The sequence below is a fragment of the Lindgomyces ingoldianus genome (genome assembly GCF_010093535.1).
Source record: "Lindgomyces ingoldianus strain ATCC 200398 unplaced genomic scaffold BDR25scaffold_11, whole genome shotgun sequence".
In the NCBI taxonomy this organism is placed as follows: Eukaryota; Fungi; Ascomycota; class Dothideomycetes; order Pleosporales; family Lindgomycetaceae; genus Lindgomyces; species Lindgomyces ingoldianus.
Genome location: NW_022985172.1, coordinates 1266097 through 1397344, shown reverse-complemented (window position 1 = coordinate 1397344; position 131248 = coordinate 1266097). Strand labels below are relative to the sequence as shown.

The 131248-nt window shown below is 47.8% G+C and overlaps 42 protein-coding genes and 1 non-coding gene across 43 annotated transcripts; 24 read left to right on the top strand and 19 right to left on the bottom strand.

Annotated features, from left to right (window-relative positions):
- Positions 1–10171: 10171 nt before the first annotated feature.
- On the top strand, positions 10172–11445 carry BDR25DRAFT_353647 (uncharacterized protein; the record flags this gene model as incomplete). Its single annotated transcript, XM_033695195.1, has 8 exons — positions 10172–10178; positions 10244–10291; positions 10320–10477; positions 10517–10613; positions 10643–10706; positions 10756–10937; positions 11064–11260; positions 11314–11445. 8 exons carry the CDS (start codon positions 10172–10174, stop codon positions 11443–11445), a joined length of 885 nt encoding a protein of 294 aa, XP_033549452.1.
- Positions 11446–12640: 1195 nt separating this feature from the next.
- Positions 12641–13099, bottom strand: BDR25DRAFT_178505 (uncharacterized protein; the record flags this gene model as incomplete). The annotated part of the gene is made up of 2 exons (XM_033684189.1): positions 12641–12882; positions 12937–13099. Coding segments are annotated over 2 exons (405 nt in total), but the record flags the coding sequence as incomplete, so codon positions are not given.
- Positions 13100–17603: 4504 nt separating this feature from the next.
- On the top strand, positions 17604–19623 carry BDR25DRAFT_15851 (uncharacterized protein). The gene is made up of 2 exons (XM_033683998.1): positions 17604–19374; positions 19429–19623. The coding sequence occupies exons 1-2, from the start codon at positions 17640–17642 to the stop codon at positions 19479–19481; spliced, it is 1788 nt and encodes a 595-aa protein (XP_033549450.1). The 5' UTR covers positions 17604–17639; the 3' UTR covers positions 19482–19623.
- A 4291-nt stretch (positions 19624–23914) lies between these two features.
- Positions 23915–24372, top strand: BDR25DRAFT_15845 (uncharacterized protein). Its single transcript, XM_033683996.1, has one exon. It carries the CDS (start codon positions 24001–24003, stop codon positions 24229–24231), a length of 231 nt encoding a protein of 76 aa, XP_033549449.1. The 5' UTR covers positions 23915–24000; the 3' UTR covers positions 24232–24372.
- Positions 24255–24623, bottom strand: BDR25DRAFT_220978 (uncharacterized protein; the record flags this gene model as incomplete). Its single annotated transcript, XM_033685015.1, has 2 exons — positions 24255–24301; positions 24506–24623. Coding segments are annotated over 2 exons (165 nt in total), but the record flags the coding sequence as incomplete, so codon positions are not given.
- Positions 24624–25081: 458 nt separating this feature from the next.
- On the top strand, positions 25082–26524 carry BDR25DRAFT_341958 (uncharacterized protein). The gene is made up of 2 exons (XM_033693658.1): positions 25082–25592; positions 25812–26524. Exons 1-2 carry the CDS (start codon positions 25227–25229, stop codon positions 26127–26129), a joined length of 684 nt encoding a protein of 227 aa, XP_033549447.1. The 5' UTR covers positions 25082–25226; the 3' UTR covers positions 26130–26524.
- A 3645-nt stretch (positions 26525–30169) lies between these two features.
- On the bottom strand, positions 30170–30874 carry BDR25DRAFT_313110 (uncharacterized protein; the record flags this gene model as incomplete). Its single annotated transcript, XM_033691359.1, has 1 exon — positions 30170–30874. The coding sequence occupies one exon, from the start codon at positions 30872–30874 to the stop codon at positions 30170–30172; it is 705 nt and encodes a 234-aa protein (XP_033549446.1).
- Positions 30875–34677: 3803 nt separating this feature from the next.
- Positions 34678–35942, top strand: BDR25DRAFT_15762 (uncharacterized protein). Its single transcript, XM_033683984.1, has one exon. The coding sequence runs from the start codon at positions 35064–35066 to the stop codon at positions 35712–35714; it is 651 nt and encodes a 216-aa protein (XP_033549445.1). The 5' UTR covers positions 34678–35063; the 3' UTR covers positions 35715–35942.
- BDR25DRAFT_259075 (uncharacterized protein) lies at positions 35769–37058 on the bottom strand. Its single transcript, XM_033686566.1, has 2 exons — positions 36517–37058; positions 35769–36359 (listed from the first exon to the last, which is right to left on the bottom strand). Exons 1-2 carry the CDS (start codon positions 36897–36899, stop codon positions 36131–36133), a joined length of 612 nt encoding a protein of 203 aa, XP_033549444.1. The 5' UTR covers positions 36900–37058; the 3' UTR covers positions 35769–36130.
- A 510-nt stretch (positions 37059–37568) lies between these two features.
- On the top strand, positions 37569–39028 carry BDR25DRAFT_284148 (HET-domain-containing protein; the record flags this gene model as incomplete). The annotated part of the gene is made up of 4 exons (XM_033688101.1): positions 37569–37877; positions 37926–38088; positions 38167–38895; positions 38953–39028. Coding segments are annotated over exons 1-4 (1047 nt in total), but the record flags the coding sequence as incomplete, so codon positions are not given.
- Positions 39029–39840: 812 nt separating this feature from the next.
- On the top strand, positions 39841–40937 carry BDR25DRAFT_259069 (NAD(P)-binding protein). The gene has a single exon (XM_033686565.1). It carries the CDS (start codon positions 39902–39904, stop codon positions 40859–40861), a length of 960 nt encoding a protein of 319 aa, XP_033549442.1. The 5' UTR covers positions 39841–39901; the 3' UTR covers positions 40862–40937.
- A 231-nt stretch (positions 40938–41168) lies between these two features.
- On the top strand, positions 41169–42348 carry BDR25DRAFT_302723 (putative short-chain dehydrogenase). The gene is made up of 3 exons (XM_033689858.1): positions 41169–41529; positions 41586–41871; positions 41939–42348. The coding sequence occupies exons 1-3, from the start codon at positions 41292–41294 to the stop codon at positions 42102–42104; spliced, it is 690 nt and encodes a 229-aa protein (XP_033549441.1). The 5' UTR covers positions 41169–41291; the 3' UTR covers positions 42105–42348.
- A 2252-nt stretch (positions 42349–44600) lies between these two features.
- Positions 44601–45212, top strand: BDR25DRAFT_204076 (HET-domain-containing protein; the record flags this gene model as incomplete). Its single annotated transcript, XM_033684430.1, has 1 exon — positions 44601–45212. A coding segment is annotated over one exon (612 nt), but the record flags the coding sequence as incomplete, so codon positions are not given.
- Positions 45213–46404: 1192 nt separating this feature from the next.
- BDR25DRAFT_366598 (uncharacterized protein) lies at positions 46405–47859 on the bottom strand (the record flags this gene model as incomplete). The annotated part of the gene is made up of 4 exons (XM_033696965.1): positions 46405–46960; positions 47140–47162; positions 47302–47663; positions 47750–47859. The coding sequence occupies 4 exons, from the start codon at positions 47857–47859 to the stop codon at positions 46775–46777; spliced, it is 681 nt and encodes a 226-aa protein (XP_033549439.1). The 3' UTR covers positions 46405–46774.
- A 4355-nt stretch (positions 47860–52214) lies between these two features.
- BDR25DRAFT_259061 (uncharacterized protein) lies at positions 52215–54236 on the top strand. The gene is made up of 6 exons (XM_033686564.1): positions 52215–52628; positions 52677–52784; positions 52848–53435; positions 53488–53503; positions 53553–53847; positions 53907–54236. The coding sequence occupies exons 1-6, from the start codon at positions 52470–52472 to the stop codon at positions 54106–54108; spliced, it is 1368 nt and encodes a 455-aa protein (XP_033549438.1). The 5' UTR covers positions 52215–52469; the 3' UTR covers positions 54109–54236.
- Positions 54237–57302: 3066 nt separating this feature from the next.
- Positions 57303–60038, bottom strand: BDR25DRAFT_366596 (glycoside hydrolase; the record flags this gene model as incomplete). Its single annotated transcript, XM_033696964.1, has 1 exon — positions 57303–60038. The coding sequence occupies exon 1, from the start codon at positions 59919–59921 to the stop codon at positions 57303–57305; it is 2619 nt and encodes an 872-aa protein (XP_033549437.1). The 5' UTR covers positions 59922–60038.
- Positions 60039–60336: 298 nt separating this feature from the next.
- BDR25DRAFT_341949 (sugar transporter) lies at positions 60337–62231 on the top strand (the record flags this gene model as incomplete). The annotated part of the gene is made up of 5 exons (XM_033693657.1): positions 60337–60586; positions 60634–61013; positions 61064–61461; positions 61511–61946; positions 62013–62231. The coding sequence occupies exons 1-5, from the start codon at positions 60376–60378 to the stop codon at positions 62229–62231; spliced, it is 1644 nt and encodes a 547-aa protein (XP_033549436.1). The 5' UTR covers positions 60337–60375.
- Positions 62232–63915: 1684 nt separating this feature from the next.
- BDR25DRAFT_313099 (uncharacterized protein) lies at positions 63916–65331 on the top strand (the record flags this gene model as incomplete). The annotated part of the gene is made up of 3 exons (XM_033691358.1): positions 63916–63982; positions 64094–65067; positions 65188–65331. The coding sequence occupies 3 exons, from the start codon at positions 63916–63918 to the stop codon at positions 65329–65331; spliced, it is 1185 nt and encodes a 394-aa protein (XP_033549435.1).
- Positions 65332–67100: 1769 nt separating this feature from the next.
- Positions 67101–68096, bottom strand: BDR25DRAFT_313098 (uncharacterized protein; the record flags this gene model as incomplete). The annotated part of the gene is made up of 1 exon (XM_033691357.1): positions 67101–68096. One exon carries the CDS (start codon positions 68094–68096, stop codon positions 67101–67103), a length of 996 nt encoding a protein of 331 aa, XP_033549434.1.
- Positions 68097–70265: 2169 nt separating this feature from the next.
- On the bottom strand, positions 70266–72411 carry BDR25DRAFT_284136 (Six-hairpin glycosidase; the record flags this gene model as incomplete). Its single annotated transcript, XM_033688100.1, has 3 exons — positions 70266–71371; positions 71418–71475; positions 71521–72411. 3 exons carry the CDS (start codon positions 72409–72411, stop codon positions 70266–70268), a joined length of 2055 nt encoding a protein of 684 aa, XP_033549433.1.
- Positions 72412–73764: 1353 nt separating this feature from the next.
- BDR25DRAFT_366576 (uncharacterized protein) lies at positions 73765–74486 on the top strand (the record flags this gene model as incomplete). Its single annotated transcript, XM_033696962.1, has 1 exon — positions 73765–74486. One exon carries the CDS (start codon positions 73765–73767, stop codon positions 74212–74214), a length of 450 nt encoding a protein of 149 aa, XP_033549432.1. The 3' UTR covers positions 74215–74486.
- Positions 74487–75441: 955 nt separating this feature from the next.
- BDR25DRAFT_220233 (uncharacterized protein) lies at positions 75442–76605 on the bottom strand (the record flags this gene model as incomplete). Its single annotated transcript, XM_033684995.1, has 2 exons — positions 75442–76399; positions 76463–76605. The coding sequence occupies 2 exons, from the start codon at positions 76603–76605 to the stop codon at positions 75442–75444; spliced, it is 1101 nt and encodes a 366-aa protein (XP_033549431.1).
- Positions 76606–79739: 3134 nt separating this feature from the next.
- On the top strand, positions 79740–81218 carry BDR25DRAFT_302720 (uncharacterized protein). The gene is made up of 2 exons (XM_033689857.1): positions 79740–80957; positions 81030–81218. The coding sequence occupies exons 1-2, from the start codon at positions 79817–79819 to the stop codon at positions 81032–81034; spliced, it is 1146 nt and encodes a 381-aa protein (XP_033549430.1). The 5' UTR covers positions 79740–79816; the 3' UTR covers positions 81035–81218.
- A 2521-nt stretch (positions 81219–83739) lies between these two features.
- On the bottom strand, positions 83740–85239 carry BDR25DRAFT_313093 (uncharacterized protein; the record flags this gene model as incomplete). The annotated part of the gene is made up of 3 exons (XM_033691356.1): positions 83740–83904; positions 84537–84576; positions 84665–85239. 3 exons carry the CDS (start codon positions 85237–85239, stop codon positions 83740–83742), a joined length of 780 nt encoding a protein of 259 aa, XP_033549429.1.
- Positions 85240–85678: 439 nt separating this feature from the next.
- On the bottom strand, positions 85679–87378 carry BDR25DRAFT_284127 (uncharacterized protein). The gene is made up of 2 exons (XM_033688099.1): positions 87214–87378; positions 85679–87128 (listed from the first exon to the last, which is right to left on the bottom strand). The coding sequence occupies exon 2, from the start codon at positions 86902–86904 to the stop codon at positions 85828–85830; it is 1077 nt and encodes a 358-aa protein (XP_033549428.1). The 5' UTR covers positions 86905–87128; positions 87214–87378; the 3' UTR covers positions 85679–85827.
- A 954-nt stretch (positions 87379–88332) lies between these two features.
- Positions 88333–89112, top strand: BDR25DRAFT_302716 (acetyltransferase). Its single transcript, XM_033689856.1, has one exon. It carries the CDS (start codon positions 88363–88365, stop codon positions 88897–88899), a length of 537 nt encoding a protein of 178 aa, XP_033549427.1. The 5' UTR covers positions 88333–88362; the 3' UTR covers positions 88900–89112.
- Positions 89113–89129: 17 nt separating this feature from the next.
- Positions 89130–90379, top strand: BDR25DRAFT_284122 (SIS domain-containing protein). Its single transcript, XM_033688098.1, has 2 exons — positions 89130–89751; positions 89807–90379. Exons 1-2 carry the CDS (start codon positions 89350–89352, stop codon positions 90224–90226), a joined length of 822 nt encoding a protein of 273 aa, XP_033549426.1. The 5' UTR covers positions 89130–89349; the 3' UTR covers positions 90227–90379.
- A 2309-nt stretch (positions 90380–92688) lies between these two features.
- Positions 92689–94906, bottom strand: BDR25DRAFT_259042 (FAD/NAD(P)-binding domain-containing protein; the record flags this gene model as incomplete). Its single annotated transcript, XM_033686563.1, has 6 exons — positions 92689–93050; positions 93140–93360; positions 93417–93717; positions 93765–94520; positions 94603–94762; positions 94787–94906. 6 exons carry the CDS (start codon positions 94904–94906, stop codon positions 92764–92766), a joined length of 1845 nt encoding a protein of 614 aa, XP_033549425.1. The 3' UTR covers positions 92689–92763.
- A 2212-nt stretch (positions 94907–97118) lies between these two features.
- BDR25DRAFT_341941 (MFS general substrate transporter) lies at positions 97119–98852 on the top strand (the record flags this gene model as incomplete). The annotated part of the gene is made up of 4 exons (XM_033693656.1): positions 97119–97498; positions 97548–98132; positions 98185–98630; positions 98683–98852. The coding sequence occupies 4 exons, from the start codon at positions 97119–97121 to the stop codon at positions 98850–98852; spliced, it is 1581 nt and encodes a 526-aa protein (XP_033549424.1).
- Positions 98853–99592: 740 nt separating this feature from the next.
- Positions 99593–101091, bottom strand: BDR25DRAFT_333370 (NAD(P)-binding protein). Its single transcript, XM_033692834.1, has 3 exons — positions 100522–101091; positions 100074–100337; positions 99593–99878 (listed from the first exon to the last, which is right to left on the bottom strand). The coding sequence occupies exons 1-3, from the start codon at positions 100837–100839 to the stop codon at positions 99618–99620; spliced, it is 843 nt and encodes a 280-aa protein (XP_033549423.1). The 5' UTR covers positions 100840–101091; the 3' UTR covers positions 99593–99617.
- A 344-nt stretch (positions 101092–101435) lies between these two features.
- On the bottom strand, positions 101436–101523 carry BDR25DRAFT_t23. The gene has a single exon. It is a non-coding gene; the product is annotated as a tRNA-Trp (tRNA).
- Positions 101524–102004: 481 nt separating this feature from the next.
- Positions 102005–103990, bottom strand: BDR25DRAFT_15617 (uncharacterized protein). The gene is made up of 8 exons (XM_033683971.1): positions 103746–103990; positions 103552–103699; positions 103481–103500; positions 103388–103424; positions 103249–103322; positions 102793–103196; positions 102647–102742; positions 102005–102590 (listed from the first exon to the last, which is right to left on the bottom strand). The coding sequence occupies exons 1-8, from the start codon at positions 103824–103826 to the stop codon at positions 102206–102208; spliced, it is 1245 nt and encodes a 414-aa protein (XP_033549422.1). The 5' UTR covers positions 103827–103990; the 3' UTR covers positions 102005–102205.
- Positions 103991–107723: 3733 nt separating this feature from the next.
- On the top strand, positions 107724–108214 carry BDR25DRAFT_302711 (uncharacterized protein). The gene is made up of 2 exons (XM_033689855.1): positions 107724–107850; positions 107905–108214. The coding sequence occupies exons 1-2, from the start codon at positions 107728–107730 to the stop codon at positions 108049–108051; spliced, it is 270 nt and encodes an 89-aa protein (XP_033549421.1). The 5' UTR covers positions 107724–107727; the 3' UTR covers positions 108052–108214.
- A 639-nt stretch (positions 108215–108853) lies between these two features.
- BDR25DRAFT_302709 (uncharacterized protein) lies at positions 108854–110063 on the top strand. The gene is made up of 2 exons (XM_033689854.1): positions 108854–109697; positions 109785–110063. Exons 1-2 carry the CDS (start codon positions 109209–109211, stop codon positions 110025–110027), a joined length of 732 nt encoding a protein of 243 aa, XP_033549420.1. The 5' UTR covers positions 108854–109208; the 3' UTR covers positions 110028–110063.
- An 882-nt stretch (positions 110064–110945) lies between these two features.
- BDR25DRAFT_324413 (family 16 glycoside hydrolase) lies at positions 110946–112137 on the top strand (the record flags this gene model as incomplete). The annotated part of the gene is made up of 2 exons (XM_033692161.1): positions 110946–111213; positions 111269–112137. 2 exons carry the CDS (start codon positions 110946–110948, stop codon positions 112135–112137), a joined length of 1137 nt encoding a protein of 378 aa, XP_033549419.1.
- Positions 112138–112370: 233 nt separating this feature from the next.
- Positions 112371–113954, bottom strand: BDR25DRAFT_341937 (TRAUB-domain-containing protein; the record flags this gene model as incomplete). The annotated part of the gene is made up of 2 exons (XM_033693655.1): positions 113912–113954; positions 112371–113857 (listed from the first exon to the last, which is right to left on the bottom strand). Exons 1-2 carry the CDS (start codon positions 113931–113933, stop codon positions 112371–112373), a joined length of 1509 nt encoding a protein of 502 aa, XP_033549418.1. The 5' UTR covers positions 113934–113954.
- A 157-nt stretch (positions 113955–114111) lies between these two features.
- On the top strand, positions 114112–115182 carry BDR25DRAFT_324411 (cytosolic Fe-S cluster assembling factor NBP35; the record flags this gene model as incomplete). The annotated part of the gene is made up of 4 exons (XM_033692160.1): positions 114112–114165; positions 114216–114354; positions 114410–114529; positions 114605–115182. 4 exons carry the CDS (start codon positions 114112–114114, stop codon positions 115180–115182), a joined length of 891 nt encoding a protein of 296 aa, XP_033549417.1.
- Positions 115183–115606: 424 nt separating this feature from the next.
- On the bottom strand, positions 115607–118938 carry BDR25DRAFT_259020 (alpha/beta-hydrolase). Its single transcript, XM_033686562.1, has 4 exons — positions 118234–118938; positions 117928–118185; positions 116622–117877; positions 115607–116561 (listed from the first exon to the last, which is right to left on the bottom strand). The coding sequence occupies exons 1-4, from the start codon at positions 118826–118828 to the stop codon at positions 115734–115736; spliced, it is 2937 nt and encodes a 978-aa protein (XP_033549416.1). The 5' UTR covers positions 118829–118938; the 3' UTR covers positions 115607–115733.
- A 186-nt stretch (positions 118939–119124) lies between these two features.
- On the bottom strand, positions 119125–121094 carry BDR25DRAFT_302703 (uncharacterized protein). The gene is made up of 2 exons (XM_033689853.1): positions 119503–121094; positions 119125–119446 (listed from the first exon to the last, which is right to left on the bottom strand). Exons 1-2 carry the CDS (start codon positions 120887–120889, stop codon positions 119430–119432), a joined length of 1404 nt encoding a protein of 467 aa, XP_033549415.1. The 5' UTR covers positions 120890–121094; the 3' UTR covers positions 119125–119429.
- A 300-nt stretch (positions 121095–121394) lies between these two features.
- On the top strand, positions 121395–122032 carry BDR25DRAFT_324409 (uncharacterized protein; the record flags this gene model as incomplete). The annotated part of the gene is made up of 2 exons (XM_033692159.1): positions 121395–121437; positions 121488–122032. The coding sequence occupies 2 exons, from the start codon at positions 121395–121397 to the stop codon at positions 122030–122032; spliced, it is 588 nt and encodes a 195-aa protein (XP_033549414.1).
- Positions 122033–122617: 585 nt separating this feature from the next.
- BDR25DRAFT_220875 (BSD domain-containing protein) lies at positions 122618–124087 on the top strand (the record flags this gene model as incomplete). The annotated part of the gene is made up of 3 exons (XM_033685011.1): positions 122618–122809; positions 122869–123598; positions 123681–124087. The coding sequence occupies 3 exons, from the start codon at positions 122618–122620 to the stop codon at positions 124085–124087; spliced, it is 1329 nt and encodes a 442-aa protein (XP_033549413.1).
- A 371-nt stretch (positions 124088–124458) lies between these two features.
- On the bottom strand, positions 124459–126962 carry BDR25DRAFT_333361 (Ran-binding-domain-containing protein; the record flags this gene model as incomplete). Its single annotated transcript, XM_033692833.1, has 4 exons — positions 124459–126575; positions 126621–126686; positions 126736–126825; positions 126942–126962. The coding sequence occupies 4 exons, from the start codon at positions 126960–126962 to the stop codon at positions 124470–124472; spliced, it is 2283 nt and encodes a 760-aa protein (XP_033549412.1). The 3' UTR covers positions 124459–124469.
- A 317-nt stretch (positions 126963–127279) lies between these two features.
- Positions 127280–130193, top strand: BDR25DRAFT_333360 (uncharacterized protein). Its single transcript, XM_033692832.1, has 2 exons — positions 127280–129570; positions 129649–130193. Exons 1-2 carry the CDS (start codon positions 127457–127459, stop codon positions 129716–129718), a joined length of 2184 nt encoding a protein of 727 aa, XP_033549411.1. The 5' UTR covers positions 127280–127456; the 3' UTR covers positions 129719–130193.
- The last annotated feature ends 1055 nt before the right edge of the window (positions 130194–131248 follow it).

The following is a 131248-nucleotide window of genomic DNA, read 5'->3' as shown; positions in this document are numbered from 1 at the left end:
AAAAAAGTGTTAAGAAGATTAAGTTACTTTTAGGTAATAAGACTTTAACATCTAGCTAAGGTTAATTACTACAGCAACTAATTAGATACAACCACCTAGTTAACAAACGCCTGCGCTAGAGCACCCTCCTGCCACAGCGTATAAGCTACCTGCCGCCTTGCTCCTGCTACCTCTACTGCTGCTACAAAGGGATTTAAAGGCCTCTAAGGGCTATCTAGCAGTACGCTAATGTTAGCATTAATCTTATAAACTACCTTAAGATGCTTTACTATATAGATGTTGCTATTAACAAGTTTAGCTGCCTTTTAAACACTAGCTTTATAGCAAGCTTAATAGAGCTATAGCTGCTTCTTCTTACTTGCCTTAGTAACATGCTACAGATCTGCACTGTATCTCTATATAAATAACACCTTCTAGCGCCTAAGAAGTTGCAACTTATGCTTTATATAATATCCTAGCTAATCTGCGCTTAATTTAACGCTAGAACACTATATATTATCCTAGTTAATTTTAAAGGCAATTCTAATGTTATAGCAGGCATTATTTAGGTGCTCCTTAGCCTAGGTATCTTACATATGCTTTAAAGGAGTTGCTTCACGCGAGGACAGCGTAGATGGACTAGGTGAGGCTATGCAGGCCTTCTCTAAGCGTTGGGATGAGGCAGCATGATATATCTAGGTGGCAGAACGGCTGGATGAGGCATGTGAGGATGAGGCATGTAAGAATAAGGCTTGTAAGGATAAGGCCTGCAAGGATAGGGCCTGCAAGGTGGTAACACGCTAAGATAACTGTGTTGTTAATTAAGATAAGAATTAGGACATTATAATAGGCAAAAAAATAATGTAGATAGCATAGTTACTAAATTTATTAGAAGATTGCTAACAAAATAGGCAATAATAGCATTCTCTGCATTAATCTCTAAACACAAGCCCCCTAGCCCTTAGCAACCTGCCTTTAACCGCCTAAAACTACTAAAATCCTATATAACTACTGTAAACAGTTAGTACAGCAGCCTCACGTATAGTACAGTATACTAAGTAGATGCCCTGTACGTACGTACGTGACCAAAATCAGTGTACTGCAGTACTGTACTATTAGGTGTACTAACGGTTGGACACACTGATTTTACTAGGCAAAACATACTATAACGCATTTGTATAATGTTTTTTAAAGATCTAAGGAGTAAAGGGTTATTTTATATAACTATATTATAACTACTTTTTATAGCAACTGCCTTCACTACAGCGTTGTACAATAATTGTAGATACTTACTGCCACCACTACTCTTCCACATTTACTACTACTATAGCAGTAGCAGCAATAACAACAGTAACAACAGCAATAATAGCAGCAACAGTAATAGCAGTAGCAGCAGTAATAATAATAATAATAATAATAATGTAAGCATTAAGCCTATAGTATTTTAATTACTTTTATTATATAAAGCTAACACTTAAAATAAGGCTTTTATTTTTTATAATACTGCTGTTACTGCTGCTAACTAAGCTAGCGCTAATATTAATTCTGTTCTATATATAGGACAGCAGCAGCTAGCCCTACTAGCTTATAGTCTACAGGCCTGTGCATTGCTAGCCTTTTTAGAGCAGGATGTAAAGTTTATATATAGCAGTATATCTCTTTATTAAATAGCTTTATATAGGCTTTTATATATTAACACTATCCTTATATAATCTTGTAGAAGGGCAGTAGACAACTTATGTAGCGCATGCTATAGTGCTGTCTTAGGCCCACAACTGTTCCTAGAGTGCTGCTGCGCTAAGAGGCACTTTAGTAAAGCATATAGTAATTGTAAATAGTGTAACTATACTAGTTCCTACTTTATAAAAGAAAAAGGTAATAATAAGCTAGCTAGTAAACTTTTATATTTAGGCTACAGCCTAGAGATTAGTAGTGCTAGTAATAATTTATAGTAGTAGCTTATTTTTATTAAAGATAAACCTACTAAGGCTTTAGCTAATAATATAATAGTTCTAGCTTAAAGTATATATAATATTTTTTTTAAAAATAGTAAAGTGCTTTAGCTATAAAAGTTATTTATAGCACTTAGCTATATAAAGATGTTTATAGCACTTAGTTAAGGCCTGTACCTCTACGCAGTAACTAGAATAAGTAGCTGTTAAATAGTAAAACTAAACTAAACTAGTAAATAAAAAAAATAAATTAAATTATTATATAAAATATACTACTTCTTAATACTATAAAGCTAATAAGGCACTTAAGAATTAACATTAAATAGCTAAAATAGTGCTTACTTATAATTATATAAAAGCATTTCTTTATTTTTTTTATTTTTAATAAAGCTTAATTTTTACTTAACTTTTTTTTTTTTTACTAGCTTCTTCTTTTTCTTAACTTTAGTCTACTTAGTAGGGGGTTTATATAAAAAGATTTTATTTTAAGCTACTATAGTTACTTTATATACTAAGTATAAAGTTATGCTTTAGTTACCCTTTTTAAAGTATCTACTTTTTAGTAAGTTCTTAATTATATAATAATCTTTAGCACTTTTTAGAAGATGTGTAATATAATTTTTACTAATATTTATAATAAGATATAGTTTAGAATAGCTTTTAGTAATTAAAAAATTAAATTATATAAGCTTTTTAAAAAGGCTATTTTTAATAAACTTAGTATAGCTTATAAAAAGTGTGTTTTAAAGCTATATCTAGGTCTAATCTACTATGTATTAGATATTAGCTAATATATAAGAGAGTATTATATGTAGCTGTTTAATACTATTAATTTACTTACACTTATTAATTACTTTATATTATATAAAGTAGAGGATTACAAGAATAGAAAGCTTAGCTATTATATAGCCTTAAATAAAAAGTAAAAATGTACACTAGATTAACTACTAATATGCTAATTCTGCTAGTGTATGTAAAGTGTAATGATTCTCATGAATCGCTCCATCTTGGGTCGCCGGAACTTCCGGAAGGCCTCCGTATCGGCCCTGACCCCGACCTGGCCCCGACCCCTGCTGTTACCCCTATTCCCTCATGTATTTAGTCGCACCTCGCCCCTGTAGCTAGCTCGGTAGTTTTCTGATATCCTTTCGTACAAGGCCTATAGGTGTTAATGGCATTCCCAGGTTCTAAGTCCCCACGCACTCCCATATGCCTCTAAGTGGATTCATACCGCATTCGGACCCATTGTCTTGCCTGCGCCGTTACATAAAGTAGCTTATATAAAAGAGATAAACATTTTTTTTTTTACACTTTTAAGTATATTTTTTTAGACAGATTATCTCTTCTTTATCTTATATAATTTATGTAGGTGTAAGAGGTTAAATTTAAACACTATAGTCTAAATAAAACTTATATTTAGTAGACTACTTACTATAAAACTATTCTATAGTAGAATAAAACTTATTTTAGGCACTTATAACGTACTTCATAGGCGAGTCGCTCACACACCCGAGTCGCTTACTTTTGCCAAGACCCCACCCTAACAAACTCTATTATGGCCTATAACAACCCGCTCTGGCACTATATAGTACAGTACAGCCTAGAATATTATTTAGATACTACTTCTGCTTCTTACTTACACATTTGCGCGTTATGCCTAGTCTAATTGCACTATCTGCAGCACCTTTAGGATAGCTTACCTACTTTAGCTTACACCTACTTCTTTGCCTTCTTTCTATTACTGCGCGCTTTAAACTCCTTTAGAGCTATTAAGTGTAGGCTTTTTTAAATTATTAAAGTTTTTTTTACTTTAATTTACTTTTTTTTATGTAATTTATGTTATGTAGTAGCCTTATTAGCTACTTAAAGCTTAGTAATTTCTTATTACACTAACACTAGCTTATGTATAATTATTACTGCTCCTTTTAAGACTTTTTTAAACACCTTAACTATAAAAGTTAGTAAACTATTTATATGCTTTTAAATTTTTATTTTTATAAGTATTAATTATAACCTAAGTTTTAAAGTATTACTTAGGGTTTATAACTACTAGGGCTTGTTATATATAGGTAGTAGTAGTAATAGAGTGCGTAACTTTACATTAAGGCCTATTATAACTTATTATAAGTTAAAAAAAACTAATTTAGCGCTTTAAAACTTTTCTTAAATATTACTAAAAGTAATTATAGCATTATAAGCTACTTTAAAGCATAGTAAGAACTTTATTTTTATAATATAAGTAATTTAGTTATGTATAAGGTTTTTAGCTTAGCGCTTATATGCTTTTTTTAAAAAAGTAAAACAACCTACATTAAGTAGCTATAAGAGGTGTAATAAGTAAAAAAGTATATAAATAGTAATAATCTTAACGTACCTAACGGGTTGGCCGGCCACACGGGTTGGCCGGCCACTTTTGCTAAGCCCCTACTAAAACCACCCCATTCTCTCGCAAAACAGCCCACTTTAGCCCTGTATAGAGTAATACAACACAAGATATTATTTAGAGTCTACTTCTGCTACTTTCTTACATGTACGCAAGTTATGCCTAGTCTAATTGCACTGCCTGCATTGCCTTTAACTTAGCTTACCTCCTTTAGCGCGCACCTGCGTCTTTAGCTTCTTCCTATTACTACGCGCTCTAAACTCCTTTAGAGCAGTTAGATAAGCCCTATCCTTAACTATTAAAGTCTTTTCTGCCTAAATCTGCTTCCTTTTATGCAATCTATGTTATGTGGCAGCCTTATTTGCTGCTTAAAGCTTTATAATCTCCTTTTACGCTAACACTAGCTTATGCGCAATAATTGCTGCCCCCTTTAAGACCTTCTTAAAGGCCTTTACTATAGATGTTAGTAAGCTATCTACATACCTCTAAATTCTTGCCTTTATAAGCATTAATTACAACCTAAATTTAAGGGTATTACTTAAGGTTTACAACTGCTAGGGCTTGTTATTAATAGGTAGTAGTAGTAATAGAGTACGCAACTAGATGTTAAGGGCTATTTTAACCTATTCTAGGTTAAATAGGACTAAACTAGCGCCTTAAAACTCTCCTTAGATATTACTAAGAGTAATTGCTGCATTATAGGCGCGTATAAAGCATAGTAGGAACTTAAGTTTTATAATGTAGGTAATTTAGTTGCGCATAAGATCTTTAGCTTAGCACCTATACACCTTCTTTAAAGGGGCAAAACAACCTACATTAAGAGGCTATAAGAGGTGCAATAAGTGTAAAGGCATGTAGATAGTAATAATCTTGTTCTTTTTATAGTACTACTAGAAATTAAGCAAGTTGTAGCTTTTATAGCTGTTAATAATAAGAAGCTAATAAGCGCTTACAACCCTCTTCTTTATATGCTTATTAAAGTGCTTTAACTACTGCAGCCTAAGCTTATTTGTTGTCTAGCTGTTCTTAGAGACTATAATAACCTAGTTCTAAAGCAGATTCTCCTTCTTGTACTAAGCAGAGAGGTAATAGCAGCCCTTAAAGATAATAAAGGGTAAAATAGCCTACCTTATTATATTAATGCCTTAGATAACTGTTATCTACTCTCTATTACTTTACTGTATTGCCTTTAGCTGTCCTTGTCTCTCTAAAGCTGTAATAACTGCTCTAGTTAATATCTAGCCTATTATAAAGCCTAACTTGTTAAAGTTATATGTGTCTTTATCCTAGATACTATACTTAGCTTTTATGTTAGCTACTAGGCAAAACTAGCCCTAGATAACCTCTAGATCCTTATAAAGCGCTCTCTTATAATTATACTTGTAATTAAACTTTATTATAAACTTAGGGCAGTGCTTAACCTACATACTAGGCTAGTTTAAGCTAACCTAGCCTAGATTACGCTTAGTGCGCAAGGAATTAGCTATATTAGCTATAGCTGTGAGCCTAGGAGGAAATCTGCGCGTAATAAGCTTAAGTATGTACTTAACAACTACCTCCTCTTTAAGCTTAGTTAGATTCCTTAATTTAGGCTAGCATTCTGCTTCTAAAGGCTGTCCAGCGCGTTAATTACTTAGTGTTGTGTAAGAGACATTATAGATAGCTGCAGCGCGTTATAAGGAGAGTTTTAAGTCTTATTTAAGAGCCTAAAGAGCAAGCTGTATCTAACATTCTTTAGAAGATTTAATCTAGTGTTGTTGTTAAGGCATTATGTAGATAGGTAGAGTGTAGTGGGGGCTTAGTAAAAGTGGCCGGCCAACCCGTGTGGCCGGCCAACCCGTTAGGTACGTTATTATTTTTATAGTATTACTAAAAATAAAGTAAGTTATAGCTTTTATAGCTGTTAATAACTAGCAGATAGTAGCTACTAACAGTACACTTCTTTATATGCGCGTTAAAGTGCTTTAACTAGTTTAGACTAAGCTAATTAGTAGTCTAGCTGCGCTTAAAGATTATAATAACTTAATTTTAAAGTAAATTTTTCTTTTTATACTAGTTTAAAAAGTAGTTACTACCTTAAAAAATAATAAAAGGCAGAATAGCCCACCTTTTAGCATTAATGCCCTAGATAGCTGTTGTCTACTCTTAGTTGCCTAGCTAGACTGCTTTTAGCTATCCTTATCTCTCTAAACTTATAACAACTACTTTAGTAGATATTTAGCTTATTATAAACTCTATCTTATTAAAGTTATATATGTTATTATCTTAAATGCTATACTTAGCTTTAATATTCTTTATAAAGTTAAACTAGCCTTAAATTATTATAAGATTTTTATAAAAAGCTTTTTTATAGTTATACTTACACTTAAACTTTACTTTAAGCTTTAAGTAATGCTTAATAAATATATTAAGCTAGTTTATGCTAACATAGCCTATATTATGCTTAGTGTGTAAAGAATTAGCTATATTAGCTATAGCTACTAGCTAGGGGGGAAATTCTTATGCATCTAGCTTAAGTATGTGCTAAATAATTACCTACTTTTTATTATTATCTAGCTTTTATAAGTTAGCTATATAATTAGCTTAGAAAGGTTGTTTAGTGTGTTAGTTACTTATTATTTTTTAAAAGACCTTATAGATAGCTGCAGCGTGTTAGTTAAAAAGTATTACATTTTATTTAAAAGCCTAAAGTATAAGCTATATCTAATGTTCCTTTAACATGTTTAAGTAGTGTTGTTAGGAATGCATTAGTGTAGGAAAAGTAGTATAGTAGGGTCTTAGCAAAAGTAAGTAACTCAGGTGTGTGAGCGACTTGCCCATGAAGTACGTTAGTAATAATAGATTATATGTTATATAAAAGAAAAAACTAAAAAAAGAACTAAAAAAGAAACTATAAAAAAATTTAAATATACTATAAAAAAAATAAAGGCTTAGTTACTACATCTATATAAATTTACTAAGCTAAATTAAAATTAATAAGCATTTTTTTACTAAAGTTAGTTTTAAAATTAACATCTTAAACTATGTCTTAATTACTTTAGTTAAATTAAATACTTTTATATTAAGTATATTATATAAAACCTTACTTACTAATTTTACACTTTAATAAGTAACTTAAGTAAAGATAGTATAGGCTAAAGACTATTCTAGATATAGTATTATGCTTTTACTTAAAGCTAAAAATAAACATTTAGATATAGTGTTATATAATTCTAAAAGTTAGAGTAAGCTGCAGCTACGCTGTTAAATCTAAGTAAATCTAGTACCCTATTGCACTACTAAAGCATATCCTGTAGGAGGTAGGCATTTATATTCTAACTATTAACCCTTTTTTTAATTATATAAAGCTAATTAGCATTAAATAAAAAAGCCTAGTTTTAGACATAAGCTTTAAAATAGTAATAAAGCATAAAAAGCTTTTTAACTATGCTATTTAAACAGTTCTTTTACTTTTAATTAAATATGTGTTTTATAGTTATATAAAGCTATATAGTTTCTTATAAAGTATAAAAATATATATAACGTACCTAACAGGTTGGCCGGCCACACGGGTTGGCCGGCCACTTTTGCCAAGCCCCCACTAAAACCACCCTATTGTCTCGCAAAACAGCCTACTTTAGCCCTGTATAAAGTAATACAACACAAGATATTATTTAGAGTCTACTTTTACTACTTGCTTACACGTACGCAAGTTATGCCTAGTCTAATTGCACTGCCTGCATTGCCTTTAACTTAGCTTACTTTCTTTAGCGCGCACCTGCGTCTTTAGCTTCTTCCTATTACTACGCGCTCTAAACTCCTTTAAAGCAGTTAGACAAGCCCTATCCTTAACTATTAAGGTTTTTTCTGCCTAAATCTGCTTCCTTTTATGCAATCTATGTTATGTAGTAGCCTTATTTACTGCTTAAAGCTCTGTAATCTTATAGCCTACTCTATTATATTAATGCCCTAGATAACTGTTGTCTACTCTTTATTACTTTACTATATTGCCTTTAGCTGTCCTTATTTCTTTAAAGCTGTAATAACTGCTCTAGTTAATATCTAGCCTATTATAAAGCCTAACTTATTAAAGTTATACCTGTCTTTATTCTAGATACTATACTTAGCTTTTATGTTAGCTACTAGGCAAAACTAGCCTTAGATAACCTCTAGATCCTTATAAAGCGCTCTTTTATAATTATACTTATAATTAAACTTTATTGTAAACTTAGGGCAGTGCTTAACCTACATACTAGTCTAGTTTAAGCTAACCTAGCCTAAATTACACTCTGTGGGCAAGGAATTAGCTATATTAGCTATAGCTGTAAGCTTAGGGGGAAATCTGTGTGTAATAAGCTTAAGTATGTACTTAACAACTACCTTTTTCTTAAGCTTAGTTAGATTCCTTAATTTAGGCTAGCATTCTGCTTATAAAGGCTGTCTAGCGCGTTAATTGCTTAGTGTTGTGTAAGAGACATTATAGATAGCTGCAGCGCGTTGTAAGGAGAGTTTTAAGTCTTATTTAAGAGCCTAAAGAGCAAGCTATATCTAACGTTCTTTAGAAGATTTAATCTAGTGTTGTTGTTAAGGCATTATGTAGATAGGTAGAGGTTGGTGGGGGCTTGGCAAAAGTGGCCGGCCAACCCGTGTGGCCGGCCAACCCGTTAGGTACGTTAGTATAAATAGTAAGCTAATTAGCTAAGCTATTTTTTAAAAAAAAGCTTTAAGTTTAAAAGTAGTAAAAGTAATTCTACTTAAAGTAAAATAAAGTAATAAGTATTATATAAAATACTAACTTACTAATAAAAAAAAAAGCTTTTTAAAAGTTACTACTACTAAGCTTTAATTTACTAATTTAATATACTTATGCTATAAAGGTAGCACTAATTAAATAAAAGCTTAAGCTTTATAAACTTTTAAAGCTAGTAATAAGTATTTACTAGTATAACTATTTCTATTTTTTAATTAAATTATATAAAATATAGTTACTACTTTATTTTTTTAAGTGTCTTAAAAAACTAGTAAAGGCAGCTAATAGTAGTATAAGTAAAGATTCTAACATAAATCTATATAATGTATTATAAGTACGCGTTAATACATGTATAGATCTCTACACTATACAGTTTTAGCTTACTATAGCTATTAATAGACTAGATAAAGTTTAGGCTAGAAACAATATACTCTCTATAGTGTTACTGCAGGTTGCGCTTGCAGCGCTCTACTGCCTTATAGTTTATTATATAATAGATGTAAAATAACTAGTTTTATATAATAATATAGCTACATTAATAAAAGTGTGTATAAAGATACTTTTACTTATACTTATTAATAACACTTTTTTTTAGCTTTTAACTAATAAGTTATTATATAAGCTTATCTACTTACTAGCTTTATTTAACACTTTACACTTTTTTATATAATTTAAGCTTAAATTAAAGTTATATAAGTATATATTTTTTAATTTAAAAGCTTTTATTATGTAGTATATAAAGCATATCTAAATTTTTAAGCCTAACTTTAAAAAATAGCACTTAAATTTAATTCTTAACTTTATCTTTAACTTTAGTAAAAAAGTGTTACTTTATATTTTATATTTAAAACTACTACTTAATTATATAAAAAGTAACATAGACTTAAACTTTTTAAGAAAGTAAGTAGCTATTTATATATATGTAACACTTTTATAGAAAAGCCTAAGTAGATAAAGTTAGTATAGTTTAAGGTTAATCTTAGAATGTCCTCCTACATTGCTACTATATTAGTAAGCACTTATATAATGTAACTATTTAGAAGACGCTTACTAGGCATTATAAAATTAACATGTATAAACGTGTATAAAATAATTATAAAGTTATAAGTAGCTAAAGGCTATAATTATATGCAGGGTAACTAAAGAATTTTTAAATTAGTAATTAGTTTTTTCCCTTCACTAGCTAACAGTCCGCCGTAGACACCAGCCGCCCGGCGCTTATCGATATAGTAGACACTGCGGCGGCGCGTGCATGTGATCAGGCCTTGAACGACAGCTCTTCAGAACTATAGCATGGCGCCCACAATATCTCACGACATCAAAAATCATGAACGAGATTTGGCTATACGTCGCGAGAACACTATCTATCTCGCGGCTTGGATGGCTGTGGATTCTGATAAGAACTTATTATTTTCTGCAATTTCGATTATTTCAGTTCTCGCCGCACACCGCATCTCCCGAATCAAACGTTAGAATTTGAGGGCAGACTACGAGACCTCGGGGCTGAGGCCAGGAAAAGTGTTGAATCCAAAAAGAGCCCCAAGAAGCACGAAATTCTTATTGAGCCATCGTAAGATCAGAATCCAACGGATGAGCAAGGGCTGAAATTGCTTCATGATATACATACGAAGCCCTTTGGGAACCATGAGAGCATTCTAAAGCTGTGTGGTGGAAGAGTCACTAACGTGTACTGGACTAAACTTTGCTTCTAGATTCGCAGGTTGTAACTCTTTGCCAGCCACGCCTAAAAACCCGGAAGGCTTACAAGTCGACATTTCTTTGGAAAGGGACCGCATAATCGAGTCGTGTTTGGGAAAGCGCAAGATGACCGAAGATAGCCAAGTCCGTAGACAACTCCCGGTTCCCGGTGTTCTTTCCAGATTTGTTAGAGATGGTATTCCGCCATAAAGCCCATATGTTACAGCTTGCAAAAAGACACGCGAATTCAGAAGAAATTAATTTGCGTTACTAGGAGAGGCAGATCTAATCGTTGGTCACATGAACATTGTGATTGTTTTAGTCTTCATCACCGGAGCTGTCACTAGTTTGTGCAAACTTCGAGTGAAGTCAGATCATGTCCAACTTGGAACTATTGCAGCATTCACCGCGGCATTTGCTTTTGGCTTAGGTGTTTTGACCAATGCTAAGAGGGCTGTGATATTGGCGGGCAAGGTAGCGTATACTGCAGTTCTTGTTGTCGTGCCTAGAAATCTGAGCGTCAATAGTAGGAACATAGCATAGCAATTCTCACATTATCGTCTGAATGGTAGCCAATATGGTTATCGAAGTTTGTCCAGTTGTTCCTAAGACCGTCGGGGACACATCAATCAGACATACAGCCCTTGAAAGGGATGGAATTGACAAGGACGGGGACACCAGGACACACCCCGCCTCCACCTTGATGTGTAGTCCTGTTTTAAGGATAAGCGCTCAGAATAGGCTTCATCTCAGGGTTGCCCTGCGAAATATTCATTTTTCGTGATGCACAGACGTCCCAAACAACTCCCCCATTTCTTCTGCCTGACCCACTCCATTGGCCTTATAAGCCAAGCTCCGTGTCCTCCGCTAAGGCGACAGATATCTTGAAATATTTTGAAATACATCAAATCCATTCCTAGATCGAGTTCACCTTCCCTCGGGCCTTACTTGAAACAAACAGAGCGGTAAGCCTAAAAATCGGCGGGACGCCTTGGCGGTTACCAATATTTGACGCCGTGGCTTGCCTATCAAGATCCCAGCTTGAGGTCGAGCATCTGGAATGGTGCGGTCTTCCACCCTGAGGCACGATAGCCGGTGACCGGGAACATGGTATATGCTAAAACCCCAGGATGGTCGTTGAAATCCAGCAACGAGTCTAGTGTGAGGGGATATGAGATACGAAGAAAGCCGCATACTATGACCGCAGTCAAGCGCTAGGGGTCGATCTCAGTTCTACTGACGGAATGCTACTGTTTTCGTAAGTTGTCAATTACAACCGAGGAAGCGGAAAATAGACACTGGAAATATTCTCCAAATGGAGAGGCTTGGTAAAAATAGTTTGATTTCGCCGCCACACAACGCCGCCGTTTACAGTGGCGTCACGCCTAGGTCTCTCAACCCTACAATTTCGTTCTCTCTTCTCAAAGATAATAATAATAATGCCAATGCCAATGCTAATGACGCTAATGTTCTCTATATTATCATAATAGATATCACAAATATGTAACATAAGGAATGTGAGAACAGAAAGATGAAGAACCCGATTTGCGCCTGGTGTTAACCCCCACTTACCAAGCACTCTTCGGTTTATCTGCGTATCCTACCAACATCGGAGCTCCTACTGGGGCTTCTTGACTGCGAAGCCAAACGATACTTTGCTGTGAATGAATAGTGATAACTATTGCGTCCCTACGCTACCGGAGTCCGGCTCGACCTCCTCGCTCGATTCGCTGAATCGACGGGCGACGGTTGCTGTCCTGCTGGAGGGAGACGAGTTGCTCACAGCTCAGTGTTCGTAAAAAGAAAGTCGGGTTTTATCATCTAATATGACGGCTATTTTTTCGCACCAAGGACGGATGCTTTCCAGCCTTTAGAAGCTGGGGGGTCGACATCAAAGGTGCTGGTGATAGTCGTGGTTGTCTTAGCTTTCTGTGAGGAGTCTGGCAGACCCTTTTCCACATCTCGAAGTGGGCGTTGAGACCTGGCTGGAGGCGGCGAGTTGAGTCGAACGCCGGTGCGTCGGTTTTGACGTTTGGTGGAGACATCTGAGCGGCCAGTGAGGCGACGAGAAGCACGTCGAATAGATTGGCGAACGTCCCATTGGCGTTTCTTCGCGAGCCAAAAGAGGATCGCAGAGATAGCTAGCACATGGAGTTAGCTTTAGGTTCCAGGACGAGGTTGGCTCAAATGCTTACTTCCTCCAACGGCTACTAGGACTGCAACTGTGATGATGGCCGCGAGACCACCCTTCGATAGAGTGAATGCACCCTTCGCACTTCCTGCTGCTCCAGCATCGTTCGGGTCAAGGGGATTGTCGTCGCCTCCATTATATCCTTGATTTGGTGTTCGCTGAGAGGTGGGAGCGGCGTCCGTTGCAGTGGCAGTGGTAGTATGTGTGAGGGTTGAGGTGAGTTGCACCGTCTCCTGGGCTAGGACCAGGAGGGGTAGGAAGCACAAGGAGAGAAAGGCTGATCTGAACCCCATGACGAAAACGCAAACAATAAGGATATAGATTATCTTCTGTCGTACGATTGTGGTGTTGTCTTGCAGTCGCCGCGTAAAAAATGGTGCAAAGATCAACTCAACTCGTACAGAGGATTAGACAAGTCCAACACAGCGACAGCTCACCTCTATATTTGCGCCCGTCGTCGACAGCTTTTACCCTACCAATGCCCCGCGACGAGTAAGGTGCCAGCGGCTACCACATCACACATCTCGCACGGGTGTGACGGCTTGGGCGGCCTGCGGGGGGGCTTGCATCTAGGAGCGTGCTTATTTTGGCGCATTGTCGCTCGAAAATACATATCTTGGGACAGCGGGGGATTATGATTGGAATGTGCAGGAAGATGCGGGCGGCTATGGTGTTGAGGAGACTGGTCGCCAGGATGTCAATGCAGGATGCATCTCGGCTGCACGACACCCGATTGGCCGGCGAATTTCCGGCGCCTGTGCGGGCCTTTTTTTGGCTCCAGGGGCACGCTCGTGCTCAAGTCTCGAACACAAACCTTTATCATCTCTCATGCCAGCGCTGTCCTGGCATCGCGATAGGCGAGACCGTGTTTAATGCTAATAGACATGGCATCATGGAAAGACTTGTTGGTGTTTCTTCTCCGCCCCACAAGACCGACGATGAGTATGCCTTGGCGCTGTTTTAAACGACTTGTTCGACGAGCCAGAGACGGAAGGGAAGTTGCAATACGAGTGCCATGTGATATGGTGGCAGGGAGAGACTGCAATTACTAGCGTTGGATGTACGCTCTGTATCGACGACTCATGGTATGTATTACCTTCGGTAGGTTGTGCCCCGTCCAGTATACCCATCTAGTAATTGTGGCAACTTCAATAGAGAAAGAGGCTCAGATGGGAGTGTGAACGTAAGTGAGGTTCTAAGTCCTACCGATCTGTTTAACTATAATGTTCGTGATATCAGGCGAGTGGACAGCGGTGAGGTTGAGTTGGAGAGAAGACTCGCGACTGCCTCCTTCGTGCAAGGAAGGAAGAAAATTTCACTTCCGCTTCGAACAAAACTCCCCTTCTCTCTCATCCCTATCCCCACCTCACCCCTCATCCTTACTGTATTTACATCAAATCGTCTAACTCTTTCCGCACACTTTGCCGGAAAATTCGCCAGTCTCTGCGTACGGTGCTTCCATGGCTGAGGCTTCCGAATCGAGCATGCCCCCGCCAGTCAAACGCCCATCGGGACTGCGTAATGAGATCCACCAAGAATCCACTGACGATGACCGAGATCCTGGGCATAGCTATGTCCAAGTCCTGGACAGTGACCTCATCGTTCCTGACACTCGGCTGGAGAATTTTGAGCCTGACAGTGGGAATGTGGAGGGAACCGGAGAGCTAAACGGCCAACTTAGTCCTCGGTCTCAAGCTATCATTGCCAAAAACAGTGCCTCGAATTCCCGGAATGCTGTGAAGCCCGTCCTGTTCCCAGTCAATAACTTGTGTAGGCCAACCCAAGCCGGAGCAAATGAACATGCCGTCTCAGGATTCAAGTTTGTTCCACCCCCACGACCAGCAGGGCCTAGCAAGACCATGTCGGACGGAGCCCATGGTACAAAGCTATTTGCCCAGCCAGTACCTGCCAGTACTGGTCTGCAGTCAATGAGTGATAACGCGGCTCAAGGCGAGTCTGCTAGTCCTAATAACCGAAGATATGCTGCTGACAGTATCCTCATCTAGGTGACCATGTACACCAGCCTCCCCAGAAACAGCCTTGCTGTCGCCCTGGGAGACTTATCGAGCAATCCCAGCTAAGTCAGAGTGGTTCTTCGACATCCACCGAACCCGTGAATGAGGAAGCTGGAGATTCTGAGGGAGTTTTGGCCGTTGACGCGACAAAGTGAGTTCTTCTAGAAAACCTTCATCTTCCCCTAATCCCATAGCCGGAAGATTAAGGCTAACATTCAATACCAGGGCGTCGTTCTCCGAACCATCAACCCAGCTTCAACAAGAAGCTCGAGAGTCACACCGCCCAATCCCCGCTTCGGCTCCAGTCTCTTGCACAGCTACCCAGAAATCTCGTTCCTCTGGCAAGAAGGGGAAGTGGGTGTGCAAACCTCAACTCGATACTCAACCTTGTTCGTCTCCGAAAGGCGACCACGTGGTGGATTCCATTATGAGACCTGGCTTCTCTAACGCTGATTCCAAAGGTCACAACTGTACTCCCCACCCAGCCGCTATATCTATTCCATCACTCCGTCGTGAGGGCATGATGAACTCCACTCCAGAGCAAATCGAGGATGCACGTGTTGATGTGCAAGGTATTGAACACCAGGATCTTGCTATTCTTCAACCCGAAAATTCCACCCCTTCGGAAGGCCCCGTGACTGCTGTGGGTGCTCCAATCTCTCCTACTTCTCTGCAGGCCAATGCATCGCAGGCTATCCTCCACGAGGTGTCCGCTCGTCCTAAGCCAAGCAAGATTACCAAGTCTCAGAAGCAGAAACGGAATGCAACGGTTTTACATGCTCCTATCCCGAGACAGGGAAATGGCAACAGCGGAACCATGTTCCAATCAGCATTCGAGTGCCAACTTCAAAACCTTCGACTGGCCCACTACGCCGACAAATGTAGAATTGAATATACCTATACTACCACAGATAGAGCCCAGCAACGCACCATTGCCGCGCTCGAAGAATCCAAAGGTATTCAGAAGGACCGAATTCAAGCCCTTGAAGCTTCAGAGAAAGCTCTCCGTGCTGAACTGGAACAGCAATCGGATAGGTTGAAGAGGATGAATAAATTTGCGAAGGGTATTGACAACGACTATAATCGTTTAAAGATCGACATGAAGACCCTCCGTGGTGAGCTCAAGAGTGCATACGTCCAAGAAGCCGTAGAGATGTACGCGAAGCGACCCCAGCTTATCAGCGATTTTGAGACAACGGTCGCAGCTTTGCGGAAGAGTCAGCGATCGACAAGGGAGGTCTTGGATGAATGCCTCATTCGCCTGCGTATTTATGAGTCGAAGAACACTGGCCTTATCCAAGACCTAGAGAGGAAGAACACGATCATCGAAGAGGAGAAGCGGAAACGTGCAGATCTCGAGCACCAGGTCATCACCTCCCTTCAATCCTTGCAAAGCCGTCTTGATGACAATAACGACACCCTGATTGAGAAGTTACGTAGCTTACAAACCTCTGTCGAAAACGCGACTGTAGATGAGAGCCGAGATTCATGTCTCAAGGAGTGCCTTGATGCCTTGCAACAGCTTCGAGCCACGCCGTTTCTCACAACGAAAGACGCCCAAAAGGCCGAGGGAATGCTTCGTTTTGTTCAAGACAGGTATTTTGGAGCAATGACTTTCCCTCTCGCTGCAAAGATTAACTAGTGCAGCATCAATTCCAAGTTTGATAAGGTCTTTGACTCTGTTGATTCAACTCAATCTTCAAATCAGGACATCCGGAGCAACATTAGCGACCACTTTCAGGCTCTCAGAGCCGACATCCTCAAGTGCGGTGATGCCAATACAGAGTACGAGAGGGCTCTCCAATCCAATAAAGACTTAGACAAGCAACTACAGGCCCAGAAAGAGCAGTGTGAGAAAATGGACGACCAGCTCAAAGCTTTGCGGAAGAGTGAGGCTGACCTCAAATCATGGTCATCTTGCCTGGAGCTGGAACTCAGTACTTTGAAAGAGGCACCTTCCGACCAATACTCGGAACTCTATGACCTAGAACTGGAGGCTGCAGGTCTACGAGCCGGGCTGAACAAGGCCGAGGCCGATTTGAAAGATGCAATAGCTAAGCTTGGTGAAGCCGAATGTATCCGACAAGTTCAAGAAAATGAAGTGGCCCAATTGAAAGTGAGTGGGCTCATCATCTGTTTTGACTACGTACTAAGATTAACAGCAATCGGCTGCCGAACAGGAATCAAAGTTTGCGGACATGGTCGAGAAGGAAAAAATTGTAAGTCGTGATGTGTGTTTAAGGGGTACTCCTGGTAACAGTCTAAATAGGCCGACCAACGTGTAGAGGAATTGAAGCGACAGGGTGTCAAGAACTTGAAGAAGATCATCCAGGAGAAGGAAGCAACCTGGGGTAACCACCTCCATCGCGTGACACGTGAGAGAGACGACAATCACAAAATGCTGCAGACGACTACCAGGGAGCTCGATGCAACCCGAGAAGCCTTGCAACGATCGCAGCAGCAATTGCGTAGCATCGAATCCGACCTGACCGATCTACGTAAGGAAAAGGCCGAGATTGACTCAGCAGTGAAGACGCCCCAACGAGGCATGCAGGAGAGCGTGACTTCGTCGGCTGAGGTCGCGAGTCTCAAGGAACTAGTGAAACAGAAGACCGATGCTTTCCACACTAAAGAGCATGAGCTCAACGCCCTACGGCAAGAAAACGCCACCTTCCGAGGTCAGGTAAATGAAATGCAAGAGTCTCTAAGCAAACAAGAATCTTCTATTGATGCCATTCGCAAGAAGTTTGACACCGAGAAGGCCGAAACTCAAGAGAGGCATCAGACCGCACTGAAAGAATCACAAAATATAATTGTCGCACTGCAAAACCAAAAGAAACAAATGGAGTCAGGCTTGAAACACCCTCCCCCTACTGACAAAATCTCACCGCAAGATATCGAGGCTAGGTTCACCCTTGAGAAGAAGGCGCTGCTGGATGTTATTTCTGAATTGAAAGCCGTAAAGCAACAATATGAGACTCAATTGCAGCGCATCCGACAAGACAACGAAGAGGACAGGGAGAAGTTGGAGAGTGGACTTCGTGCTGAGATTGGCGACCTGCAGAGACGCTTAAAGCAATCTGAGACAGCTTTAATGGAGTCTGAGGCCAATACTCGCCGCATTGAAATAAAAAAGACGCAAGAGCTCGAGCTGCACAAACGACAGACAGTTACCAAGTTTAATGAATTGTCGCGCCGTGCCGACATTGCCGCAAACGCTCGTACTCAAACCGAAATTGATACTAGCGCTCTAGAGCCCCCTGCGTCTCGGTCCTCTCAACCAGCTTCAACACAAGAATTGGGAATCAGTCAGGTCATGGGTAGCTCTTCAGAGGTCTTACAGAACTTCCAGGGCGCGAAGCCTAAGAAGAAAGTCAATCGACAGGACAACTCCGTGCTTAGTGTTGACGACTTGTCACACTACCAACGTGACAGTTTGGTTACCCCAACCCAACGGGAGCATCGTGAAGAATCGCCTGACTACTTCAGTGGCGTCAATCCGTTCTTTAACGACGACTTGGGTGCTAGGGAACAACTTGATGAAAATGGCGTATCACTCCTTGGGTTTTCCGGTGAGATTGTGACGGAAACACAACAAGAGTCGGGCCCAAAGATGAACTTTGAACAATTCAACCAGAGCCTGCAGGTCGTTCCGGCGACTCAGCAGGACTTGGGGCCTTCTGTGGACTTTGAGCAATTAAACCTGAGCCTGCATCAAGAGGGAAAGCAGGTTAAGAGTTCTTCAGCCCTATCTTCGTGCGCCTCCGACATTATCGAGAAGCTGGGAGAAGAACGAATGGTCACACCGATCGGTCCAATGCGTTTCGGTGAACACCAGCGACCGAAGGAAAGTCCCGCTTACAGTTCCTCCTTCGAAACACCAATTCGCGTGGCACAAGCAAACACGGCTTCCCGGATGGCTCCCAGCACTGGACAGCCCAAGGCCTCCCAAACTTGTACTTCCAGGGGAAACCAATCGTCTTCCTACGACAACGCCAGCCCTGAATGTACGAGTACACAATTACATCAAATTCAATCTCGAATAAGTTCTGAAGCGAGACCCAGGGATGCTAGCTCTCCAGACTTCGTTCACCAACCATCCCCTGGCTCTCGTGTGACCTACGGACATTCATTTGGAAAACCGACTCCATCCAATGCTAGCCCAGCAGATTCGATCTTTCGAGCCCCTGAAAAACCATCTAGACATAAACGAAAAAGTACCGGAACTCATGGCGAACGTGATATATCCTCGAAGCGTGTCAGGGACTTGCCCCAGTCCATCGCATCTTCCTTGCCAACGAGACACGCGCCGCAAGGAACTGGGTCCTCTAGCGTGGCTTACCACTCGCAGAGCCAGATGCGATCTTCTCCTCAGGGCATGGCGAGTGGTTCGAGCTATCGTTCGACCCGCTCTTCTCGTATTAAGAGCATGTTCTGCCTCGAGCTATTGCAGCCTCGTCTTCTTGCTAACGGTTTTGTAGCATCCGGTACTCGATACGAGACACGATTCTCTCGGGAACTGGGCGGTCGCTGATTCGGTATCGTGTGAGCACTAGGCTGGGAGGACTTGTTCAACGGTATGGGTTTGATCTGCCGATTATGTTAGAGAGGCGTTATTCTAATCTAGAGACCGTCAATTAACATCTTCGGTAAAAGAGGTGGTATCTGAAATATTCCCGATACCCTAAGCGCAAACCACTGCTTGATGTGGCTGATGGAATTCTGGCCCACCTGAGAGGTCTTTACGACGCATTCATTTCCCTTCGCCTCGCATCAAATATCATGTATGGTATATGTGTTCTTCTCAGACACAGCGCGTCAGGAATCCATGGTAAGCTTTCAAAAGGTGGGACTAAAGGTAGCCCAAGGCTAACTATTCAGGCGCTATCTAGCTCATTGCTATTCTGGCGGGCGATTTTGTGAATGATGAGGTGCTTACGTATAGGGCGCATTATCGTGTTACTTGTCATGTATTGTAGTACGGAGATCAAACCGTCCAGTGGAGGGTTAGTATACGCGGCGATGATATGAACGTTCATGCTAGCCTTGGAGGACAGAGGACTACTGGCATGGCAGGCGTAGTTCTCTGTGGTGCCTCCGATAGACCAGCTTTTTAATAAGTGTATATATAGCTCATTCTACATGCCATATGCCTAAGGTAGCTTCTATATAGCATACTTCTACATGCGAGACTCAATCTAGCTCTTAATAACAAAGTTTTCTCTGATATTTGCACTCTTTCCTGAACCCACCGCTTCTAGGAAGGTTCCTTGGCCAGTCTTTTTGTGCAAGCAACGTCCTGTTCGCTCGAGAGATTTTGTTGTTGCGTCCCTTTTCTTGATCTGCTCAATACCCTACTTACTGTCCTCATCTCTAAACCTTACAACACTGTTAAGATACAGTTGTTCAATACATAAGCTACTTATCTATATCTTCTCGAAACTTTTACGGCTGCGCAGGCGGTGCGGTAGTGTGGCGATTGACTGGCTTCTGTAAGCCTTAACTTTATTTTCTGCGCATTCCTTTAGTGGTTCTAACCCCACTCCCGTTCGCCTCAAAGCGGCGCTGCTTTTTTATATTTCGGGGGTGGCTTTGGGCTTAGGGGGCCCTTGCCTGGCGCTGCTGGTTTCCTGAAAATGTGTTGTGACAATGAGAGTGTTCTCTACTGGAGCCGTCTGTCACGGGCGACGCGCGTCCCACAACGCCTCGTCTAGCATCACTCTCAAGTACGAAAGCTCTCCCAGAACTGCAAGGCAAGTCTATCCTTTCTACATCTCTTCAGCTTGCTTGACTATGCCCAAAGAGGCTGCGATGGCTAGGCGCGGTTGGAGGTGAAGGGAGACCTTGGCTCGGCGTGGGATTTCCACCAACACGGCATCGCTAACCTCGACCGAGCCAAGGGCAACTCGATAGTACGTTTCCCCTAGACTGATACGTTCTAGCAAGTTCTACGCTGTCGTGGCTCGCATGGCAACGTCAAGTTTCCTACTCTCGAGATCCTCGAAATCGAGGCCACTGGTTAAATTTGGCCGTGCATGTATTTTCTGCAAAACACACTGCTGTTTTGAGACTGCAGAAGTATCAATAACAGGACAGTATGGCCGCCTTCCGACCTCATGTGCAATATGCCCTTGCCGGCATCCGAAATTGTCGGACGAAAGAGTCGATTATTGTTGGCATTCATGTCACTTGTTGTCACTGTTTCATTCTGGCAACTTGGCAAAGCTCGAGCATCGTCTCTTTGATGAGTGAAATCTGAGACTGCCCCTGTTATTTCTCTCTGCACTGTAATTAGCATGGGAAGAGCCAATGTAAGGGTAGCTGATATCTTTTGCGTAACCTCACCCTTGATGCCTTACCTGCTTGCAAACTCTAGAGAGGCAGCCGTTCCACAGGTTATCAGACGTCTCACAGTATATTCCCTCTCTCAATCCTCTCACTATCTTTTCCTTTTCATCCTCACCTATATCCTTAACAATTAGGGACTTACTGGTCCATTAAATCACAAGAACAACAGTGGCATCTGACAACGGCGGGTCTCTCATGGAGCATGGCTAGATGAACTAGGCCTTTCGGTTGGTTTATCCGCAAACACTTTCCAATCTATTCGCATGTGAGTTGTTTCATATCCTTTCTTCATAGCCCTTATATCTCATCTCCTATACTCTTTCCCGTCCTTTCACCAAGGGACCTGGATGGGCGTCTAGTTCCTCATACCTTACAACCCCTCTCTTCCCCCTGCCGGGCAAGTCCTATACAAACGAGTTCCACTTAAGAGAGACAACCAGCCTCCTACTGGTGGGGATGGTGTAAGACCATGTCGGGGGTTAGATCTGCCTGGAGTAGAAGGCAGGTCCTTTTCAGCTTTAGCATGGTACCGTAGCCTACTTCTACTCGCTTGACTGATTGACGCCGAACGGGACACCGTGCTCGAAGAGAGTGCCTGCAGGCTAGTCTCTACCTAGGGTTGTCCTAGCCTAGGTAGTTTGAGCTCGTCTATCTTTCTTTTTCGTCCTTGGTTGTTCGCCGATCCATACGGGAGAGGTATTGAGCGGATAATAATCTCTAGTTATCATAAGATATCCCACCCAGACTCGTCTCAGAGTCTCCTTTCTCTAACCCGACGGGTCGATGTGAGGCTCCAGTCAACCACCCCTCCCGGCCTTCCGCACGTTTTGTTGAAGTTCACCCAGTATTAACATCTGGTTAGCCTATCGGTAGACCTCATATGGTTCGTGTGTTCTATGGTGCTAACATCTTATTTTCTCCTCATTTCATTAGTTCATTTGTATTTCGAGGTGCAAGGAAGAGACTCAACCGTGGGAGTAACGGTGAGGGTATAGTTTCTCACGTACTATTCTCTTTGATCGCTTTCCCTAAGACTAAGCCTTATTGGTGCACTACTCCTACGGACAACACCTTTTACCACAGCGGCGCTCTTGCCATGGCCGTGTCCTAAGCGCGTGCGTGGCAGCACAATATAGGGAGCCGGTGGCACATTTGATCGAGAAGGCAGATCCTTATCCCGGCTCGAGGTATCTGAGTTTATTTTGTCTTTATTCCATCAATCAGGAGAAAGACAGGTAAGGAGGGGATCCAACTAGCCTTAGCCAACGGCGACGACACTCATCGGACTGGAAATTGTTCTGCGTCCTACATGTGAAAATTTCTCTCTATTTTTCATCAAGTTAGTTTCTTTCGAAGATCGCTGCACTCCTCTTTGTCGTCTTTTCTCTTTCTCTCTTCTCTTTAATTTGGTGGTGGTGGAAAACCTCACGTCACAGTCGAATGTATTCGCTACAAAGAACCACCAAACTACTCGCATCCGAATTCGAACACTACTCTCTCCCGCCACCACAGCAAAAAAAAAAGAGAACGATCAAGGCCGTGCCCAGGAGCAAAGGGAAGGGGCTCCTGAAGAGAACGATCAGCCTATCTAAACGGCTGGCCTCGCCTGGCTACTACGAAGCCGATGCAGGCTATCATCAGCCAACTTACTAAGAGCATACTGGAAATACCCCAATATTTAAGGGCCAAAAGAGAAGAAATTTTTAAATAGATATGGGCCTGTTTCCGTTGCGATCGCTCTGGGGCGATGTGGGGACTCTGAACGCCTCGTAAGTCATCAGATGGAAGGGTGTAGGTACGCGACTGGACACACAGGGGTAACTTGAGCTATCAGAATACACGAATCCGAGTTTACGGGGTCTGATTTCGGGAGCAGCTATTGGGGTCTCGAGCACGTTTGGTAAGATGCCGCTATGCGCTTCGAATGCGGCCAGTTTGATGTACAACGGTTTTGACCCGGGCCCTCATCTCATCAAATGGCGATACTCTTTCCTCGGCTTTTTCACGCAGCGATCACTACTGAGGAAAAGATGAGATGTACTACTTCAGTCCTCCTCTGAGCTGCATAGGCAATGCACGGTCATCGCACCACCCACACCGCTGCAGGAATTCCTTGGACGACACTTTGCAGTCACGAAAGAGGGTTACACTGGGTGTAGTGTGTATTCGAGAGTGTGTATTCGAGAGAACTCGCTCTACGTATTGCATAGCATAGGAATAGATGTTCATATTTCCCATGCACGCTTTAGAGCTATTGCGTATAAAACCGTCGAACTATCGAGGCCTCTGCCTCACAAATTGGCGAGAATCTGCTACGATCTGGGTCTAGATCTATGTCGTTGTCAGCCGCGTCGTCACCTTGGACGGATTACATATTAGGTGTCTTCCCTGTATGCTTGGCAAGTATTGCGCGAGCATCCTGAAAGCGACCAAATGAGAGCGGCATCAACTAGCCACGAGGCAGGACGACCTACAGCTACATAGAAATGGCATCACAGAGGTAAAGAGGCCTGGGGCGCCACGAGGAGGGAAGATAGGCCATGTAGCTCAGAAAAAGCTACAAAATTTACAGCATCACGAGCAAGTGCCGTTACAGCCAGCAGCGTCATGGAAAGAAGACGAAGACCGTAGAGAAAATTTGGAAAATCTCGGTATCTGGTAGAATATGAGATGCAGGAAAGACCAAACCATTATAACGCCGGACCATGCTGTATGGTACAGTATCCTTACATGCTCCGTCTCCTCCCATAGCCCTGCCTATTGCCCGGACATGTAGTCCGTGGGACACCTCCTCGAGGCACAGTACTATGTCATTCCTTTCGCCGAGCCCCCAAGCGCTCTTGATTGTATTAGCGATCTACATCGGGCCTTGGATATTATTGTATTTGTCGGGCCACATCTTCCCGCTCCAAAATATCTGCATGAATTGTGCGTGATTGGGGAGGGATTGAAAAGGCGATTATTTCTTCCCGCGTTTTGCCTCGAGGAAAAGAACCTGTTTCCGGACTGCGACGACACGAGTTAGCATGGGATCATCCAGCCCAACGCCATATTCCATGTCTGCTCAACTTCAGCACATCCACCATTATCCCGCGCCCATGCTATCTCTCCACTTTCTTCAAGGATGATTGATTATACCCGTTGGATATGACTACGCAAGTCGCTGTATGGAGGACGCGGGGTTGGAGGTTGGGGTTGGTGGTACCGTACCGATCGGATCATACTTCAGCATACTCAACGGGCGATGCGCGCGCGGTCTCATCAACGTCCTGTAGTAGCCTGTCATGGCCATTGATATGAGACGCACCATAATAGTGCGGGATTTCGCTGGAAGGAAGGGTTGTTAGCATGGTCTGGCTTTTCGTCCTCGGATTTAGATGGCGAGAAGCAGCTTTAGGGAGAGAATGGGAGTACTGGGGGGTGTGGGGCCTTGGGTTAAGGAGGAGGAGAAAATAGAAAGGGAATCGAGTACCTTTTTTTGCCATTGGAGGCGTGGGTGAGGAGGTTGAGCACGGAGAGTTGAGGTGGTGAGTCGAAGTGAGGGTTTTGGTGATGCAGGACTCGGGTGTTCTTCGGGGCTGCTGGAGTGGGTCCAGCTCGTGGAGCTTTTTTGCTCCCGAGGTTGTTCATGTCCTCTCCCTAACGTTAACTAACGTTTAGAGACAGATGTTTTCCGTATTCCTCGCATTTCGTTAAGTCGAATCTGTCTCCTTGCTGGCATATTTAAACACCACGAGCGTTTCCTGTTAATGATCTCGTCTATTTTCTTGCTACGTCAAAGTCAACCTCGCCGTGATCCTCCTCTAGCTCTCTAGAATAGTAGCTAATTGCTTAAATTCCTAATATTTAATTGCGATCATCACGTCAGAACAAACCTCCAACTCTATACCCATCCAACTCCTAAATACCCCACCTACTTTTACCTCCCAAAATGTCCTTCCCCAACCGCCTTCTCTCTCCCCCAACATGGCGCTTCCTGGGCCTCTGCCTCATAACTACCATCTTCAGCCTCGGAAATTGGTGCCTCATCTACCCCCTCTCCACTGCCGAATCCCTCGGCGTCATGCCCACAAACCCCTCCAACCCTTCCTCTTCCGAAGTCTCCCTCATCTCGAAAGCCATGGTGTTCCTGGGCGCACGCGATCTCTGCATCGCCCTCTCACTCTTTACCTTTCTCTATCGGGGGAATCAGGAGGCTATGGGAACGGTGTTCACTTCTGCTATTGTGATTTATGTGCTGGATATTTGGGTTGCAGCACAGGGGCCTAGGGGTTGGGATAAGAGGGTTTGGGGACTTGTGGGTGGGAGTTTGGTTGGGGGATTTGTGGGGTTGGGCCTGCTGCAGGAGGCGTAGGTGGGGGTGACGGAGTGGGTGTGCGGGAAATGTCATCTGGTAGAAGAACACATGGCTTCTGGGTGAAATACGGAGCTCGTTTGAGGTCAAATCGATACTAGCCGAGTTCTTTAGTGCGGCGCGTCTATTCTTAGAAGTTTGTGAAGCTTTACCGCATACCAGTGCCATGGTAGCAGATATATCCCAACGGGCCGGGTATCCTCAAGAGACGCTCAATGTGGTCACTTCACTGTGCCGCACAGGAAGCGCCGAAGGACCACGTTTAGACCACGAGGAAAAAGGGGGCATACAAGAGAGGATTTACCGCTCGCAGCGATCAAACAACCTCCGCAAGTATTGAAACATTCTCTCCGGTCCTATCAAGGTGTTGGAAGTGTCTCTACTCCAGACTCCGGAACGCAAAGTGGTTCCCGAGGCAACGTGGTATTTGGGATCCATGCTGGGGGATTGGGTTCGAGGAAATCAGGCCTGGCGGGGTGAATCCTGCCATTGCAGGAGCGGCTAGAGAAGATTATCTGCGCTGGGATTCATTTCTGTTCCTGGCACTGGTCCGGTCCACATACACCGCCGGAGCAGTCGATGATCTTTTGGATATAGTAGCCCTGTTGAGTTGTTAGGACGAGACATTGATTAGGCCCTCCGGACATTGTGCCTCAGCTTCCTTGTGAATGATGCTCCCACGGTTTAGTGGATGAAATAGAATGCTGTGTCGCTATGTGATAATCCACGAAGGGGGATCGCAAAGCACCTCGAGATGGCTGCAATTCATTTACAGCCTCCAACCTTAGCTTGTAGTACAGAATGCACTGCTCGCTGTGCTCGAAGATCTAGACACGTTAGTTGTAGTTAGACAATGCTTTGTGTCTCAATCAAATAATAGACCCGTGAGTCGCGTTATCGACTTCGCCTCCCGGCCACTGCTATGAGACTGAAACATGCGCTCCCATATGAGGCCGCAATGGTAAGGGCTTCGTCTAATTACGCGCCATTGAACACTCACACAGTCCAAGCGTCTTGGAGCCTTACTCCTATTCTCGGTGCGCACAAATGTTCCAAAAGACGATCTCTCACGCCAGCTTTAGTGACGCGGTTTCAAAGCAGGGCTAGTAGTTCATCTGGCAGAAAAACCAACGACGATTGGAAGTCGTTGGTGCTGGACGATTGAGGTTGAAACATGCATGAAAGTGGCGTGGAAGTTTGGAAGCATTGAAGCATTGACAGGGGCTAATTTTGGATAGGGCTGGTAGATTCCTCACGTGCAATCCATCGGCCCCAACGATTCTGTCCGAGTTGCAAGCCTGGGGCTGTATCCGTCAATTCTTGCTGTCGGCCACTCCGAGGCCCTGCGAAGCTTGCACGAGTGTGGAAATGAAGGCTCGTATGATGGGGATTCTTGTATAATCGTCGATCGCACTCCATGTCAGCTGCAATCAACTCTGCGATACGTCAGTCACGTGTGGAGTGTGGCTGAGGCCAATATTCATTGCCCTGCCCACAACACCAAACTCTCACCGTTCCTCAACGTGAATCCGTCCAATCCCATCACCTTTTTCTGCCGGTTTTCGAAACTGGCACAGCCTTGTAGCATCATCTCTCATGGTCAATTCCCCAGAAACCGGCTCCCATGTCCGCGCCACAGTTGAGTGCGACACGTTGGCCCATCAGCACTCAATCACTCCTAAAGGCAAAGCTGAAAATTTTGGAGGAGTGCCATTTGAGGGCTGAGAGCGGACGGCGCCGAGATCACCGCCCGCTCCCTGGTTCTGGCCTCTCTTGAAGCCCTAGAAATAGTCCACACTGACCGGTGAGGCTGCGAAAGGTGTGCTCCATACAGTAATCAACCGGGGCTAAGTCGGTCGCGCAAGACTTCCTCGGTGTAAAAGAACGGAAGGAGACCCTGAATGTCAGCGTCTTTGAAGCGACTTGAGCCCTCGAGAGCGGGGCTAGCTCGCTTCTCCGGCACACCCAAGTTAAACCTCAGGTGCAAATCCCAGGAACACCCTGATCAAAGAGTCGGTAAAGCTGCAAGACATGAAATCAGATTGCCAGCTGTCACTCGATCTGCGCTGACTTGCTTTTTACTCGACCAACCTCGATTACGAATCCGGTTGTCTCTTGCGCACTTCATCCGACCCAGAGACCCGCGATGCAGTTATGGTGTTGAGATGTGGGCCAGACCAGTGACGTGCTACCCAACGCCGCCTTTCACCGAACCAAGATTGGCACGGGGGTTCGGTTCGGTCCTTGTTTCGAAGAGGTAAGTCGCTCAGGAACATCTCACACCCTTTGCCCAGATTATCGCGAAACCCGCAACAGGTCTGTAGTATTGAGTGATGCCCGATATTACTGGAAGAGAAAGACCCAACCACACACCTGCAAGCAGGCCCGTCAGCACGTGGACACCATTTCTTGTTTCAATCAACTGCTGCTTAGGCTTCAATGTCCCTTCCTTCGGCTGCCTTGTGAAGCCGTCTCCGAGGTGTGTTGCCAGCTCACAACTCTTGCCACTGATCTTCGCCGAGTTCCCCAAACTCAACACCACGCCTCATTTTATGATGCAGCTGGAGAATTCTCGGTATTACAAGAGGAGCATAAGCGGGTTTCTAGCGCGTTGCCGTGCACAGACAGTAATTATACTGTGGAATCTTGTCGATTTGTATGGAAGCCACGCATATCGCACTTTGAAACCCGCTCATGATCTCCCCTTGTTCACTCGTACATGATCTGGCAGTTACGTGTCAATTTGGTATATATTCCAAGTTTCCAGTTTGCAGGCCACAGTGATCTGCAGACCCTTTCTCCACAGCAACGGTACCACTTGGGCGTCTTGAGGCCTCAACAACGGACCCCCGAACTGCAACGGATTCCCCAAACCACGGGATCCCCTACTCACCAAACTGACGTGTTCGTTTCGTTTCATATTGATGCGATTCAACGTGCCGCAAACGTAGATGTTTACAGCTCGCAAGTCGTGGAAAGCTATTCCGAACGACATAGCCGACCTGCGTCTGAAGCTAGCATCTCCATGTCCTGTCATCAGGTCGAGACAAGTGACGGCCTGGCCGGCTCCCCCTTGGCTCTGCAGTGAATGTGAACATCCTTTCTATTCCTATTCCTACAGCAACGCAATTGCGAGTCCGGCGCGAGGGTTGGTTGCAAAGGTGTGTACGTGGAGAGTTGAGCTGAGGGCTGGCGATAAGGATGTGTGGCGTTGGGATCCTCGACCAACCTGAATTTCGAGACCGAGGAAGCAGGAGCTGGAGCGGGATGCTGTTGCAACATCACGGCCAGCTGGTCCGCCCTTTTCCTTCAAGAAAACACATCTACGTTACGGACAGATTGCGCTTCCTTTGGCGAGTAGTCGAAGGAGTCATCGCCGTGAACCCCTCAATCATGCCATCATTCATCGTTCCGTTCCGTTTCTCGGAATCCTGTTGCCATGACTCCCCGCTCCCCACTCACTCCCACTTCGCACATCCCTCTCCAGATCGCCCTCTATCGATAACTAAAAAATAATCACCGCACAAGCCCACCCGATCCGCAGCACTCTTTCTCGTCTCGTCTCTGCCTAGCCGGAGCCAACCTGCCGGGAACATGGCAGCCTGACGTATGCAAGCTTCCCTAAGCCTCGAATATGATTTGCCCCGCACCAAGCCAGCAGTATCCCATGATTGCACTCTGCACTTAGCAATTCGGCACTCGCATGCAGTCAGATTGTGGCTTGCATTGTGGAAATTGCACACTCTTTCTTGCAGTCAATCATCGCATGCGGTTCTGTGAGTGGTGCGTGGTTTTGCATTTGTGAGCATTAGGAAGGATCGTGATTGGGGGAGAATGTGGGTTGCCTGAACGCGATTTTGCGTGTTAAGGGCGGACGGGGTTTGACACTCGTATTCGGATGGGCAGATCAATTGATGACGGTATTTTGGACTCACATGAACGATTTTGAGTTGGGTGTGTGTGTATCACTTGTGGCCGATTGGAGCGCTAGGGATTGGAGTCAGAGAGATTGAGTTGGGTCGATGGAGGCATGTCGCGATGCTCACCCCGAAGAGCGCAAAAACCTGTGGTGGGTTAAAGCTGTGGAGAATGATAATAGGTAGTGCAAAAGAATAGAAGAAGGTAATGTCATGTAATAATATTCATTGAATTCAATAGAATAGCTGTGGTCCTATCCAGATCCAGATCCTAAAGACGTGATAATCATCATCAACATCATTCCCATTCTCCCCTCAACACCCCATCCGGGTGGAGGATGCCGCTTTTCATTCATCCCATATCCTTATCAAAACAGCAAATGCAATGCTTTTTCCTGCAAGCAGAGCAACAAGGACCAAAGTGATCGATCTTGTTTATGCTGGAATAGAGACAGCGGCAGTAGGTTCATGCGGAGCTGTTTCAGCATCCGCGAAGCGTGGAGGGTGGACCGGGTCGTCTCGCGCCGGTGACATTGTGTGGTATAGATATATTGATCGTGTGGTTGTAAAGCGTCAAAGTAACAAAAGAAATTCGTAGCCTCTTCACCTGTAGTATCCGGAGAGGCGGTGCTCGCGGATGTCGCGCGCAGACGGCTCTCGAACTTCTACAGAGTATCGTTGGGCGTTTCGTCGTTGAATGGCGAGGTCTTGCTCGTACAGAGACCCTCGCTTCGAGCTGACGGAGCTGTTGACTTCGGTCATGACCTTGGGCTTGGTCGACTTTGGTGTTGGCCAATCAACGATCTCACCGGACCGTGGTCGCGGTTTCGGCTTGGAGGCCTGTTCAATCTTGACCGATCGAGTCCGCTCTGGGATGCGGGTTGAGACGTAGTAGGTGCGGTCCATGGAAACGAATGGAGTTCGTGATCGGTGTCGGAGTGATCGTTCCATAGCCTTTAGAAGGCTCCGGACTTGGTCGTAGCCGGCAGGAATCTCAACGCGGACAAGCTTGTGGTCTTCCTCGAATGTGGAATATGTGTCGCCGTTGGCATTATTGTAGATGTATCGTGCAACCTCTTGAGCAAGGCGGTGACCAACATCACAGAGCTGCTCGTGAGATCGGTGGACGTTGTAGGGGTTGATGCAGTAGGCGCATTTACGGGCGTGCATCTCAAAGTCGTAGGCCGCCCAGCTTTCCTCCGTGTTCACAGGACGTGACACAGCGCTCACGGGGTCTTTGAGGAAGCCGACTACTCGCTCCTTCTTGGAGGAGGATTTCGAGGACTTGGACTGGATGACAGTCGGCATAGTGGATTGGCGAGAAATGGAGGGCATTCTGGTGGTGGTGGGTGAATTCTTTAGAATGGAGCGTAAATGGGAAGCCGTGGTGGTGATTGGGGCCAGGATGGTATGGGTGGATGTAGTTGAGGTCACTTTGCTAAGCAAAGGACTGAGCTGCAGTAGTGTTGAAGACTCTGAAGGTGCTATGCCAGAGTCCAACAGACTGGGGATGGACAGACTTTATGTTGTGGGTGTGCCAGAAGGAGTTGTGGGTGAAGATGGAAAGTGGCAGCGAGGCCCTTGAAATATATGTTTCTGGAGCTAAGGCATCACGGATGCCTTGGGGCGGATGCCTGCACGCCTAGGTACAGGGGTGCAGCCCTTGTCGAGGCTTGCGAGGGCGGTCAAACCCCCGGCCCACTGTCTCTCATGACGAAAGAAGGAGACGCAGGAGACCCGGGAGCGCGCTTCCATCTGGCATGCCGCAGAGCAGTCAGAAGACTGCCGGCACACGGTTGCGAAGGGCGCCGCTATTGGTGTCAGTCTGTCATTCCTTCGTCCAAAAGACCGCCAAGTGCACCAGCAGCCGCGATGACTCCTGAAAGCCGGCGATAGCACCAACGCACAGTGGGCGTTTGCAGTTTGCTCCGTCGCGAAACCGGACAGACAAGACTCACTGGATTCCAGGGTGGAGTTGTTAGAGTCGATGGGTGGTGATTCGACTTCGCCCCAGGATGGCGTTGATGGCGTGCGGTGATGCCTGCGAACTAGAAGGCGCAATTCTTCTCAGCCACTCCCTTTGCATACTAGCGCCTAGAGCCCACCTCTTGCACAGTCGTCACGCAGGACTGCTCCTGCGCAGTTGCGCTTCATTCCCCAGACATTCACCGCAACACGGAATGCGCACAGCCTCACCCCCCCCCCGGGCGGCCGTGGCTGCTAGGGGAAGGAACGCGCTTGCACGACGATTGATTGTGTGCACATTCATCTCTTCTTCGCTATCTACTCGACAGCAGCTGCGGTCGCTGCTTTGGCCGGCGGCTGATGATTTCACGTCGCACAACACTTGTTTCCAGGGTCGTACCGCCCTTCTGCGCGAAACGTTGCCGCGCAACATCTGAAGGCGGCGAGGGTCGAGGAGACACTGTCAACAGCAATCGTAGGCGACTCATTCCCTATCCTCGAGCCTGTTCCCGCGGGCTGCAGTAACCTGCATTAAGAGTGCATTCAATCGCTTGGTGGTCCCATATAATCCATTCTCCTCTTGTCTGACCGGAAAATGCGCTGCTGCTATTCGACAATCCTGCCGCAGCACGGCCACACCCTATAGGGTCTTTTGCGTCTTTTCGCCGCCAAACTGCACAGTTCACAAACCCTGCCGAGCTGATCGTGGCACTTGGCCCCGCCCTCGTTATGAAAAATTCTATGGCAACGTCAGCTCTGATACACAAGATTCCGAAATGCACCTTTTGGTCTTGGAAATCACTAACACCTTCATCCTCACACTTTTCTCCGGCGTCTTACTCTTTCCGTTTCGGGTATCGGTGACTCAAGGCAACTTCTCGTATCGAAAGCAAACGAACCATGAAGTCGGATGTCTGCAGGTGTGACTGGTCTGCCACAAGTCGGCCCGCCCCGCATGTTACCTCAGATAGCCGTCGTCGGTCTGGAGTTTGGATGTCCAGTTGGCAGCTGATGGGAAGTCATCGCTCTTGGCGGAAAACTGGTCTGCCTCTGAGGCTCTACCAACGTCACAGTTGCTTAAACAGATGCTCGCGTGCGGAAGTCGGATCCCTCACACCACTACGATGCCCTAGATCTAGAAGGGGCAAGTTTCTCTAGCTTTTCTTTTGCTTGTCGAACGCTTCACCTGGACTGTTGCAATCGCCCAAGGTTTGGGCGTTACTAGCTGACGTCTGCCTTCTTTAGCATCCATTGTTAGGCACCCCATTCCAAGCACAAGATAAAGAGGTTTACTAATTACCTCATTAAAGAGGCCACACTTGTGGAGGCATATTTCCCGACGCTGGAATATACGTAAAGCACTCCTCCGTTACACAAGGTTTCAGTTGCCTGGTGGATCATAGCCGGACGAACCATGATAGTTGGAATCCTCAGAATTATGACATCTGTGGCCAAATACTAGGCATTTCGCACATGTGGCCCGCTGACACCTTGAAAATCTTCCGGCAATCCGGGAAACGGCATTGTCCAACAAGAGCGGGGAATACCAGCCAAAGGATACATGTGCCTCGTGGCCTCGAACATCAACCACGCATACGTAAACCTTTCGCTCGGGACCTTTCGCTCGGGACTACTTCCGTCCGCAAAACTGATAGAGGCTTCGCGTTCACTTCCCATCGGTCACTCGAAAGGCCATTGAAAGGCAATTATTCACTTCTGCGCCGCTGACTAAATTCTGATTAGCCATCACTAGGCTCCAGCGCTGGATTACCAAACCCTCTCTGATATACAGATTTCCCTCTATTTATGGTTTTGTATCTCTGATTCACTTCATGCCTGTCTTGGAGCACTGGGCCTCCTCAAATCATCCTATACCTGCATTTGGGTGATCTTCTCTTTGCTTTGGTTGTTGAATGTTTGCGCTTGATGGGTATCAGTGCCTTGTCCTAAATGCAATGCTCATGGGTCACACGCTGCTAATACAACCCAGAATCTCCTGGCCCTTGATTATTTCGGCTGTCGTCGGATGATGTGTGAGTGCGAATTCCGTCCCTCTTACAGAGCCCAGAGTCTCGATTCCCTCACTTCGCCTCAGCATCATAGGGGTAGCATGCCATTCCCATCTGCACGCCCACTTGCGGCTGCATCTTCTCCCCCGTTGCGCTCACGCTACTGTCCGGATAGTCAAACAGCTGCAGCGTCATCACCAGATCTACTGAATAAGCCCATTCTCGTCCAAGATAGACCAAGGATATTGATGGAAATAAGGCGGCCATTTGAGCCTCATTTCTCTCACCGGCCACCGGATCAGGGATCCAAGGCCAAGTAGTATTTTTTTTGCTTCACCGACGAAAGGTCACGCTTTGTCGGAGCTCAATACTTTTTGTCATGAATTTCGCAGTCACAGCTCCGACAGTCGTTCGTATATCGGAGCAAACCGTTGAAAGACCCCACACTTTCAGATCCCATTCGCCAATCTGCTTTTGGCAACAAGTCTCACATCATGAATTCCGTGACCTGCCAGAGACCTGCGTTGAGATCTCTACTTGGCTAGCCACTTATTCCTTGCTGCGAAGTGTGTATATGCTACGCTACACGGCGACATAGCAAACAGTGACTTATATGTTCTCACGCACACGATCTCCTGATCAATTCGCAACACCTCACATTGTCTTTCTCCGCAGCAAGGAGATCATTCAAGCGTTTGACTTTGCCGCCTGCTCTCCTTACTTTTCCACCCGAAACTGACCGCTTTCTACCGCGTAGTAACACAGCATTCTTTGCCTCTCCTCCATGGCAAACATCGTGGGTGTTCATGCGGGTACATGGAGCCGTGGTACGAGGGGCAGGTAGACCTTGTGATGTCTGCATGTGTGCCTATGCTGCGCCAGCGTTGAATGCCTTGCGTGCGCCTGGAGATGTGTTCTCGTGATGTGGAACGACCGACCTATCTTGGCAGGAACCTTCAAAATTTGTTTGCTCGATCGGGACATGTCGCACGTGGGAGTTTTTTCCGAGCTGAAAGACATGTGACTTCGCGAAACCGTGAAACTTCAGCCTTACGTGGGTTCCTGGGTTAGCGTGCGATCCGTGCTTCCCAGCTGTCAAAACCTCACACCGCTTTTCTTGGGCAACATTTTCGGCCAGATGGGCGGGGACCTTCAAAACCTTTTCTCCCCCCTTGTATTCTTTGCAAAACTGTGCGAAAGTTCACCACTCTTGTTTTGTGGTTGTTGTGGTTGTGAAATAATTATTTGATTTTTGGGCTGATATGCCCCCGCGTTCCGTTCTTCTCAATGTTTTCGCAACTATGGCTACGAGGGGTGGGAAGGAGGAGGTGAGGGAAGTGCAGGTTGAAGATGGTTCGGAGATGGAGATTGACAAGGTTGAAGAGGGTCAACATCCCTGCCATTCTTCTCCAGAGATTCGAGAAGGCGCAAGGGACGTTCGTGAGGGTAGGCATCTGCATCCTATGTCTTTGCGACTTTCAATACTCCTCGACGGGTACTCTCACTGATATTCAACAGCTCCGATGTGTGCGACATGCGGCTTTTCTTCACTTATCGCCACCGGTCCGCCTCTACTCCGCTGCTCTCGATGTCAAGCGGTGTATTACTGCTCCAAAGCCTGTCAAAGGGCGGACTGGAAGTCGCACAAGGCTAGCTGCACCCGAGCCCCGCATCATTCTCACTCACCGTATACCATCACCCCCCAACCCTCATGTCCAAGCAGCCCAAGCGGCTTTCCTAGCCCAGTATCTCCGGATATCGTAAAAATCAACCTCCATGCTCTGGATTCTATGACCGTCTATAAGCACCTGATCGACGCGTACCGACTCCTCGCTAATGAATCCTGGAATGCCAGTAGCATGGTACGTCCCAGGTGTTCTCTCCACGATGCAGATGACCACCATAGCGTTAATCCGATTCCTACTTTCCGGCATTTCTTGAACGAGGCGGAACGCCGTAATGGCTTGTTGCCGATGTGGTGGACGCAGGACACTAAGAGGGATTGTGAGGAGATGGAATTGCGGTTGCAGCGGAATCCGAGAGAGTGGAGGGATGTGGAGTGGGCTGGGGATGTTAATGCTAAGAGGAAGCACGAGGATGACAGGATGGCAGAGGGGTTGAGGGAGTTGGCAGAGAGGTGTGTGGGTGTGCAGAGAATAGATATCACAGTATAGAGTGTGTGGGTAGACTTCATTGGCGAGCGACAGAGTAGTGTTGAGGGTAAAATGATTGATTTGAGCGCATCTATTTGGGGTTTGCCATATAGACATTATATAGAGAACTATATATCGGCTTCAGTGCTGCAATGTCATGCCTTACGATTCATTCTTCTCCTCCTGGGTTTCATCCCCGAGATCTGAACTCTGAGGGGGCGATAGTGATAGCCCTTCAGCATTTCAGCCGCTCGAACGACCAAAGAGGCCTTTCTATTTATCTCTCTACTATGATCTTGTAGGAGAGGACAGAAGCTCCAAATATTCTCAGGTTATGTAAGATCGTCCTAGCCGGAATTGACTTTATTCGCGTTTCGGAACCGGCACTATTCTAAGGGTTCCGACAGGAAGCAATAAGGCTACATGGATGTATCTCCTTAAACAGTAGAGGTGTTCATCCCATCCGCATGTTCATCTTCATTCGGCCCATCCCCCATTGGCCGACCCTCTCCATCCAGCAACGGTGCATATCCTTTCCGCGATCCTCTCCCAACGGTCGGTAAAAACGACGGTCCATATTTGCAATGCGGGCACGAGGTAACGTAGTTCGCGCCAGGGGTGACGGCATCGTAGAGTTGTCGCACGGTGAAGTAGAAGTGAACGAGACTAGGACTAATCAGTAAAGAACAAAGCGGGAACAGGGAGTATGAAGAGAATCTAATGGGGAGGGGAGGGGAGGGTGAATGAGGGAAGGCGGAAAGGGGAAGGAAAGGGGAAGGAAATTAAACCTGAAGGCAAATAGAAAGGGGATTGAGAGTCTTACAAATTCACGCCAAGGAAATTTGTGCAATACGTCCCCAGCATAACCATCCCTCCATCGTATGAATGTGGCAGAAATACCCAGGCCAAAATCAGACAGACAAGTAGCCCAATACCCAACAGGAAATCCGCAACGAAGTGAATTGGTGTGCCCGTCAGGCCAGATGACTGACACCCGCATTTTCTCTCGTTGTACAAAAGGAAAGCGGAGAAGGCGGAAGAGCAGAACAGTGGGAGGATCCCGATGGCGGGGTTGACTCGCCCGGATGCGATCCCTTGGATCAGAAGGAAGAGGAATCCAGGTGGGAATGTAACTACAGAGATGGCGCGGAGGGTGTGTGATATGGATTTTGTGATAATTCTCATGTTGAGGACAGAGCCTGCCATGGTGGGCTTTCGACCCTCAAAGGAAGTATTCTGCAGTTGAAAAACGGTGGTAGGATGCCTTAGGGTCTTGGTAGAACTAGCAAATTTTTCTTACATAGTAGTAGATATAACAAAATACTAAAAACTGAAATCGCGGCTCCTCCAACACTTATAAACCAGGTGTCCTCCAAACGGCCCCGATGCGCGCCACAAACTAAGTACTGTGCCGCACTTGAAACACATGCATAGCGGGTCACGCCTTACGCACTTTTCTTGTTATGGCATAGAGAGGGGTGGCTCCGATGGATCCGTAGGCTGCCTCGGGCTGTGCCCAGAGGCTGCAAGGCGGATTTGGTGGGTCAGACATGGGAACGCCCCAAAATTATCGATATGTTGCTTGGGGGCTGACTTTGGGGAGCACTGCGGTTCAACGGTGTTTTAAGAATCACAAAGGGCACGTTATTTCGATAGAAGTTAATACCTGCACATGGAGAGATGGACGCAGTCATGAGCTAGGTATTTCAATATTGTATCCGAGCGAGTCCAAATGTAGATTAGTTCAATCCGAAACTCCTGCAAGGAATCTTCAACACCCATCCAACAACTCCGCACTAGTTTGTTCCGCGTCATCATTCTAAATATCATCTGAAATGTTCTGTGCTATTTGTCTTGAAATCTTCGAAAGTAAATGGGGTCTCGATGATGAGGATTGGTCTCATTCAGTCCAGGGCATTCACCACTCCCACCTCTCCAGCCTTAAACAATCTGCATCCGCCGACTGTCGCATATGTAAGGCCATCTGGCTTGAATGCATCATTGGGTTTGGGGAAGAAGATTGGACTGGAGCCGAAGTTAACACATCTTTCAAAATCCTCCACCAAAGCGTGAGCCTTCAGCAAGCAATCCTTCAAGGTCGTCAGATGGAGCTTCAGATTGAAGTTTCTCGAGTACTTGGATACGATGAGATCCTCCGCACTATGGTCTTTATTTTACTACCATGTATATCAGTCTTATTATGGGTCAATACATCTGAACTGACAGAGTTAGACAACCCCAGAGAACATCGCCATCCGAATGTATCAAATTCCCCGACCTCCCAGGAAACCCTCACAAAATGGTACCAAGACTGCCTCGGGAATCATGCAGAATGCCGTTCACTTTTTGACTGGCCGTATATCCCACATCGATTGATTGATATCGGCGAGCCTGGGTCTACTGAGCCAGCCAAACTCGTCATTTTTAACGGCGAGAGCCTCCCAAGTTCGTTGCCAGTTTATGCTACTCTGAGCCACCGTTGGGGGGGAACCCAGCCCCTCCAACTTTTGATGCACAACATGGCTCAATTGAAAGAAGGGATTTCCCGCCAGTCACTTCCAAGAGTCTTCTCAGATGCTATCGCAATATGTTGGCAACTTGGTATTAGGTATCTGTGGATTGACTCCCTTTGTATTTGCCAGGATTCGGAGGAAGATTGGAATAGAGAATCTGGCTTGATGGGGATAATCTACACTCAGGCAATCATCAATATCGCGGCGACTGCAGCCGTCAACAGCGATGGTAGTCTCTTTAGCTCAATGGGTGGTAATCCTTCGGTGGGGCTGATATCTTGGGGAGTAGTGCCAGGCCGAGAATACATAGTTGTAGAAAACAACTTGGAGTGGGCCAAGGGCTTTTCTCACCAACCTCTGCTTCGGAGAGCATGGGTCATGCAAGAAAGGCTGCTAGCAACACGGATGATACACTTTGCTGGATCGGAGCTCATCTGGGAATGCCGTACGTTGACAGCAACTGAATCATACCCGGTGCAGGTGCCGAGCGTGCTACGATCTTTCCATGAAAGAAGGAACCGATTCTGGAAGACTGACTTCACTGAGGACGATGGTGCATGGTCTGTCTTGATCCAAGACTACAGTAAGTGCGAGCTCACGTTTAGCAAAGATAAACTAGTAGCTCTCTCCGGGCTAGTCTCCATTCTCAACTCTAGGGGGCTATCCCGCGGTAGGTTCTTTGTTGGGATGTGGGAAGCCGATTTACCTTACTGTCTCCTTTGGGCGAGAGCAGCCTTGGATAAGAGAACGTGGGAAATGGTCCGCCCAAGTAATCAGCGAGCTCCTTCGTGGAGTTGGGCTTCCTTGGATTGCCCTGTATGGACCGAGTTGGCTTCAGGGACTGAAGAGACTCCTCTCATCTCTCACTGGGAAGTGAATGAAAACAGCAGCATATGGCCTGGGGGGAACCTACCGGCCAGCTATCCGTCACTACGTTTGACTGGACCCCTCGCAAGAGCAATTATTGCTTCGAAGGATCCAAGAGGGGAAGCTCTTGGTAGAGGTGTAGATAGAGCGCAGGGATATTCGTACTGCATTTCACTGATTTCCAGGACACCAAGTGTTGAAAGCCCTGGCCAAGATAAGCTGGTACGCGAAGAAACCGCTCCGTTCCTAGACGATGTCTGGAACGACGTCATTTTCGACGATCTGGATGACACGAATCTCAGGAAGAATACGTGGTGTGCCCCAATCTTCTACTGCAAACAGTGGACAGAAACAACCGACGCCAGTATGCGTTTTCTAGGACTTGTATTAGAAAAGATTGAAGATAAAGTTTTTCGTCGAATTGGAGCATTCTCTATTGGGCATCTTCCTGACCAGAATACCTTGAAGAATTCACCCGCCTGTACTTACACGATTGTATAACGAACCTGTGCTTGCGGAATTTCTCTCCTCCGCAAAAGCATTTGATGGTGGAGCTTTCAGCTAGCTGAGTTTCAAAGTCAGCCATTATCATTGATGGGTATCCGCCGTCACCCCTAGCTCCACGCTAGTGGAGTGAACCAATTTAAGAATGGATAGTGCTTACTACTCACCCCGATTCATTCCAATCAACCCCAGGCGTGTGGGGCGAGGGGGAACGAAACTGCATATTCATCTGTTGTAACTGACATTGTTGGCACTTAAAACAGGTGCTTGGAACCTCCAAAGCCACGGCTGATCACCCCCCTTTCATCGAAACTAACGCCAACTATGCTTAAAAGCGTCTTTTCCCAATGGTACCCACCAGCTGCCACGTTCACCGAAGAAGATGTGCTCGATCAAAGTGGCAAAGTGTTCATAATCACCGGTGCTAATCAGGGCATCGGGTTTGAACTCACCAAATCTCTCTATAAAACGGGCGCAACCATATATATGGCCGGTCGCTCGGCAGATCACATGGCTGCTTCTATCTCAAAAATTAGGTCTTCTAATCCTGCGCCCGTCACACCATCAACTCTAAAGTTCCTGCATCTAGACCTAGCAGATTTAGCTAGTGTCAAATCCGCGGCAGCTGAATTCTCGCGACAAGAAACAAAAGTAAATATCCTCTGGAACAATGCCGCCATAGGTGGCGCACCAAACGGTACCGCCACAGCACAGAACCTCGAGGCCCATGTTGGCACCAACTGTGTTGCTCCCCTCCTCTTCACCCAACTTCTCCTACCTCAACTCCGTAATGCAGCCCAATCCGCCCCAGAAGGTTCAGTCCGTGTAATTTGGTCCGGTTCAGCCATGGTTGACACTCATTCTGTTCTGGGCGGCCTCAACTTCAAATCTATTGAAGAGCCGCAGACGACGGATTCGAATACCGATTATGCAGCCAGCAAAGTTGGGAACTGGTTCCTAGCCGTCGAAGCCGCGAAAGCGTGGTCGCCGTACGGTATCGTTTCCGTCGTGCAGAACCCAGGGAATCTAGACACCAAGGCATATCGATACCAGTCCTGGTTCCTTGTGACATTGCTGAAGTGGCTGGTGCTATATCCTCCGAAGTACGGAGCTTACACTCTCCTCTTCTCTGGATTTAGTATGGAAGTTAAGAGTGGAGATTTTATTTGGCCCTGGGGAAGGGTGGCGAGGAGTCCAAGGGAAGATATCCATGAGGCTATCAGGAAGGGAGCGAGTGAGAGGTTTTGGACTTGGTGTGAAGAGAAGGCAAAGTTGCATGATTAAGTCCGGCTGCATAGGGTGCGGAATGAGGAATTACTTACATTGTAAATTAACAAGAGATTCTTTCCTGAGGAAAAACCATACAGATATTTCACTGCCTAAGGCTCATTATCAATCTTACATATAGTGCGGAATTGATGTATGAAGTGCTACGTAATTAACCCAAACTTACAAATCGCGCTCGTCACATTGGCCAATCAGTAAAATTTCGAGTCACCATACACCGGGTTTTGCTTCCAAACCTTTCCGTGATTACATATGCAGCCATTGCATTTCTAAGCGGCGAGTATCACGCTCACCACCGGTACCTCGCAATGACCGAATCCGAAATGGTGTAACGGGAACTTGGGATGGAAAAAACGATTCGCCCGTGGTATTTAACAGCGAAGTCCCACAACTTTCTCGCAAGATCCGAATCGGCTAAGTCTGTAACATGTCAACTCCCGTGCTTTTCGTTCTTGGTGCTGGGCCTAAGATCGGACTCTCCGTTGCTAATTCTTTCGCTGCCAAAGGATACAAGGTCGCTCTTGCAGCGAGAAGCTTTCAAGATGGGATAGGCGAGGATGGGTATCTTCGTTTGAAGCTCGACCTCGCAAACACCGCAGACGTCGAGAAAGCATTCGCCAAAGTGAAAGAAGCATTTGGTATCCCTTCTGTCGTGGTGTACAATGGTTTGTCCCTACTCTCTTTAAAACGACTCTTGTACACTTCCTAACAGGTGTCCTAGGTGCGGAACAAGTAGCACGTGATCCCCAAGACCCTCTGGACGGGATCATTCTCGAAGACGTCAATCGAGAGTTCGCTGTCAATGCAATATCCCCTCTCTTTACCGCTCAAGAGGCCGTCAAAGGGTTTAAACAGCTTCCTAGCTCCGCATCAAGAACGTTCATCATGACTGGCAATAAGCTAAACGTCTTCGTGATGCCTTCTGTGCTAACATTCGGGATGGGGAAAGCTTCTGCAGCTCATATGGTGTGGTATGCAAGTACCGTATATAAGCAACAGGGCTTCAAGTAAGTTTTTACTCAACTTAATCCGAAATTAGACAGTCGGAGGAAGGGCTTTGTTAATAGAGTACAGGTTTTACTACGTCGATGAACGCCAAGCTGATGGAAGTCCGACAATCCCAGTCGGCGGCCCGGCTGCTGGAAAACTATATGTTGAGCTTGCTGAGGGGAAGGAGCAAGGTCCGTGGGACTACACGTTCGTGGATGGCCAGGGCTATGTTGAGTTCAAGGAACCGTGAGATCTAGTAGGAACCTTCAATATATGAACTCACAAGGTTTGTTTATATATGCTTTGAAGATGTAGGAACCTTTGTGTTGTCGGAGGCAATAAAAGCTCCCCGCAATCAAGGCCATCTATTATGGGCAAAAATTCGGAAATTTCTTAGCGTTCCTCAGAATTTTTTTCCCTCTATTAAAATTGTATAGGAGATTAGAATCTCAATAGAATCCCTAATACATTAATAAATAACAGTTAGATTAGCCCTAGGTAAATTAAAGCTTTTAGTTTGTATAAAAAAGCCCTTATACTAACATTTTTGTAGGAGTAACGACGCGTTTATTTATAATGTATTGCGCTTGTAGCATCTCTATTCTTCCTAGCAAGCTCTAACTACTCTAGTATCTTAAACTAAGCACCTAAGAGCTTAATAATTGCGTTTATATAAACATCTATTAGTTTCTCCTACTTAGATGGTCTAGAATTGTAATTACTAATCATAAAAGTTACTCTCTCTACATAGTTTATAATATAAAGAACAATCTTAACGTCTATAACAACGTCTGTAAGCTACCTACAATAAAGCTTAGAAGGCCTGCTAAAATTAGTAATAAGGGTAAGGCCGAGATAGTCCTTGCACGCGACAGGTATATATACTATTCTGTACGTAGAATTAACTGTTGGTTGATTATTCGCACCTTTTTAGTTGTATTAGCGGAGTGGTACAGAGTCCTGTCCTTATAATAAGTAGGAACTTGTCACGGTTATGTTACAGCTATCCAATCCCTGAGTACCCTAGGCTTGGCACGGGGTATATAGGCTCCTCAGCCTCCGTACCTCTGCCTCCGACCCTAAGGTTTACTCTCTCTCTTGTAGCTCTGCTACACACCCTCTATCCTACATTCCCTCCCTGTGCCTCGTGCTTCCTGCTCGATACCTCTCACAGAACTACAGAAACATCTTCTTGCTAAGCTAAAGCAGAAACTGCTAATTTCTAGAGATCAGGATTACTCTTAGTAGGCGCTAGAATATAGTAAGCTTTTTTTACTTTACTCTTACTATTAGATTAACTTACAACGTGCTAACTTTAGTTTAGTACTACTAGCAGTCTCTTTACGTTTGCTTAACAGGCTCTATACCCTTACCTGCGTAGAATTAACTAGAGGGTTGCTATCTAGGTTAATTTAACATGTCTAGGTGACTAGGGTTGCTGTAACCCTCTGTTTTAGGCCTATTGTTGTCCTGTTACTCTAAAGAAATAAGCTAAAAGCAATATTTCTATATAAACTTAAGGCTTTAACTTACTAGTAGTTAATATGTAAGAAGAATTTATTAGTATATTAAAATTTTTATCAAGATTTTAATCATTTGTATAATATAGTAAGAGGAAAAACGAGATCTAAGGAATGGTAAGAAATTCCTAATTTTTGCACATGATAAATGCATGCCAAGCAATTTAACACATGCTTGACTCAGCCTTGAGGCTCCAAGGGACATCTAACCAACTTGCCCTTTCCAGCGCTTTCCTCACTGACTCGTTGACCTTCTGATTTATCCTACTCTTCATGTCTGCGCGTCCTATACAAATTAGAAGCTCACAATCTTTGGGAGTCTTCTTGCTGAGAACGCATATATATTCAGTACCAATACCTCGAGTACCAAAATTTGTATCTAGTTAGCATCCACTCTAATTCCAGCAAGAGGTTTCAATTAAGTTATCCCGGTCATGTTCTACGTTATGTGATAAAGTGCTGTAATACGGGTTGCAGCTCCGGTGAAACTTAGCCTTGGAAGGCTGAAAATGGGCGTTACCACGTGGATTGCACAGCCTCTGAAGGCAGGTTCAAAAGGTTACCCGTCGCGTAATTCTTCGCCTTTCAAATCCCCAAATCGAATTAACATTTCTGCACAGATGGAACCTACACCAAACGATTCGAACGAAGATCTCAATACCACGAGGAAAAGAAGACTTAGCTCGGCTGACGAAGTTTCAACAAAACGAAGAAGGATTATAGCCGATGATGAAGATCTTAGCGAAAAGGACCCTGATTTAGATTCTCCTGAAAGGCCCCAAAGCCCATGGAACCGTGACAATGAATGCACTCCATGTAAAGAGCTTGGAATTGTCCAGATTATGGCTAAAAGACACCCTAAAGAGAAAAGTATAAAGCCTGATGCGACTTATGGTTCCGCAGCCTTCCTTCATCGTATTCTTTTCGATCCGCATGATGTAGCTCAATGCGATCTTTGTTGGTTCGACGAAATGTGGACTGCCCACAGCGAATCATTCATGGCCACACATGTTAACTGGACACATGAACGAAATATGGAGCTGCCTCAGACATTTCGCTTCGAAACTAAAGGACCCAACATTTGCTTTGTTGGGATTGACCGCTGCAACGATGTTCAATTTGGGGTTACTTCCTCACGAAAGGCCCAGGGGCACAGCCTCTGGCATATTCGACTGCCTAGAGTCAACATCGTTGGGCTGAATCCCGACTACGGGTCCATTAAATCATGGCTTGGCTGTTGTACTTTGCGTCACCTCGGGTGCAAACCAGCACGACCTGCAGGTTTGGAAGCAATTCGCGTCATCGATGTATACGAGCGAACGGTTCAACCTTTGCCTATGAATGACGAATACTTGGCGCTGAGTTACGTCTGGGGTAAATCTGAGCAGCCGAAGGTCTCAGAATTTGGCTCGCTGCCAGGAGCTCTCCCTTTGACTATTGAGCATGCCATGATAGTTGTTCGATCATTAGGTCATCGGTATCTATGGGTTGATTCAGTTTGCATCGACCAAAGTAATGCTGTCGACAAGCACGAGCAAATACTATTGATGGGGAGAATCTACCGGGGAGCTTATTCTACTATCATCGCTCTCGGCGGTGCAACCGCGAATAGCGGTATTCACGGCGTCGAACAGCAACCGAAGAGGACGCCGCAAATTGAGGCTCACTTTGGAGAACACCGGCTAGTCTCTAAACATCCCAGCCTAGAAGAGGAATTAAAAAGATCGGTGTGGATGACACGCGCGTGGACATACCAAGAAGGCCTCATGTCGAGTCGATGCATCGTGTTTACAGAACATCAGGTGCATTTCGTCTGCAATGGGATGCAGTGCTCCGAAGATCTTGGAAAATTTGCGTCATACGGACAGGAGGACAACAGGTCTCTATTCCGGCCACTTATTAATCCACTAGATTCACCTACTCCGTTGCTCGACGGGCTATCTCCGTACTTCCGCAAACTCTCAGTCTACAATCACCTTATTGCCGAGTACACTAGCCGAAGGATGACAAAAGACGACGATGCTTTGAAAGCTGTCTCTGGCCTGTTAGGTCAACTACAAGGAAAACTATTTCACGAGGGATTTTTGTTTGGCTTACCCTTGGAGAATTTCCAGCAATGTTTAGTTTGGAAACAACTGCTTCCTGGCTCGAACGAGTTACGCCAAGTCCGGCGACGGGCCCCGAGCCAATTTCCTAGCTGGAGCTGGGCTGGTTGGGAGCTACAGGGAGGTGTTAAGATCACCACCCTCGACACTAGACGCTTACGGGACTCGATTATGGCCCCTATGCGGGTTGTTTATCTTGGTAAAGCCATGAATCTGTCTGAACCGACTGAGGTGACCACAGCAAAGGAGCCAACTCGCCGCGCTGAACTCTACGAAAATGTAACTAAGCTCTTCATGGAGACTCTACCAAAGCTACCCTCAGATCCAGCATCGACAAAGCCGGAATCGGATCACAACTGCGTCCAGCTTGACACTTCGCTCGAAATCTCCGGTATCGTGCTCAAATTTCCGCTGTCGAAATCAATGGTACCAGAAGACCCACCCTCTAATGTCGTTCATGACTTCGATCTCTCCCCCTTCGGCATTTGCAAGTGCTCAAGACACCAATCCATCTATAAGGAAGGGAAATACTGGCTCAAATCTTGGCCCAACTATCATAGCGAATTCGCCTTTGAAATAAGCCCCGTGCTACCTCTGCCTTCCAGTGTTATCCTATTCGGCGATTTTCTGCTCGTGTCAGCTCTGGTGGCAGATTCCCTTGTCGTAACACTGGACATGATCTTTCTCTCGCCTGAAAGACACCTCTCAAATTCGTTTTCTAGAGCCGGGTATGCGAGGCTGATTGTTTCCATGGACGACTTTCATAAACTGTGGACGATGGTTCGGCCGGAGTATAAGACATTTTGGTTTGTGTGAACGAGGTAGTAGCGTGTAACATGTCTTCTTACCCTCTAAAATTTTGTTAGAGGGTGTTTAATGATGATAAATTGCTTACTACTACAGTTGTTTAGAGCAGACCCGGGTCATCGCCTCAATCACTGTGGGGGAAAGGGCATCTCATTGTTGGCATATTAGAAAGTGGTACTAGAGGTTGAGTGACGCGCAAAAGCGTGTTTGGAGCCTGCTGCCCTCGTTAAGGCTTGTGGATTTGATTTACGTATGATGAAACTAGGGGGTAACTGTTCAATGGCTTGAAACCGCTACATAACAGAACGAAGGACTTCTGCATGACAAGGCTAGAATCCATCGAATAATAGGTGCCTGTTCTATACATTGCTGCTACTCTAGGAATATTTCTTGAGAGCCCTAGCATTCGCCTATTCGCTGAAGCCCTAGCTCTACAAACTCATTCGAATTCTGCATGCAGATCAGACCCCAATCAATACGTAGAACTTCTAGATATGACCCGAAACTCCGGCTAATTCCTTGGTGCTCCTAGTCACATTTACTTTGGACCCATCTAGTGTCGTAACCTCACACTTAACAGTCTGTGGGCGGCCATGCGGCCAATTTTTCTCATCGTCGTAAAAATCCTTGATGGAGGTTGGATACTCGGACCGGATAGTTAGACGATTGGACGTCTAGAATTTGCAGATATATACTATCGAAACCCCTGCATGAAAGTTAAGTTCTGGCATAGCAGTGTCCCTATGATTTGGTCACGTATCTGCTTTGCCGTCTGTTGTTTTGGCGCGAAGGGCGAATCCCAACACCATACGTGATCTTAAAGCCTGTCATTTGTAGGTATGGTAAGTCTTACCAACGCATGTTTAGGTGTGCTCACTATTTTGAAAGTAGTAGGTGACACTGTTGATGGCATTCCACTTCACCATTTTGGTGCCCCATACGTCTCAACCTCCTCTGCAAAACATGTTAGCAGTTCATTTGACATAAATACTGGGGGGGTCCTTGATGCACTCACGCTTTCCCGCTGGGATGGTTTTAACCTCCCATGCTGAGCCACCGGCGATGATTCCATTGTCGTGATACCAATCATCGATCGTCCAGTCTCTCTTGTCGAAGTTGTACACTTGCACTCGGATCCAGTCGTCTTTTTTAACTAAGTAATTGGCCACCTCAAGTCCCGGCGAGACTAGGACTGAGACGATGGTGCCTCCTAAGAAGGCTGAGATCTTGGGAAACCTTGCCGCTACGGACAAAATTTTCTCTACTGCCTTTGACTTGGGCAAATTCTTGAGCCAGGCCTTATCGACCTTCTTTTCTGCCTCTTTGAGTGCCCTGATTGCTGCATCAATCTGTAGCTTTGTCCCGTTATCACGTGCCCTGTCCAGTGCAGCAGGCCCATTACCCTCTCAGCACTAGCTGTTGCAATCGCAATGGCATCATCTGTCTTCTAAGTCAGCGCGGACAAGATCTTATGCTCTACAACCGCTCCAACCCCCGCCGCAAAAGTTTGGATCGTGATATCATCAATATGATCCTTCCACCACGACAAAGGAAATGATCGACTGCCCTCCATTTTTGGTCATTGTTCCGACCTCAACTGTAGGATTGAATACCGTCTTCTCCCGCTGGTCAGCAGGCGCCGCTTGCTTAGCAGTTTCGTCCTGCTTCACATGGACCCAGAACATAGCATCTTTATTACGCCATATCTGGATCTCCCGCCCATTCTAGTCTGTGATGATATTGAAAGCATTCTCGCCTTGGTCTTCGATGGTAGAGCGGATGGGCGAAAGCTCATTCTTGAATTTTTTTTTTTTTTTCCATCAAGCGCATTGAGAGTGCCGAAATCCAAAGTTCTCAAAGCGTTTTCACGCTCTTTGGAGAGGAGCTGGACTTCATTGGTCTTGATGTCATTGGATTCGGCTAAACTTAGTCAATCCTCAAAAATACAAGAAACCATGATATGGAAATGAGGGATACCTTCGTCTACCGCTGCTGCGTCTTTGATCTTGTTTTAGTTAAATTAGTTGTGCCCCAATGCTTCTTAAGTTCCTTCTCTATGATTAGAGAAAACGCTCCATGCAGGCCTTCTTTCTCCCGCTATCATGTCGAAAATCCTTCTCAATAATTCTACCAGCCAGCCACCTGAGCCGGTGGTGAATGCATTTCAGTCTCGCATATGTTGGTGTAGAGTTGCAAACTTCGCCCTTGTTAGCCCGAGCTGAGTCAAGATGCGTGCATGTGCGAATACAGCAAAGAAAGGCGACGCCCAACCTGCTATAAGCTGAACAGCTCTTTAATGCATCGTAGATCCTCTATAATCCACTTTTTCCCCATCGTGGGCGATTCGAATCTCTTATTGTCTATCACTTGCCGCTTGGCTTCAGCCAGCTGAGCGCAACCTTTGAGAGCGATGTTCCCCATTTTGGGACAGCAATTTAAGCCCGAGGAGAAGCTGGACAAGCCTAACAAATTCGGTATCCTGAATTCGAACATTATTAGCGACGACTAGCCTAACGAAGCTGGATTGGGAGCTACGCGGAACGGCTCGTAATCAAATTTAGGATAGAAAACGCATACTTTTCGCTTAGCTCCACTGACTGCACGACCTCCGCCTCACCTGGCGATCAAATCTCTCGTCGAGGCGATCAGCCCACGGCATATGCTGTAACTTCACTGCCACTACGTTGTCTATGAACCAAGCTGGCTCTGCTTTGTGCGGGGCTTGGACGGTGAATCCGAAGCTTGCAAGGACACTTCCAATATATCCGACAAGCCACATCCCACTAAGTTGCCTCTTCAATCTTTCACAGATCTATTTTCGCCTTCTTGAACAATACGGATGTCACCTGATAGTAGGGCCATCAACTGGGCCCGTCCAATGCCTTGCAGTATGCGAACCAAGAACTTGACGTCTGTGACAGGAGCCGTCCATGCCACCACCGTCCTTCTCGTCCATTTCCTTTGCTCTCAATGTGTCTGCAACCACTCAAGAATCCTCTTCTCAATTTCCCAAATTGTTCTTTCCAAAAAATAATGTGCCCATTCCCATGCACTCCCACATCCCCCAACTGCACATAATTCAACTTTGCGCTAGCTTGCCTCAGATACTCCGCTATACAGTACTCATACGGCATATGATAACTTCCCTCTCCGGTTGATATGGTAACCGGGATCTTGCTTAAATCCGCTAACATCTTCGCCGCCTATTTCTGCAATATGCATTCGGTAGAACTAGAGTCTCGGGCTAGAATCGCTACAGTGCTAAGATTTGTTCCCTCCACACCCACAGCTGGGCCATATGGGATGGAAAGGTCAGCTGCCCGAATGCCCGAATGGTACTAGGGGCGGGTGCAAATTCGACAAAAGGTGGGCCAGCAAGTTCCACGGTCATGCGCGGAGTTGATTCAGCCTTTTATCGCCAATCTGCTGCCCGTATGGCTGGGACTGAAAAATTTGAGGTTAGAAACACTTGTTCTACGGCCTTATATAGCAGCCCCCAGTAAGCTAGGGTATTGAGTTCCTCGCTCCGTTGGGTATCAATCTGGAACTGGATCTGCCCAGCATAGAAATTGCTGAACACCGAATCGCCTTTCTTCCCCCCCCAGGCCACTGTGTGTGCAACTATGCCTGTGGCTAGAGCGAATGGTTTGCAGTAGCGGCAAAGTAGTGTTCGATATCTTAGGTCCAAAGAAGGAGCATTAAATCGATGTCGGGACCCATGGACTTCGGGCTCGCTCGGGCTGGTCGGAGAGGTAGGCGTTGTAGCCTTTGGAGAGGAAGTATGAAGTCCAGCGTGGAAAGCCACTAGGTTTATTGAGGTAATTCGTCGCTATTTGTGTGGCACCATGAACAAAGACCAAAGGGTGTGGCCAGGTGGGGTACAAGGGCATGAGTTTCTCAAGGTATATTTGACTAACCGTGTATTCATTCGTGGAGTCGACACTAACCTGGCCTATATTAATGGAAGGAATTGTTCTAGGGGTGACTGTGAACACGAATGGTGATGTTGACATATTGCCCTCCAATGTAGAAGTAATCACGTTTGTAGGGACGTTTTTCAGGCCTCCATCCAATTTCCCTTAAATGCCCAGGTCCCTAAGGGCATGTCCGAGGATATCTACGACTAGCCATCATTAAAAGTGCATGGTGTTGTCCTATATTTACATCTCTCTCCTTGTCATGTGTAAAGAGAAGTGAGTTCTCCGCTAGAGAAAGCAGAGTTGACTGACGTATGCGGTTACGAGGTTCCCTGTTGAAGTTATTTTTGCATTTCACAGCAGGAGTGTCCACCCTCATGAAGTTCCGGTAATAGCCAACGGTAGAGCGAAACCCAGAACATGAGAATTGCAAGCACTTCGCTTGGTACGTGCTCTCGTCGATGCTGTTAAACCTAAGAACAAATGTAAAATAAGAACAAATGCAAAAGAAGAGACTGTTACTTTACATAAATAGTATTTATAGAACTGCTAGGTGCACTAACTGGTGATCAAGACGCCGAATAAATGCCAAACTCTGACGCATGCCCTATTCATTTCTCTTACCACGTCCTTAGATCCGCCAGGTTGCCCCCCCCCCCCCCCAATTGTGTTTTATGTTATATGAGCGGAAATCTCGATGTTCACCCTTAAATATTTTAGCTTTTATTTTTTCCCTCTTTGTCTCTTGCACTGTCTATCCACCATAATATGATCTGCTCTTATTAAGGGCATTCGTAATTTCTGGACCTATTCCTTAAAATTGTTCCTTGCTTTGAATTTGAATGCAGCAAAACCTGAAACATTTTTAGCTAGATTTGGCACAACGAACACGGTCGGTTGCATCGAATCTTGGATACTCTCCATTCCCGTGTCTTTGCTCTCACTTGAACCTTCCGCTTAAAAACCATCTTGCACTTTTCGCTGGTAGATTTTCCGAACTAGCCTGGAGGTTCCGCTACGCCATCTCAGATATGATTAGTAAGTCATACTTTCCAGAGAACACGGCATCATTCTTCCGTATCTTTACGGAGTGGATGAAGAGGGCGTGTTTTCGGATGATATTGCTTACAACACTTTACAAAGTACATTATTGAATTTATTTCCCCTAATTTCGATCCTGAGTTTCATACTTCTGCTACCTTAAGTCACCCTCCACCGGCTTCTTGGGCTCATTTTTTAGACCGCACTAATAAATGTCAGTCAACAAGTTCTTCCTTCTACTGCAGTTTGGTCTTATACTCAAATTCCGAGACTTTATTCTCCCCCTTGGTACATTATGCGTTATCCCACTGTCTAGCACTACTGCTCTCGTTCTATTAGCCGGAGTGCGAGCTATTCCCCTTCCTAATATTAGCAAAATCTCACCCCGTATCTTACACGAGCCTTTCGAGAATGGCTGGAAGAAACGCAACCCGAGCTCAGATATACCAGCAGTATCCCACCCCAAATCTTACACGGGCCTTTCGAGAATGGCAAGAAGAAAACACAAGACGAACGCACAAGACGAACGCAGATGTATGACAACGACACTCGTACGCACGACCGTTCAAGGACTGTTTGAGGCTTTTGGGAAACCATAACAGGACAACCCAAGCCCCCACCCCCTGTATATGGTCTCTCAAAGTCCTTTGATATTTCTATTCTCATACTCTGTCCCTAGGTTTGAGTCATTGTCTGTGGTCATCATCCAATTCTGTGAAATCATTGGTTTACCGGATCTTCTAGTGTGTCTGTGGGTGGATTCCCAGAGTAGCCCGGCCAGAAAAATAGGCGGCTAGTGACAAAGAATCTAGGTCTATCTAGGTTATAGATTATCCTTGGAATCATTAGGCATATCCTCGGGTTCTAAGGGAATGATGTAATTTAACCGCGCCCCTTGCTGACATAAGTCCGAGCAGAGGGCGTCTCAACGTTAACGCGAAAACACAGGACCAAGGATTTTTTCCCGTTTCAATGACGACTCGCGTCGATTAGCACAATTAATGATTCGTATTCTCCTATACTGAGTCTCCATGCCTTCAATATGTCGAGGGACGACTCCATTCCGCAATCTCCATGATGCGATGAGGCTACACCCTCCAATCGGTATCGTCCTTTATCTCCGAAACCCCACCTCAAACGACGACATTTGAGCTTTGCCATTCAACACAGCAGCATCAACCTTCGTCGTGCGCATAACCGACACACCTACAATCTGATTCTTGAGATGACGGAGCTCCTCGATCTTTGCTATGATGTCTTGATGCGTATCCTCGAAGAGGTCGGCCCGGAAGACCTAGCCGCGTGTGCTAGAACGTCATGGGGATTCAATACCTTTATCAAAGATAATAAACGCTTGTTTAAAGCCCACTACCTTCGGAATTTTGTGTGTATAGTGTCAGTTCATTAGTCGATCCCGCTGATTATAGAGTAGGATGATCCAAGGAGCAGCCCGTCAGATCCGGATCCGGACTGGATTTCAGAGTTGCAGAAGTTAGTCAAGTGTCAGCAAATTCTTCGATCGGAAAATATGGATGTGAAGGTAAGCTAAACACAGAGTATAGTTTACTCATGCGAATAACTCTGGTAGAACTAACACGACCAGCGAAACCACTTCAAGTTTGTTGCGACAACGGTCGAGAGACTAATCTGTTCTGCATCCAGCAATGAGTGCGACTCGCTAAGCAAAATACAGCTGACTAAGTTATTCGCAAATTCGCGGAATTTGAATGCGTTTATGTATAGATCCTCGTTATATCAACGAGCAGGTACTCAGCTACAGCAAGCGGCAGACGATGAAGAAGACCAGCAACTGAGCGCCAAGCTCCACTGTCTCTACGGGGTCCCCCTTGGCCCCCTCGGAAGACGGTCACTGTCCACCCACCCATATGCCCGATCTCGGGTGTACGATCTCCGAAACTACACTGACAATACTTGCTGGGGTCCATTCCGCGAAGATGGATCTATGAAGGTGGACTGGGAGATGCTCGAAGCTCTCATGATTGACCTGGGGTACAATTCAGGGACATGCTGCCAGCGCTTGGTTCATCGGTTCAAGCCCGTATGGTGCACCCCCTTTGGAGGTATCTCTAAGAATCCCTTGGCAGATTTTTATCCTCCTGGTACGCCAATGGAACCCGATATTCCGCTTGAGCTTAGGGATCCTTACAATATTTCTGGAATTTGGCTACGAGTAAGCGGGAATCCAGAATCGTTTTAAGATTTAATTGCTGACTTGGAAATAGATCGTGTGTTTCCTTGGTAAATCATCTTTAACATTTGGTAGGGGACAGCACCTGACAAAACTTAGATTACACTGATCTATATGCGTACAACTTCGGATCTGACCAAGTTCTATCGGACCAACCAAGGGAGCCGATAAATACCGATGAAGCCATCCGCCATATCATTATGCGCTTTAAAGTTACCAAGGTCGAACCTCCAGGACGATTTGATAATCAAGACCTCCCAGTTGTCCACTTCACAGGGACCTCACGCTCTGTTGACGCATCTTGGGATCCGAATGCAAACTCGAGGATTCGAGGTACCGTAAGACTCACTCCAGAAAGCGAAGTGCGATGGACCACGATATCCGTATTTTACGGGTAAGTTGCACTTTTTCCATGCTGGCCTCGAGAACTTATTATTACTAACTGATATGTAGCGGAGAGGAGAGATGGCGCAGCGAAGGAATCCAAGTCGGTGGGCCAAACTCCAAGCGAGGTGTCATCGGCACATGGTTCGATAAGGACTACAACCCCCACGGTCCTGCCGGTCCAACTTCATTCTGGAAAGTGGGCGACCAGAGGGTCAGTGTAGATTCGGACGAGGAATCCAGTGATGAAGAGTCTGGCCATGTCTTGTAGGGGGTGAATGAACTGTAGGTATTTAGTCGCTCCGCCCCTTGATCGGCTGACGATGTCTGTTGTCACGCTAAATGGGTTGAGAACATGTAGCCACCTCAACATGTATTCCATGTATGCAGTACATCTACAGCCAATAATCATATTGCACAGTAATATCAAACCAATTAAGCAACATACTACGACTTCCGACACTTCATACAATTTCACCTCTCTCCTTACTCAGTAAGTACTCGTTGCCTTTCTTCTTCATTGTCCTAACTTTTGCAATGTGCACTCTCTTGTTTCCAGCGTCGCCAATCTACTTGTAATCAATGCCGAAGTGCTTCTTCCCATCCCCTCCTGCGAAAAATCCCTGACTGGAACCGCTCCTCTGGTCGAAACAATCTAGATTCTAAATATCCTTGCTCGAAATACTTGCCCGAGATATTCAAAGCTGAGCTCGTCTGCAACGCTTCGGCAAAAACGTAATTCGAGCCCTGGTATCAGTTATAATGAAGGGACCTCCAACTAACATAGGGAATATTAGGCTGAGTAGATTGAGAAAGGAGAACTACGCAACCTTCTAATCGCCGTTCTTCATAGCCTGTATGGTGGACGCTCCAGGTATTTCCCACAAGTAGTTTAGAAGCAGACTGTCAGATTCGGATGCATCTTTCCAGTATATATCCGCAAACAGTTGGCTGAAGCGGAGGCCCGAGATTAATTCTTCCCATTACACGGGTGACGAAAAGCGATACGGAGAAAACGAAAACTTTATAAAAGACGAAGATGCTCAGGCCGAGGATATTGGCTGCGTTTGGACGAAATAATCCAATATCCCCTATCAACCATGGTGCCGAGACATCTGAGGTATATTTACGCTTGGCACTGGAAGGTGTGGTGCAGTGGAATTGGAGTCAGGAAGTCTGACCACACGATGCTAGTTATTACTCATGCTGAAGCCGCCCTTCTCAACTCTTCTAGAAAGTGCCAATGACACAGGCTAACAATGCAAAAAGTATGACTAGAAACCAATTTATTACGTCTAGAGGGGAATACATCGACAACTCGTAGTAATGTTTTCGGGAATTAGAGTACAATTGCTGACATTTGCGGAATAGAAGGGGATTACTGTGTACAGAGCACGAATTGTTACGCTGTTGCAGATGTTGACTGCTCGTTTCCTAATTCCGAGTTAGGTCAAGACTCGACCTTGGCTTCTCTTTTGTCTGGAATAGGAAAGCAGCGGCTATACATTCATTCACTGAGGTGCTAGGAATGTCCTATTTGGTCGAGGCTGTGGATGTGCTGACGTACCATCAGCAGACGCCGTACATCCGATTCTATAAACGATTTCCCTGTTACAACCCTTTTCCTAGTAGCCGAGGCAATATGACTAACCATAAAGGAGCTGATCGCCGCGCTTCTTCCCATTGTATTCTAACAGCTCGAAGTCTGGTAGCACATTCGAATCATGGAACAACGCTAATTAGTCTGCCATTGTTGTCGGGCTCCACTTCAGACCATCACACTAGCGTTCGAGGAAACATAACATTTGGAGTGTCATCGCTTAGCTCATTGGATATATCACAATCAGAACGACGGTCGAGATCGGGTGGACTGTGACGGCCCAACCGTTGTCTATTTGGACAGATGATAGAAATCCAGCAGTAAGACTGACGACAAAAGTGAGGAACCCGCTTTGTATAGAGGTGCGATGCGAAGCCAATACCATTTTATTACAGCGTAAGCCAGGGAATCAATGGGTAACAAGAATGTTGAGGCAACATTCCTTGGGCTTTTACCTAGGCTAACACTCTCCTCTCCAACTTTGTCTGCCATTACGATATACGGGTGAGCCGACAGAATGCGTAAGTTATGCTTCGCCCCAGAACCTTAGTGATTGCTCCAACAATGTTTGGCAGATCCGTACTGCAAATAGATGTTTGCAGTAGTCACCCATGGCTCTCACATTTAGCTCTCACGCATAGCACACACAATAGCCACATGTTACAATAATCGCATGTTGCCAAGACTTACCCCTTTTTCTTGCATATATATAGATCCTTAAGTACACTCTTTTAGCAATCAATCCAGCTCCTCATGCCTCTGGTGCTTCTCCTAGCTTCACAATAGACGTCTATATAGGAGGTGTGGTACTAGCGCTAGTGATTATAGTATGCTAGGAGCAGGCTGGTGCCAGGGGGTTGAACACAAGAGTAGCGATGAGGCACCACTTTGGAGAATGAACGGTCGCACATTCAGAGGTGGGTAGCCAGGGGGTTGAACACAAGAGTAGCGATGAGGCGCCACTTTGGAGAATGAACGGTCGCACATTCAGAGGTGGGTAGCCAGGGGGATTTGGGGGTCGGGCTCTTGTCTTCGGAGCTGCTACTTAGTGGGATACGGTCATATTTAGCACTAGCCGACAACGATTTATCACCAGGATCCAATCCTAGGCTTCTTAACGTGCCATTCCCTTGCTATTTTAGGTTTGTACCATGGCTCGATATCCCAGGGTTTGTATCAGCTTAAATTACATCACGTCCCTCGCGTCTTTAACCGGCTAATACGGTTGATATTTGGACGGCCTAGTGAATTGTTCCCTATTCCATGGTTTTTGATTGCCGTAGTTGTGGATTCACTTGGAGGTGTTTTGCGTCACTGCGAGATTTACTCGAAGGACATGGAAACCTAAGAAAAGGGCTATAGGAAATAGAGGACGAGGATGATTATACCTGTCAAGTTTGTGATACATCCTCTTTTAGGCCTTTCATTGTGGCAAGGCTGGAGCTCAGTCCTTATCCAAGCTATAGGCTTCCTGCCTATGGTGGGCCGCCACTGGCCCAACACAACATCTCCAAATGCGGGCCCACGAACGGGAGCTCTCCAAGAGGTCTTCAGACTACGCCATGGGGTTTCCACTTCTGCAGTCCAGTCCAATCGTATAGGAACCGAATGAACATCAGGAGCTGGGGCTGTAAGTCACGTGATGTGCAAGGCTTGCCCAACGATCTTTGCAGGGACAACGCCATGGCGCAAGGTGAATTCAGGGGTTGTTTAACTCTTACGAAAAGAATTAGCACACTAGATTTCTTCTGGGGGCTATGAAAACTTCATATGAGCGCTCTGGAGGTAAGTGTTTGATCATAGAATCATGGCCTAATTTTCCTGTTTTGAAACCAATACCTGCTATTTATCTATAGGTCGTAACTTCACATACCAACATGCCTCCACTCTAGGGCACCAATGTCACCGTCTTCGACGACAACGGTCTTTGACTCGCCAGGCATGATATCAATGCCATTATCACTCAGCCTTACACCCTGCTTTTCGGTCAAGACAAATCCCTTCACTGGTTTGGACGCTGACACAGTTATAATTGATCGATCGCTTGAATAGTGAAAATCGATGCCCCTGTCAGGGAAGGTGAGGTACTTGATGGGATCGGGCCAAGACGTATCAGTTGCGACTTCTTGGCCATCAACCAAGAGTGAGACGTGGATGACGAATGGATCTGCTTTGTAAGTATCGAAAGGACAATTTGGGTCTTGGAGCTTCACGGTGTCGACTTTCTTGTTTCGAAATACTTCCGTTGTTCCGTTGGTATCGATACTCACGTTTTCGGCAAGCCTCTCGTGAACCTCCCTCCCGGTAAGGACAGAGACGAACTTCACTACTATCTTTCCCTTCAAGTTTTCCACCAGACTGCTTGCAACCCATACATCGAATTGGATGTCCTCCCAGATCTGTCGCATGTCGATGTGCGAAGTATCCCTCTTCCACAAGTCATCCGCTGGTCGCATTGTCCAATTGTGAAACTTCCTGGATACACCTATCGTGACTGGCGCCATCGCACGCTTTATCGCGTAGTACGCAGGCTTTGGAACCAAATAGTAATCCACCACCGCCCATGACATCGTCGGCCAGCAGTCATTCAACTGCCATACGAGAACACCTCCACATTGTCGCTTTCCCGGGGTACCCCACTGCCGACGCCATGATTTGTATGCCCATGCTATGGCATCTGCTTGCATCACCTGCGTTAGATATGTGAAGCCTGGGAGGTCGTACTTGATCTGGAAATTCTCCGTGACATAGGAAACGAGACGTCGTTCATGGCAAATTGCCTTGTTTCTGAAGTCCATTGCCATGGATCCAGGGTATCTATCTGCCTCACGAGTGATGGATTTTTCGGTAGTTTCAAGGTGCGGATAGGCTTCCATGCCGAACTCGGAAACAAAGCGACCACCCATGTGCGGAAGCACTTGGTATGGTTTCATGTCACCATGCCAGACATTCCATTGGTGGACATCGCCGACTGTTGGATCGACTTTTAAGACAGTGCTGACACCGTTGCCGAAAGGGGAGCTAGGATGATAAGGAACACCTTTTGCTTCGTCATCGACTACTTTTGGGAGTAGATACTCGTACAAATACCGTGCGGGGAAATCAGTCTTAAGCCACGATTGCGGATCCTTGTCTTCTTTATAACGGTACTCGAGACCGTACCGCTCGACGATTTGATAGTCCTCGTTGTTGCCGGCCCATATCACGATTGAAGGATGGTTTCGAAGTCTCCGTACATTCTGTCTTGCTTCTTCTTCCACAGACTTTACATACTCAGGATACGCAGGATAATTAGCACAGGCAAACATGAAGTCCTGCCAAACCAACAATCCAAACTCGTCGCAAGATTCGTAGAATGCACCAGCTTCGTATATACCACCGCCCCAAATCCTAATCATGATCTGGTTTCCTTCTACGGCTAACTTTATCCAGTTACGGTAGATCTCAGGGTCGACTCGGGTGAGGAACGAGTCGGTGGGGATCCAACATGAGCCTCCCGCAAAGATGTCGGTATTGTTGATACGGAAGTAGAAGGATTGACCAACGGAGTCTTTTTCTTGAATGAGTTCGACTTTGCGGAAACCAATCATTTTGGAAGACTGGTCCAGGATGGTTTTGTCTTCCGAGGTGAGCATCGCGGAGACGGTGTAGAGTGTTTGGGAACCGTATCCGCGAGGCCACCAGAGATCAACATCGAGATCGAAGTCAGCGGAGTAGACTCCATCTACGCCTTTACCTTCCAGCTTGGAAAGGATGTCGTTTGGCTTCTTAATCTCAAAATCCACATGTCCCTTCGCGCCCTCTACTCGCGCATATATTTTCCCTTGAACCTTCTTCAAGCCACCACTAAGCTCGTACGCTACCCACACATCCTCAATCCGGGCAGTATACGTCTCAAGCAATACTGGCTTCCAAGGCCCACAAGTAAGTAATATGGGACCCCAATCCCATCCCCAATGATACTGAGCTTTCCTAACTGGCCCTCTCGATATCTCCGTCTGATGCACAATAAACCTGTGCTCTGGATGCTGATCAATCAACTCTAGCCCCTTCTTCCTAGCTGACTCGAACACAATTTCTAGTACATTCTCTTCTTCTGCATTCGTCTTGAGTGCCGAGGTAACATTAATGCGATGTGTGACAAACATGTTCTCGCTCTCCAGAATCAACTTCCCGTTTAAGTAAACCGAAGCAAACGTATCTAGTCCCTCGAACCTCACTTCCGTGATTACGCTAGGCTTTCCATGATTTGGAGGCGTGGGAAAAGTGGTGCGATACGTCCATGTCTCGTCGGCTATCCAGCGGACGGAAAGCTCGTTCATGTCTTTGAAGGGGTCCGCGATGATCCCATTTTTGAGAAGGTCCAAGTAGATTTCTGTAGGAGCAGGGTTTGCAGGGAGGTAAGAATTGTTGGAGGAGAGACTGCCCTGCTTGAAAGTCCAATTATTCGTGAGGGGCGTATAGCTGGACGATATAGGAGCCATGGTGACCGTTTCCTCGACTGACAGCCAGCAACGTAGTCAAAAGCCTCAACTTGAAGTATCGGTTGAAGAAGTCAAAAGTCGCCTTCCTCCAAAGATAAAATCGCAGCGCTGAATCAGTACGCAGAAGCCGTTCGGTGTTTTAACGGCGATCTTGTCGTCCAGGATGCACGCAACCAAACTCTACCAGGGTCCAATGCGGGGTGTGCTCTCTGTGGGGCAACGATCATCAATTTTAGACTAACACTCAACCCTTCTTCTCGGGCAAAAGGTTTCCGACACCCACGCATCCAACTGTGCAATGATAAGATGTGACGTGACTTGCCTATAAAGGATGAGTGAGGTACCGAGGACCTGGTTGCAAAGGAGGATAGAAGTGGGCGTTTGTCAGACTAAAGAATTCGTTGACCCCGCATCTCCAGATTCACGACCTCCACGATTTTGAGAAAGAAGAATAATGGCTGAAAAAGTTGCGACGAATGCGAGGCATATGAGCGAGAAGGAATTGACTGAGGATGGGAGGAAGATCCTTGAGGAGGGGGAGACGTTTGGAGTCAACCCGACATTTGCGGCGATTATGGTGAAGCATAAGCCGAATCCCTGGGGGAAGGGACATTTGATGCTTTATTTGCTGTGTACGGTATGCTTTCTGAACTCGACAATGAGTGGTAAGTGTTCTTCGACTTAGGTATCATGTGCTGCTGATGGGTTGAAGGTTTTGACAGCTCCCTTATGGGCTCCATCAACGTCTTGGAAAACTACACGAACTATTACAATTTGCCTAGCAAAGGCACGACGTCCACTGGTATTGTTTTCTCCATCTTCCAAATTGGCCAGATGTGCGCTGCGCTGTTCGTCTGGATCGCCGACTGGCTAGGCCGCAAATGGTTCATCTTCATTGGTACAATTGGTGTCATTGTGGGCGCAATTGTAACGGCAACTGCGCAGACGCTGCCAACGTTCATTGGAGGCAGATTTTTGCTGAGCTTCTTTGCAACGTGTGCTTGCTCTGCAAGCCCGCTTTATCTAGTCGAGGTCGCACCACCACAGTATCGAGGGACGCTCGCCGGATTGTACAACACTTTTTACTACTTTGTAAGTGAAAAAGCTCCCCATAACGGGCATTTACTGATGAGAAGCAACAGGGCTCAATTCTAGCCACTTCATCCGTCTATGGGGCCCACAAGCATCTTTCTCACAAGGGCAACATCGACTGGCGCCTCCCCCTTTGGCTCCAAATGGTTTGCCCCGCCTTCGTCTCTCTTGTAATTCTCTCCTTCCCCGAGTCACCCCGTTGGCTCGTAGGTAAAGACCGGCATGAAGAAGCCCGCGCATTCCTCGTCAAATATCACGCCAATGGCGACCCAGACCATCCTCTCGTCAATCTGGAAATGGCCGAGATGATCGACTCCCTCCAACGGGACCCTGTCACTAATTGGCGCAATTTCTTCAACTTGAGAGTCTTGTTCAAGACGAGGGCGAGACGGTACAGAACCATGTTGAATATGACCTTTGCATGGTTCGGACAATTTTCAGGGAACAAGTAGGCTGTTAAGACTGAAGAGCGCTATATCGCTTCTAACACTTCGTAGTGTTGTTTCGTACTATCTGCCATATCTGCTGGCTAATGTTGGGATTAAGGATGCTGATACAAAGCTCCTTCTCAACATCATTTACGCTATTGTAGGCTACATATTTTCGTCTGTGGGCGCAAGGATGCACGATGTTATTGGGCGTCGGAAGATGTTGCTAGGGGCTACCGCTGGACTCATCGTCTCGCTCTCCGTTACGGCAGGAACAGCTGCCGGATACGTCAATACTGGGAGCAAGGCTTCGTCATCTGCGTCCATTGCGTTCATCTTCGTCTTTGGTGCCATCTTTGCTTTTGCATTCACGAGCATGCAACCGATCTATCCAGCTGAAGTCATGGCAAACGATATGCGAGCTAAAGGAATGGGAACTTATAAGATTACTGGTGGCTGTGCAGGTTTTATCAACACCTTCGCTGCGCCTATCGCGCTAACAAACGTAAGTCGCCTCTCCTCCTCTATGCGTCTGTTCTCTTTCATAATAATTTATGCTGACAAATCCTAGATCGGATACTGGTTCTATGTCTTCTTTGTCTTCTGGGACTGCTTCGAGTTCTTCTTCATGTATTTCTTCTTCGTCGAGACGAAGGGACTCACGCTCGAGGAGATGGATGAAATATTTGAAGCAAAGAACCCGAGGAAGGCAAGTACGGACGTGAAGAAGGTTAAGATTAGGACGGTGTTGGGTACAGATGGGAAGGTTGAGGAGGAGGTTGGTGTTTGAGTGGCGGGTGAGAGAGGTTGCTGTAAGCTTGCGTGATGCTGAAGATTGCGTAGGGGAAACAGAATGGAAGAGATATTCACCCTTTTTCAGTGCTGTAGGATTGGGTTAAGCTGCGCCAATTTGGCATGACCCATTCAATAATTCAAATGAACTCATGCTTAGAGCCTCATCCCTTTAACTTCTCATATTACTTCTCATTACTTTTTCGCATACAATGTTTTATTAGAAGCGGGCTCCCAGACGAATTATTCAACGCCACCAGGGTAGGCTGCAGTCCTAGATATTTTCTTCACCTACATGACTTCGGCCACCTACTACACGCCTCGACAGCCTCTCTTCCTTAACCCTCTATATCAGATCTATAAACACTGCAAGCACTCCCTAGCGACACCAGGAAAAAAGATATCTCAAGAGAATAACCGGTACAGCAGCGGAGCACAACTCGGGATCGGAGAGAACTCTAGATTCTGAATCCTTCCTGAATTGGTAAGCATCCTGTTTCTAGACTTCGCCGTTTTTCTAGCCTTACTCGATTTATAGAATATAAGGAACATATATGGTTCTTATCTACGCCGAGAACGATGCAGAGTAGCTTCTTCCAGGGGCGCTTCTGCGATCTGAATCAAAACCACTCTACCAAGAGCTTTCATTCCTAAATTCAAGAATGCAATCTTGAAGCTCAACACCTCACATGTCCTATCGCCATTAATTCCCCGATTTTACATTATATCCTACGGTGAACAAGTTATCTCGTTCCTTCAATGACCTAGGCTCTAGGCCGTGTGAGGACCTGTGACTCAACAGCCATACCATAGTCAGTCAAGGTAGGCACCCTTGCTTATAGACTTAGACTAGGTAAACAGTAGGCACGGCTTACAAATTATGCAATGGAGCAGATTTTTCGGCTGCTCTTAGAATATAGCCGTGGCTAAAGAGCCTGTGAAAATTTTATATAGACTTGTTAGCCTTATCACTTCAGGGAAATTGGTACAGTTTTTGAACGTTTTCATCCGTAAATGGGCAGATGTTTGGGTGGTAAACATGACGATGATGGCTGGCCTGGGTTAATTAAGAAAAACCCGATTTCAAGAAAAACTTGTGAAGGACGTTGTTCTGTCACTAGAGAAAAGGTGAGAACGGTTGGTGGAGCGCAAGGACTGTCTTGCGAAGGACGACTGATTCTCGATGCAACTAGGGTGTGTGAGTCCCTTCTCAATAAAAGAGTTATCGCAGCGTGACTTCAGTAATATACTCCATTTGAGAGCTGCCATCGAGCGGCTTACACGAGCGCAGGTTCCACGATCTTGCCACTAGCATAGTTAGCAGTTAAATTTCCTCTATTTCCTTCCCTCTTTTCACTTGCAGAGCTTCAGGGTCGCAGAATATTGTGCAGCACCTGCAAGAGAACAAGGCTAAGTGAGAGTGACATCGCAATTCAATTTTCGTGCATTCGTATTCACATCTCTTTTCCCCATCATTCGTCCAATCATCTCCACAACATTATCCGGCGGTCCTACACGGCCTTTTCATTATTAGGGTTCGTGATCGGGTGGTAATATCAGAAATACCTGGCGGAAGAGGATGCTTTACCTCTTCTGTGCTTCGCTTTTGGTCAGCCTTTTATTATTTACAGCCTCCCCAATAAAAGTATAGCTAACTTGCATCAAAGACTCCCCGTCCTACCATGGTTCAACGGAATATGTCTCCTATCCTGATAAGCTATCTAACGTTTTTCGTCTTCCAATCCTATGGTAATTTGGCGTTTTCCTATCCTCTCAAGTCCTTTGGATTATCTGCTCGCATTTGATTTATTATTCCGACGTCCTGTCACCCATTTCTCTTGCGTACGCTAACAATTGTAGCATACAATGCTTTACTTCAATACCCTAGCGTCCGCGATTGTCTTGCCAATTGGGCCCTCTATTCGGCCGAGTCTTCACAGCTCGCCACCAAGTCGTACACTACTACGTTAACATCAACGGAAATATGGTCGGTCTTCCCTTCAGTCCCGACATCCACGTTCTGCGATAGCATCCCTCGGCTTCTCTCTCGCCAGCACAGCGCCTATGTGACAGAATGGTTTCCGACGACAACGTACACGACCTGGTCGACCATGACTAGCCCGACACCTAGTTGTAGGGTTAAAGAGAATGAGTGCGAGGTAGCAATATCCGGCTGGAGTTCGTTATTCACAGCAACACCGAGTGCAAGCTTTCCATTCCCATGCACAACGTACCAGCCCTGCTCAGCGGATCCCATTGGCCCATGCAGCATCACTGCTGAAAGTGTCAAAATATACTATTGGCCGACCATTGCCTCATCTCCGCTATGTTCTCAAACAACGACTCTAGCATCAGCAGCTCAACCTACCCCTCCTCCATCTGTTCCAAAATCACCTCTCACGAAAGTCATCGATGGCTTCACCGCAACATCACCCTCGGTATACATATCTTTTCCATTCCTTTACGGTCGATACCACGGGCAACCAACACACATCTTCACCGGCTGCGGCTCAATGCTCACTTCAGTCACACTTTCAATCCCGCCGTGGCCGATATCTACCGTCACGAGAGTGAAAGGCGCGAGGAGACCACTGTACAGGGATCCAAGGCCATTCAATCTTTCAAGTTTAAATTGGCCGGTTACCACGACGAGTAGTTGTGCAATTCAAACGAGCTGCCAGTGGAGTGATTTGATCAGCGGGTGTATCGACGTCTTATATACGAAATGCACGACGCCGACTGTGGATCCATTTCATTGGAATCCGGTGTTGGCATTGCCGACGCATTTTGTGGGGGAGGCTGCGAAGAAGGACCCAGGGTATGCGAAGTGTGAGGTAGGTTTGTTTCTTTTTTTTCTCTAAGGCTTGCAACCTCACTAGTGAGGACGAGGGCAGAGGGGATAGGAAGTAGGGATACTGTGGCTTCAGCTCAGAATTTGCTGACAGTTAGTGTAGATACATCCGGCTGCAGCTGCAGCTGCGACATGGATCCCTATTACAACACTCGCGGGTGATCCAAGGTTCACGGAGGGATGGTCGGCAACACCGACGATGCCGCAGATCACCGTTACAGAGACTGCTGCAATCACTTCGACTTGAGTCACAGAGCGAGAGTGCTCTACTTCTCAGATGTTCGGCACGATGTGGCTACCCGGGTTCTGCAATTGGCTGGACCACAGCGTATATACAGAACAAAATACATTGGAGGGAATGTTTCCATTCGGTCTGCTACCTTCCCTGATACCGGTTCTACATTCACCAAATTTCAGCTTCCCGCTCTGGATCCACAGAATCCGTAGAATCCTTAGCTCTTCTACCAATAATAATAAACCCAATTCAAGGGGAATTCCTCTATAACCAAACCACAGATACGTACCGATATATTCCATGTAAGAATTGCTAGAGGGACTAGCGATGTTAGTCAAACAATTATTGAAGTCCTCAAAGGGAAGGGAACACAAGCCAATAGGCTTCCATTCCTAGTCTCAAATTCTGAAACAGCCTTATTCTCGAAATTAGCGAAGCTGATATTTGGGAAGACGCCTAGAACTAGCGAGACAGTTGATATACCATGCATTGGGATTGGCTACGGGTGTATCGAAGCGCTTAAGGCAATCGTAGGAGAAACCCGAATCTATACCATTATCCGTACTTTTGACGTCACGGGCGAGTTGCTAGGTGAATCCCGAATCAATCTCATGAAGACTATAGAATTTTCCGCAGAGAGGAAGCGCTTCATATCTAAGTCCTTCGCTATTTCTTATCATTGGGAGTAAGTAAAAACATACTTCTCTAGAGACATCTCGGATCTGTAACTCCCATTCGCAATTTTATCAAAATATTACCGTCATTCAAACACTACCTTAGATCGATCGACGAACTGAAGAAGTTCATCTTATCTAGGACGAAGTGCTGAACTTCATGTCACTTGGCTGCGCCATTCCAAAATAAAATCTTACCCATTGTTAGATTTTATTGCTATCGATACTAAAGATAATGTGGATGCGATTCCTGGTGACAGTAGTCACGCTCACTTATGATTTTGACGTAATCAGATTTCTTGTTGCTTCCCTTGACCTTGATTAGTGGCCGGAAAAATGTGGATATGTGGTGACAGGGTTACCTGGAACGAGTTTGTTAGACTGGCAGAGGGAATTGAAGGTAGTTCCCTTGTATGAGAGCCGGACTACATGTTGTATCTGAAGTCGTATATTTACTTTCTCGTATGATCTAGTAGAGAAGCTGAATAAATTTAAATAACAGAGCTTCCCAGACACTAGACCCTCTACGCTCGTTACTGTAGGACGTCGTTGCAATGCGTCCTTTCTATTTTTGAGCCTTGGACAGCAGATGGGACCAGCCAAATTTCAAGTCAGGGTTCATGGAACAAAATGTTCCTTAACATCAAGCCGGTAGCCGCTAGAGAAATGCTTGAAGAATACTGATTGACCAGTTGATGGCTATACTTCCGGGAGAGGGCTCACACGAGTGGGTCAAAGCCTCAAAGGTTGTGGGCCTCCGCAACGTACCAAGCTGGTAAATTGAATGCTCCCTGAAATAGCGCCAGCTTAAGAGGCGTTTACATTAACGAAATCTTGGTACAGTTCACTTTGCGCTCTGAAATAGGTATATCTTTTTGCTAGAAATTGTTTCAAAGGCCTTAGGGCGATCAATTTAATCGTGCGCAAACATTCCATGGCATAGTGAATAAAATATATGGTACGAGAAAACAAGGAAACACCACACACTAGCGCCGAAATAGAATGCAGAATATTAGGACTGATGACTCAAAGCTCCGATGCTTCGCTGGTTTCCTTAGAATTCTCCGTCCTTGAGACTAGAATACCCATGCATCGTCGAACGAGTCCCTATGCTCTAAAAAAGCTTGGAATAACAGTAGACTTAGGCAAAATGACGGATGTGGCCTCCACAGGAATTGAGACAAAGGTAGGCACCACAATTGGGGCCGACGAGGGGTCCACAGTGGGCGCGAAAGAGGGCAACGCAATGGGGGCAGACGATGGGTCGATGATTGGGGTAAAGGGTGGAATGACTAGAGCGGATGAGGGATCGACGATAGAGAGTGTAGGCTCTACAATTGGCGTAAATGACGGTACGACAACGACTACAGAGGATGGCTCTACGGTAAGAGTAGAGGGCTGTAGGATAACCACTGGAGTTGAGGGTTCCACAATAGGAGTGAAGGATGGAAGAACAACTACCGGGGTTGATGGCTCCACAATAGATGTGAAGGAAGGTAAGACAATCACTGGAGTTGAAGGTCCCACAATAGGAGTGAATGATGGTAAAATGACAACTGGAGTGGACTCTGCTTGGGGCTCAAGGGTGGGAACCGATGGATCAACGATCGAATTGAGCAACGAGGGTTCTGCTGAAAAAACTGGAGCTGAAGGCTCAACGATAGGAGGTGTCGACGGATTGAATACAGGCGATATGAGGATAGAGGTTTCAGGCACTGTAATCGGAGTAGTTACCGCGATCGGGGTTGACGGTGTAAATATTAAAATCGAAGAGACAATCTGTGACGGCTCAACAACAGCAATTGTTGATGGGTCGAATACAGGGGTTGTGAATAGCGACGGTAACGCTGTGAAGGCAGGCGTGGAAGGGTCGGCAATGGAAGGTGGGGTTGAGCCGACTGGTATGAAAACTGAAGTTGGTTCCTCGGTGGGGATTGACAATGGCGGCGGAGCTGCTGACGGTCCTCCAGTAAATACTGGAATAGACTGTACGGGGGGAGGAGGGAGTGCGGTAGGAGGGAGAGAAGAGTCCTGAGGCATAGGAATGGCCTGTACTCCTGCCAAAAGAGCGAACGCAATGCTAATGAGATTTGAGGAAAGCATGGTGGAAAGAATTCTTCAGAAACAGAAGATGTAAAGCAATGTGAATAGGAGAAGCGGTTTGTAGGCAACTGAATATGGAGAGCACGAAGGAAGTCCTGATGTGCATTGGGCTTTGATGTGGACGTCGAAGGCGATGCTTTATACCTAGTTAAAGAGCGAAGACGAATCCTAAGCGAAACATTGTTTGCTGAATTTAGAAACTAGGTAATTAGAAACTCAGCCCAGGGGTGGATACGATTCTCTTGGTCCATGTTGCAATGGGTAGGATTGCAAGGCCCATTCACATTCTGTTCGCTTTCCCTAGAGACGTGATGAGCCACTTAGAGTTCTCATCAAGGAAGATTGAAACCCAACGGACTCAGAGACCGGAATTACGATTCCTCTTTGCTAGCAACTAGATTATGCGTTTGAGGTTGTACGCACTCATGATGTCAAGCTGCAGCTGTGCTCGAGGTGTATTGTTTGATCCTTCGTTCCCAGAGCAGAAGGATCATTGAGGGGACGGTAAGATGGCTCCTGCATAGTAAGCCCCAAGGGGGTTTTTGTGTAACGACCAAATTGTACTCAAAGCACTCCGTGTGTCAAGGCATTATCAGAGATATATCGGAAACTCTCATCTTGACACACGTGCAAACCCCGCTCGCAGTTGAAACAACAAGAGACGAAGGATTCTGTGCTAATCCAATGCACGAACTCCGAGGAACGGTATTCTAAGGCAACAGAACATCCAAAGAAGTGGTTATTCGACGGAATTCGCGGAGGAAGAAAATGGAGTGCGCGTCCACGGGTGCAACTATAGGGCATCACGCCAGACAGAATATTTGGTGGATCGTGATTGAACGTGATAATATGTGGGTGGCATAGATGGGATGTTGAATGGAAGGATGATGAGGTCCGAAGGCCGAAGAGTTGAACCTTGCCCAGAAGCTAACCAACCATCCATATACGACATGAACTCTTCCTTCACCTATCCTTAGAAGATATCAGAGACACTTTGATATTTGTGATTGGCAAACATTATGACTCTCAAAATATTGTTCCTCACTATCTTGTCATCTCAGAGACGAGCAGACGCAGTCACGTGGACTCGCTTTCGACAGTACCTAAACTAGATTCCTGATAAATTGGGGACACGCTGCTGCGTGAATATGTGAGCATTAACCTGAAAAAAGCGCTACAAAACATTCCCTTCCAGTTCCGTTCGGAATTTTCCTCGCTTCTACAGTAGCAGTCTCCCCCACTACCTGATTTAACCGTGAATTGGAAAGCCCGGCACTTGGCTCGTCCAATGACGCGAGAAGACAAGACTCTCATATCGATACATGCAATGACCCTCTACCCCATTGTCAATTCTTCATAAGCATAAATGACTATCTTCTCACTAAAATAGTAGCCCCTACACCACCCTAGAGATCAGTTTCGACTAGCAATCTGATAAATACCTCGAACTCCCTACTATGTACATTCGGGTTGTAGCATCTTTGGTGTCAAGATGTCCACTTCAATTTCCCCATTTCCCTCTCTAACGCTGAAGTATGTTCCGCCAGTCGCGACCAGCTTCAATACATCCCGCAACCGAGAATCTCCTCCGCAACTCCTGCGCCGTCATGCCTCATACGATGTTTCTGCAAAATTTGCACTGCTGATACAAGCACTGTGTACGCTACGACCACCATGATTGTCACAATTTTGAAGAGAGCCACCGACGAAGCCGCAAGCTCGCGCGATGCCAACCATAACCCAGAAATGGGGTAAAAATCCCGAATTCACCCCTTTACCGAACGTCATATCTCTTACTTACTCACGCTCCTTAGACAACCCACCCCAACGAGCGCAAATTGCACCTGTGAAACTCGACAGATTGCCGAGTGGCAAACCAGATCGAACGAATATTCGCCCAATCCTACAAACTGCCTAAGTATAATGATTCCGATGTGCGATGCTCTTCCAGACCCAACGGTTATGACTGCAAGTTTGACGGTTACATTGGAGGTGACTGGGACGATGAAGAGTGAGAGTGGAGCTGTGTGGCCGACGGTGGTGCATTCGCATTGACATAGATTTAGGAGAGATTGGAGAGAAAGCGATGTGAGAAGAATGCATAATTGTGCGGAAGATCATCAAGATGGGAAAGATTTTGCCAAATGTTTTTTTGGGAGTCCCCACTCGTTACTTGCTAACTTCGATGGAATACTCTCCACCCTGTACAGCCATCAACACACCATTTCCCTCTAGCTTTGCCGACCCCTCTGCGATGACACTCCCACCGATTTTGATTGTCGGTATTTTCCCTTGCTCGAGGCACGGTAAAACTATATCCCCGCTCGTTCCTTTAGGTGTGGCAAATTTCAATTGATATCCTGCGTATTCCAGCTCCCACTTCGCTTGAAACTTCCCGAGATTGGTCATGAACCCCCCTTCAGCTCTCTTCAAATCGCCAAATTGTGGTTTCAGACTCCAAGTCCTACCCGCTGGTCCAGTGACAGTCATTCCAAGGATATACTCTGTCATCGTGCTAGTCGGCCCGCTACTCCAGCCATGTGCATGGCTGACATAGCTTGCGTCATATCCGTAGCCACGGCTTGAGCGATATCCAAATGTGCCATTGACTAGGTATCCTTCAATGACAGTCGATCCCGTTCCATTTGGATGATTCTGGTACCAGCCCCAGCTTCGACGAATTAACTCGAGAGCCCGATCTGCACGGCCAATTGTCAAGTGGGCCTGAATTTCAAACGACGATATGAAAGGCGATATGTTCCCTGGCAATTCAGGCGCGACGGCGCCTATGGGTGACCAGTTTTCTGTCAACCTGGAGGATATTGATGCGGCTTTGAGATCGGTGGAGTTGACTATACCGAATAAAATTGACATGCTATTTGCGTCTTGGGGATGAAGGGTGGTAGCCGTGGCATTGTCTTTGAATGCCCCGTAGGTGGAATCGAAACAATATTTGTTAATTGCGGCCTGCAGCGTATCGGCTCGGGTGGACCATGTTTTACTAAGACCCGTTGAGTCGTTCAGCCATGTAGCGAGGGAAGCGCCAGTGTAGAGAGTTCGATAGAGTATCATGTTTGCCTCGCTGTTGTTGAAGCCAGTCTGCCAGCGGGCCCAATCTCGGGTACCTGTTTGATTCAATAGGCCACTCGGGCCCACTTTGCCGTAGATGTAGGCCATGGCTCTTATATACTTGGCCCAGTTTTGCTGTACAAAAGAGACGTCATTAGTGTAAAGCATGTAGTTATACGTTCCAATCATAGTCCACATGTGGTAGGCTGACAGGATGTTAGCTTGACCGTTCGATGGACTAATTGGACTTACTGTCGCTATTTTGTTGTAAAAGTGGCGGACCAGCTTCCGGGAAAGACCCATCAGGATTCTAGAGGATGGTCAGCCAGGTTGGTTGTAGTATGAGAATTTAAACACTTCCTTGGTAGTTATACATGACTTGCAGAGCATTCTTCACACTATCGAGATCTCCAACACTGACAAACGAAGACGGGACCGCTATGCCCATATCGCCAGGCCAAACAGCACGATCACGTTTTGCACCGTCTACAATGATGGTGTCTCCCGGACCCAGAGTGCCGTTGTTGGCCCACCCATTCGCCAGCATTGGAACCCAGCGACCAGTATGGACCGGTACAGAGTTCGTTTGCAAAGTGTAGGCACCGGCGTACCAAATTTTATTTAACAGTTCATCGTCGCAGTGAAAGTATCCCTGGTAAGCGCGGAGATTGGCCCAGGTGGGCTGAATGCTTAACTCGAGAGAGATGTCCATAATGTCGACTGTGATATCTGATTTACCGAGCAGGAAGGCTGTCATGTATCGAAACCCTCCGCGCATTGACTTGTCGGGCATAGTGTAAGTACCCTTGCCGCTTCCAGATATGTTTGCATACAGGGCCCCATCTCTTCCAGCGAATTTCCCATTCGAGGCATCAGACCACTCTCCAATCCATGTACTGGCTTCCGTGAATGCAAGCCCAAGGCTACCGGCTCCAGATGATGAATATTTCACGGAAATAATACCTCCAACCTCGATGCCAAAATCGAAGACTATGCCAGAACCATTTCCCTTAAGACTCGCTGGGCCTGGGTAAGACGAGATTTTTCTCCTGTTTGGAAGTGATAGAATTGCCTTAGGCTGAACTATTCGGGACACCGGTGCGTAGATGTTTGAGTCCCAATCCCCAGGAAAAGCAGATTCAGCTGGTCCAGTGCAGGTGGTATTCCGCCAACAAGTCGCTGCTTGAGAAAAAGCCGGGAGAAAAAGCAGCACTTGGGGGGCAAAACGAATAGATGCGATCCTCATGCTGCTCAAGGAGGTATTCTCTTGTGAGCTCCACCTTTAGAAACTGATTTGCTTTGCTTCTTCGGAATACTAGAAAGTGGCAGAGCAAGATTTCATGGTGCAGCCTGAGCGACCAAAGACAACTTCATGATGTACGTGTGCTGAAATTTCGAGCCTCGGGGTATTAATTGCACCGAATATTAATTTCTCCGCTTAGAGTAGACGCAGATTAGCGTTGGTTCCTGATCAACATGATGCGGGGAGGCTTAAATCAAGTTTACGGCGTCAAACACTTGCTCGACTAGGGATAGGCGCATTATATTGTTGCCATCGACATTCAAAGGTTTGAATACAAAGGTAACAATCAGGCACCAGAAGGGAGCTATCGCTTGGCTTCCTAGGTTGGGTTCCAGATCCCGGGATCGCGGATTGCGGATATGAGTCCGGGGATACATTATTTCCATAGCAGCGTTAATACTGAGGTTTCTTTGTTCCTCGCAGAATACAGCCTCAGAAGATTATCATGCGAATGAGCAGGGTGAGGTGAACGAATGTAGATGAAGGTTGTTTATCGATAAGAATTCCGGCTAGTACGCCAAGACCCACTAAGAGCAGTGACTTTCGTTCTGGGCCCAAGGGTTTGAACCTCAACACCACGTTTGAATCACCGTTTTCTTATTCAAATGGACCATCGACACACGCCCTCTTTGCTCATACCATTCTCAGTATGTACTTAAAAAACCTTGAGGTTATCGTAATTTATTCAGGCAGGAGCAAATATGTCCAATACCTGGAATTGTGGCTCGAGATTAGGCACAGGGAGTTCTTCGTAAAGATCACCAAGTCTCTCCGCATCCGCCTAGACGGCGAAAGACTCTTCCCGATCGCTGCCACCAATCCCCAACGATCGTTTCTCAACGGCCCTGGCGGCACAGAAGGTCACTCACCGCTCCTTTTCGATCAGCCGGACTACTCCCAGGAGAAGGCTATTGTGAACTGGAGCAGGTGCGAGAGACTTGCTAATAGTGTATCATACTAACCGATTAAAACTCTTCGAAACCGGCCATCTCTCATATTCCAGCAATACCGCCGAAGGAATCTAAATTCCCCGTCTTTGCCTTCCAGCTCTAATACCTCGTTTGCAAGCATGATTTCTTTACACCTCGACTTCAACAGGCCTGGCCTTGAAGGGATTTCTTCGTCGAGTACAGAGGAAGAACTTAACTCTGACGACGACATGGGTATAGATAAGGTTTTTTGGCGAGCAGAAAAATGAACATCTCCTCCAATCCGCTCTCCTCATCTTGATATAAAGTCAACGCTGATAATCTCCTTATCTGGGAGTTAATAGAGCGACGACCCCGGGATGCCTCGATGGCATATCCCGGAGGACGGCCTGGAGGAGATGAAGCACTCTCTTTAGGTCGAAAGCTGGGTTTGAGGAGGTCTCAACAGCCTATGTGTGAGTTGTGTGGTTTGAATGCGCACCCTCCGAAGTGCTTAGAATGGACTGAGATGACTCTGGAACGTGTCAAGGGAAGGGATGAAGAAGCGCGATTACGTCTAGATAGTGGGGTTGAACTGAAGGAGTTTAGTGAACGAGATCGGGTGTATCGCGATACTGATATTACTGTGGTGAAAGACCGGGAAGCTAGGAGGAAGCTGCAGGAACGGAGGTCGAGAATACATGCCGCGATCACAAGAGAAGCTGAAGAAGAGCAGAAAGGAGACGCGTCTGCTAGTATAGAAGTGTCACTGTCTGTTGGGGAAGGGGAGCGTAAGGTATTAAGAAAATCTAGCAGTCGAGAAGGCATTCAATTGTAAGTGTTGAACGGTGTGAGGGCAACGCGGAAGTGAACTCGTAGAGCAATGTATGACTCGATGCTTTAATGAAACGTCGGAAATATTCCTACATATACACTCACGTGCATTGCTCTTCAACCCTCCGAGGGATTCAGAAGGTGAAGTTCTCGACGTTAATGCTAAGCTTCTACAGTAAAGGGCCTGGCAAATCTTATTCAAGTCAATAGTTCTAATCGTCGCGACCAGCCTCCCGAATCCAAATCCAAACCAAGGACCGACTCTCCTGAAGGCCCACCTCAACCAAACTAGAACACGCGCTAGAACACGTTAGCGCAGCATGCAATCCATGCATGCCACGGGCCGAGCGTCCCAGGTTTCCCGCCTGTCAGCTGCGACCGTCGTCTTAACACCCACGGCTCCAACATAGCACCGTGTCTTGCATCGTCCCAGCTACCGACGTTAGAATGTTGTGTTGGGGCTGCTTTTAGCGGTGCGCTTAGCCACCTCCGCGCCAAAGCGGAGGTAGTGTAGTGATGTCAGATTGTGGCTTGGCGGGATATGCGTGATGTGTCCGGCGGATGTTAATTGGCCCGAATTACGAGAGGAATGCGGAAGGATGAGGCGCAGGACAAAGTCGCCTGAGAGAGGGAATCTTGATTGCGAATATCAACAGACCCGGGTGCCGAGAAGGTTTCGTAGGATGAATTTGGGTCGAGGGGGATCGGGCATCCTTACAGACTGAACTGCTGATGTTCGTGGAACAGAAACGGTGTTAGTATATCCTCAGGCCGCGGCATTTTCGTCATCGCATCGTCACGCATGGCGGGAGGATTCGCGGGAAATTGCCAATGTGCAACAGCTTGGATGTAGTGGTCGCCCGGTTCGTCCGTTCATTTGCTGTCGAAAAAGGATGGAATAATACAACGCAGAATAACCCAAAGAATAGAAAGGGAACAGATGGAACGCTTTGCTTTGTCGAATAGGCAGTCCGTGGACTGTTTAAATTGGGGGGGTATCAATCGCTCGCTCGTGGATGAAGCATGCAGAAAGCCCTAACCAGAAAACCCAACGCCTGTGCAATGCTATGCAATACAATAGGTAAAGATGCTCCTGTCTCCTGTCCGAGCCATTCTTGCCATTAAAACTCCATGGTATCGTCGTCTTTTCCAAAATTCGAATGTACTCCTAGCCAGACAAAACGCCTCGCAAATGGTGTGATTAGATTACAGCCGCGCGTTTTCCGTTTGCTCATAGAATCTTGTTCTCCTTCTGTTCGAAAGTAACTCCATGGTAATTGTCCGCAAAAGTTTGTTGTATAGGCTGGGTGATAGCCTGCATGATGTTCTCTTGAAACTCGTTCTTGACCTTATACTTGTCGAACCAGTAATGGCGGATGAATTTGCCCTGGCAGTGCGAGACTTCGACTCCGGGGTATCCGTTCGCCTCCGCGCATTCCAACTCTTTAATATTCTCCTCATAATCGTAGCGTATGAATTCGCCGAAAGCGCTTTGCTCGTGGAATCGGGGACGCTTCCATTCCGAGCAACCGATGTACCGCACGTCGTCGGGGCACTCGTGCCAGGCCTTAAGGATTTGGTGGGAAGTGGGATTGTTCTGGACGATCATGAAGCCGGTATTGGTGAGAGCGCGATTGAAGCGGTCAGAGTTGACTTCGGGATGTTCCGGGTCCCAAGGGTCTTTCGCCATCGTGATCGAATGTTTTGGTTCGATTTTCCAGTAATTCAGCAGCCACTCTACAGGCAGTTGCATGTGGTGGAATGCAGCATCAGCATCGAGGAAAACCACGAACTTGTAATCGTGCAGTTGATTGGCGATAGCGCTGGGTTTGATCCAGGTAGCATGGCGGTCCTCGAACTCGTGCGCCGTGATAAACTTGTAGTCGTAGCCATGAATGAGCGCGTATATGTAATGCTGGAAGACGCCGCCGGAGACGTGATTCAGCTTGGTCCAGTCGAAGTGGCCCTCTCTCCACTCCTTTTCAGATTCCAGCGGTCGCGTCTCAAGATCCACAATCAGGACGTCCTTGCCAAGTTTCTTCTTATATCGTGGGTTTGCGGGGAGCTCGTGTTCGGTGCCGTCGTAATCAGTGAAGATTTGTTGGTCAACGGGAATCTTCACCCGCGCATACAGCAATCGGATGACCTCTTCCATAGATATGGGGGGGGTGTTCTGATTTGAGACAGTCCTGCTAAGAGTCAACACTTCTCTTGGACACAAAGCCAGACTTGTCCAATCGCGGAAGGCTTACATCTCGATGTGGGTGGAGCCATGTGGAAACGGGATCCGCGGTGGAGTCTGCCACGCCAGGAAACCGAACGCGAATATCAGAATAAAGCCGGCAGTCACGGACAAGGCAAGCAGCGGCGAACGGGAGCCCTTCGGAGACAGCATGTTGAAAGAGTGAGGCACCAAAAAACCAAAGGAGCAAAAAACAAGCCAGAGGAGGCGGAGGGGCCTGCGTCTCTTTTAATCAGTCAGCCAAGCACATGGACTGCGGCGCTGTTCTGGATCGTCAACTGGCTACTTTTGGAGGACAGGGCTCAGCTCAGCGTGCACAGGCGCCGTTGCAGCGCGACGCTGGAATAAGCAGCCCAACAGGCAACTTGGCAGGATCACACAGCAAATAAAGGGAAGAGCCAAGACAAATCTCGCGTGAATGAATTGTTCCTCGACCGTCCGGCTGGGGCGCACAGAGGCTGACCCCCTATGTCATACCTGCGGGGCTAACATCACAAAGCGACTCTCCGTACGGATTACAAGACGCCATTTCATCCTTCTGCGGCTAATTCAATTTGTACAGCTGTGAAAGCTCCGTTTGCAGCAGGCAAACAAGTTCTCCAAACGAAGACCTTGATAGCTATTGCGTACCGGGCGGCTGGAATAGTGGGAAATTTGGGTGAGTAGGTGAGAATGCAGCGATAGCCGGCGGTGGTGCGAGTGGACAGACCCGTGCGACTTCGAAGTAGCTTCTCGTATCCCAAATTTCGTCTTGAGAGGCCGGACGTCGGAAAAAATCCGCCCGAGCTAGAAACGGGCTAGAGTTGCTTGGCACTCCTTTCCTTGGTTTCCGACTGGACTAGCGGGGACCAACATCTCTCCCTCCCCTCCTATCACGACCCCTTCATTACTCGGCCCCGTCCAGGGGCTCGAAAAGAATCCTGCCAGTTTCATCATAATAAGGGGGCTTCCGCTGGCCCTTTACGAGAAGGTGGCATTCAGTCCTTCAGGCTCTTTGAATGCTCTGAGGATTGAACCCCCTTTGAGACCAGCAGACGTGACATTTTCATCTGGTGTGGGAAGCAAATTTACTCCATGGGGGAAGAGAGCGAGGTGGCCACGAGCCGAAACGTCTGCGAGTGATCTGCATTGGCGAGATGGCGTCGACAGAAATGGGCAACGTTTCCAACCTTATCGGGGCTTCAATGCAACTCACCCATTCCCATAGATTTGGAAGCGGTAAGTAGATCTCCTTGTACCTGATACAAGATAGTTACGAGTTTCGAGGATGTTGCCCCCCAAACTCACCCTCCATTCCATTCAACTCTCGATTCGCAACTCAGAGCTCCACCACAAGCACCTGTCAGGTTTCGAGCGATGTGTTGGCCTTCCACAGGTTCCGCACGATCCCGTGAAAGCGGGGAAAGACAGGGCATGACCGCTCCCAAACCAACCGAGGAAAGAAGCAGTGGCAAGTGCTTTAGTTTGCAAGGTTTCCAAGCCTCCACTTTTTGCGTTGTTCCAAAGGCCCGGCTGTTTTATTCTGCTTGGCTCGTCATTCACCCGCCTAGCCAGCCAATATCGATGTCCACATGCACCCAACCAGTGTCTATCCGATCTTTGTCCACCGTTGCGGCTCTGAGCCTTCTTTGATTGCTTCCCTACGAATTGAAATCATAAGCAGCCGCCTTAGGCTAATATACAAGGCCAATTCTGAGCCCTAAGCCACTACTTGACGGCTGAATCCTACAATTGTAACTATCCCCCACCTTAAAGGGGCCTCCTTTTAGGGATAGAAAACATGAGCATGGATGGAATACTGCAGGAATGCTCTTCTTTACTCTCGAAGGCTCTACCCGTGAATCCCACATTTGGTCAGGTGAAGGTGGGCTTCCCCCATTCCCGAAGTCCTCGGAGAAGGTTTATAGCCTTAGAAATGTTGGCAGCTGCTGTGAACTCCCTGCTAGGGTAGATGTGACCCACAGAGCTGCATTTGGTAAGCCCACAGGAGGGCTAGCATGGAATATCTCTAAATCCACGTGGGGAGCAGGCTGAGACGGGGTTGCACTGTCTCCACTATGACCCTCTAGACAAGGATGTATTTATCTGTCTGTCTTGCTAACGAGTTGGTTTATCTCTTCTATGTCTTGCATCGTATATGAAGCGTGAGGCACTTTGATCGAATGCTAAGGACAAGTCTAGTATGGATGTCCTTTCTTAGCCACTCCTAGGATCTTGCTTGTTCCCATACTCGCAATTCCTTTGCACGGAAGTGTCTTTGAAGGGTGCTTTAGAATGTTACCGTCTCTTCCGCGACTTTCATAGCGAACAAGTACATAATTGTCGTCTAAATATTGCGCCCTCTGCTCTCCCGTTATGTGCCACACCATTCGCTCATACGGCTCAAAAATGAACAGGCGCCTCACGCAATAGACATCAACAGCAGCACTCGCCCGAGCGGTGTCCCGGATTTACCGCCGCTACTACCTCCATACTATCCTCAGCATTTGTATCAACAACCTCTCCCAGTTCACGTAGACCAGCCACCTGCCTATTATCCTCCGCCAGATCATAGCCTTACCGCACCAAGCCACCATATCTCTCTGGACAATGATTCTCCTCAGCCGCACGATGATCCTCTTGCATCAGTGCCAAACAGAATCAAATTCACGATCACAAGCTCCATCTACAGCGCGGCCATAGTCGTGCTTCAACTCATCCGAGGCTGTCCTACTATCTATCTCACCGCAGGCATTCCATACTTGGTCATTATATCAATTACCTCTGGACATTGTTCGAAATACTGGTTTTATATCTCAGATAGTTCTAGTAATAGCACTCAAAAGCATTAACGCTCTGCAGAAAGAGGTTGCTGGAGTATCTTTTTGGTTGGGGAGCACGCTGCGGTCTGTAAGACAGGGGTTTGAAAATAGAAATGTGTATGGTAGGAGTGAGGACAATCTTGTTGATTATCTTGACGATCAGGTTCCTCATAGTGTGGTCGTACATAGAATCATCAAGATCGGAGAGGTTGAGGATTTAGAGAAGATTGCAAATGAGGATAACTGAGGCGTGCAGGTAGTCTTGTTGGATACACGGCTTCCAGTCGGAGGTAAATAGTTAATATCACGTGACAGTGTATCTAGCTTCAGGTCTTAGGTGCACGATTGTCGTCAACCTCGTTCACTGTAATTAAATGGCAGCCTGGAAGCTCCGATTTTTGTAATTTCTTTTTCTCGCTAAAGAAAGGCCGTGGAAGAAACAGTTCTTCAGTTCCGCTGACACGCAAACCCCGCAGCTAGGCAATGAGCACCCTTCACCCTTCAACCCTTCATCTCTATTCCTCATCACTCCTCTGCGAATCGTACGCGCTTTTAAACTACGAATGAGTTCTCTTTTTCCTGATTATCAAGCTTTCCAGCTTCTTGCCCTGGAACTTCAGCATCGCCTCGACTCATCCTTCATCCTGTTGAACAAAGAATACGACCCCGAACCCTGCTGCGAAGCTAATTCACGGAGATATTTCGGTTTCACAAAACTCTTCTTCGAGGAATCTAGCGATTGGGTGTGGTCCCTTCTCGCGCGTCCAAGTGGTGGCGCCGCTGAAGGCCCTTCCATTTTGACAGAGTCCACCCGACTGTCAGCTTTAGAAAGATTACCCAATGAGCTGGTGGATATTATCTTCGATGAGCTGTCAATGGATAAGAGGCACGCAGTAGGCCTGGCACTATGCTCGAAATATCTCTGGAACTTGCTCATTAGAAGGATTCGCTCGCAATATCTCAGATCGGCGGCACCTTGGGCTGGTAAAAAAGTTTTAGTGCTGGGCAGTCAAACTTCTCATCTTCCACCAGCATTTGCAGAACTTGAAACCTATAACACCTTGAAGTTAAGAAATGTAAAGAGTCCGCCGTCGGCGAATCACAGATCATTTCGCCTTTTTGAAGAATTGATACAGCTAGATTTCAGCGTTCCTCCCATAATGCATGCCCAGGAAGCGGAATGGAAGAAGGCAATAGGGCTCCACTTACCCCGAAAGCCACGCAATTGGCTTCCCGATTATAGCGAAATTTACGAGTTCGGGCACCTCTCCATCTTTTGTCTCTTTCCTCAGGACCGTACATGGATTCTTAGAAACCTCACAGTCCACAAATTTGTCTCTTCAAACTATTTGACAACGCATAACCTCCGCTATGCAGGTCTACATCCCTATTTTACTTTCCACCATATTCTTCTTTCGAGAATTTGTTGGTCCAGCATCCCGGATTCGATCGACCGGGCATTGAGCTACAATAATGCAAATATTCATCATGGAATCTGGGCTGGGCATTCATTTGACATTGTTACCCAAGAGGAACATGATGAGACCTGTGGACAAGAGTATTGGGAGAATGCTAGTGAAGAAGCCCTGGCACATGTAGTTCATATCTGGAGGATGGCGACGGATCACTTACCGTATTTTCGGCGACGATACGGGAGGATCAAGAATCGCATTTCAAGCTCTTCGAAAACGGTTGAATCTGAAGGTCAGTACAACCACCATCATAATCCTCATTTCTTTGACTACTTGCTTATTGGCCATGGCTAAAGTCCACAAGATTGACCCTCCTGCAAGCTTGTTCAGCTGAAGAAGATGTGCAATCTCGTATGAGGTTCATAATCGCCCATGATGTTGAAGGTCGTCCCCAATTCTCGTGCCACAAAGCTTCTTGTCCTCACTGTTTATTGCCCTTATTATGTAGGAGGTTCTATCTTTGCTATGTTCAGCAGGGCTGATATCCTCTAAGAGCCGAACATACAATGAATAAGTTCATTTCTCCGTGGTGCCTCACAAGTTGAGGGTGGAACGCCTTGCTGATGTACTCACATCCTGACCATTTTCACCAAATTTCACCTTGATACCCCTTGTGCTTGCCTTTCCAGGTTAGCAAGTTTTTCCGAGACAGTGAGATACTTTTGTCTTACACTCCCGAGAGAACTTTCTCTCATCCTCTCTGAACTTGCGTCGATTAGCACATAGGCTTTGTACGGCGAGAGGTCCGCCATAACACCATGTCAACCGCACCAAGGGCCGCCGCGAGGCTCGCCAGGTCGACATCCTTTTCGAAGATCCGCCTCAGAGGAGCTCGTCGTGTCCGCCACCGATTCTAACCACGAAACGCAGTAAAGGATCCTTCGCAGACTCGACGCGCACATCGTCTCGACCGCATCCATAGCATGGCTCCAGGACCATCTCCTCCCCTAATCAAGAATGAGAAAGATCACCCCAAGGCCGAGACTAAGTCTCCGTCTAACTGCCGTTCCTCCTGCTTGGCGAGGCCGTAAACTCAAACGTGAAGCCTCTCAAGAGCGATACGGAGATGCCGCCATACGAGAAGTAAAAGCGCTAATACGACCACGTCTCACTACACCACCGATTAAGACGCCGACAGAGGAAGTGGAACTGGCAAGGGTTAAGGAGGCAGCCAAGCTCGTAGATAAAAACGCCCAAACTGAAACTGCCGCATTGTATATCGACGAAAACAACTCAGCCAGAAAGGCCTCAGATATCACCACGATGGCAACCCCTTCGCCGCTGTTGGGAGATTTCGAGCGAGAATGGGCCAGCATCTACAATCTTCTTGTCGAACTCGCTATCAAGTGTGTCCTAAAAGAAGACGGTTCTGCTAAAGTTTAGGTTGGAGGCGATGAGCTTCGTGCATCTAGCTGACCGTAGGAGGGACTTGCCGAGAATCGTGACGACCTCACCATCTCCCAAATCCGACAGAGCTTGAGATCCCCTTCTCTGGCTTCCTCTAACGAAGAAGGCAGCTTCAATGCCGCTCCAGAAAGCCATCCGGGGGCTCATACCCCCGGCTCCGATTCTGGTTCAGTAGAAGAGGTCCTCCCCGCTTACCGCTCAAGCAAAATACTTAGAAAGATGCTAGGGTATGTCGAAAATCCGGGATGCCAAGCTGGTGAGATCTCTAGGGCTTCCTGTAAACAAATCTTGAAAGCCAGACGTCAATCCCCCTAAGAAGATGCAAGATCCAGAGCTAGGTAGCTTCTATCAACCACAGCCACAGCCGCAGCCAATAGTGATCGAGATGGGTGTTAGACAGCATTTACCGCACCAGGAGACAGTGAAAGAAGACAGGTACGGCGAAGACGAACGCAAACCTTGGTCAGCGTTTATACGAGACTCAACCTCACTGCACATTGGATGAAAGAAACTTCTTCGACAAGGATGGCACTTTCTGAAAATACACACTGGTCTACAACTCAAAAGGCGTTGAAATCGGAGCCAAGATCACCCAGTATGCTCGTCTTAGAGAAGGCGGATCCCCCACAGAAATGTGCCATCCAGTCGAAGACACAGGTGTTCACGGAACCTGCTACACCGGTACGTCGAGGTGCTCACTTTAATGGAGAGCTCAGTGGCCAATTCTTCGTTTCGAGTTTAGTGCAGTCTCTGTTGTTGGGAAGCAGCGAGTTTTTCGATTCTTCTAAAGCGCAACGTAGATACAAATAGTTACCCTCTTTAACGGAGAACGAGGCGACCATGTTCTTCGTTTCAAAGTTAAGGCAGTTAGCTAGAATTCTTCTGTCGTTGAGAGTTGCGAGTTTTGGAATTCATAATACAGGTGAAACATTCCCCTTGAGCCGGAATTTCTTTCTAATTTTACCTTATGGTGCTTTGGTGGGAGACCTCTGTCAGTCTCTGGGTGAATTCATATTTTGGGTTGCCTCTCAGACCCAAGGATTGTAGATACACATGTACTATCAGCCAAGATCCTAGAGATACGAGAACAAGGAAGCCGGGCTTGAGGTGGAATCTCGGGCGCCCTTAGCTAGGCTCTTTATTACTACCGATCTTCATATTCGCTGAAAATAACTAGATGTGGCGAAAACATTCATAGCACAAGAAAGTAATGAAAAATAATTCTCATATCATTGTGAGTCCCAATGCAATGCAATACAATGAATGCGTCCGTCTGCCTCAAGCTTTTCCACCTCCTTCCCTTACGTCATATGAGCCTAACATTCAGTCATAGAGTCGGCGACTAAACTGACGTCCCACTCCCGGCACCGCTTGGCTTTTCAACGCGGATGTTTTCCTCCTAGGACATCAGTAAAGCCTTCTCTCCAATGCTCCGCGCTGACAAAGCAGTTGTAGCGAACGCATTTAATAAGACATTCAATTGCAGTCGTGACAAGGTAGGAAAGAACTAAGCAGCAGAGATCGCAAAGTGATATAATCTCCCCGAGCGTGGTCCCTTCAATCTCGCTCACGCAAAACGTAAGGCGAGTGACGTTGCTTTCTCCAATTCAAGAGGGGGCGTTCACACCGAAGGCTGGAGCACGAAGCGTACTTTTCAGAATGACCGCCCGCACCAAATGTGAGGAGAAACTGTCATCATCGTTCCTTCCATCGCCAAATTTGGCGAGAGCATGTGATTTGAGCGAAGTGGGTACACTAATAATCTCAAATATCTGTGGCTGGGTTTAGAGGGGCAAATTGAGTTGATAAAGAAGGTTCCAGACTGGCTTGCAGGCGAATGGAAACTGGAGGAGCTTACTAAACTAATCTACGTAGCTCTTGATGCCCTTGAAAAGTTTGAAGATCTTACGAATAAGGCTTAAAAAAAAAAGACTGGTTAGAAGGCTCGTGACGTCGAGACGGCTGAAGACATCTTTTGGAAATTTCATTCCAAACCCCCGAGGTATAAGAGAATGGGACCAGAAGGGAGGATCGGCGTCTTTGTGGGAACTAGATTAATGAAGAAGTTTAGCGCCATTTTGGAGGTGCTAGCAGAGGAAACTGGGCTATATCGATGAATTTCAGGAAATGGAGGCCCAGTGTCCACAGCATGTGAAAGGAGGGATGGGTGACGTGTTATGAGACTATAGAAGATGGTGGGAGTGGTGATGTGAATAATGAACCTCTTTCCTCATGTATTCTTGCTGGAACTCGGAGAGTAGACTAAAAGTTTAGCCTTCCATTCTTATATCGGCATAATATGCTTTAGAAGAGAGCATGTAGGAGGAGTTTAGGATGCACACATATTGTGGGGCGGGAATTTTGGAACCAGAGTCGATGTCCAATTCAGTGGTGTCTGACTCACTACTAGAACACTATCTGCAAAACACCAGAAGACCACTAGACTAAAAGTGTCAATAGCACATTTCTGCCCTTTACCAATCTCTCCCATCGGCTCATTCCTACGCTTTCCCTCCACTACCCTCCACATACCCGGGCAAAACCTCCCCTTTCCTTGCCTCCTCCCCTCTCAAGCTTGGCTTAACCCTCAACAGCCCCTCCAGCTCCTTCAATCTCTTCTCCAGCCCGCCAATGTCCCCACCCGCCTCCTTACTCTCCTTGATAACCGTCTCCAACTCTTCCTTCTCTGCAATCAAAACCCTCCACCGCATAATCTCTTCCTCCCAAAAGAACAACAAATTCACAACCTTCTTCTGTGCATGTACTGAAATAAACGACAATTGATGCGCGAACTTCGACGTAATGGCTTTCGTATCAACCCCAACCCCGGTATCCTCTCCAGCTTCTGCTTCTTTCAACGCCCCATTTTTAACAAGCGCGCGGTATATTTGGGCGGAGATAGATTTCGAGCGTGTTATCCCGCCGACTAAGAACGATGCTTCACACAGTTTTAAAGGATCGGGTTCCCCAAGTTGGTATGTGAACAAGGCGTCTTGTTCGGCGGGGTCGAGGTCGTATTGCTGGGGTGCGAGAGCGAGATTCGGGATCGCATTTTGCATGAAGCGTGTGAAGCTAAATTTGAGCGAGCCGGATGGAGTACGCTGCATCGTTGCACTCTGTGATTTTCGAGTTCTTACTATGGGACTTTGGGACGCGATGCAGTGGAACGTTGGTCGTTGGGTAGGAAAGACGGTTACCTGCTAAGAAGGGGTTGGAAGTTAAACTCTCATGGTGTATGCCTAGTTCCAATTCATATAGTCGGAAGTTCATTGCGTGTCTGTGTGTGCAATAGCACAGCCCTCTGTCGTGCTACATCACAGTGCTCCGCCCACCTCGTGGGCAGATGCGCATTCCCTATTGGATAATTCGAAGTTCTGAGGTAGACTTTAGCCGGAATGTGTGTGTTGAAGAAGAGCATGCATATTTTTCGAGAAAGCGAAGGCAGAGGTGCTAAAGTTCTATGAAGCGAGCAAATATGTGCGGCTGAAGAATTTATGTCACGTGGTCGCGTGAGACAGTGGATTTACGCGCAAAGTAGATAACGGTAGGAATCTGTGTTTTTCTGATATTCGACGAGATATACATGCAGTGTTCGCACAAATAGATCATAATGCAATCGCCTAGACTCCAACGCTAATGCAGATAGTAGATATCTCAAACGCCTGCTCAAAGCCGAAGCCGAATCAGAACGACATCTAATGCGACAACATAGTCAATCTCTTAGCGACAAACCACGCCCAATATAGTGGTGCATAATCTTCACTCGGCACCCCACTCCACTTCCCAGCAATTGCTCCCAACGCGAGATCACTATACAGTGCGGAGAAGAAGCCAAAAACTGCAATAAATGCAAGTAGTGCACCGCCGAATGTATGCTTGTATGCTTCCCATAAAGTCTTAAAGCCGCGTTGGGGAAGTCCCAAGTGCTTTTTATACCAGTATGCAGCGGTGATCATGGGGATGATGGCGATGGCGATGGCGAAGCCGTAAGTGAGGTTTCGGACGTCCTTGTTGTGCCGGAAGGAGGTATAAATAAGGGCACCGAGACCCACCATACCAGTGACTGTGCCTAGGAGATAGAGAGTCAGCCAGTAGAGAGGATTGTGGTTGGTGCTGCTAGGTGTGTCGTTAGGGTCGTTAGGGTCGGAGAAGAAGGTGGTGCGAGTTGTATTGTGTTGAGTGTACATTTGGCTTGGTTGTGGTGAGCCGTATGGATGGTACGGGGTGTATTGATGAGACGTGTTGCTTAAGAGCATTGCTCCGTCCGAGGAAGCTTTAGCCTCGCGGTGGGAGATGACGGCGCGGTGGATGGTTATGCAAGCGAGGGATACAGATGTGACAAGCTTCCAGACACCAATCAAAACGAAGTGCCAACTCAGACGGCAGCGGTGGATTGATATTGAAGCGATAGGAATGCATGTCACTAACGTTACGCTTGCCAAGAAGATGTCGAACTTAGTGGATGTCAGGCGATGCCATGGCCACACTGGGGACCTCCCAACGCCGATCCAGGCAATAGTCCAGTATGTGAGGAGATGAGAGATGATCCCAATAGCTCCGTAAGGTAGAGCGTAGCATTGGATCTCGCCAACCGGTCCAGCAGTACGATTTGGAGTTCCAAACATGTTGTTAATATGATCGGATATGTCTGGCAGAGCTCGGGCAGATGCTGTTCGGGTGTTGAAAAGAAGTACAATGAACAGTATCCCTACCCACGATGTGGATAGAACCATTGAGAATGTATTTGCTCGTCGGATCGATATGCGAGCCATCGGTTGAATAGAGGGGTGGGCCGAGCGAGAGAAACGGTGGTTTACTTGATTATGCAAGGAGGGCTAGTCCTCAAGCAGTCAGACTCTTGCAGAGAGGATCCTCAATCTCGTGGGAGGAATGTAGCTGGCGGCTGAAGGTTGTGATTCAGGAGGCCGCACTTTCGATTAGAAACCAAGGCAGATCGCGGATAAGCCGGGAAAGGACTAAAGACAACGTGAGGGAGCTTAACATCAAGTTAGTCATGCATGTTTGAGAACGCTCGTTGAGACGCGAAGAAGAGTGACAAATGAAATGAGATAGCTCCATACTTAAGCAGCTTGGAAACCAAATCCACTGTAGCTTTCAGGAGAAGAAATCAGGGCTGAGGTACGGCAGGAAAACATCCAATGATAATACGCTAAAGTATTGTACAAGAAGATGCTTCCAAGAAGAAGGATCAGCGCCAGGGTAAACGGAACCGAAACGCAGTACGGACAGATGTCCTTGAGAATATGTGATCGTCAGGCCTTCATATATCTTTAATCAGGAAACCAACAAGGCTGGCCCCCATCGGCAGTGGCTGAGGGTCGCCTGAGGGTCGCCCGCAAACATGAGTGACCAAAAGAGGTCACTCAAGCCACAGATAGCGCGAGGTTCTTGGCCGTGATGGACGAGATGTTGCTGTGGCTTGTATTGGTTCAGCCGAAAGCTGGTTCAGGAAAAGCGCTATCAGATTAGGGATGGGGAGGCACCCGAAGCGTTGCCTTGCGGCCTGCTGAAATGAAACCCGAGAGAGAGCGAGGCCAAGGGCCAATGAAGTCACTTAGGAGATGTGGCAGTGTGTAGCCAAGTAAAACTTGGTGAAGAGCATGTTGAGACGCCCAAGTGAGAGGCGGAGGCGAAGCTTCTGTTCCCCCTTCCTCGCCCTCATTTCAGTGCGCAACATGACAAAAGGGCGAAAGATGGTCAGGAAATGACTAAGCCCTAGCAATATCAGCATGGAATAAATTGGATTTACGAAGAAAAGTGAAGACCAGGTGGAGTGAAGATCTGCCCTGAGGTTTGCCTCCCTGAAGCGACAGCTTGTGAAGTGAAGGGCGAGCAAAGGAGGTGGCAGATCAGCCCTCGGTATCGAGAGGTTGGTCTGTGCACCAGGCGGCTTATCGATAACGTATCTTTGGAAGCTTTCCAAAGGATTTTGACTGAAGTTTGTCAACATGGGTTGGCAATGTGTGAAAAAAGGCAATAAATTTCTCTTATGCGACGCCAGAGACGCAACTCGGTTCTCCAGCGGTGCTCCTCTGCTTTCCAGCCAGTAAGATCCTCACAGTTAACAAACGATGGCGGCTCTTCTGCCGATGTCCTCTGCGCCCTATGAGTCAGGCAAGCCATAGAACAAATACAAGAGTACCATTTACCAGGTGTTGAACCTAGTACTCAGAGTTATACACCCGTCAAACCATATCTCGCTTTTCAAAATGGATTCCAAGGAATGGCAGCGTGTTGTTGGCGACCAAAGGTTTCTTATCTCAACATCTCGAGACTTGCTCCCCCATGAATTCGTGCAAGAGGCCTTCAATCACCCAGATATGTACTGGACGAAACCGACCTCCCCAGCCAACATGAAACGATTGCTCGATAACTCGTGCACCCTCGGTCTCTACAAGGGTCAGGCGGACGTTGCAAGTACCAAATTTACTCCTATCGGCATGGCTCGGCTCATCACAGATCATGTAACGTTCGCCTACCTGACGGACGTGTACATCGTGAAAGAGTACAGGAAGTTCGGGTTGGGCAGATGGCTGATCGCTTGCTGTAAGGAGATGGTACAGGAGATGCCAGAGCTGCGGCGTTGCGTGCTTCTAACAGGCAGTGAGGCCATGCAGAAATTGTATGAACGCGAGATGGGCATGGAGGTGTTTGGGGAACGGAAGGGTGGGTTAGTCGCAATGGGAGCTCAGAAGGCAGACCTTGTGGCAGCCAGCGCGGGGAAAGACGAACAACCGAGCTGCTGAGATGCCGACTCCCAGGACTACGGATTGGGATCGTGTCATGGCGAGGGCCCGTCGGGGGAGCAGATATCAGTGGCGGGATGCGCCGCGTGGGCAGACGGAGTGGTGACAGTGGGAAAGGGCATTTCAGGTTAGCGCAGAATGCGGTTAGCGCAAATCTCGCCATTCCAAGCTTCATTATCCAACCAGGATGCCGCGGCCGGCGGGCACTTTCACCACCACAACCAGCCAAACCAAGTAGTCCCTACATTCACCCACCGCCATGTCCGACTTATTAATGTGCTCCTTCCGATCGCCCTTCGCAATCCTGACATTCACTCTACCCCTACCCATTTCTGCCAGCCCTCTGACCCCCTAACCTGCCGTAAACACTCCCGACAGTTTCCGTATCCTGTCTTCATATCTCCGTATTACGGAACCGCTTCTCAAATTTATTTAGGTAATCTAGGACACATGGGCAGAGACACCATGTCCAGGGCATCTCCACAATCTCCCAGAATGCTCAAGCGGAAGCGATCGGGCACAGCGCCCTTGACCCCTCCATTGTCGACGCACGATGCGGAAGGCGCCAGACTCCTTGACCGAGCCGTGAATGTTCTCTCCACCGCCGCCACCGCTCTTTCCCAGGTCACTGTTTTGTACCAGAGCGATCACTATGCTAGAGACAGCCTTGTCCGTGCAGTTGAGCGCCTCACAAAGACGTATGAAGCAGGCGGGAAGCTTCTGATTTGCGGCGTGGGCAAGAGCGGGCTTGTCGGGATGAAAATGGTGGCTACCATGAAGAGCCTTGGACTTGGCGCTTCCTTTCTACATGCTTCCGAGGCCCTGCATGGTGACCTGGGAGATCTGAGATCTGTACGTGCAACCCCTAAACGTTTAGCGCTGTGCACAGTGCTTATATAAACCCCAGAGCGATGCTATCATGTTCGTCTCATTCTCCGGAAAGACGCCTGAACTCCTCAGTCTCCTCCACCACATCCCGAAATCCAATACAGTCCTCGCCATTACATCCCACACCAGCACCGGCGATTGTCCTCTCTTAATGGGACGGCCTGATGCGGTCCTACTGCCCGCGCCCATACATGAAGCTGAGGAAATATCGTTTGGAGTGTGTGCACCAACTACGTCCACAACGGTGGCGATTGCGGTTGGAGATATGCTGGCGCTCACAGTCGCTGAGGCCATACACCAGGGCAACACCAAACAGATCTTCCAGCGCAATCACCCAGGAGGCTCGATTGGAGCCCAGGCGCGGCAGCCTGTAAGTGGCGAAGAGGCAGAGGAGGAGATCAGCCCCAAAAGATGCCCGAGTATGCCATCACCAGATTGAATATACCGTTGCTCGCATGGAGACCGCCTCCAGGCATTCATGTCCCGAAATAGAGTTTGGGGTGTTTTCCGTCCGCTTCTACCCATGTTGTGAATCCGTGTCCTAGCTGTCCAACCGATGGGATTGCCTCTCTTTATTTTCCGTGTTCTCGTGCTTCATAATTAGTTTTCGAAGCCGATAATCTACTACCGAAAAGGTAATGGAAACTCGGAAATACAGTTCGCTGTGCTGATCTCTGTTTCACAACCTGCAAATCCTGCTTCTATCATTCTACCTCTACAAATGCGTCTGTAGTGGCTGATCGCAGACCCGAAGCTAACTCGTTGTCTATAAAGTGTCACTATCTTCTAATCCCCACTGCACGTGACGATTCCAAGATCTGTTTGAATTCTGGGAGCGTCATGTTGGCCTTGAGGGCGAACTCGGGTGGCCACCTGTACTGAGCGATCGCGCTCTCCCAGTCGTCCTGGTTCATGAGCCGTGCCATTTCGAAGGTTAGGTAAGGCCAGCTTCCATGGCTCTCCGAATTATAATGAATCGACAGAAGCAGTGACCATATAGGAAATTAAGCAGGCTTCAAAGAAGAAGGAGTGCCTTTCTAATTGCCTACCTGTTTCCCTATGGGTCTTCTTGGCCTTTTAACGCTGGTACATGACTCCTAACCATAACTTCTGTCAGAGCTTAATCCACTACCTATATTTTCCCTGCCCGAGATGAGTATTGCCAAAGCAGTAGCAAAACGCAGCATTTACTGACATTCCCAGCTGGTTCCAACACTGTCACCAACAAATTACGGCCGCTTCCCGGCCTATCTCGCCTCAGCTAACTCAACTGGAGCAATCGCCCTTGTCAAGCCTGGGACATTGGACGATGCCCCACTTCAATTCACCCACAGAGCACAGTGGTTCCGTCGTTGTTGTGACGAAATCACTGTCTTACTCTAGAAGTCTCGTATGAGACCGCCAAACCATAATCAAGCCCTTCTCCCGCCCACTGTCCACCTTGCTCTCCTCTCCTCCCGCAAATTTCCACCACTGTAAATTTCACCTCCAGCGGAATCTCTACCTTTGTATTTATCTCTTTCAGCCTTTCTGAAACCCTCGTCCACCTGTTATGCTATTCAAACACGACTAGTCTCCAGGCAACCACTAGAAGTGAATCCAATCGAAACTGTCCTTGACAAGGGAGGATTACCGCTAGTATTACTAAAACTACGATCGATATTCTACAGAGAACCCTGGAGTGTGTCACCCAGAAGCCCTCGCAGGCCACCAAGGACGAGGCTGGCATGTATGGGCAATGGGTGACCGACCTCTATAGCGTGATGAATGAGAGAGTTTATCGGTTCTATCTTAAGTATATGAGCACACCAATTCTTAAAAGCAGGATTGAGGAGGTTATTAAGCCATTCAACTAGATGATTGAGAATACACCATGTTAGTATTTCAATACACATCGCGGAATATGAACAAGGAGAATCTAATTTCTTGAATTCTCGCTGGATTAAAGGAGTTTTCACAGGATGGCAAAAATTTGTAACGAGTCGCCCCGCCATGCGAAGCAGCTACACCAGACCTCCTTTCGACACTCCCTTGGAAACAACGGCCTCTATACTGTACAATGACTCGGTAAGCGACTGCTATACGAAAGCAGGTTCGAACATCCTATTCTAAACAGATAAGCGACGACAACACCATCAATACCACTCCACAGAACTACATCCTTAGCCCCAGAAATCCCCACCAGTTATGGAGCACTCCGTCAATGCGACATGCGGCTCCCAATACTGACTGCGGCTCCATTATCATCCTGGTCAATTTCCTTAACAATCTCACTACCTTTTCACCGGGTACCCTCCACATCAAGGGTTCCCAACAGCGCAGACTTACCAGAATATCCTTCATTTTCAAAATACTGCAGGTGTTATAATTAGACTCTTTTTCATTTGCGATGCCTTTGAGAAGACAAGTATCGAGTTTCTCTCCATAATTTCCAATTCCACATACACCCCTTGCTTCCTTTACATCGCATTTCACGGCGTTCTTTCATGGAACCTACCTTGTGGGAGGGAGATATTGTTTGGGGATATGTGCCGTGAGGGGAAAACATGAATTCTGACTCTTTAATATCTATCTTACAATCAGTCTGGAAGTAGCACTTGGTTCCTATTCACATTGATTTAGAGGTTCCAAAAGAGTAATTGATTATTTATTTAATAAAATCTCAGTCAGCGTTAAGCTAGGGAATGGGGAAGGAGGTATCCGAACTCGAACTCGCCTGATGCCTGTAAGGTAGAGGTATGCTTCGGTTGGTGTTTGTCGCTGAGTTGTCGCTGAGTTCATTGCACGCGGATTGCCAAAGATAATTGTTGGGGGTGTGATTACACCCAAGTATAACATTGCACTGCCGTAACCGGAGCCTCAACTTTTTGCCTTTAGTCCCAGCCCATCTCCATTCTCCCTCTCCTTCGCAGCATTCACAAGCAGCTAATTCTCTACACCCACACCTCAGCATTCCATCCTGCCCTCACAACAACTTCAAGAGCCCCTTACCTCTCCACTCGTAACCACCTTCTCCTTCTTTTCCCTTTCATCCTCCACCTCCTTAGTTGGACCCTCATACCCAATCGCCTTCAACCACTTCGGGTCAATATTCTGAACTTGCAGATATGGCGAGAGGTCAGAGCCTGGGACAAGGTTTAGCTTGGAGTACCCCATGCCTAAGTGTGCCCAAGGGTTTTTATGTAGGTATTGGATGTCGAAATCTTCGTAGCGTGGGGTTTCAATGAGTTCGATGTATTGGAGGGAGGAGCCTGGCCAGACAGCTGTGCAAAGCTGAATTAACAAATGAAGTAAAGCTTGTTTTAAAGTGTGCGATAGAGGGAGGTGGAAAGCGTAGAGGGTTACGACTTACCGTTCACACGCCCGGTGTCGTTATTTCTATACCAACTTCTACACGAATCTTTCCAGACGGTATGCTTAATCCACTCCTGCGCATGCTCGTTGAACGAGTCTGTAATATCTTGACGCGGAACCCAGCTCTTGATGTGGTCGCGTTGCATCTTCTTGATGAGCTGGATTGCGTATTCGGAGACGCTAAGAAGTGGTCCAGTTACACTGCCGTTTTCTACTGGCCTAATCACAATCACCTACCTTTCTTGATTATTACGTGGACAAGAAATATGACGTACCAAGTTGGCCCAATAAACATCAACCAGTTAGGGATATCGGGGCAGCCAAGGCCTAGATAGCTCTCTGGCGCTTCCTTCCACTTTTCATACAGGTCCACACCGTTCTTGCCAATGACAGGGAATCGAGGGCGGTATGTGACGTCGAAGCCTGTAGCGCAGACGATAGTATCGACCTTCCTTTCTTCGCCATCTTCTCCCACCACTCCATCTTCGGTGATAGCGCCTACAGCAGTGAAGTGCACGTCAACGTTCTCTTTTTGAATGGCTTCCATGTATGGATCTCCTGGTGTAACACGGCGGCCTGGAGAGAGTTAGTTTCCCTAAGTTTTGGGGGGCTGGGCTTCTTACATCCAACCTCCCATTTCGGTGTGAACCCTTCCAACAAACGCCTGTCCTTGATGAACTCGGCCATCCGCGCCTTGAACATCTCCTGAGCGCCCTTCTGTGCGTCCGAGCCTGCATAGAACAAACTCCACAACCCATTCACCTGATTCTCGATATCTTTTGCATGGGCAACTAGTTGCTTGGGATCCCTTCGGAAAGCGTCTTTCTCCTCATCAGTGTATTCTTTGTTCTGGCCGTAATTGTTCGCAATCTGTACGAACCAAACTCCAGTTCGAACGAAGACGTCTATGTGCTTGACATGAGGCTGCATGGTCGGTACAGTTTGAATAGAAGACGCCCCGGATCCAATCACTGCAACACGATCATTCTTCCACTGCTCTTTCTGATATTCCTCTGGCCAGTATGCGGTGTGTATGACTCGGCCCTTGAACTTGTCTAATCCAGGGATCTTCGGCCATTTGAAGTTATTTAAGATACCTGTCGCGTAGAGAAACAAATCGCACTCTTCAACAAACTCCTTTGTTTCGCTAGATCCCGGGTCTTTTTTCCGAAGCGTCACTTTCCATTTCCCGGTATCGTCTTGCCATTCCGATCGGACAACTTCGGTGTTGAAAGTCATGTACCTGCGGAGGTCAAAAGTGTCGACCACTTTGCGGAGATACTTCTGGATATCTTGAGCATAGGAGAAGAATCGTGGCCAGTCGGGATTTAGAGCAAAGCTGTAAGTGTAGGCGTGCGATGGGATGTCGCAGGCACATCCTATACAGCTCTGTTAGAAGCTGTCTGCCAATTTGTAAATGTTGTAGGGACTAAGAGCCGCCTCGACCAAGGAGAATCTTACCCGGATACCTGTTCTCCAACCACGTGCCTCCTAGGTCAGCGTTCTTCTCATATATGACATGCTCCACATTCTCGCAGTACTTCTGGATCTGGTACGCCATCAAGATGCCCGAGAAGCCGGCGCCAACTGTGAGGACTTTGATATGGCGGGTTGATGGATCCTCCGCCAGTTAGCGGTAAGTTACTCGGAGACATGTAAACAGTCTTACATTGTAAGATATGTCAGGGATGGAATACCCCCCTGAACCTGGGGTAGAGTAGTCCCATTTACCATTAGAGTCAAGAGAGTTCAGATCGGGTGACATTTTTGCTCGATGAATTCTAAGCGTACAGGTGTATTGGAAGAGAAGAGGAGGTGGAGTCGTTCAGTCAAAGAGCAGCCACTACTTGAAGAGAATTTTAGAGCAAGTTGCGATCGTACCTTACACCCGTTAGAAACTGAAGGAGCAAGTTCTAGTTGGGGCGGGTTTTAATAGGAGCGTAGCTCTATCAAGTCTAAACAAGGCGTCGCGGAACTTGACGCGGTGATATCAGAGCGCGTGATTGCTAGAGTAATTGGAGAGCTTGGAAGGTGGGTATAGGTGCCGTCTTACTTCTAGGGATATTCTAGGGTAGTTTTATGTAGGTGGTAGGTTGCAGGGTTTATTATGATCCCTAGTTGCAAGGCACTGTCACTTAAGTATGGCTTCAGAGTTGGGAGAAGGAAGGGAACCCGCTCAGGTACTCCTTCCAGTTGACCAGCCAACATACCTCGGCTGCAACCAGACTTCATCTGGAATGAGTCGCGCAATCTGACATGCCTCTTCCTGGGCGAGCAAAATTCCTAGGCTATGACGTACCTCATAAGGCCATTGTGGAGTTCCGCTTACGTTTACTAAGATCGGATACCTGGCGGGAATGGAACGCGTTACTTTGCGGGGTACACTCCGGGTCACGGTTCCTCCAAGGCTAGCAAAGATTGAAGCTAGAAGCTGTACATGTAGAGGACGTGTAGAACCCTCACGGAGACCTTGACTTGAAAGTGTGCATTGGCAATGGAAATTCGCACCATGGAGATTTAAAATACTGAATGTCGCGCTAGCTACGACTGGACAATTCTATACAATTTTCAGAGTCAGCAGTTTTATGTAGATTAAATTGTTTGCAACGTCGGGCTTACTTATTGTTCTGAAGAGATCGCACCATACCTGGCGCTAGAAGGTGTTTGACGCCATCATCGCTCATCTTTCATGCTGATCGTACCCTGTCTGTTTATCCTTATAAGAACATGGGTGACTGTACGGATGGTACCCTAACCATGGAGGAAATTGGATGCTGTCATACCTGTAGAGTTTAATTTAACTGTTACGAAGGAAGGATGTCAGTCTCTACGTGAGGGTCGTTACATTGTTAGCTTCAATCATTCGACGGGAGTGTTCTTGATGCTCACTACCATAATGGAGGGGCCGTAACAAATTGAAGGTAGAGCTAACGTGACAAGGGAAGGTTGGCGTGAAAATAAGACATCAGAATGCGGTATTCTGGACAGAGCTATCATCATATATCGGGGATAAGAGGACATTGGGGACTAGATACCCAACGGCCCTTTTGAGTTAGCGTAGCCACGTGAGAACACCCACTCCATGAATCAAGGACATCCTCTCACACTTCAGACGTCTAACGACATCCGAACTTCATCAATGCTTGCTTGCCGAAATCCTGGAGACAACAACTGTTTCGTATGCATCCCGCATTGCCGGTTCAACCTTCGGTACGTAGCGCCGATCTGGAATACGGACCCTAGGATCACGAGCCGGTATTTGCGAGTGCGAAGTCATCATCTGTGACCCCAGGTTTCGAGTGAACGGTGGTGCGTCCATCGAAAAGATTTTCTCCTTGCGTAACGCACCGTCATGTACATATGTCCATCCGTAACATATCCAGCTTCACCCCGAGCTTTACAAATTGTTCCATCTCGCTTGCAAGACAGCAAAGCAGTCACGCCTTTGACCACACCACGGACCCACCACACAAATCAACGAAAGCACTCATCGTGAGGGCTAAAATGTGGTGACACAACGACAAGATCGGTATAGCTTTAATTCTCCACGTTATTTGTCGTGCTTCTGGTGTCTTCTCGGTCAAATTCCGCATCTCAAGCCTCATCGGCAGTTGAATCTCAGCTCTTTTGCCGGGAGTCTCTCCCACATTACCCCAAGAATTCGCCCCGTTCCAGCCCTAGGATGCATTGGCCATTCCCATGGGGTTCCGAACGCCCAATCAAGACGGTATTTCCTGCAGATATAAGCGTGGGTCTCCATGTTATGCATTATTGCCCTGTACCGCATTCGTCCCGTCTGTGTGGAGAGCGAGCTTGGAACTAATATATAGCTGACTACATTTCAACGTCGCATTGTAAATTCTTCGCATTTCTGACCAGCGAATTCTTCATTTCTTGCTTATCTGCAGGGCTGCCTCCCTCGCACCGAGCTTATCTTCCTCCACGCCTTTTCTGGTGTTCCTTTGCTACCCTACGCAATGGCGGATGCTAAGAACGAGATCACCCATGTGGATACTTCAACACGCGAGTACATTCACGAACAAGAGATTGGCCATGAAACAGACGTAGTTCTGCTAGATACTGGCGCTGCCCATCTCGAAAAAGGTCAATATGGCCATCTCAAGCTCGCGAAAGATGGACACACCGTACTCATTCCACAGCCGACTGAAGATCCAAATGACCCACTCAATTGGTCGTGGACGAGGAAGCACCTTATGCTCATGGTCGTATCAACGACAGCTTTCCTTGGCGACTACGGAAGTGGAGCTGGGATCCCTCTCATCGTCCTCCAGGGGGAGGAGTGGGGTTTGTCTCCAGCCAAGGTCAATGAAGCTGGTAATCTTAATGTGCTTATGCTGTAAGCTATTGTACTGAAGACATCACTAAACCTAGACTAATATACATAGTGGCATCGGTGGTCTCTTCTGGATTGTAATCTCATCTTGGTGGGGGCGAGCCCCCGTCATGTTCTGGTCTACTCTTTCCGGCACACTCTTCACACTAGCCTGTGCAGTCACCGATAGCTTCCCCGTCTTCTACGGATTTCGAGCAATGATGGGCCTTACATTGACCGCATACCAAGTCGTCGGATTAGCATGTGTTAAAGATATGTTCTACTTCCATGAGCATGCACGAAAAATTGGAATCTGGGTGGCTATATTCATCCTTTCACCCTATCTAGGTCCTTTTTTCGCCAACTTTATAATCGCAGGGGTGGGAGATTGGCGTCCAGTCATGTGGCTTGTGTTTGCTATGGGATGCGCTGACCTAGTCCTTATCGTTCTCATTTGCGACGAAACATACTATGAGCGCAGTATTCCCATTAACCTACAGCCACCAAGACCCCAAACCCTCGGCGGTCGACTTTCGCGCGTACTTGGAATATGGCAGATTCAACATCATAAAGGATACTTCAAGACCTGTTGGCACTGCTGCAGCCGCCTGTTATCTACTTTCCTCAAACCTATCATCATCCCCGCCATGCTGTACTAGTAAGTTCCGCAATACCACGCCCATGCCGCAGACTAATAGTAACATTAATAGTGCGATGAGCTTTATGTGGGCCGTCGGTATTAATATCACTAGCACCATCCTTCTTGAAACCCCAACTGTGGCTGGCGGATACGGTTTTGGACCAAAAGCCGTCGGGTTTCTCTACTTCACACCACTCGTAGCTGTTTCTCTTGGCGAAGCCTTCGGCCACTTCTTCAACGACTGGGTCGCCAACCGCTACGTCCGCAAACACGACGGCATTTTCAAACCAGAAGCACGTCTTGTCACCAACTACATTGCAGCCGCATTCATGATTCCCGGACTAATCATCGTCGGGCAAACGCTCGAGAAGCACTTGAGCTACGCAGGCATCATTATGGGTTGGGGGATGTACGTTTTCGGGGTCATGTTGGCAACAGTCGCAATCACAGCGTATGCGTTGGACTCGTATGGAACTGCTAGTTCGGAGGTATCCGGTCTATTGAATTTCTCTCGAGGTAAGCACATTATCCCTTGTTAAATCATGCATGCTGATCTAGTCACTCACAGTAATCGCCGGGTTTTCCGTTGGTTATTTCCAACAGCCTTGGGGCGCGAAAAGCGGATTTGGGCTCTCTTTTGGCATCCAGGCCATTATTGTTGCTATTGCCATCGTCATTATTGCTCTGCTTCAGGCGTTTGGAGGACGGATGAGGGCAAAGGGTGGCCCTGTTGTATAAGCAGAGATGCGATAGAGATTCGATAGAGATTCGAGAGGTTGTGCCTTGTACATGGCATCTGTATATAAGGAGTGTGAAAATATGACTTCATCTCCACACATTTCCACTCATATAACAACAGCACACTCGCGATGACGAAGGCTATATACTACGTCTTCTCACCATGGCTTCCGATAGTAACTCCGTGAGGGCTGCAAATGATCACACCAGCCACAGTCGCCCTTCAATCGATGAAGCCAATGTAGCGTATCTAGGGTGAAGGGGGGACAGCGACACATCTGCAACACGCGATAAAATGATGTCAAGAAAAGGAAGCACTCATAGCGCACTTGTAGAAAATGAGCAGGAGGATGTGTGTGAAGTGAACCGTGGAGTTTGCGGGGTTCTCTACCTCGCGGATCTTTTTTTTTCACACTAGATATAAGATTTCTTGTTCATTGTCGATATCTTCAACCACTTTCAGATACTACAACTGTAACGCTGGAATCAGGCACAGCAGGCAACACCTCTCGACCACCCACTTGAAAAGTGCCAGGTTAGCCTGAGAACCAACGTGCCGTCGCTCCAGCCCAAAGTCGCGTCTCCAACTCCAGATCGTCTCCCTACTGCATCTTGTCACCCAACGTGGAACATGATACGAGTGTTTTAGGACAAATATTTGCATTTTCTTAAAACTCTCCCTGATTCCAGCAAGGGGTTCAAGAGATATTAGGCTCTACCCTGGGTACGTTCCACGTTGAATAAGAAAGGCGCAGTACGCGTCATTCAAACGTCACACTCCTTCATCCACTTCTCAGCCTCCTCCTTAAACTCTGGCCGCCACCTCGTCAACGGCGGCCTGCCATCCACAATATCCCCCACACCCCACAACATTCGTTTCTTATCTGTTGTCTCGCTGACGTCGTCGTCCGGACAAATTATGTAGAACTTGCCGTCGGACATCTTTTGATACATGTAGTCGGCGACTTGGGACGGGTCCCAGGCGCCGTTGGGCTTAGGCTTGGAGTCGCCGGGGTAGTTACCGGACTGTGTAGAAGGGTTAGTGAGCGGTTTCGAGTAGCGAGGAGGGGTTAGAGTAAAGGGAGGGGAAGGGTGTATGGTGACGGGCGGTTGGTGATGTTGCGAGGGTAAGAGGTGACATGCACGTGGCTTCGACCAAACACATATATGGAAGGCAGATAAGATAGGCGAAACTCCTGTATGACGGAGTGGCAAACTTACCAGACCTGTGAACGTCCACCCGGGAACTAGTAAATGCACAGACGTCTTCACCTCCCTTAGGTCGAAACTGAGATGCTCGGCTAAGGTCTTTACAGCGGCCTTACTTGCATTGTACGCTGCATTGCCAGGTGGATTCGTGATTCCTTGTTTGCTGCCTGTAATGACGATCGCAGATGGCTTAGTGTTGGACATTGCTCGTTTTTGGAAAGATGGAACAAAGGCGTTGAGCCCGTTGACCACTCCGAAGAGGTTCGTGTCCATGATCTGCATCCAAGGTTAGCGTGTGCATTGTTGCAGTTCTGTCCATCCTTCGCTGACGATCAAAGGATCTTGTGAACACGTTACAGGCCGTATGTTGGTCTGGGCCGTCGTGGTTGGACTCTGATGCTTTGCTCAACCCCACGTGCAGAGGCCACGCCACCTCCAACCGCCTTCGCACTTCACGCACCTTATGGAAGTAGTCCGAATCACCCCAAGTCCCCTTCCCCCCAACCCCAGCGTTAAGCATCAAAAAGTCAACCTCTCCAAACTTCTTCTCCACGCTCTCTTTCATGCCCTTCCAATCCTGTTCTTTTGACACGTCTAGGTTAAATGTTTCAACATCTTTCGAATCCAGAGTTTGACTCGCAAGCTTCAGCGTTTCGGTGTTGCGATCCACAATAGCAACTCGCATCTGATGTTTCAGACAGAGTTGCGCAACCGCCAGACCAATCCCGCTAGAACCGCCCGTAATCAGAGCGATACTACCTTTTTGGAACACGGACATGGTGCAAAATTCAATCTTGCTATATGTATTACGACAAGCAGGCGTCTTCGGCCGCGCACAAGCACCGACGTATATAGCGTATCTAGATGGTCGGTTGGGGTGGTGTTGGTGCACGCCTGGTTAGGCAGTTCGATTCGTATCCGACGAGCAAATCCCAGGTATCGGACTTTGAGAGGCTTGGAACGGAAATTGTCGCAGGTGAGAGAGCGGGTGAAAAGCGGGACCCTGGGGCCTGAGGAGGTGCCTCTCGTGTTGGTTAAAAATATGCCGATAATAAAGAGAGGAACGTCAATGGACCCCGCGGTGGGGGATGATGCGAGGGGTTATCCCCGTGCTCCGCGTCTTACCTCCAGAAGGGGAATTGAAGCCAAGTTTAGAGCAGTGAAAATTTAGCACCTTTATGTCAAGAAGCCGAAGCATGGCTTTTTTGGTGTTGCTGCAATGTTCTCTAGAGCGTGAAGGCATAATTCGCTACCTGCTGAAAGCAACAAAAGTGTGCCAAGTTGTAATGATCCTGACAAATTCGATGCGATCACAGCCTACATCCAAGAAGTGGAGAAGTAGAAACCAAAACAAAAATAAAAATAAAAAAAGATTGACCCGTACCTGATTCGAACAGGTAGCCTTCAGGATTTCCCGAATTCGAGACTGGAATCTGACGCGCTACCATTGCGCCAACGGGCCTCAGCAACCAGCCACTGTATTATTCGCTGACCACAGGCTGAAGTGCCAACATGTACTCATAAGCTGATTGATATGTTTCTCAAAATTTAATGTTATATATCTACAAAAAGTCCATTTCGCCAATACACTACCACCTTGTGAGTGTTGACTCACTGCTCAGTTGCACTGTGGAGTCCATAGCTGAAGAATTTTAAACCCCGCAGTAGGACGTGGACCGAGGTGGCTCACCGCTCCTGTTTAGGCTGAAAGTTCCTCCACTCCCGAAGATTTCTTAATCACGTACATTTCTATTCTGTCAATCTTTCTACGGAGAACATAGAACATGTAAGAAGAGAATTGATGCCACTAACTTTACTGTGGCTTTCATCGGCGCGGCAATGATTATTCTTTGGCGTATATCGTTTGTGCTCTTTTGTAAACTGGGAAACATACTAAGTCAGATGGTTCAAGATAATGACCGAAATCGTATTTGTGCCTATTTGTTTACATTGTATCATGCCATGTCTTGTGGCACAGTTTCTAAGATGCCATGTGTCCCAAAGTCCCCGTTTCTAGCCACCCAGTAACCGCAAGCGAAAGTGGTATCGTAAAGTATGAATAAAGAAAGTAATAAAAGAACAATTCCGAAAAGCCCTTCGTTCATATTTATACACCATTCGAATTCTTGGGATGAACACCGTCATCACTTCGAAGTAGTTTGGAACATAATTGGAAGATGCATGCTTCGAAAGCTAGCCGGTGTCTTCGGAGTCTTCGGCGAAGGAGGGACGGAGGCGGGATTTAGTAGGAGCGGGGTTGGTGGGAGCGCTTTCATCCGGTGATCATGGATAGGTCGTCGTTCCCATTCTGATGACGGCTTCCGATACGGAATCTCTTCGATGCTGAGGTGAGTTTTGCGCCAAGTTGCCCTACTCTCAGTCTTTGGAGACGAGAGGGAACTAAACCCTCTCATGTTCGGTGTAGCTATCGTTGCGGTGTCGTTGATGTCCGGAACGGTGAAATGGCGATATACTGTGAAGAGGGACGGCATACATGGAATCATGAGTCCGAGAGATAACTCCGCTACACTATAATAATAAGGTCAGCGTTTAGGAGGCAAGGAAAGACGCAGACCGGATCGTACAAGACGACATAGAGTGGAATTTGAGTGCCCGTAAAATCCGGTGATCTCCAAGACATGATGCGATATATCAAGCCAAGGAGACTACAAACGCACATTCTACAATTGATCAGTATCTGTGTCGCAAACAAAGGAGTTGAAGTACTAACGTCAATCCACTGCAAACGATAGCAAAGACCCCGATTTTCTGCTTTAATGGGATGTTTAGAGAGATCACAGATGGTAATGGAATAATTAGGAGGTAAACGTCGCTTGCTAAGTTCACAATCCCCAAAAGAATACTGGCGATCGCGTTGACGCCGGTCGCTGAAGAACACTGCCCACGATTGAAGCCATTAAGATATGACTCGGTATCGGTGCTGGGTCGAGGTCCACATGAAACCGCAACGATGATGGAGTATGCCATAAAAAACAGGCCTGTGGTGATGAGTCCAATGTAGGCGCAGTTTTTAAGCCACCGGACGGAACCAAACGCGGACAGGATCGAGCAGAAGAGCGTCAACTTTAGCAACCAAAGTACAGGGCCTAGTGATATTGAAAACACTAGAAGATGCTGAGCGAAGTTAGCTGTAATTAAGTCCCTCGAATTACTACATTTTACTCACGAGGGCTGATGACTTGTCCATAGCAGATGAATTGACGTCCCAGGCGTGGTATCCGTTCGGCTTTGTAAGAACGACTACGTAGCTAATCAGAAATCTGGATGGTACGAATCAAGGTATGCAGAAGATCCACCAAACTCACTTGAAATTTCAAATGATATTAACGCAATTACAACCGGCTAACAGGGTGAATATTGTTAGTTTACAGCCATGCCGACAAGGGAACTAAACATACACAACTAATGCAGTATACATCTATCGTATGTTAGCGCTCCTGAGCTCTAAAAGGACAAACTCGGAACGTACAATCCTCAAGCTTCCATTTCTTGAGAATGGCCAGCTTTGCATAGATTCGCACAGCTGTAAAGGCCAGAATAAGGGGAAGACAGATCCCTGCTGTGACTAACACTGGCGTCCCCATGAAAGATGGGTTGGAAAAGTTAGAAACCACACCCTAAAGCAATGTGAGAACCATCCTAAGATGCGTATAGATGACGTACCAGAGGGGGTGCTCGAAGTGGGACTTCCATGAGCGCATCTCCAGTCGCTACTGGAAGGACACTGGAGGTGCTAGACGACATGAGCGTCAGGACAGGTGGAGGGGTCTCCACAATTTAAGAATGCAGCGTAAGCTCGTGCGGAACTCGCACGTAATGTACGTTCAATGGATATTGCCCCGCCTGGAGTACAAGTAGACCAGAAGTAATCATGCGGCGTAGAGGCTTGAAAGGCCATAAGGCCATACTTTTACCTGCTTTCACTCTCGTCAATGATGCTAGCCCCAGACTGTTGCACACTTTTCTTATCGAGGAAGGAATAGACTGCAGATAGGATAAGGCAGAAGGGTTTGATCTTCGGGCTAATCCAGTTTCATTTCAAGTTTGATCACTTTGAACTCGGAGCGGCCCGTCAGCTGGGTAAGGCGCAACGTGGGATTCGGCGAACGGGAGTCAAAAGAGGACATGCGAGTGGTTCCAGGATGGGGCCACTGTTACCGTGCCACTCTAGGCACAGCGGACATGGGACTTTGAGCTCGGTTGGCTGCTTATGACTACTATCTTGCATTGACCAAATGGTGCTCCAGTCGCCGATTTCGGGCGAAGAGATGGTTCACATGGGTGCCATTCCTAGCGGCAGGTACTGGTATCGATAAGATGCAGGCACAGGAAGGCTTAGTGCTGCTTGTTGTTTGAGAAGATCACTCCGTAGGATCAACAGCCTGAAGGGTCCCCGGGTCCTTCTTCCCCGGTCTGGATGCACTCTTTTCCCATGTGCGCCAATGATATTATAGACGTGAGTGCTCGACTGCCGTTGACTATGGTGACAAGGGTTGAGATGATGGGTTTGGAATCCAACGGTCAAGCAACCTGCCAGGAGGTTTCTACGTAGCCTCTTCCTAGAACCTACTGGGACATCCTCTTGGTCGTAAAAATGGCAGTATGCCTCAGGGTGCAATGGGCTTATACTATGCCATGTCGTTCAGCCAAGGGGGTCATATGACTGCATGGTGATTTTACGACCTACGAATTTGGCCAGGCGCGCGAGAAGTGGTTTCTTGACGATTCTCTTTTCGGGCATTCTTGATACGACTCCCCGGGCCTTTGAACCGCTGCATGCCAAATCGTGCTAATTATCGTCGGACTTCGATCCAGAAAACAACAACAGTGGGATATTGCTCGTCCACATGCATCGACTCCTTGCGAGATTGGGTTGCGTCAATGTGAGTGGCTGGATAGACTGGTACAGGTGCGGGTGGTTGCCAGCGAGATTGAATGCGGGTATTCACCCATTCGCAAAGCCACGTTCTCGTGATGGTGGTCAGGAATCCGCGAGGTCGGCTTGTGGAATCCTGCAGAAGGATGAGACGTTCACGGCGCTGCATGCACGGGCCGTCCCACGCCACCAACCAACGGGGCGGTGCCTGAGTGCACGCCTGCAGTTTTGTCGTTTCCTCACTTGTCAACCTCACCGACAGCATCCATAGATCCTTTCCCATCACTACCCGCACGACACCTTCTCAACTCTCTCGCGCAACATTACAATTGCGCAATAGCCTTTCACCCCCTATCGATTAAGACCACCAACGAGTCCAAGATTGCAACAATGCTATGTTGTATATAGCACTCGCGGCTCCTGAATGCCCTTTCAGTTGCCACCCTCGGTGAAATGCCCCACTACCTTGCTAGCCTCTCAATGTCCGCCCAGCGCCAGCTTGAGACTGGAACCTAAGGTCGACATCCATTGCACTCTCTTCATGCTGTAGAAATGTTTCAATCATCATTCCCCCGGTTTCGCTTGAAGTGCCCTACTCCCTTGGATGGATTGTCGCCATTCGCCCTGTATTCCTATTTCTAGCCCCCCCAATTATAAGGACTACGCATAATTCCCTCCATATTCCCGGTCCTCATCCGAGGATCCTGAGCCGTGTGATTTCTCGCCACGGGCATATCATTCATGATTCTGGCCAGGACGGGAAAGAGAGACCAAGCTGATCTATTTGCCTAGAGTCGAGTGCTACGGATCTTGAGCGTTCAGCAATCTGTCAGAATCCAGGGTTAGAAGGTTGAGACGGAGGCGACCTTGCTTGTCATCCTAAACGTGGCTCAAGATTACAGTCTCAGGTGTATCCGACTCCTGCCAAGACGCATAAATGTAGCGCTCTCTTCAACAAATTCTTAGTGGTCATTGGTGAGAAGCGGCTTTCCTTTCAGTCGTCAATCCACGAACTAAAGTCACCAGGCCCGGAATTCGGGTTCAGTTGAGCGCTTAGGCAAGCTACGAACAAGTGTGACCGCAAAGACCCACTCTGTGTAACACCCAACATCCGGTTGTTGTCTCTTACGAGATATCACCTGTTCAATTTCTCCTTTCGCGCCCAAAAAATCGAAGACACTCGGATACGAAGATCAATTTCATGAGGCTCAGCCTTTCCCAATTTCAAGTGCTTTCACGACAGCTCCCGGAGCCGAACCTATGGCTGTGCTGAAGTATGAGAACTATACCGTCAAATCCGACGTGCTTTCGGAGCTGCCACTAAGCACACCAACTTGCATTTCTATCCTAATTGTGAACCAATGGTGATCATTTCTACTCAAAATGCGCTACGTTGTCCAGAATGCTTTGGCCTTGCTTTTGGGGTTTCTTATGGAGAAAGAATAGCGTATTTTAACCCAGAAATGACAGGAATGCGCGGGTTGGCCTCATCTCGGTAAAATCATTTCAACCCACAACAAGCCGGTGACAATCTATGATTCGCAAGGCCAACTCTCCGACTCACTCTCCGACTCAGCAACTTCCCGGACTTAATTTAGCCTCGGATGATTAAGTTCGACTCACGTTGATGGAGCAAGGTGCAGGAACCAGCGTTGTGACAAATTGATGAAGGTTTGATAGTTGCCTCGCACATCCGAGTCTATGATTCACGACATCCATAGGGGACCAGGAGTGAGTACTTCAATGTATATCCGTTCATGGCTGATTATTACTAACCCAGGCTAGATGAGGACGCATCTAAGAAAGATTCCGCGCCATTTTGTGGGGCTCTCCTGTCTAACGATGGAGCTTGACCACAACTCCAGGATCTACCGTGAATACACAGCTCAAGGGCTGTCATCTGAAAATTGCCGCCAGTATATGTATTATTGCATAGGTGCTGGAAAACATGGACCTGGACTTAGGTTACGTAAATTCGAGCAATGCTCACAATGATGCTCTCGCAACTTCTCGTCTCTGTGGTGACTTTGCTCCCAGTTATCACAGCCTTTCCGCATGTCCAGCCGTTTGAAGCGCTGAAACGGCAAGCTGATGGTCGAGACCAGAGTCCAACAAATTTTCTCCAAGCTGATCTTGGGTATGGAATATACGAGGGCGCTGCTAATTCATCGACTGGCCTAATCACATTCAAAGGGTAGGCTAGCCCCTAACACAACCCGTGCCAAACCAAAAGCGAGCAGAATTCGCTTTGCAGTAGCACCTATCGGCTCACCTCGATGGCAGGCACCTCAGCCACCTGTTCAAAACCGAAGTCCGGCCATATCTGTAGCTTCCTTCGCACCTCAATGCACCTAGAGCCTAGTCACAGCATCAGCACATTCATTTCAGTCAGGCGACGACGATTGCCATTTGTTGAACGTGTGCACGCCTCAAATTCCTCCAATTTCCCCGTTCTAGTGTAGATACATGGTGGAGGATGTACGGTCAACCCCATCCAATTATGCCTAGGAAGAGAGCTACATAGATTTCGGATGGAGTCGGCAGCGGACAACAAGATATGTCTGCGATCATGAATGCCAACAAGCACTGGCTTTATCTGAATTACCAACACAGTATCGCGTAAGTATATTATGGATAGTTTGAACTCATTTGCTAATGACAATAGATCGACGCTTTTTTTGTCCTTTCGTCAGATGAAATTTTAGGAATGGGGTTGTAAACGCTGGAATCCTGGACCAAATTTTTGCCTTGCAATGGGTTCAGTCTTACATGGGTCTCTTCGGCGGAAATGCCTCGCGAGTTACGATATCTGCCCTATCAGCGGGTGGAGGGTCTGTGATGCTGCAGGATATTATATATGGTTGCACTCTGGGGACTGCTCTTTCCGTCAATGTAAGCACCACCAGCAAGCACAACTCTGGCTACGAGCTAATTATTTGAGTGTAGTTGATATCAGCGTCTCCTTACTGCCAATGCAATATGGCTATAAAGACTGAGTCCCTTCCCTGTTGTGCTATACTTTTGCGACAGCCGCTAGCTGCCGGCCAATGTTTGCATATGGCACTAGTCCGCAGACTATATTCCAATGTCTGATCTCTCAAGACACCAAAACTCTCTAATAGGCCTCTTACTTGGTCTCTGGTTCTGGAACATACGGTACCTGGGGGTCCTGCCTACGGGAGACGGCGTTTTCATCCAAGAAACAGCGTGTGAAGCCTTACTCAAACGGAAAGTAAATAGTCTTGACCATCTCCCCGGAAACAATGCAGAAGAAGGGCGTCATTCACTAGGCAAAATGTCATAGCGGAAAACGATCTTGTAGTTTGGATTCGTCTCGTATTCCTGCTCTTCACGACCGATGACATTGCGAAATTGCTCTCTACTACCCTTCGCAAAACGGCTCCGTCAGCAGTAGCAGGCTTCCACAGTTTGCGACATCCGGGGACATGGGCTTCACAGCCTTAAACATCAGCCAAACTGACCGAAGCCTCTAACAAAGAGCAAACAACATCTATGCAGAAACAGCATGCATCTGCTCCTCGTACTGGCTTGCCGAAGCCTACAACAGCCGCAGTAAAGCTGCACAGGAGCGGGATATAAATACCAGTACTCTGTTCCCAACGCGACCCACGGCTCTAACTCAGCTACATATTTTAGTCCACTCACGCTAAATCAAGGACCGGACTTCGTTACGGCATTCTCATGTATTTGGGGAAACTTCATCAGGCATAACGACCAATCCATCTCCTAGGCTATAGCCAATGGAGCAAGCTCGGACTCAACTACGAACATTGGGTTGGAGAATTGGCTGCTGTTCACGTTGCATAGTCCTATTGAGGCGAATTTGAATGAGACGGGGGGGAAGGTGTTTGAGGTTCCGACCGCCTTAGGGTGAATTCTACGGAGTATAATTTTTCGACGAGCGTGCATTCTCTAGTACCTGAATAATTTCGATGAACGTTCAGAATGAGAACTGGAAGCGCCTGTTATGGTACTATTGGAAAGGTTGGGGGCAATTCAAAGACTTGTATACCACATATTATCTCACAACAGATGCCTTCAGGTGATGTCCTATTCTCCAATGTTCGAGGAACCTTCCGAATTTCCCAATTCGGGTTACCGTCCATTGCCGAGCAATATCGGGGAATCATCCGCATTTCCGCCGAGAGCTTCGAAGCTCGAAGCTGACTGCCCATGAAGCTCGTCGCAAAATTCCCTTCCACGCCTCCGCATCTCCCTCAATCTCCGCCATGAACACAATTGCGCCTCCACCCCAAATAAAAAGGCTGCCACCGGGCAAGCGTGCCTTTGGCATCTTCCTGGGGTTAGTTGGCGGCGGCATCACCAATGTCGCAATAGGATACGCAGGATTCTCGTTCTGGACGCGACAGACGAAATTCGTGCCCTACGACGCCTCATCCTCGGACCTCAAGAGTACAATTGCGCGGAAACACAATCCAGGGAGTAATCCGCCGATATGCATCGACCACGCCGTCAAGACGATCCCGCTGAACAAGTTGAAGACGGCAGATCAGAGGGAGCTTACCACGGCTTTTTGCAGAGGTGTATGGAGTGGCTTGGGATATGCATACCAGAGGAGATATATGGAGAGGAAGTATCGGGCGTTGCCTGGACGGGAGGATCATTTGTGGACGAGGGACGAGCTGGCGAAGAGCGAGTATCCGGTCGGGACTAAGATTACGGATCATTTCGAGGTGTTGGAACACACGCCTGAGAGGGTATGCATCCCACCTAGTTGCGCTCAAAAGACGCATGCGAGCTATGAACGGTGGCTTTAAATGCTTTGCGCTGACGCTGTGTAATAGGTGATTGTGCGCTGTGGTGACTCGCCCCTCAACGTTGACCCCCGCCCGAGCGACGGCCTCTTCTTCATGGAAGTAACGAAGGACGACGAGGCACAGACGGCAACTTTCCATTTGAAAAGCATATTCGTGAATACTGCCCCGGAAGGTAGGACTATGGAGCCGTTGCCCTGGCACTTCCAGTTTGCACACCGACTGTACACCAAGTTATGGATGGAAACTGCGACCAGGAAACTGCTCAGGTAGGAGGTCTAATAAGAATGCTCGCAACGGCTCGGATTTCTCATCTGCCGAGGGCCCCTGGGGAGTCTGTCAAGGCTCGACCATCCCACGAGGCACAGCCTCAATGCTCCGGACTGCTCCGCAATTCTCTGGCATGGATCTCTGGCATGAATCTCTGGCATGGAGCTCTGGCGAGGGGACTTGCGCTTGTATATATTAAAACCCGCTATCTGGAAATCAAACGACAATGGAGTGGATCTGTTTCGACAAGGCAACCGTCAGGCTCACAGAAGGATTCAAAAGCTCTTGAAACCTCGCTCTTCATTGGGGGAGTCAATAGTTCAGATTGGCCCATTTCAGCTAGACAAGCGAGTTCGAAAGATACCAACACGAGCTCCGAGCGTTCGAATCTGGCAACCGTAACAACACAATATACAGTTATCTCACCGCAGACGTTCCAACAGGCCACTGTATCGATCCTATGTAGCGCTAATTGGTGGGAATTCTATCACGTGACAATCCGTACAGAATCTGTCGCAGTAATCATGCGTCACGACGTGTGTCAGAAACGACTGACGCGTCGCCGGCTCCACCAAGAAACGGGAATAGTCTCTGCGACCATTGCGGTAACGAGAATGCGGTTGGGCTAAATGCTTAAAAGGGTGGGGTATTTTGGGTAAGTTGCGACGCTTCTGCGCATGTAGGTGATACTTTAGATGTGGTAGGTCCGGCCTGGTGGCGTGGTAGTTCCTTCGTTTATCTCAGCACTCTTCTCTCGCTTTATCGATATACATATACTGCGACGTCGATCCATTCCTCTCGTTGTCAAAGCCAGTCGTTAGCCCATTGTACTCTTTTGAATTTCTGAACTTGTTGAACAACGCGCGCTGTTATCTGCTCTTTGCTACCTTCGAAATGGCGCCCTTTGGCGTTCCGAACACAATGCCATCAGATGAGAAACGAGGCGCAACATCAACCGCGATTCCATTATCGCCGTCACCGGCATATACAGAGACTCCTCGTTACAGAAATACTGCACCTAAAGAATATTCAAGACTAAATCCAAAGAGATGGAGATGGAGGGCATGGCTCAGCATCGCTGCCATAACAATCATCATCATCATTGCAGCTGTCGTAGGAGGAGTCTTAGGCATACGAGCGAACGCATATCCCAACTATTCAAAACTCAATTACAAGCTACAAGACACATGTTCGACCCCTCTAATACCTCTACTTCCTTGAATTATCATGTTAATATCGCATAGATTCCGGAAACGACTTCTTCTCCAACTTCGATTACTTTACGGGCTATGACCCCGCCCACGGCTTCGTCCACTACGTCGACGGCCCCGGCTCAACCGCCACAAACCTCACCCAGGTCGCCAGCAACGGCTCCGCAATCCTCCGCGTCGACACCTCCGATACAAACGCCACCACTGGCCGCCGCTCCGTCCGCATAACCTCAAAGAAACAATACACGTCCGGCCTCTTCATCTTCGACATCCTACACTCGCCCTATGGCTGCGCAACCTGGCCCGCGCTCTGGCTCACTGATCCCGCAAACTGGCCCGCCAACGGCGAAATCGACGTCATGGAAGCCGTAAACGAGGGGACAAGTGGTAATCAAATCACCCTGCACACCCGCAACGGCTGCTCGATCGGGAAACACAGGAAGCGAAAGCAGACGGGCAAAGCGCTAAGCTACAACTGCTACAATGGCACCAACTCTAACGAAGGCTGCGGCGTACAAGGCCCAACCTCGTCCTTCGGCGCCGCCTTCAATGCCCTCGGTGGTGGCATCTACGCAATGGAATTGCGATCTGCCGGGATTCGCGTCTGGATGTTTGCCCGCAATGCCATTCCCACCGACATCACCAATAAATCTCCAGATCCGTCGACCTGGGGCACCGCCATGGCGGATTTCCCAAATCTGGAGTGTGATATTTCAAGCCATTTCAAGAACCAGAGTATTATTGCTAACATCGATTTGTGTGGCGACTGGGCGGGTAGGGCGGAGGTATTTGATCAGGGCAGTTGTAGTGGTTTGTGCACGGACTGGGTCGCGGAGAAGGCGGAGAGCTTCAGGGAGGCGTATTGGGAGTTTGGCGGGTTTTGGGTTTATGGAGCGGAGTGAATGGGATAGAAGGAGATTTTTTTGGGGGGGAGTTGTTTTTTTGGATATGGATTGTGAGGCTGGGAAGGAAAGGAGTAATGGGATTGGATGGATGGTCGCTGAGTTGATATTTATAATGACTTGCAGCGTCTTGTGGGAGGGGGTTTCTGAATACCGGATTAGAGTTTGTAGATTAGGACGGGATATCAAGTCCATAGCTTAAGCGTATCATGCTGTTTTCAACTAAATGATTTTCAACTCCGAAACAACATCAACCCTTCCTCCTCTACATCAATGCCCTCATCCCCCTCTCGCCCAGCTTCCCCATCACTCTGCTCCTCCTCACCCAACCCAACCCTCCTACCAAATAAACTCCCGAACAATTCCTCCCTCTGCCTATCCCCCCACGATCCCCTCTCCTCCGGCGCCATGAAGTTTTGCAGCTTCTCATGCACTGTATATCTCAACTTCCGCCCCTTACTCGCCCTCGTATCCACGATCTTCTTGGTCTTAGCTTCGCGTGCAACCTGCCATGGGGCTTGGACGATGAATTCAGCACCGCTAGCAGTCGAAAGATCAGCGGAACGCTGCTCGAGGAGCTCTTTCAAGAGTAGGCCGTAGAAGCCTGCGTCATCGTAGATGTGTTCTGATGGAGGGGCATTGGCGGCGGATTGGAGAGGTGCACAAGACCGCGGAATTTGTGTGCGTTTTACAAGGCGTGTGGAATCGGATAGTTGAAAATTGAGTACATCGGTGAGAGTTTGTTGGGCGCTAGTGTTTAGACGCCCTTTTGAGTTAGAGAGAGAAACGCCTTTGGTTTTGGTAGACCATTTCTCTAGGACGGCTTTGCGGTGGCCGAGGTTTGGTGGTTCTGCTGAACAGATGCTTGACCAGATTTTGTTGGAGGGGCTTGAGGATGTGAATGGGGCTGGTCGTTTACGCTTTTGGCCTGTTCGGGCGGAGTCTAGGGTTGCGCGGAGGTTGGTGAGGTTGTTTAGGAGAGTGAGGGCGGCGGCTTCTGCGGATGAGATCGCAGAGTCTGAGGCGGTGGTTTTGCTGCATGTTTCTGAGCTCATAGAATTGGTAGAGATCAAGGCCTTTTGCAATCGGATTCGGGTATTGAGAAGGGAGTCGAATGCTTTCCTCTGAGCTTTGACAGCCTGGCCCTTCTCGACATCCGCTTTTGCGGCTCGTGATATGGTGGCCGTTACGTTGCTCTGCTCTTTCATCATCTCGCGGAGTTTTGTGCTCCGGTTAGCGGTTTCGTCTGCTGAGTCACTTTCAGCATCTTCCTCGCCCTCATCCACATCATCTTCATCCTCGCTATCCTGGTCTGCGCTATCCATTTCTTCGTCAGAAGCACCATCTTCATCCACAAATCCCTTCTCATTCTCGTCAAGTGACTCCTCATCTTCGTCGTTTCCCTCGCCATACCCAATACCACTCCCATTCCCATTGAATATTTTCCCAACCGCCTCATCCTCGCCTTCCTCGCTGTCCTCAACATCAAATCTCCTCGCAAATGGATCATCACTATCCTCATCTTCCGCAGCGTCTCTGCTAATCCTCGAGCCCTCATATTGCGGCCCCAGAGGTACGACTTCCCGCTTCCTCAATTTACTCTTCAATACATCGGTGTAGTGCTCCCGTCCAGCCTGTATATCTTCTTCACTGCCGGAAGCTGAGTTTTCATCGTCACTGGAGTCGGGTGCGGGATCGAGGAGGGATTCGGGGTCGAAATCTAGGTGTTGGGATTAGAAACGGCCAGAAATAAGCACGAGGTAATTATACCTACCTCTGAGTTTAGATTTTTTCATCTTAAGCCACCCTCAGTAAATTAGTTAGGCGTGGATGCAGATAGTTCGTACAGTTTCTGCACACAGAAAAGTTCGACCTTCCCGGGCCGACTGTTTTTCCGAGCCGAGGCGCTTTACTTATCGATATCACAGCTAGCTCGCAGCCAGACACCAGGCCACTCATCTTGGACCGGAAATCATGAAACCGCGGTTATTCTCCACACTACGGTGTCTTCATCATGAAAACCCCTTGGTACGCCTGCAATGCTTCAATTGGCCTATTCCAGCCATTAACGACTTCAGGGTCTTCCACGGTCCGGCGCCCCGCCTCAGATCCCTCGCATGCAGAGAGGATTGCCACAGAAGAGGGATATTAAAGATGTGAAGAAAGTGGTAGCCGTGAGTTCGGCGAAGGGTGGGGTTGGGAAGTCAACAATAGCAGGTATTATCCCCAGTTACAGGTCTTTATCATCTCAAGATACTAACAGAGTGTCAAGTCAACCTAGCCCTCTCCTTCGCCCGTCGCGGCCATCGCACCGGCATCCTCGACACTGACATCTTCGGTCCCTCGATCCCCACACTCCTCAATCTATCCGGCGAGCCTAGGCTATCGAACAGTTCGTCCGTTCTCCGTTCTCCCCTTCCATCTCTCGCCTCAACGCTATCCCATCACTCACAATGACCGGCCATAGACAACCAACTCCTCCCCCTCTCAAACTACGGCCTAAAATCCATGTCCATGGGCTACCTCATTCCTGAAGCCTCGCCCGTTGCTTGGCGGGGGCTCATGGTCATGAAAGCCCTACAGCAACTCCTCCACGAAGTCGACTGGGGCGGCCTCGACATCTTAGTCCTCGACCTCCCTCCCGGCACTGGCGACGTCCAGCTCACCATAACCCAACAAGTCCACCTCTCAGGTGCCATTATAATCTCCACGCCGCAAGACCTCTCACTCAAAGACGCAACGAAAGGCGTAGCACTGTTCCGCAAAGTCAATGTCCCGATTTTGGGCCTCGTGAGTAATATGAGTAGTTTCGTGTGCCCGGGTTGTGGAGGTAAGCATCCGATTTTTGGGCCGCTGGGGAAGATTAGGGAGATGTGTGGGAGAAACGATTTGACGCTGCTTGGAGAGATACCGCTGCATCCGAAGATTTGTGAGGATGCGGATCGGGGGAAGCCGACTGTTGTTGCGGATCCGGATGGGGAAGAGGCGAGAATATTTAATAGCATTGCGGATACTGTTGGGGAGTTGATAGGGCTGGGGAAATAAGGCTGTTCATGGCTAACAGATGTACAATAATCTGTGGTATGTAATAAGTATACATGAGAAAGCGCTCCCTTGCATCTTAACTAATTATGTCTGCCTACGATGCAAATGTCTCGCATCCAATACAATAAGCCTAGTTTATTACCTCTCGCCACTGGTGCTGAATACTTCGGAGGCCACCAGGGCTTTAAATCCTTGGCGTTTGTTAATAACCTGATTTCAATTCATGACCACTCTATTCCTTTCTCTTGAGGCGGTTAGTGCCAGTATAAACGTCTTGAGTTAGTCAACATCTAAGGACAAAACGGACACGGTTCTCTCAGAGAGGTAACACATCTGAATTAGGGTAGAGGCTGAGTAGGTAGAGCAAGTCAAACAGCTTCATATATGTATATATACCTCTACGACAAGAGTTCCAGGAAGACTAACCACATCCAAGTGTACGAGAGTATGGTATATTACAAGTACGGTGTAATCTGTGGGCCAAAACGAACGAATGGGTATCAAACGTATGTACATGTTGACCGACAATCAACCTGCGCAATTCCGAATAATCAAGCGTTCTTCCCCTTCCTATCGGAAGCAAGCGTACTCAGATCCTCATGTGCGGTTTCAGGTCTATCCACGCCCGGTCTCTCCTCCTTTTCCGCTCTACCCCTATTCCCCCCAATTGCCTCGTCATCAACATGTCCAAAGTCTCCAACACCAGCAGTAACAAATCTCTCTGGACACGGCCTCTCTACCTTCTCTCCAGTTCCGTCTACCCCAACACGCTGCTCCCCATCCACCACCAACCCAGGCGTACCAGGCTCTTCCCATTCCCCAACACTCAAACTCTGCAAAGTAACCGTACTAGCATTAACCTCCTTCCCCTCCTCCCCCTCCACTTTCAATCGAAAAGGATACGCCACACCCCCTCTCGTCGGTCTCGTACTAAGCGTGTGGCTCAACGGAATCAGAGTCTCCGGGCTCTGGGGCCTCGACATATCCTCAACCTCAATTCTTGGAGTGGTGCCGATTGGGGAGGTGGGAAATGGAAGCAGACTTGCTCTTCGCTCCGGGGCGATGACGGTGGCGTCTGCGAGACCGGGGGCGACGGGTGCGAGATGAGTGAGGTCTTCCATTGAGAGGGTTATTTGGCCTTTGTCTATTACGTTGGAGTGGCGGGAGTGGGAGCGTGAGCGGGATGTTGGGGGTGGGAGTTTAAGATTAGAAGGGCGGGTACGGGAGAAAGTTCTGCGGCGGTCTTTGGGGGGCTGTTTGGGGGAAGTGGGTTCAGGTTTGCTGCTTGCGGCGCCGTCGACGATGGGAGGAGTGGGCGGTTCATCTGTTGTGGAGGGTTCTTGATCTGGGGTTTGGTCTGCTTTTTCTTCGCGGACAATCTGGTGGAGTTAGCAATGTTGCCCTAGGTATTGCGAGATGGAGGAGGGACATATACGTACCGTCATCTCATCATGTTTACTCCCCCACAGACTCCAAAGCGCCATTCCCCAACTCTTCTTCTTCCTCTTCTCGGCCTTCATACCCTTCACCCTCCGTCCGGCAAGTGCAGTCGGTGGCGGTGTCTCCCCATCAAACCCCTCATACCCCATTTCCATATCCTTCAGTCTCTTCTTCTGAATCTTCAGCTTCTGCTTTGCGAATTTTCCATTCCATTGTTTCTGCGCCTTCATCCACTTATTAATCGGCCCTGGCTTCGGGACTCCGATATCAATAGACGGAATGTTCAAGGCGGGAATCTCGGGTGGGGGAGGAAGGGGGTGGATTGTGCCGTGTCGGTCGATACGTTGCCTGATCATATGTTTCTCGAACGGCGGAAGGGGATCACCTGCTTTACCAACGGCGTCGCCTTTACTCACTTTCTTACTGATACTCTCGAAGCCAACATACTGAGCGCTTTGCGGCATTGTTAGCTTGATTTCATCGGGGGAGAGTTTACTGTCTGACTCGGTGGTTACCGAATCGGACGACCCTGTACTGATGATGGAAACACTATCATCATCGAGAATATCAATCGCAGTCTTTTGGGCTCGTGCAAGTGCCCAAGCACCAAACTGGGCGATGCTACGATACATGTATTTTGCGGGGCGGGTGAAACTCAGTGTAGGCGCTACGTGGCAGAGGTCGTCCCAGACTTGGAGCTGAACATTGGTGGGTCGGTATCGGGCCGCCTCAGATTGGATGTATTCGGCTGTGAGATGGTTTGACGGAGGTGGGAGGTAAGATAGAGGAGATGCGGCTTTATGTGCGAGGTAAATTTGTTCATCTCGAAGAAGCTCTCCACCTCCTACTTGAATCAGTAGAGGCGGTAATCCACCGAGCGAAGGCTGTAGCGCGGGAGAGACGAGTGGGTGCGTGAGAAGATGATTAGCTGCATACAGTTGGATCTGGTCTTTGACCTCAATTCGAGATCCGTCCAGCTGTACTGAAAGTATTGATTTCGGCCCAATACTATATTTCCCTTCTGCCGACACGAACAAGTCTACGTTGTCTTCTGGGGGTGTCAACAGGGCATCGGCATCAGGCCGATCTGATCGGACAGAGAAGCCACGCACGCGGTCCATGCGCACTTCTTTTTGTGCTTCTCTCTCTTCTTTGCTAGGTCTAGAGAATGACACTCGTGGGGATCTCTTCTCTTTCTGTGGCAAGCGGGGAGAGTTTCGCTCGAATCCGAGTAAGTCGTCTGCATTGGGAGGTGCTGCCTTGAAGTCAGGACCAACCACACATGAATGATCTGGAGCAACTTACGCCAGCTCGCACTAGGCTTATGGACAAAACCGTGCGTAGGAATATAGTCCATCTTTCCATCGCCTCCCAGACTCGGGAAAGAATGCGTAAGGTCCACCCAAGGGCTGATCAGGATTGCACCGGCTGGCAGAGGGATTCCTTGGTCGCGCAAGGTCACCAGCATGCTCACTACCATTCCTCCGCCAGCAGAGTCTCCAGCAAGTACGATGGTAGAAGGGTCGTGCTTTTCCTCGAGTAGATATAGATATGCAGCCAAACCTCACTCTACTTAGCATTCATCCCGCACAGCGTATCAGGAGTACTCACAGTCCATAAGTCCACATGGAAACGGAAACTGAGGTGCAAGTCTATATCTCGGTGCCAGAACTCTTGCTTTCAGTTTCCTTGCATGCCGTTGCATTTGATATCGATGCTCGTCAACACTGCCAAAGTAGTACGCGCCTCCGTGCACATACAACATGATCCGCTGCCCTTTGGCACCACCGACCTTCTTGCGCTCCTCGTAATCCTTTCGCATCTCGATCCACTCTGCCTTCAATGCAGTGTTGTCACGCCTCCACTGCCACCACGTCTTTCCGCCGACTTGCTCAATCCCTTCGGGACCGAGTTGGGCCTGAAGATACTCGGCTGACTTGCCCAAGAGGCCATTAGGTATCTCCAACACTTCCACATGGACCCAAGTCGGTACAGGAACCCATTGTGATGTGAAGGCCTGGATCTCTTCAACAGTGTGAAAGGAGGAGTAATGTAGGAACCGGCGGATGAGCTCGAGGCCTTCATGGTAGGTGATATGCGCCGTGGGCTTCTGTCGCAGCGGTTTGCGGTTGAGATAATGCGAGACATAGGTTTCAATGACGATCGGCGTGACTGCTGTAGCCACAGACACGGTATTCACGGGCATTGTGATGTTGGTAACAGAATAAGCCGCGGACTCGGCGGAAGAATGCTTATGCACACAGCCCGGTCCCGTGGTGTTGTTGCTGTAAAGAACAATAGAGCTCAGCAAGTAATAATGGGCATGGTAGCAGAGGCCAGTCGCAAAAATAGCTGCGACAGCTCTCCTCGCGATAGAGCGCTAGCTTCACGTTTAATGCTATGAAGACACCCCCAGCTCTCTTCATGCAGGGGTAGGAGCTTGGGCCACTTGCCATCGACGTCATTCTGCTTTCCCTATCGTGATCCCTTTCTTGATCGTCAGTCCTTTCAAAGCATACTGTAAATATCGGCATACTAGCTTCGGGAGAAGCTGGGTGGGAGATGTCGTGCGAACTACAAAGGCCCAATACTAACGAGCGTTCAAGTGCTATCAAACTCGACTCCATCTTTTCTTGTCACATGAATTGAACACAACCAAAAATACAAAGATAACGTGATTCCCATCCAAACACCTATTAAGCTAACGCCCAGACTGAAATAAGCCTCTTCCCTTGGTCGTATTAACGACTGAAGCTAAGAAATCGCTTGCACCCAAACCCGCCAGCGTAGTCCCTCGTCTTGGGTCCTCAAAACATCACTCTGTCTGCCTCATCCAGTTAGAATCACTGGAAACGAGGGGCAAAATGCGGACAATCTCACCAAATTTATCATCCTTGCATGGCTCCTCTTGCTTGCCATTTTTACCTCCCTTCTCTCCATCTCCACTCTGTTTATCATCTTCCCAATCCTCCGGCAAATCTCCTGATTGCTTGTATTTCTGAAGAGCCCTGCCCCAGACACGCTCCCAAGCATCGGCGTCGCAGCGTTCTCCCACATGTTTGATCTGGTGAAGATAGTCTGAGAGATTGACATTCTTTCCAGTCTTCGGATCAGTGACTGCATCCTTCTCCCAGGAGAGTAATTTGCGCTCGAACCAGTTCATAGTGCACCAGTCACAGCTAGTCGAGTTAACAAACGGTCCGAAGCGGCGGGCGTTGACATAACGGCCGGAGTAATATGTTAGGAGATCATCACAGGTATCTTGTGTATTGTAGTACCTGTAAGTGCCACTAGAAGTCCTTGAGGTGTGAGTTCGAGCTTCGAAAGTGTCGAGGCCTTCAAGATTTCCAGCGTTCATGCCGTCGACGATGAACCAGTCTTCCCACATTACCGAAGTGCAATAGGGAGCAGATCCGTAGTAGTACTGTTGTCTGGAAGGCTCTTGTCGGCAGGTGTGCGAAAGACGTCTTGCAATTGTGGATATGACTTCGACTGGGCCGTCCTCAAGCCCAGGATCTGCCGAAAAGGTTCCTGCATAGTCCGTCATATCGAACTTATCTTCTTCTGTGCATTGCGAAGAGATAAGCTGGAACGCCCGGGTGATAGCCTCCGTGCAGCTTGGAGAGCACATGGCCTGAGAATAGAGGCTGATGTCTGGGTCGAAGAGAGAGTAGTGTTTTCCATTGTCCCAGGACCTGTTCCAGATCTTCTCGTGGCATGGAACATAGCTAAGGGTATTCCAGGCCACCTGGCACGCCAAAGACGGTGACGTCTGGAGCCGAGGGTACAGTCTTACAAAGTTGAGCCTGTTATTGGAAGATTCCCAGGCTTGATTCAACGGAAGGCGGGTGTGCTGCTCATAGGGTCTGTAATTGTAGCACCGCTGGTTTGAAGCTTGGGACAATTTCGATGCAAGGACGCCGGTGGAGATGCTGAGGGCGAGAACTGTTGAGAGGAGCGTGCCCAGGAATGTGAACAGAAGTATCTTTCGCCAGTTTCTCTTCGTTGGTGGCTCCCAGGCAGCATACGGATCCCTTCGGAAAGGCCTCCAGCTACCAATCCTGTGATACCAGCACAGTTCCCCTTGGGATGGAAGAGGCCCATTCCCTCGGGATCTGCTGGAAAGGAGGGGTGCACTGCTCGTATACAGATCTTCGTTATCACTCGCTTCGTTCTCACCCTGAGGTTCCTCTACTCCATCATCGATTCTCTCCTCTATTGGAAGCGGACTATAATCCTTGATTGATGGCTTGGAGAGACCCCCCATGTTGTGGAAAAAGTAACAATATGAGAATTGGATGTATATGGAAGAAAGTAGGGTATGCTCGGAAGTAGATAGGAAAAATAGGAGAAGGAATGGGAAAGAAGTGGGCACAGTTCTGTGTTGTATCAAGCTATCTCTTGGCCGCAATGGGCTGTACAATTACGATGAACAGCCAAGCGGCTGGTGTAACGCGTGCAAGGCATTTTCATTGCGGCTGTGTCTGCCAATTGATTGTCGACTGAAACACCGGCGTTGGGAGAAAGATGACGGCGAGTGGCCTGATTGGTGAGGTTTTGTCACGGCATGCATTCACAGAGGACGATGGATCAACTACCCTGTCAAAGTGCTTGGAAGTCGGGTCGGCTGAGGGAGGGAAATGGAGAGGGTGAGACCTCGTACTCCAGGCAGCAGAATTGGGGCATCACGTGGAGATAAGCTTTCGAAGATTCCGATAAGTAAATGTTGTCGAACTCCTGCATATCAGGTTTGAGCGCACACAAGTCTCGAAATGTCCGCGCCTTCACAGTGTTCGGGCGCCTCTGCATCTCCAGGTCAATTTCAACTCCCTGGTCACGATGGCCCATTGCTGACTATGACGCAGCCCAAATTCAATCCAAATTCGAGCTCGGAATATGGCACTCACTTTTCAACTGGCAGGTCCTGACCATTGCCATACAAAATCAATGGGGAGGCCCAGACAGCGAAGACAAGCGTGACTGGCTCGCCGGCGCAATATCCGAAATATTTCAGAACCAGCCCGCGACCGACGCTGAGGATATCGAGGTTGTACTTCTCCAAGCGCTCGAGGACGAGTATGGGGTCCGACTCGAAGACAACACGGAAATTCTAGTCGCCCGTGAGATCATGGCAATAAGGAAAGAAACTGCGGAGGGGAACTTTGCGACCGTAGAAGCGCTACAGGCAAAGTGGGAGGAGAGGAAAGGCAAGGCTGTGCCTACAGGCAGTGTTCAGATTACAGAGTATAGTCAAGATGCAGAATGGGACAGCGTAGATGAGGAATCGGATGAAGATGACGAAGACATTGACATGTCCGATGCACCGCCGCTTGTCGTAGCAAAACCAAAGCCAGCACCCGAGGTCGACGACGATGGATTCACGAAGGTCGTAGGAAACCGGAGAAAATGAGATATCAGGACATTTTATTCTTTACGCACGACAACAATTAAACGCTCAAACTGCTAGCCTCAATTCACGAAGCAGGACAGAGGGCAGGACAGGCCAGGCCACCGGGGCGAGCTTGTTGAGCACCGCGTTTCGATCCTCAAAATAATGAAGAGAAACCATAGAAACTGCTACCAAAGCTCATGTACTCAGTCTCTAGCCCCACAAATTACGGTGCCTCATGCCTCATTCCCCATGCCTCGTTATGGAGGGGCAATCTGCAATCTTAGAGCAGGTACTTCTTTTGCTCAACGAAGACAACGAATTCAGAGACTACAGAGGTCCACAATCAGAATTGCGACCAGTTGTACAGTTCTGAGAGTGACAATTACCAAGGCAATATCGACATGCATGTGGCACGCGTGACTTCATCCCCCACCGCATCGCCAAGACGCTGTTTACGGCATGTCCCGCCATCATCAGTCCCGAGCTGTTTCGTGACCGTCCTCTAACAACTTGAGCTCCCACCACCTCACCTCACGACCTACTCTCGCACAATACTTCAAACAGCCTACCATAGCGGCGGCCATTGTTTGAACGCCTGCAATCATGGACGCCGCATACGACCACATCCAAGAGGAGAGCTATCCCGAGGAGCCAGCCCCGCAACGTCAGGATAAGGACAGCTCCAAGCGGCAGAGCAGCGACTTTACCGCCGAGGTCCAGGATGCATACAAGGCGATATCGAGCAGTCCTTGGGCTGCAAGGCTCGGTGGATTTTTAGGCTCGGTGAAGAAGCAGGTAAGACGCTCACGACTGACTCTATAGCTTTACTGTGTGCTGATGCCGAGGGGAAACAGGGCGAGCAATACTACGACGGCGCCCGCAAAGAATATACAGCCGTCTCCGCAACCGCCACTGCAGGGCTCTCGGGTATCATAAACCGCACGCGCTCTCTCTCCATCCAAACTCCTCAATCCTCCTCAACCGAAACCGCCAAAGACAAAGATGTCGTCGATAAACCCTCGCCCCCTTCACACCCCGACCGCCCAGAATCCCTCCCCGCGGACATCGTCAAAGAAGCCGAAGGCATGCTCTCCCGCTTCCGAGTAGAAGCCACAAAGCGCCTCAAAGACATCGAACGCGCCGAAGACGCCGCCGACGAAGCGCTCCTGAAATTTGGCACCAACATCCGTAATTTCCTGCGCGACGCCGTGACAATCGCACCGCCTACCTCGCCCACATCCTCCTCGGACCCGTCGAAGGTGCTCTTTGAGTCCAAGGACTCCGAAGGCAAGCGCGTGATCCACACCACCCGGTTCGATGCCCAGCTCCACGTCATACACTGCTCGCCAGACTCATTCCTCAAGGATCCCGTGAGTCCTGAGTGGGAGGGGTGGAGCAAGAAGTTTGACATCGATGCCAAGACGGTGGCAATCACGAAGGACTTGGAGAAACATGAGGAGCTAAGGCGGGCGATGGAAAAGCTGGTGCCGGAGAAAGTCGAGTACGAGAGCTTTTGGAAAAGGTATTATTTCCTGAGACACGTTATTGAGAGCGAAGAGCAGAGGAGGAGGGAAATGTTGAAAGGTATGACCGCATCCCAAACCCTCCCAAATCTTTTCAACCCTTCTCTAAGTTAGGCTAAAGATGTGACTAACCGTGCCCCTAGCATCCGCGCCCATAGAAGAAGAAGAAGTAGGTTGGGACGAGGACTCCGACGAAGAGGAAGAAGGCTCCGAGGAAGAAGAAGAAGAAGAGTCGTCTGAAGAGGAAGAAGAATCTTCCTCAGATGAAGACGAATCCTCCACCTCCACCCCAAACCCCAGCCACAATAAACCTAACCTCGGAAAGAGCAAACCCAATCCCCTAGCCGCCTCAAAGGAAACCCTCAAGCCGCAGACCGCGAAACCACAACCCACAACGTCCCCCCGCCGCTCTAATGACGAGAAATCTGTCGCAGATAGTGATGCGAGTTATGACCTAGTCAGCGGAGCCACAAGCCGTGCGCCTGGGAGTCCGAGGGACACAAAGAAAGATGCAGTGGCTGAGGAAAGCGACGAAGAGGATTGGGAGTAGAGCGATATTTGAAAGGGGAGTGATGGCGTTCGTTGTCCCAACGAGTTAATACGAATGGGAGTCTCAAGGCGTTTAATGTGGGTAATGGGAGTAAGGGGTCGATCATAGCAGCTTCAGTACGACACGCACACTTACCGGCTTTTGTGAATATCACCGGCTTCTGTTTGTTTATTTATCTGACTTGTGAAGTGCTACCTATCTATGCCGTTGAAAGAAATGGTATCTTTAGCGAACATGTCCCAAATATTGCGCCGTGGTGCATGCTACTCTTAGCTAGAAAGAAAGGGCACCATGCGGCTCTCTAGCCTCAGATACCCCAGAGATGCATTATAATATTATTCTTCTCGCGCTTGCGGACAATACCTTCATCCCTTGGCGGCCTTCAAGCCCGCTTCCCACCACTACTCGGTGGCGTGTCAGGGACCTGACTTCTCCTTCCTAGTTCCTGAGACTGCGAAATACCCAGCCCACTAGCCCGCTGGCCAACCCTCGGACTACTCGACGTCGGCGGCGCAGTTGGGGGTCCTCGAAAACTAGGCTGTTTTATTCCCCTAAATTGACTCGGTTGTGTCGTTGCCCTCCTTAGTAACGGGCTAGCAGACGCTGCGTTTGAAAGACTCGGTCTAGTCTCACTAGATAGGAAGGGAATGTCTGCAGATGACTTCGACCTACTACCCGACATGGGCGAGGAGTTAGGAAAAGGCGAGGAACGGACCGGTGTTCCGGACCGAGATCGCGAATAGATAGTAGATGCTTTTCCATGAGGATATCTGTCGTAGCCGAAGGCTGAAGTGGCACCAGGTGAGATATCTTCATACCCGTTGTGTTCACTGTCGTGGAACTCATGCTCCAAGTACTCTTCTCCTCGGCGCTTGATGGGGCTCTCGTCGTAGGGGTCGAAGCCGACTCTCATTCGTGCTTCTCGTCGAGCTCGGCGACGGAGTTCAGAATCGTTGCCGGCGCCTACGGTGCTGCTCTCTGACAGGAAGAAAGTGAGAAGTTCATCGGGGATTGCAAGATGAGAAGACTGCTGGAATTGCTGGAGGGCGGTGAGACGGATTAACATCTCAAGAAGGGAGAGGGAAGTCTTGATGGGCGGGAGAGTGGTGGGTGGCTGCGGGGAATAGCGGGGCATTGGGTGGGAGGATTTTATGGGTGAAGGAATTAGTTGAGTATTATGAGATGGAGGCGTGTCAGAGGGTGTGGATGGACGGAGATTGAGGTTCGAGAGGCCGGCTGCCAGTGAGGGAGATAAAGAATCCAGTCGTTGTTCCATCGAATTCGCAGATGAAGTACCGACAGCAGGGGAGGGAGAGTTGAGATCCAATTCTGACTCTTCGAAATCCGACTCTGAAGACGGCTCTTCCGTATAAACTTCGAAAGCCATCCATTCGAGATCGAGATTCGGAGGCAAACGCCATGGATGGGCTTGCACCTCGTCCTGCTGTGATTCTTCAGCGGCGTTGGCTACGGATTCTCGGCGTAGTTGCGCATCGAGTTCAGACTGCTCATCCTCTACATCAGAGCCACCCACTGTATGTGAGTCATCCGAGTCGTACTCCGGCTCGACAGCGCTTCGTTCCATCATCCTTCGGGGCGGCACAGCGTTTATATCTCGTTTAAGGAGAAGTATTGGATTATTGGTCTCTCCATCAGTGCCGATGTTCAGGATCTTGCCCGTGTCTGCGTAGAAAATCTTCGAGATCTCATGGATCGGTATGATCTCTCTGACACCAGCCTGATCCACGCCCTCATATGGACCGGGCTGGGCCTCTCCATCTTCAAACGTATGGACCCGGTCGTCATGAAGGTCTTCCACAACCAGAAGTTGGTACGCAAACTCGTGCAACATGCCTTCGGCTGGGATGTGGTCTTGCTCAGTCTCATCCCTGCGACCGCAGTGACCTTGGAAAGGGGTTGGATAGTCATAGACGCGGTCTACCGGGACCCTTAGAAACTTGACATGGGCTTTGTGCATGACTTCTTTCCAGGTAGTCTCACGGATCCCTTCTTCGTCATGAGGTCGATATGCATGCCCAGAGAACAGCATGTAGATAGAAAGGGTGAATGCGGGACCAATCTGTTGAGCCCTTGGCAATGACGTGGAATACTGAGTGTCTCCAGCTGTTAGGAAGGTACTAGCTTGGAGAAGCCGAGACGGCGAAACGGTGGCCGGCAGAGTCGTTGACAGACTGACGCCCGATGTTGTTATTGCTAGACTGATCAGGGGCACAGCGTCCTCAATCCGATTAAGGAGGTTCTTGATATCTGTGATGATCATCTTCAGCTCCAGATCGTTCTGGGCACGCGAATTGCCTCTTGAAGAGCCCTTTCGAGAGAGCCGCTCTTCTCCCACAGCTTTTGCAAGTCGGACACCGAGTGACTGGATGTCCCATCGTAAAGACTTGGTCAGTGTCACCGCTGACTCAAGAGACGTGTTTCCACGAGCTGCAATGAGTTCAATCATATCGATTGCCGGAGATATAATCTACCCTGTCAGAATGAAGATGTACGTTCTAATTAGGCAACATACTCTAATCTTGCCCTCCAGACGGAGTTGCAAAGCAGCCAGCTGTTCTTTGTCGCAGCCATCTACAGTCTAGCCGTAATCAGCACGCCATTAGCCTAGTTTCTAGTAAGCCACCTACTTTGAGTAATCGACCACACTGTTGAATAGCATAGCCACTAGTAATTGTTATGCCTGTCCTGATTGCATAGTTCATCGCCTGCTGCGTGACCTGCAGACATTATTTAGCAAGAGTTTGAAAACCACGCACGGCTCAAAGTGCGTTCAGTTGAGAGATAAGAAAAGCCAGGACTATCGATTACAGAAGACTCTAGGATTAGAACCTACTTTTGACAACAAGACTTCCATCTTAGCGGTCGAAAGTCACGGAGCAAGAGCAGGGGGGTTGGCAATCTACAACCACGTCATTCGTGGGGGCAAATGAAACGGCAATGACCAGAAGAGAGCAATGGAGAGCAATAGAGAGCAATGAAGAGCAAAGGGAGAAATAAACAAGCGTGTCCCAGGCAGACACATGTTTTGGTGGCTGGCAGTGAAAGTGCTTGTGGCGGCGGCGAGGAATCCTAGCGAATGTCAGGCACTGAAGGCGCTGAGTCATGCACCAGCCACTTGCGCCTTCCGATTGCTGCACCGCGAGCCCTACGCAAGCGTGAAAGTGGCCCACGAGCAATTCTCTTTCCGCCCGATCAGCTCCACCTAACGACACCCCTACCACAGAGCTGGCTCCGTCTCTCCTTAACCTCCGCCATATTTAAGCTTCCTCGTCGTCGCTCGAGGATTCCAACGCTTTCGACCTCTTTCTTTTATCCCTAATCTACGGCCTTGCGCCCCGCACCCACGCCATGGCTGATAGTTGGGAAGACGAGGAGGAGCGACTCTCACAGCAGACGCAGCAGAACCTCAACATTGGTAACCCCCAGGCCCCCACCTTCCGCCCTGGGGCATCGAGCTTCACCCCCGGCGCACAATCATTCACCCCCGGACAACAGTACCAGCAGTACGGCGGAGGCTTCAGCCAGGGCTACAACCAGTACTACAACCAGCAACAGTACGCAGGCTACCCGCAATATGGCCAGCAGGGATACCCGCAGTATGGTCAACAACAATATAGCCAGGCTCCGCAACAGGGCTACGGCGCTCAGTACGGATACCAACAGCAACCCTTCCAGCCTCAACAGCAGCAGCCCCAAGGACAGCAGCGCCAAGCACCTGTGCAGATCGCGAAGAGACCTGCTGCAGGCGAAACTAACCCAGGTTCAGGCCAGAGCACGCCGGCACCTGCGTCGGCCGCCGAACCGAAGACAGAGGCAGCCCCGAAAGCGAAGGTCCTAAGCCTCTCAGGAGACACCACTCCCAAGACAAAGGTTCTCTCCATCAGCGCCGATTCCGCCGTGCCCAGGGTAGACACAGCTGCCCCGACAAAAGTGGTCTCCATCGGCTCTACCCCCCCCGTCGCGCCATCATCAGCAAAGGATAACGTGGACAAGAAAGCACCTGAGGCTGGAGCGAAGGTGACAGCCGCGAAGGCCATCGAGAAGACTGGAGAACCAACCAAATCGTCACCAGGATCGGGGAAGACGTCACCAACACCGTCAACCGGACGGAGCAGTCCCTCGCGCGCTGACCAAAGAGCGGCAGCCCGAGAGGCCGATGCCGTCGCAAAAGAGCAGGCTGAAGATGTCGATGAGGAGCTGCTTGCTGAGATGTACGGAAAGGAGCATGTCAATGTCATCTTCTTGGGCCACGTCGATGCAGGCAAGTCGACATTGGGCGGCAGCATTCTCTACGCTACAGGCATGGTAGATGAACGGACCATGGACAAATACAAGAGAGAGGCCAAGGAAGCCGGTCGCGAGACATGGTACCTATCATGGGCGCTCGATCTAACTAAGGAGGAGCGATCCAAGGGCAAAACAGTAGAAGTCGGTCGTGGTTTCTTCGAGACCGAAAAGCGCAGGTACACAATCCTCGATGCACCTGGACACAAGACGTTCGTACCCAGCATGATTGGCGGAGCTTCCCAAGCTGATGTCGGGGTTCTTGTTATCTCGGCACGGAAAGGAGAGTACGAGACTGGATTCGAAAAGGGCGGGCAAACACGCGAGCACGCCATGCTTGCAAAGACCCAGGGGGTCAACAAGCTCGTCGTGGTAGTGAACAAGATGGATGACCCAACCGTCGAATGGTCCGAAGACCGATACAAAGAATGCACAACTAAGCTCTCTCAATTCCTCAAAGGTGTCGGCTACAACCCCAAGACCGACCTTGCCTTCATGCCCATCAGTGCTCAAACAACAGTCGGGATCAAAAATCGTGTACCCAAGGATCTAGCCCCGTGGTTCGACGGCCCATCTCTCTTAGAATACCTAGACAACATGCAGACACTCGAACGCAAGGTCAACGCGCCGTTTATGATGCCCATCGCGGCCAAATACCGTGACCTGGGCACCATGATTGAAGGCAAGGTAGAATCTGGTGTGCTCAAGAAGGAAGGGAAGTATTTAATGATGCCAAATCGAGAAACAATCTCCATAGCCGCCCTCTATGGCGAGCAAGAAGACGAAATCGCAGCAGCCACCTGTGGTGACCAAGTCCGCATCCGTATCCGCGGCGTCGAAGAGGAAGACATCCTCCCTGGCTTCGTGCTCTGCTCGCCAAAACGGCCCGTACACTGTGTTTCGGCGTTCGAAGCACAGATCGTACTGCTAGACCTCAAATCTATTCTCAGCGCTGGCTTCAACTGCGTACTACACGTACATGCCGTGCAGGAAGAAGTAACATTTACCGCGCTGCTGCATAAGCTGGAGAAGGGGACTGGCAGGAAGAGTAAGAAACCGCCAGGGTTCGCGACTAGGGGAATGAGCATCATTGCGCGGTTGGAGGTTACGGGTGGTGCGGGCAGTATATGTGTGGAGAGGTTTGAGGATTATCCACAACTTGGCCGGTTTACTCTAAGGTGAGTTTCCCCTGTTTGAGTAAGATATATCTGGTTCTAGATTAGTAGAGACTCTTGTGCTAACAGTTAGTTCAATAGGGACCAAGGCCAAACCATTGCAATTGGCAAGATCACGAAGCTCATCACGGATCAGGCGACGGCGGTTTAAGAGTGTCATGAACAGCTATGATGCAATATCTTGAGCGTTTCTTCAGATAGATGCATATGTGTGCTGAGATTCCATCTGTTAGCGGCTACGATCTGCTTCCAAGGGCTGTCATCGAATCATGATGGAATGGATGGGGCTGGGAAGGCCAGGGTTTTAGATAAACTAAAAGAACCGGGGATTTTCGCATTATCATAAGATGTTGGTGTGTCCAAGAATTCCAATCCACAAATCATTTACGTCAACAAACGTTGCATTCACAGAACTGAGCAGAAGGACCTTGACTCTCTTCACCATATCTGTTCGTTCATAGTGGTTGGATACTTCTCTCAGAGAATCAGAGATCTTGACTCAAGGTCACCTTATTAGCAGTCCTCTAATAATAGACTATACTCGGAACCTCTGACAAAATACTCTCAACCCTACATATACGGAGTTGGGGGAAAATGGTAGACTGCAGGTATTGGACGAATATGTGGGAATTTATGCAAGTGTGTGTGTATTCGGTTTCTACATATACATACGTATTTTTCAAGGGAAAATGAGTATAAATTATTTACTATCAGCCAGCCTAATTCCTCACCTGGGGCACTTCGATATGACAATCTATTCTCACCACCCCAGCCTTCATTACGATCCTCGTCTACACTACCACCTGGCAGAGCATTAGGACATGGATCTAGTAAGCTTGGAAGTCGGTTGCAGAACCTAGTACTGATTGGAGGGGGGGGTTGTGCTGAGCAGATCCCTCGTGGTAGTGAACTACGAGTCAGAAGTATAGACGAAGACAGATTCTAAGGGAGCTAGTGCCTGTTGAATAATAAGCCTTGCCCCGAGGACTCCAGGGAGACACCGGGAGGGAGTCGCATCGTTTGTTGTGCGCATCAACGAGCATTGCTGGATGCTGAAGTCGTATTGCAGTTGTCGTTTTCTCTGTACAATTCTCCATTCAATTCTCCATTCAATTCTCCGAACCTACATTATCACTGCTAGCCGTTGCTTCCGGCAACGGCGCATCTTTAAGCAAGAAGTTAGGTGTGCTCATTTCCGCACTAGGAGCTACCTGAAGCATCACCCTCTTATCCCCACCATACCCGTATACATTCCTCCGGCTTGAATTCCATTCCTACAACCACAAAGCAGTGGTGTCCGTATCGCGGCTGGGACCAAGGCAGTAGACACAGGATTATCTTACAAGAAAGAAAAGCCACAGTAGAAGAAAATAACGAAGCCAGCACAGAATAGAGCAAGATGAAATAGGACATACCTGGTCCGTGGTAGTATCTGAAGAGGCTATTGGTGCCGTTCCGACCCAATGATGCCCTTCAAGCTAGTCGTGCCGGAGCTACCTATCGGTGTTACTATTGCCTGAGGCACTAGTTGACGACGTCGTGATCGTGGAGGCGGTGAACCACGGTTCGCTATAATTAGGGTTTCTAAAGACACTGTTTGTTCCACAGCAGTATGCGAGGCCATCACCCGTGCAAGTATTTTCTTGGCACTACACGCAGAGCGACCTCTAGCGCATATTGG

Coding starts and splice junctions, on each gene's coding strand:
- BDR25DRAFT_259061 (XM_033686564.1), top strand. CDS start 52,470: ATGACGGAGCTCCTCGATCTTTGCTATGATGTCTTGATGCGTATCCTC. Junction 52,629..52,676: donor CCCACTACCTTCGGAATTTT/GTGTGTATAGTG, acceptor ATTATAGAGTAG/GATGATCCAAGGAGCAGCCC. Junction 53,848..53,906: donor ACGATATCCGTATTTTACGG/GTAAGTTGCACT, acceptor ACTGATATGTAG/CGGAGAGGAGAGATGGCGCA.
- BDR25DRAFT_302723 (XM_033689858.1), top strand. CDS start 41,292: ATGTCAACTCCCGTGCTTTTCGTTCTTGGTGCTGGGCCTAAGATCGGA. Junction 41,530..41,585: donor TTCTGTCGTGGTGTACAATG/GTTTGTCCCTAC, acceptor CAGGTGTCCTAG/GTGCGGAACAAGTAGCACGT. Junction 41,872..41,938: donor TATAAGCAACAGGGCTTCAA/GTAAGTTTTTAC, acceptor AATAGAGTACAG/GTTTTACTACGTCGATGAAC.
- BDR25DRAFT_259075 (XM_033686566.1), bottom strand. CDS start 36,899: ATGGCAGGCTCTGTCCTCAACATGAGAATTATCACAAAATCCATATCA. Junction 36,360..36,516: donor AATTTCCTTGGCGTGAATTT/GTAAGACTCTCA, acceptor GATTAGTCCTAG/TCTCGTTCACTTCTACTTCA.
- BDR25DRAFT_15845 (XM_033683996.1), top strand. CDS start 24,001: ATGCTGTATGGTACAGTATCCTTACATGCTCCGTCTCCTCCCATAGCC.
- BDR25DRAFT_302720 (XM_033689857.1), top strand. CDS start 79,817: ATGAGTTCTCTTTTTCCTGATTATCAAGCTTTCCAGCTTCTTGCCCTG.
- BDR25DRAFT_259020 (XM_033686562.1), bottom strand. CDS start 118,828: ATGCCCGTGAATACCGTGTCTGTGGCTACAGCAGTCACGCCGATCGTC. Junction 118,186..118,233: donor TCCATGTGGACTTATGGACT/GTGAGTACTCCT, acceptor AAGTAGAGTGAG/GTTTGGCTGCATATCTATAT. Junction 116,562..116,621: donor GTAAACATGATGAGATGACG/GTACGTATATGT, acceptor TAACTCCACCAG/ATTGTCCGCGAAGAAAAAGC.
- BDR25DRAFT_15617 (XM_033683971.1), bottom strand. CDS start 103,826: ATGTCGTCTAGCACCTCCAGTGTCCTTCCAGTAGCGACTGGAGATGCG. Junction 103,323..103,387: donor AATATCATTTGAAATTTCAA/GTGAGTTTGGTG, acceptor TTAGCTACGTAG/TCGTTCTTACAAAGCCGAAC. Junction 102,743..102,792: donor ATCGTTTGCAGTGGATTGAC/GTTAGTACTTCA, acceptor GATCAATTGTAG/AATGTGCGTTTGTAGTCTCC.
- BDR25DRAFT_302711 (XM_033689855.1), top strand. CDS start 107,728: ATGGGTCTCTTCGGCGGAAATGCCTCGCGAGTTACGATATCTGCCCTA. Junction 107,851..107,904: donor GGACTGCTCTTTCCGTCAAT/GTAAGCACCACC, acceptor ATTTGAGTGTAG/TTGATATCAGCGTCTCCTTA.
- BDR25DRAFT_302709 (XM_033689854.1), top strand. CDS start 109,209: ATGAACACAATTGCGCCTCCACCCCAAATAAAAAGGCTGCCACCGGGC. Junction 109,698..109,784: donor TGGAACACACGCCTGAGAGG/GTATGCATCCCA, acceptor GCTGTGTAATAG/GTGATTGTGCGCTGTGGTGA.
- BDR25DRAFT_259069 (XM_033686565.1), top strand. CDS start 39,902: ATGCTTAAAAGCGTCTTTTCCCAATGGTACCCACCAGCTGCCACGTTC.
- BDR25DRAFT_341958 (XM_033693658.1), top strand. CDS start 25,227: ATGTCCTTCCCCAACCGCCTTCTCTCTCCCCCAACATGGCGCTTCCTG. Junction 25,593..25,811: donor ATAAGAGGGTTTGGGGACTT/GTGGGTGGGAGT, acceptor ACCGCATACCAG/TGCCATGGTAGCAGATATAT.
- BDR25DRAFT_284122 (XM_033688098.1), top strand. CDS start 89,350: ATGGGCAGAGACACCATGTCCAGGGCATCTCCACAATCTCCCAGAATG. Junction 89,752..89,806: donor ACCTGGGAGATCTGAGATCT/GTACGTGCAACC, acceptor TATAAACCCCAG/AGCGATGCTATCATGTTCGT.
- BDR25DRAFT_284127 (XM_033688099.1), bottom strand. CDS start 86,904: ATGGCTCGCATATCGATCCGACGAGCAAATACATTCTCAATGGTTCTA.
- BDR25DRAFT_333360 (XM_033692832.1), top strand. CDS start 127,457: ATGGCTGATAGTTGGGAAGACGAGGAGGAGCGACTCTCACAGCAGACG. Junction 129,571..129,648: donor CTTGGCCGGTTTACTCTAAG/GTGAGTTTCCCC, acceptor TTAGTTCAATAG/GGACCAAGGCCAAACCATTG.
- BDR25DRAFT_15762 (XM_033683984.1), top strand. CDS start 35,064: ATGTGTGCGACATGCGGCTTTTCTTCACTTATCGCCACCGGTCCGCCT.
- BDR25DRAFT_333370 (XM_033692834.1), bottom strand. CDS start 100,839: ATGTCCGTGTTCCAAAAAGGTAGTATCGCTCTGATTACGGGCGGTTCT. Junction 100,338..100,521: donor ATTCGGACTACTTCCATAAG/GTGCGTGAAGTG, acceptor CCTTGGATGCAG/ATCATGGACACGAACCTCTT. Junction 99,879..100,073: donor GGTGGACGTTCACAGGTCTG/GTAAGTTTGCCA, acceptor CCTTCTACACAG/TCCGGTAACTACCCCGGCGA.
- BDR25DRAFT_15851 (XM_033683998.1), top strand. CDS start 17,640: ATGCAAGAGTCTCTAAGCAAACAAGAATCTTCTATTGATGCCATTCGC. Junction 19,375..19,428: donor CCGCTCTTCTCGTATTAAGA/GCATGTTCTGCC, acceptor ACGGTTTTGTAG/CATCCGGTACTCGATACGAG.
- BDR25DRAFT_302716 (XM_033689856.1), top strand. CDS start 88,363: ATGGATTCCAAGGAATGGCAGCGTGTTGTTGGCGACCAAAGGTTTCTT.
- BDR25DRAFT_302703 (XM_033689853.1), bottom strand. CDS start 120,889: ATGGGGGGTCTCTCCAAGCCATCAATCAAGGATTATAGTCCGCTTCCA.